General features: G+C 50.9%; 1 protein-coding gene across 1 annotated transcript; it reads right to left on the reverse strand.

Moving 5' to 3' along the window:
- Positions 1–4480: 4480 nt before the first annotated feature.
- Positions 4481–99475, reverse strand: CTNNBL1 (catenin beta like 1). The gene is made up of 16 exons (XM_087720676.1): positions 99374–99475; positions 80469–80654; positions 78439–78545; positions 76111–76252; positions 64578–64673; positions 62119–62212; positions 60977–61068; positions 60156–60228; positions 59863–59921; positions 58612–58760; positions 47363–47544; positions 21250–21347; positions 19953–20033; positions 11550–11687; positions 10575–10647; positions 4481–4689 (listed from the first exon to the last, which is right to left on the reverse strand). Exons 1-16 carry the CDS (start codon positions 99401–99403, stop codon positions 4601–4603), a joined length of 1689 nt encoding a protein of 562 aa, XP_087576802.1. The 5' UTR covers positions 99404–99475; the 3' UTR covers positions 4481–4600.
- Between the last annotated feature and the right edge of the window lie 42119 nt (positions 99476–141594).

The following is a 141594-nucleotide window of genomic DNA, read 5'->3' on the forward strand; positions in this document are numbered from 1 at the left end:
GGAGGGAGGGAAGGAGAGAAGAAAGGAGGGAAGGAAGGAGGGAAGGAAGGAAGAAGAAGTAGGATTGTTGTAAAATAAGATGGGTTTATGGGATGGTAAGAAAGCAATTTCAATTATATTGTCAACTGTAGGGGAGGAAAATTGTTACAAATACATATTATTAATAACAGTTATGAGATCATATAATTGTGAATGTATATATGAGAAATAAAATAAATAAATAAATAAAACACTGTGAAGCAGTTAAAAAAAAAAGAAGATTGCCTGGCTCATCCTTCCGCCCGCTGCATGGAATATCCAGGGGCCTGCAAAGATACGGACCCTTCCTCTCCCACCGCCTGCCTGTCTGTCAAGCTTGCTGGCCGGATTGGGGGGTCTCCAGGAAGTCATTGAAAGTAAAGACCAGGAAAATTAGGTGAGAAAGGCAACCATTTGAAGCCTTGGATTTCAGGCCGGTGTGTGAGGTGGCCTAGATTCCCTTCCACTGAGGAGCTATTTAACACCTACGCCACCATCGGGAACTCTGGGCTCTGTTTACGGGGGAAGAAATGAGGTTGAACATCCTAATGGATTTCAAGGCCCAGATAAACGGCCTCCTTGCCGTTCCTTCCCTCCAGGACGCCCATCAACAAAGCAGCTTCCTTGCGGGGGGGGGGGGGAGGGCAGAAACGTTTCCTCCGATTTGGGTGGGTGGGTGCTGGGTCAGCATTTTTCCTGGCAGAGAACCGCCCTGTCCGTCCTGGGGAGCAATGGGGACCCCACCAGCTCAGGAATTCCGTTCTCATCCAAGGACTGAAGAACCGGAGAAGATTCTTGGGATGAGAAGCGAAAAGTTTCCAAAGAAAAAAAGGCAAGGAAGTCCAGTGGCCTTTTTTTTGGGGGGGGGGGGGAAGCACCTTTGCCATAATCAATCAATCAATCAATCAATCCAATAAAATACAGCGGCAGGATCAATGAATGGTTCATAGCACCAAGGATAAGCAACGCTTCACGTCAGTGGTGAAATCTGAATTTTTTTAAACTACCAGTTCTGGGGGGCGTGGCTTGGTGGGGGGGGTCATGTGACTGGGGGGATCAAGACACAGAAACTGACTTGAACAATGTCCTGCTGGAGCAGGGTTGGACTAGATGACCTCCAGGTCCCTTCCAGCCCTGGATTTCCCTCTGAAGCTGCATCTAGTGCCAGGTTTCCTTCCTCTTTTTCCTTCCCTCCCTCTTTCTCTTTCTTTTTCTTTTTCTTTTTCTTTCTTTCTCTTTCTCTCTTTCTTTCTTTCTTTCTTCCTGTCCTTCCTTCCTTCCTCTCTTTCTTTCTTTCTTTCCTTCCTTTCTTTCTCTCTTTCTTTCTCTCTCTTTTTCTTTCCTTTCTTTCTTTCTTTCTCTTTCTTTCCTTCCTTTCTTTCTTTCTCTCTTTCTTTCTCTCTCTTTCTTTCTTAGCACTCCCCACCCCTGCATTTCCAGGAAACCTGTAGTAAAAAAACCCTTAAAAATGGGAGCTGCTCTGCAGCTCTTTATAGCAGCTGCATCTTTTCCTGGCATCAAAGCCACACCAGCTGCTACGATGATCCCAGGAAAACAAGGCTTTAAAGAGCCGCAGCCCAGGGGGTCTCCCTCCTCCTGCCCCCCCCACCCCGGCCTTTGAAAGCCCCTTTAGGGAACTGAAACATTAAGCCAAAATTGGGGGGGGGGGAGCAGCATCGTCCAGCAAGGGGCCCCTCACTCGTTTTCTGCTGCTGAAGACCACCGGTTTCTCTGCTTGGAAAAACCAGGAATTTGCCCGGCCTCCCTGCCACTCCGAAGTCTCCGGCCACCTCCTTGGGGGGGCTACTCGGAGGCCACTTGGCTTGCTGCCCCCCCCCCTCAATGGCAAGGGGGGTGGGTGGGTGAGCAATCAGGCCTTCCTGCTTCCTGTCACCTCTTCCGCGCCGCCTCGGAGGGCCGGAGAAGCTGCCGCTGCTGCGTGGGGATTACTTAGCCTCCCTGACACTTTTACTTAATGTCACGATTTCGGCGGGCCAGAAATCAACCCTGAAAGGAGAAGGGGGGAAAAAAAACGTGATTTGATTTCGCTTCTGCGTCTTGACCCGGAGTTGCCCATTAAGGGGCGAAAAAGAGATCTGCAGAAGCAGAAGGGAAATCGATAGCAGCAGAAAGGAATATTTCTATTTCTGAAGGCTGCTTCCCACCCCCCCCCCCCCGTGATGACGGAGAGGCCTCTCCACTCAACAACCCCCTCCGTCCTTTTATTACACTTATATGCCACCCATTTCACAGTGCCAGGGAGGGGTTCTTCACAGCCACGTCAGACAGGGGGTCTCTCCTCCCTTGCCCACAGACACCCCCCCTGCACGGGCTGGAGATGCCCGGAGCTCTTAGGAGAAACCAGGGGTAAAATCCACTTACCTTCCCTACCACTTCGGTAGCAGTGTGAATGTGTCCATGCTCACATTGCTTGCATGTGCCACTTCCAGGTACACCCTGAGCGTCAAAATGATGTCCTGGCAGGTGGGCGGAGCCTGCTACTGAGCCCGCCTACAAAGGTAAGCGAATAGCGGTGGAAAGGGGGGGGAATCCGCTGTGCCACGCAATTTAGATTGGCTAGAAAGCAGGAAATCCTGCTTCCCAGCTAATATAAATCGTGCGGCACAGCTGATCGTTGGAAAAACCGGTAGCATTTTTCTTACTCCCGGTTCGGGTGGACACTTGGCATCTTTGCTACTGGTTCGGCCGAACCGGTAGCATTTCATTCCTGGGATGAACCCTCAGTTGGGCAAGTGGAGATCTGGCGCCTTTTGGCAGCTGCGAAGGGCCGGACGGTCAGCGGTCGGGCAAAGGGGAGGGAGGGGGCCGCTTGGAGCCGCTTGAGGCTTTGGGGTGGGGGTCGCTCAGAGCTGCCCCTCCCCTTCCCAGGAAGGAGGTTTTCAGCACAACTGGGCACAACTGCTTTACCCCTGCTTTCAACGCCCTCTGAAGTAGGACTTTTCACAACTGGGACCTTTTAAGATGGGCAAAGGCCTGCAGAGATTCTCCGCCATGGTTTTCCCAAAAGTAGTTTTCTGAGTGGCAGCCGTTCTCTGAAGACGTCTCCCTTCCCATCCAAGGAGCTTCCTCCGCTCTGACTGGATGGTGGGGAAGGGAAGGGTTTAGACCTCCTTGCAGACAGCCGACAATTTGCATCCTTTCAGAGGGTCCTTGAGGCATTTAAAACTCCCTCTCAGAGGATGCAAAGAGCCAAGGTGGCGCAGTGGTTAAATGCAGCACTGCAGGCTACTGCTAGATCAGCAGTTCAGCGGTTCAAATCTCACCGGCTCAGGGTTGACTCAGCCTTCCATCCTTCCGAGGTGGGTAAAATGAGGACCCAGATTGTTGTTGGGGGGCCATATGCTGACTCTGTAAACCGCTTAGAGAGGGCTGGAAGCCCTATGAAGCGGTATATAAGTCTAACTGCTATTGCTATCTATCTATCATCTATCTATCTATCTATCTATCTATCTATCTATCTATCTATCTATCTATCTATCTATCTATCTATCTCTATCTATCTATCTATCTATCTATCTATCTATCTATCTATCTATCTATCTATCTATCTATATCTATCTCTCCCTCCCTCCCTCCCTCTATATTTATCTCTCCCTCTCTCTATGTCTATCTGTCCATCCATCCATCCATCCATCCATCCATCCATCCATCCATCCATCCATCCATCCATCCATCCATCTATCTATCTATCTGGGTAAAATGAGGACCCAGACTGTGGGGACAATATGCTGACTCTGTAAACCGCTTAGAGAGGGCTGAAAGCCCCATGAAGCGGTAGATAAGTCTAACTGCTATTGCTTCCCTTCTCCGCCCTCCAGGCAGAGCTGAAGAAGCTTCTTGGATGGGAAGCGAAACCTCTTCAAAGGAAAAAAACAAGGAAGTCCAGTTGCCTCCTGTTTGAGAGCGGTGGGCTTCAACTTCCTGGGGACTTCTGGGAGTTGAAATCCACAAGTCTTAAAGTTGGAAACACCCCCCCCCTCCCCGGATGAAGAGACGGCCAGCCAGGAAAGGCCAAATCAGATCGATCCATAAGCCCACTGGGTTATTCATGCCATTTATTGATCCGATTGATAGGGTGCCTCTCTCAGCAAGACTTTGGGCAGCGGATAAGAGTGAAAATAGAACAAAAACTATTATTATACACGCTGCAGAAGTTAAAATACATCAACCCCCAACTATTAGCGTAACCAAGAAGCAGGTCCCGGCAGTGTCTGGGTTTAGCCACGACTAGCTTTGACCCGTGTCCTCGATTCAGCTACTTTAAAGTTGCTGAGATTGAGCTTAGATGAGGACAAGGGTTTGGGGCCACAGGGAATGGCCTCTGGGGGCCCCAAGGGCCACCCAGCCAGAGGAGCATCAAACGTTCCTGGAAAGGGAGACGCTGGTGGATGAAAAGTCCTCTCGACCCCAGGACCAAGGAGGACTCGAGACGCTCCGGGAGTACAAACCGAACCATCTTTAATCATTCAAAATAACCCCCCTTCGAAAAAGGGCCCCTTTCTCCCAAAAGTCTCTCTTGGACCCCAAGGGGCAGGAGGTCCTGGAAGCCACCAAGGACCCCTCAGAAGTTCTCCAGGAGCTCCACGATCCGTTTCTGCTCGCTCTCCTGGAATTCGGGATTCTTCCCATCTCCGATGTTCTCCGCATACTCTGCAAGAAGATGGGAGGAGCTGAGTAAGAGGAAGGGTCCTTCCAAGCCCCCTCCCCACAAAGAGAAGGTCTTACCCATTGCTCAACTGCCTTCTCACCCAGCTCCCCTCTCTCTCTCTCCCTCTCTCTCCCTCCCTCTCATTCTCTCTCTGTCTCATTTTCTCTCTCCCCCTCCCTCTCTCCCTCCCATTCTCTCTCTCTCCCCCCCCTCTCTCATTCTCTCTCTCTCCCCCTCCCTCTCATTCTTTCTCTCCCCCTCCCTCTCTCCCTCCCTCTCTCTCTCATTCTCTCTTCCCTATTCCCTCCTTCTCTCTCATTCTCTCCCTCCCACTCTCTCTCATTCTCTCTCTCCCTCCCTCTCTCATTCTCTCTTCCCCACTCCCTCCTTCTCTCTCATTCTCTCTCTCCCCCTCCCTCCCTCTCATTCTTTCCCTCCCCCTCCCTCCCGCTCTCTCTCATTCTCTCTCCCCCTCCCTCCCTCTCATTCTCTCCCTCCCCCTCCCTCTCTCCCTCCCGCTCTCTCTCTCATTCTCTCTCTCTCCCTCCCTCTCTCATTCTCTCTCTCCCTCCCCCTCCCTCCCGCTCTCTCTCTCATTCTCTCTCTCCCCTCCCTCTCTCATTCTCTCTCTCTCTCATTCTCTCTCTCTCTTGCCCCCTCCCTCCCTCCCTCCCTCCCTCCCTCCCTCCCTCTCTCTCTCATTCTCTCTCTCTCTCTCTCTCTCTCTTTCTCTCTCGACAGGTGCATGGCAACCTTTGGGCCTTTCACTCTCGGCCGTTTGAAATGTTTATTAGTTGATCAGAACACAAAACACAAAGGAAACGAAAACAAATGGAAACCAGGGGAGGAAGAAAGGAGTAGAAGAGAGCTGGAAGGGACCCTGGAGGTCTTCTAGTCCAGCCCCGTGCTCAAGCAGGAGACCCCCCACACCATTCCAGACAAGTGACTGTCCAATCTCTTCTTAAAAACCTCCAGTGATGGAGGAGCTCCCACAACTTCTAGTGTTCAAGCTGGTTCCACTGGTTCCATCCTTAAAGCCAAACCAGCAGGGGGGAAAAATGCTTTTTTAAAAAAAAGCTGAAAATGGAAAAAAACGTTGGGCCCGCCCACCCAGTCACATGACCCACCACCACTAAGCTACGCCCATAGAGCTGGTGGGGAGGGGGGGGATTCGATTTCACCACTGGTCGGAGGGCTTGCCGTGCCTGGGGAGCTGGGTCAGCAGAGCCGGCCTCAGCTCCCCCCTTCGGATGCTGGCCTGGGTTGGAAGCCCCTCTCCCCCCCACTCCCCTACCTTGCACACGCCTGGTGCCTTAGCTGACCCCAGGACCCCCTCTTCCTCCTCCTCTTCCTCCGCTACATGGCTTCTTTGCACTGGCAAAGGCCGGGGCAGGAGTGGTGCTGGGGGGGGGGGGACGACAGCGCATCATCGTGCAAGCCGAGTGTGGAGCTGCCGGGACTCCAGAACAACCGAGCGGCATTAATATTTCATGGCGCCACCACCTGCACATCCGAGGGGCTCATCAGAGGCTTTAATATGCGCACCACAGGCAGGCAGGCAGGCAGCCTGGCGCACGGAGGAGGAACCTTGTGGGGGGGGGATTTTCCTCTCAACAACTGAAGAACAACCACACGGAGCTTCTGCCGGCCGGCCTCCTGGGAGCAGCGCCCTGAATATGCATGATGGGGCAACATCTGGCACAGGAGCCCTGCTTCCCCTCTGGAGGAGGAGGAGGAGGAATTGGGGGGGGGGCTGGATTTAATGACGAGAAGGACCAGGGGAGACACAAAAGCTTCTTCTAGTATTTGAGGGGCTGCCCCAAAGAAGAGGGGGGGGGGTGTCAAACTATCCCCCAAAGTATTTGAAGGCAGGACAAGAAGAAGAAGGGAAGCTCATCAAGGAGAGAAGCAACGAAGGGGAAATTTCACGTCCGTGAGGGCAATTGACCAGTGGAACTCCTTGCCTCCAGAGGTTGTGGCTGCTCCAACACTGGAGGCTTTGAAGAAAAGGCTGGGCAGCCGTTGGCATGAGATTGTACAGGGCGGTGATGCTGGCACAGGTGGCACGCGAGGCACTGCCCTGTCAGCTGACTTCAGCCTCCTTTTGAGGCCATTTTTCGCCCTCAAGCCAAACAGGTTTTGCCATCACTGGTAAAGGTTCCCCTGCTGGGGGGTTGGACTAGAAGGCCTCCAAGGTCCCTTTCAACTCTTACTCTGCTTTCCTTCCTTCCTTCCTTCCTTCCTTCCTTCCTTCCTTCCTTCCTTCCTTCCTTCCTTCCCTCCCTTCGTTCATTCCTCCCTCCCTCCCACCAAGCGTAGGTGTTTAATAAATTGGAGTTTGTCTGAAATGGTATAAGGTCTCCTGCTTGAGCAGGGGTTGGACTAGAAGGCCTCTAAGGTCCCTTTCAACTCTCTTACTCTACTTTCCTTCCTTCCTTCCTTCCTTCCCTCCCTCCCTCCCTCCCTCCCTCCCTCCCTCCCACTGCAGGTATTTAATAGATTGGAGTTTGTCTGAAATGGTATAAGGTCTCCTGCTTGAGCAGGGGGTTGGACTAGAAGGCCTCTAAGGTCCCTTTCAACTCTCTTACTCTACTTTCCTTCCTTCCTTCCTTCCTTCCCTCCCTCCCTCCCTCCCTCCCTCCCTCCCTCCCACTGCAGGTATTTAATAGATTGGAGTTTGTCTGAAATGGTATAAGGTCTCCTGCTTGAGCAGGGGGTTGGACTAGAAGGCCTCCAAGGTCCCTTCCAATTCTTTTTATTCTGGGTCCAAAGCGGCTCCTTGCTGCAAGGAAGTCACCTCGGCTCTTTGGGGCTTCCACTGGGAGCCCCCCCCCCCCCGGCACCTGAGCTGGCAGCCACAGCAAGGACCCCGGGGCGGGGGAGGGGGGAGGCCTCAGGAGGGTCTGCTTGCCAGCCCCTCACCAAGAGACAGACCCCTGCAGCTCCTGCCAAATGCCATTCACTGGTAGCAGGAGGAGCCAGAAGGGAGAACCGGAGCCTGATGGAGCCGAGGGGAGGGAGGGAGGGAGGGAGGGAGGGGCCAGCTCCTCTGGAGCCCAGTGCAGGAAGGAGGGCAATACCCAGAGCCCTCAGACTTATATGCCGCTTCACAGTCTTTCCCAGCTCTAAGCGTTTTGCAGAGTCAGCCTCTTCCCCCCCAACAATCTGGGTCCTCATTTGACCCACCTCGGAAGGACGGGAGGCTGAGTCAACCTTGAGCCTGGTGGGATTCGAACTGCCAAAGTGCAGGCAGCCGGCAATCAGCAGAAGGAGCCTGCACTCTAACATCTTGGCTCATGCCGTCTGTTGTAGCACCTGGAAGGCAGCCTCTTCTTGCCCGGCTGAGAAGCTGCCCCCCCCCAGGAGACCCCCGGGGGCCTTCCTGGCCCTCAGATCCAAGGCCGAGACCCATCGTGCACTCCCCTTCCCCCATAACCTCCCTCGCTTAACCTGCACCGTTGGGCTGGCAGGGACCCACAGCCCATGGGGGCTGCAGGCGGGGAAGGGTCCCAGGCGGCCATTTCTCTGGAGGACTATAGGGCAGGGGGTGTCCGGAGCTGGCTGGGGAATTCTGGGAGTTGAAGTCCACCAGTCTCCAAGTTCCCAAGGCCGGACACCTCTCCGGTCAGGGGTCTCCTGCTCAACCAGGGAGTTGGGACTAGAACAGGGGTCTCCAACCGTGGCAACTTTAAGGACCTCAGCTCCCAGAATTCCCCAGCCAGCAAAGCCAGGCTGAAAGTTGCCAAGGTCGGACTAGAAGACCTCCAAGGTCCCTTCCAACTCTCTTCTTCTGCACTCTGAGGGTTTCTGGGCCAGGAACCGCTCAGTCCAAGGTTATGGAGAACAGACTGTTGGCCTCCCACAAATTAAGGGGCGCCAGAGGTGAAGTTAACACCCCTCGCACTCACGTAGGTCCCCTTGGTTTTCTGGCCACCCGTCCAGCAGGCCTGCAGCCCTTGGGCAGGGGTGACACTTGATTTCTTTACTACCGGTTCTGTGGGCGTGGCTTGGTGGGCATGGCATGGTTTGGTGGGCGTGGCAGGGGAAGGATACTGCAAAAGCCCCATTTCCTCCCCATCAGCTGGGACTGGGAGGCAGAGAATAGAAGGGGGCGAGGCCAGCCACAGGCTATGTTTTCTGGTTCTCCAGAAGTGGTCAGAACCTTCTGGATTTCACCCCTGCACTTGGGATATCTCCCCCGGGGAAAAAAAAAAGGGAAGGGGATTCTGGGTGGGTGGGTGTGGCTAGATTTCCCCACCCACCCCACCATCCCCTGCCACCCCTCTTCCAGGGTGCTTCCAAGGGGATCCCAGCCTGGTCAGCCAGCGGCTGCAAGGAATCCCAAGGGGTTCTCCCTCCTTCCCCTGATATCCCCCTCCCCCCCGCCTGTCTCCGGCTTCCTATGCAAGGGAGGAGCACCGGATGGATCCCACTCAGCCGCTCTCTCCTCCTCCTCCCGAGGGATCCATCAGCTGTCAGGCTGCCAGAGGAAGAGGGAAAATATGTAGGCCGTAAAAATCAGGCTCAGAAGCAGCCGGCCAATTAGCATGCAAAAGAGGAGGAGGAGGGAGGGAGGGAGGGGGGATTGGGGAGGGGGGGAGTCCTGCGGGGAGAATAGGAAGGAAAGGGGGGTGGGACAGAGGGTCCCCCTGCCCCCTTCCTCTCTCCTCCCTCCACAGGGCCTGCCAGTAAGTGGGAGTCGGGTGGGGGAAACCCCCCATCTTCACCCCACCCCAAGGATGGTGGCCTCCATGGAACAAGGCCCTCCAACTGTCTGCTACATTGGGGGGGAGGAATCAGGCTTCCCCCCAGCCCCCTTCCCCAGGGTCAGAACGAAAGCTCCTCCTCCTCTTGGAAGGAGGACAGACACGCCCCACTGCAAAGCCCCCAGAATCCCCTCCCTTTCAATGGAAAGACCCCCTGCTGGCTGCTGGCTTTTGCATGCAAAGTGGCCTTGAGTGGCGGCTCTGCTGGAACCACCCCCCTCAGGCCCCCTCCCCAAATGAAGCCCCAGGGAGGTCAACCAGGGCTCCTGGGCAGGTGAGGGGGGTTGGGGGAAGCCCTGGGGGCTCATCCAGTGGTGAAATCCAATTTTTTTTTCCTACTGGTTCTGTGGGCATGACTTGATGGGCGTGGCATGGGGGGTGTCATGTGACTGAGTGGGCGTGGCTATGCCATTATGTAACCGGGGGAATCAAAGACAGAAACTGACTTGAACAATGTCCTGCTGGAGCAGGGGTGGACTAGATGACCTCCAGGTGCCTTCCAGCCCTGGATTATCCTCTGAAGCTGCTTCTAGTGCCAGGTTTGTAGTCCTTCCTTCCTCTCCTTTTTCCCTCCCTCCCTCCCTTTTTTTCTTTCTTCTTTCTTTCTTTCTTTCTTTCTTTCTTTCTTTCTTTCTTTCTGTGTCCTTCCTTCTTCTCTCCTTTCTTTCTTTCTTTCTGTGTCCTTCCTTCTTCTCTCCTTTCTTTCTTTCTTTCTTTCTTTCTTTCTTTCTTTCTTTCTTTCTCTTTCTTTCTCTGTGTCCTTCCTTCTTCTCTCCTTTCTTTCTTTCTTTCTTTCTTTCTTTCTTTCTTTCCTCTTTCTTTCTTTGTGTCCTTCCTTCTTCTCTCCTTTCTTTCTTTCTTTCTTTCTTTCTTTCTTTCTTTCTTTCTTTCTTTCTTTCTTTCTTTCTTTCTTTCTTTCTTCCTTCCTTCCTTCCTTCCCTTCTTCCTTCCTTCTCAGCACCCACCCACCCCCCATTTGTGGCCTAGCAGACCTCAGGGAAGCAAAAGCGGACCCCCCCACCCCACCCCCTGCCTTTCCGGAGGAGAACCAGTCGCGTTTGAAGAAGGCCCAATACTTGATCCCTTCAGCCCAGGGTCCCCCCCAGGTGCCCAGTGCTCACCTTTGATGATGTGCCGGACGATCTTGATGGAGCTGCCCCTCATGTTCAGGATCTGGTGCACCCGCTGGCGGATCTGGGGGGAGGGGCAGAGAGAAGAGGGGAAATGAAGGGGTCTCTGCTGGGGAGACGGGAAGGCCCCCCGCCTTCGGGGGTGGGTGGGGCCCCACAGGGGGGGTTGCGGCTCGGAAGATCCATACCCCCAAAGTGTACAGAGGTAGTCCTCGACTCAACGACCGCAAGTGAGCCCAGGATTTCTGCTGCTAAGTGAGTTTTGCCCCATTTTATGACTTCTTGCCACGGTTGTTGAGGGAATCCCTGCTGTTGTTAAGCGAGTCACACGGTTGTTAAGTGAATCCGGCTGCCCCATTGACTTGGCTTGTCGGAAGGTCGCAAAAGGGGATCGGGGGACACCCCCCCCCTGGGCACTGCGACCGTCGTAAATAGGAGTCAGCTGTCAAACATCCGAATGTAAACCATGTGGCCATGCTGCAACGGTCATAAGTGTGAAAAACGGTCCCTTTTTCAGTTGTAACTTTGAACCGTCACTAAATGAACTGTTGTAAGTCGAGGACTATCTGTGTACAAGGACCTGGTCAACCAAGGTTCAATACTAAATGGGTGCCAGGGAAGAGCCAAGGGAATCCGGCCGCCAGGAAGTTTGGCCTAGTGGTTAAAGGCACCCGGTTGCAAAACAAGAGACGGAGAGTTCTAGTCCTGCCTGAGGCCTGAAAGCCGGCTGGGTGACTCGGCTCCACTCACCGGGAGACGGGGAGTTCTAGGGCCAAAGGGTGGTGGTTGTTGTGGGGGAAACAGGAGGAAAGTGGGGTCTCAAATATGTTCGCTTGAATTACTGACAGAAACGATAAAGGCGAGATGCAAATAAACAAATCCTATCGATTAAAAAAAAAGGGGGGGGCAGGGCTGGCCCTCACGGGGGGGGCAGGGGGGAGGGGGGAGTGGGGGCCCCTGGGGTACCTGAGGGATGCCGGCATTGCTGATCTCCGCCATGATGTAGCAGATGAGCTGCAGGACGAAGAGACCGGCGTCCAGGCGCCGCAGGTAGAATTCCTCCTCCGTGTCGTCGTCGATGATCTCCCCGCGGCGCACCATGTCCTGCGAAGAGATAACGGAGTTGGAAGGGACCTCAGAGGTCTTCTAGTCCAGCCCCTGCCCCACTCGAGCAGGCAGAGACCACAGGCAAAAGAACCGGCTCCACTTTCGCTTCACCCACCGGACGCTACAATTTCTGTGGGGTCCTTGGGGCTCCCTGAGCTTGGTGGTCTCCTTGCAGACGTTTCGTGACCCAACTAGGGAACAACATCAGTGCTGGAAGGGAGTGTGGAGAGGAGGAAGAGGACAAGGAGAACAACGACGACTGTGGGGCCCCGGATGCTTTCTGAGCTTGGTCTGTTTTCTTGCAACGTTGCATGACTAGATAACATCCTCAGTGCTGGCAGGCAGGCAGGCAGGCAGGCAGGCAGGCAGGCAGGCAGGCAGGCAGGCAGGCAGGCAGGAAGGAAGGAAGGAAGGAAGGAAGATGGAAGGATGAAGGAGGAAGGACGAAGGAAAGAGGAAGGAAGAAGGACTGAGGAAGGAAGGAAGGAAGGAAGGAGGGGGAAAGGAAGGAAGGAAAGAGGAAGGAAGAAGGAAGGAGGAAGGAAGGAAGGAGGAAGGAAGAAGGAAGGAAGGTGGAAGGACGAAGGAGGAAGGACGAAGGAAAGAGGAAGGAAGGAAGGAAGGAAGGAAGGAGGGGGAAAGGAAGGAAGGAAAGAGGAAGGAAGAAGGAAGGAGGAAGGAAGGAAGGAGGAAGGAAGGTGGAAGGAAGGAAGGAAGGAGGAAGGAAGAAGGAAGGAAGGTGGAAGGACGAAGGAGGAAGGACGAAGGAGGAAGGACGAAGGAGAAAGGACGAAGGAAAGAGGAAGAAGGAAGGAGGAAGGAAGGTGGAAGGAAGGGAGGGAGGAAGGAAGGAAGGTGGAAGGAGAAGGAAGTAGGAAGACGGAAGGAGAAAGGACGAAGGAAAGAGGAAGGAAGAAGGAAGGAGGAAGGAAGGAAGGAGGAAGGAAGAAGGAAGGAACCGCTTCAAGGTGCTAGTCGTTACTTTTAAAGCCCTACATGACTTAGGACCAATGGGGAGCCACTGCAGCTCGCGGAGGATAGGTGTAACGTGGGTGTATCTAGGTACACCCAGTATCGCTCGTGCGGCTGCATTCTGGACCAGCTGCAGTCTTCGAACACTATTCAGGGCCAGCCCCATGTAGAGCGCATTACAGTAATCCAGTCTTGAGGTCACAGGAGCAATGTGAAGCACCAAGCCGAGCAAACAAGCCTGAAGATGACGAATGAGACGTCGTCGAAACGTCGCTAAGACACTTCCAATTTTACGCGGGAGAAAACCCAAATAACCAAAGACCTACATACTAACACCCGCAAAAACCGCAGAAAACATTATATGTATGTATGTATGTATGTATATAACGTAGAAAATGTCAATTTTTGCATTCTGTGTTTTGCACTTTATGCCGCATTTCAATAGCAGTAGACTTATATACCGCTTCATAGGCCTTTCAGGCCTCTCTAAGCGGTTTACAGAGAGTCAGCATATTGCCCCCAACAATCTGGGTCCTCATTTTACCTACCTCGGAAGGATGGAAGGCTGAGTCAACCCTGAGCCGGTGAGATTTGAACCGCTGACCTGCTGATCTAGCAGTAGCCTGCAGTGCTGCATTTAACCACTGCGCCACCTTGGCTCTAAAAATTTCCTTTTTACTGAGGATAAATGCAATGCATCAGAGACTCAGGCAGGGAAGAAGGGAGAAGCCTCGGCTGGAGGAACCCTGCTAGCCATCGTCTCCCCCCTCCCCAGTTTTAATCACCCACCCCCACCCCCGCCCCCTTCTCCCTCTGAGCTGTCAGGATCCTGAGGGGGGCTCAGGTGCCATCCTTCTCCGCCACCGTGAGACGCCCGTGGGGGCTGATGGGATGAGACAGCCGCAAGATGGGTTCCTGCGATGCCGGGCAGCCTCTCCTCCCGCTAATGAGGCTGGGCTGACAGCACGGAGAAGGGGAGCATGGGGGGGGGCTCTAGCAGGGACCCCATCCCCCCCATACAGACAGACACCTGGGGCCTCAAGAGTCTCCCTCAAGGAGGGCATGGGTGAGAGCCCACCCACCCCCAATCCCAGCCCCATTGCCTTGGGGCAGCTGCCTGGAGGATGGGGAAGGCAGGAATGGCCCAGAAACACCCCCCCACAGTGGGAGGGGGGATCGGCCATGCCAGGGAGGGGCTCACACGGCCTCAGCAGGATCATGGCAGCACAAGTGCCCCGTCAAGGGCAGAAAGTGGGCGCCCACCAGGTCTGGGAGCCCCCTGGCTGCTGCTTGTCTGGCCCTCGGCACATGCTCAGGGGCCGGCTCTGTCCGTGGGGACCCTCGCACAGATGCCAGCCTGCTGTCCAGCCGGCCTTTGCGAGGGGGCCAGCAGTGTCAGCAGAGGGGCGCCTACCGTCGGAGTCGAGGGGCCGGCTGTGGGTTCTGGCTGAGGGCCACTCAGGTCCCCTTCAAAGGGACCAAAGTCATTTTTTCACAGCTACGACCGTTGCAGCATTCCCATGATCACGTGATCAAAATTGCTTGGCAACTGCTTCGTATTTATGACCGTGTGTGTGTGTGGGGGGGGGGTTCACCTGATCCCCTTCAGCCACTTTCTGACAAGCAAAGTCAATGGGGAAGCCGGATTCACTGAGCGACCGTGGAACTAACCTAACAACTGCAGGGATTCACTTAACAACAGTGCCGAGGAAAGTCGTAAGACGGGGCAAAGCCCACGTAACCAATATCTCACTCAGTGACATAAGCCTTGGGTCCGTAAGTCGAGGACTACCTGTATAGGGGCTGCCCCTCTGTGTTGGGGCCTGTCGGCCTCTGGCAGCCGAATCAGAGGGGGAGGAGGGGGGGGGTCAAGGCTGGCATCAGGGCAACCTGGGAGCTCCGAGGGGGAAGGGACTGTCAGAGAGAGAGAGAGAGGGAGGGAGGGAGAGGGAGGGAGGGAGATATGGGGCAAGAGAGAGAGAGAGGGAGGGAGGAAGAGAGGGAGGGGGGAGAGAGAGATGGGAGAGAGGGGGAGAGAGAGGGAGGGGGAGAGAGAGAGGGAGAGAGAGGAAGAGAGGGAGAGGGAGGGAAAGATGGGACAAGAGAGAGAGGAAGGGAGGAGGAGAGAGAGAGGGAGAGAGGGAGGGAGAGAGAGCGGGAGAGAGAGATGGGAGAGAGGGGGAGGGAGGGGGAGAGGGAGAGAGAGAGGGAGGAAGAGAGAGAGAGGAAGAGAGGGAGGGGAGAGAGGGAGAGAGAGGGAGGGAGAGGGAGGGGGAGAGAGAGAGGGGGAGAGAGATAGGGAGAGAGAGGAAGGCAGAGGGAGAGAGAGGAGAGATGGGGAGGGAGGGGAGAGGGAGGGGGAGAGAGAGGGAGGGAGAGAGAGGGAGGGAGACATGGGGCAAGAGAGAGAGAGAGGGAGGGAGAGAGGGAGGGAGAGGTGGGAGAGAGATGGGAGAGGGGTAGAGAGAGAGGGAGAGGGAGGGAGAGGGAGGGGAGAGAGAGGGGCGAGAGGAAGGGGGAGGGAGAGACAGAGGGGAGAGGCGGAGTCTGGGATGTCAATTATCCCTCAGATGGAGAGCCAAGAGCCCCCAGGTCTGGAGGTGGCTGATGAAGAACAGCTGGATCCAGTGCCTGACGCACAGATGGGCAGAAAGCAGAGGAAAGGAGAGCAGTGGAAATCTATGGGCCGGCCCTTGGGACGGAAGAGCACCGCTGCTGGAGAAGCCCCTCCCCAGCCCTGGGGATCAAAGCCAGGGGGCAGAGATGAATCTGCGCGGCAGACAACAATTCATCTTCCGGCCAGACAGACTTGTTAGCCTGCAGTGGGAGAGAAACCGTTTTTTGCCGGGGCTCCTAAGAAAAGCACCATGGCTTCCACTACGGAGGGTCTGTGGTGTTTGGGAAAGCCGGGTCAAGGCCCTCGGCCTCCTCAGCCCCCTGCACTGCTGCCGCTGACCCACCCTCTCCGGCCTCGGCTGCAGCCTCCCACCAGCTCAGGCGCCTTCCCGTCCTCCAGGGAAATGACCCACACCTAACGCCGTTCCCTCCCCCCTCCCTCCTTGCCCTTCAGGATCCCATTCCTGCCTTGGGAGGTGGCGGTGCAATTAGCATCTCATTTAGCAGCCATTAGCATGCAAAATGCCCAGAGAGAACATTTTATTGAATCAACCTGCTGAGGATAATTTCCACACCCGACGGAGGGTAATGTATTAAGCCATCGCCTGCCTCCCGAGTCGCCCTTCCGTTCTAGAACAGTGCCGCCTGTCACCGCCGGTGCCCTCTGCCTCTGGGGGGAGGGGGTGGGGAAGGGGCTCACCCCCTCCTCCCCCAAGGAGAGAAGGAGGCCGCAGGGAGCCAAAAGCCTTTGATTGGGAAGCTTCGGGGGGGCTCCCTTGGCCCTTCCAGGCAGCCACCCCCGAAGAGCAGAAAAACGAGGAGCTACACCACGTCTTCCACCCAAATCCTGCAACCGGTTTTGGCTGCCACCATGGCACAGAAGATGTTGAGATTTTGGAAAAAGAAGAGCCATTCATTAAAGGCCTGGGGACAGAAACGCAGGAAGAACGGTTGCAGGAATTGGGTTTGGCTACTCTGGGGAAAAGGAAGGACCAGGGGGACACGTGGGAGCAGCCTTGTAATATTTGAGAGACTGTCGCGAGGGAGAGGAGGGGGGTCCAACCTATTCCCCAAAGCACCAGGACAAAAAGCAAGGGGTGGAAACTCATCAAGAAGCAACCTAGAATTAAGGAGACACTCCCTGACAGTGAGGACAATCTGCCAGTGGAACTGCTTGCCACCAGAAGTTGTGGGTGCTCCATCACTGGAGGTGTTTAAGAAGAGATTGGACAACCACTTATCCGGAATGGTACAGTTGGCTCAGGAAAGGGTCTGCAAGAAAACCACCAAGCATAGAGAGCACCAAGGATCCCGCAGTCATCCTTTCCCTCCTCCTCCTCCTCCCTTCTAGCACTGATGATGTTCCCTAGTAGGGTCATGAAACGTCTGCAAGATTATTAGATTAGATTAGATTTGTTTTATTTATATGCCGCCCTATTCCCTACAGGGACTCAGGGCGTCGAACAACTCAAGCGGGAAAGGGAACACACAAATACAAGACAAATATTTAAGATAGCCAACAACCACACCTGTCAAGAGGGGAAGGGAGCTCATCAACCCCAGGCCTGCCGACACAGCCAGGTTTTAACGGCTTTTCGGAAGGCCTGGAGAGAGGTGAGGGTCCGAATCTCTGCGGGGAGCTCGTTCCAAAGGGCAAGAAAACCACCAAGCATAGAGAGCACCAAGGACCCCACAGTCATCCTCCTCCTCCTTTCCCTCCTCCTCCTCCTCCTCCCTTCTAGCACTGATGATGTTCCCTAGTGGGGTCATGAAATGTCTGCAAGAAAGCAAGCAAGCTCAGAGAGCACCGAGGACCCCACAGCCCCCCTCTTCCTGCTCCTCCACTCTTCAGGCCCTTCTGCCATCTAGCATTGATTATCAGGGGTCCCAAACTCCCAGGCCTCGGCCCATTCAGAACCAGACCACGCGGAGGAGCCGAAATCGCGGCGATATGGATGTGCGGTCTCGATGCTCCGAGACCGCAGCCGATACTTTTGCCGCTGGGTGGTCCAATCGGACCTAAACCGTCCCGAAGAGACGGTGAACAGGAAGACTACGTCTTGCTGACATCGCAAAGTCCCCGATAGAAGCAAGAGAAGTTCTTCAAGCCGGCGACAAAAAAATCCAGCCAAGGCTGACGAAGTCGGGGCGGCTCCAAAACGGAAGGATACGGAAAGAGAAAGTGTTTCCAGCTGGTGAGGAATTTTTACTGCCTATAAAAAACTTAAAATTAATTCAAATTGGAGAACAGAAGAATTGAGTGGCGGAATTAAATTTGGAATGGTTTTGGACAGCGGTTATCTTACTTTTTAAATGCTATCTTCATGGATGGAATTTATGGAAGCCTTTTAAAACGAAAATGGATTAAGTTTTCTTCTTCTATTTTTTCTTTTATTATTCTCTGTAACCTATGGACTAAAATTTTCCTCTTTCATTACTGTGGGTGTTCTCCTAACCCATTTAAAAATTGGACTTTTTTTTCTAACTTGAAATACAAAAAAGATACAATAAGGAAATTTGCAACAATAACACTGCTACTCGGAGGCTGGAAGGTTTGTGTATTGGAAATGGAACACTTTTTTTCTTCACTGATTGTTTTGGCTTGGCACTACAAGGTCTCACTGCTCGGTTATAGAGAGTGATAAGAAGGGAAGCATACAGATGTCCCTTTGAAGTATATCTTTAACCAGAGAAAAGTGAAAACAAAACGTTTTTGTGAATCTATGTTTAATTTTATTAACCTTCCAAGCTAGAGCAGCTGTGTTTCTTAGCTGGAGATAATGGCACAATTTCAACAGCAGAAAGAAACCTTAAGCTTTCAAAAGATATTTTCAGAAATGCAGAAATTATCAAATACATATGAGAGGATAGAGAAGAAGCTGAAAGACTTAGAGCATCTAACAGCAAAATATGATGAAGAAGTTGAGGATGTTTATCAAATGGAAAATGTGGTGGTTAAAAACCAAAAAATCGAAGTGGAAAATGAATATAAAGAGATTAAATTTGTTGATATTTGTGGTGATTGGCTTGTCTCTGAAAATGAAAAGAGTGGAATACTGAAAGAGGAATTAAATGGAGGGGAAATTTATCCCAGATGGCAAGATACAGAAGAAGAAAAAAACCAAAGAATCTATGGATTTAAAGAGAGAACTTTCATTAGCAATAGTATTGATAACACTACTGACAATCAAAGATAAGCTGATTAAGGAAACAGAAGAAGGGCATCAAGATTACATGAGTGATCTTATAACCAAGGAGTTGCTAAGAAGAGTCCATACAAAGTTGATCAAGGAGATGAATAGAGGACTGGCACCACAAATGGCAGAAGATATGAGACTGTTTTGCTACTCAAAAGATACAGGTTGATAGATGGAAGATTATAATTTAAAACTAGTTAAACTTAGTGAAATGTATTGACAATAGATATAGTTTAAATAAATAATTGATAATGTTACTAATGTATACAATGTGTAGTGTTATGATGAGTATAATTGGATATGAATATTGAATGGTACCCATGTAAGGAAGATTAGAAATCCCTTTGGATTATATATAAAGGTTAATAAAAAAAAAGAACCAAATTACAGTTAAAGTTTTGATTATTAGGGGGAAAATGTTATGATACAGGATATAGTTAAATAACGGAAGAATAGGATAACAACGTATATATAGATATGGGAATAACATAAGGAAACTGGATGTAAATTCTAAACAGTGATTTGGAAGGGAGGATTAGAAAATTCTGTTATTAAATATTACGGATGTTTAGCTAGGACATAAGGATTCAGTGTTAATGGAGGATTTTAGAAATAGTAAATGAAAGGCCAGAATGTGGTTATGTATTAAATCTTGGTATATTTTATGATGAAGGACGCTTAAACAATTATAGTCAAATGAAAATGGAGATATGATGATGGTGACATGTATAAGTTAACTTGAGTTAATATGAATTGTGTTTGGTGACTGTGGAAGAGATGCACGAAAGTCTTTTGTAACCGACTGATACACTTAAGGAGCCAAGGTGGCGCAGTGGTTAAATGCAGCACTGCAGGCTACTGCTAGATCAGCAGTTCAGCGGTTCAAATCTCACCGGCTCAGGGTTGACTCAGCCTTCCATCCTTCCGAGGTGGGTAAAATGAGGACCCAGATTGTTGGGGGCAATATGCTGACTCTCTGTAAACCGCTTAGAGAGGCCTGAAAGGCCTATGAAGCGGTATATAAGTCTACTACTATTACTTTCTACAGCATGTAAAGAAGGATCTTATGTTTGTTTTAAATAAAAAAAAATTATTAAAAAGAAAAAGTGGTGGCCTCTGGCACTCGCACACGAAGCTTCACTCACTTGAGCAGTGGCACATGGAACTCTGCACGCACGGCTGCCACTCACACAGAAACCTTCCCTCCCTGCGCCGGGCTGCCAAGCCAGAAAGGCTGGGAACCGCTGGATTATGTTACCTAGCTGGGTAATGAAACGTCTGCCAGAGGAAAACCCAGCTCAGAGAGCGCCTGGGGGGGGGGGGCATCCTTCCACCTTGAGTGGCCAAGATTACCTTCTTTTGGAACAGCTGGCTTCCGTGAGCCAGCTGTGAGGGGAGCCATGCCCCTTCTCTCGCTCTCTCCCAAGCCGAGAGGAGGGAGGGGAGGAGGGTGGGGGTGGAGGGGGGGAGAACTTACATGCTTTTCACCTTCAATCTTCTTATCGGCCACCTGCATGGCGTCCAGGTATTTGAAATAGAGCTCCATCAGCCTGTCCACCTGGAAGAGAAAAGGGATTTCTCTGGTTTCTCTTTGCGTGTTACCAGAGACTCCCGGCCAAAAAAGATAGAATGCTTCTGAACATGGCAGCTCCACTTAGCCGTTCATGGCCCCTGCAGTGACTGACCGACCATTCTTCTGCAGCCTCCTCCATGAATTGAAATTCAATCAATTCTAATTAAAGCAGCTCAAATTGTAAAAAAAAAAAAGGCAGACGAATTGCCGTTCTTTGGGGATCGGGGAACAAATCCAGCATGAGACACGCTCGGGTCGCCCCTCGCCCGCCGTTCACCCTCCGCTGCCCTTGATTTTTCAGGACAGACTGCTTTCCTTTTGATCCAAAATATTTGGGAGTTCAGATCGGAACCGAAGTTGCATTCGGAGGTTGTGGGGGCTCCGTCACTGGAGGTTTTTAAAGAAGTGACTGCCAGAAATGGAGCAGGGAGGAGGGTTTGGAGGAAGATGGGCCAGTCCTGGAGTCTGGGGAAGGCTCTGGGTCAGAGGCAGAGAGGGGGCCAGGGCCGTCTTGACAGTTATCAGCTGCCTTCAGAGTCAGACATCAGTGAGGCAGAAGAACAGCTGGAGCCTGTTCCCAGTGTGCGCATTCCCAGAGTTGCCAGGGGAAGGGAAGAGCTAAAGAACAAGGGGCGACTTGGGAGTAAGGCCACAGGTGGAGGGTGAATGGCCCCTCCCAGAGGACATAAAGAAGGAGCGAAAGGGAGTGGAGTTTGCAGGAGAGACAATGAGTTCGCTTCATTGGCTCGTGACTCTCCGAGACTCCTGGCCTTGCAGATCTCGGCCTGGCAGCTCTCCAAGCCAGATAAAGTCTGTGACCGTAAATCCTCCCTCGAAAGACTCTGCTGGATGTGAAGGAGCAGAATTCACAGCTAATTCATAAAAGGGGTTTTTTGTCGGGAGCAGGAGTTGGCTTCAGGCCCTTGGGAAGCCTCGGTCAGAACAGCCTGGCCAAAACAGGCAGGGAGGGAGGCCCTGGCAGGCTTCGGGCAAACTTCTTGGGCAGAGCCACTGTGATGCCCGGTCTTTTCTTTCTACTGATTGATTAGAGCAGAATAAACTTCATGGTCACTTTTCAATGAGCACTGGTGCATTACAATGGAACGAAGTGGCAGCCAGACCCTCTCAAAGGGTCCCCGCCTCCAATAGAAAGGTAAGCAGGTTAGATCGGGCGACCTCCGTGTCGTCCCCCCCCAAATACCTTCTCGCTGTCGTTCTCCGTGAATTTGTTGAGCAGCCGAGTCCTCTGCTGACTCCGCAGGTTCCTCAGGAGGGAGGCCAGGATGGAGCAGATGTGCTCTGGGGAGGGAGGAGAGGGAGAAAGGGAGAGGTGAGTGTGGAAAGACCGAGTTCTTCTGATTTACTTACATATCCTATTGAAAAACCGCCCTTCCCTCGTAGACAGAAGTCGTAAAAACAACGCACAGGTAAATAGTCGGGAGAAATTCTCCATCATCCTCCAGGTGCTGGTGGTCCCAAAGGTGCTTTTTAAAATATATATATATACTTTTTTTATTTTCCACTTTCATAACATATAACCACATGTATACTATTACATAGCCAATATCCTATTGTATTAAGTAGCAATTACATCAGTTCCTCTTGTCATCAACGCCAGAAAGATAAAAACCCATTATTAGCTCTTCTGCTCTCCATACCCCTCTTTCTTCTACCTCTCTCCTACCTCCTTTCTTCCCTCCATCATCCTTTCCTACTCTACTTCCCCTTCCTTTCTCCTTCTCCTCTCTTCATTCCACTCCTCCTTATCCTCCTCATCTTCCCCCCTTACCCTCTCTCCTATCCCTCTCTTCCTATCTTTCTTCTCTCCTCTGTTTCCCACTCTTCCTCTCATTGGTGTATTTCAGCTTCTGAGCAAACTCCAATCTATGCTGATGGTATTTATGCTTCCATATCCATAGAAAGTTTTTATTTTCCACTTTCATAACATACAATCACATGTATACTATTACATAGCCAGTATCCTATTGTATTAAGTAGCAATTACATCAGTTCCTCTTGTCATCAACGCCCAGAAGATAAAAGCCCATTATTAGCTCTTCTGCTCTCCATACACCTCTTTCTTCTACTCTCTCCTACCTCCTTTCTTCCCTCCATCATCCTTTCCTACTCTACTTCCCCTTCCTTTCTCCTTCTCCTCTCTCTTCATTCCACTCCTCCTTCTCATCTTCCTCCCTTACCCTCTCTCCTATCCCTCTCTTCCTATCTTTCTTCTCTGTTTCCCACTCTTCCTCTCATTCACTTGGTGTATTTCAGCTTCTGAGCAAACTCCATTCTATGTTGATGGTATTTATGCTTCCATATCAATATACTTAACATATCTTAGTTTTAAAGAAAAAATAAGAGAAGACAGTATACATGTGCAATCATATTACTTTAAAATCTAACACCCCTCGTCAAGCCTAATATTCATCCCTCCCTCCCCCCAACCCCCCCCCCAGCCTTCCCTCCCCCGACTTCCCAGAACCCATACACGGTATAAATCTTTAACAAAAACAGTCTAAAATACATTTGAAAAAAGAATAGAAAATTGATAACATCTTTAAATTAAACCAAAGGTGCTTTTTTCAAGAGGCAACCGGACTTTCTTGTTTTTTTCCCTTTGAAGACATTTCACTTCTTATCCAAGAAGCTTCTTCAGCTCTGACTGGATGGTGGGGAAGGGAAGGATTTATGCTCCTTGCAGACAGCTGGACATTTGCATCCTTTTGGAGGGTCGTTGAGGCCACTTGGAGGTCTACCTGTGTCCTCAGGGTCACCTGAGTGGTGCAAATGGTTCCTGTAGTCTGCAATTTTTCCCCCTCTGGAAATCCATTCCTAATCCCACCCCATTCCAAGGGTCTTCATCCCAAATTGCATAGCTAAAAGTCTGTAGAGATTCTCCGTCATCCAGGTCACAGTTGTCCCAAAGGGGCTTTTATTCAAGAGGTTGCTGGACTTTCTTGTTTTTTCATTTGAAAACGTTTCTCTCCTCATCCCAGAAGCTTCTTCAGCTCTGACTGGATGGAGGGGAATGGAAGGATTTATGCTCCTTGCAGACAGCTGGACATTTGCATCCTTTTGGAGGGTCGTTGAGGCCACCTGGAGGTTTTGTCTGTGTCCTCAGGGTCACCTGAGTGGTGCAAATGGTTCCTGTAGCCTGCAGTTTTTCCCCTCTGGAGATCCATTCCTACCCCCAAGCCATTCCAAGGATGCCAGTGACCAGCCGTCTGCAAGGAGTGTAATTTCCTTCCCTTCTCCACTATCCAGTCGGAGCGGAAGAAGCTTCTTGGGTGAGAAGTAAAACGGCTTCAAAAGAAAAAGAAAGGAAGTCCAGTTGCCTCTTGAAAAACCTTTGGGACAATCAGGACCACCTGGATGATGACGGAGAATCTCTATAAACTTTTACCTGTGCAATTTGGATGAAGACCCTTGGAATGGGGTGGGAGCACCCGGCCAAGATCTCTGTGGAACAGAAGCTCTGGAAGAGGAGGGGGAACTGGCTGGCTAAAGAGCCCCCCCCCCAAAAAAAAACAGCCTGGCCTCGGCAGTCCTTTCCATGCCCAGCCCCAGACAAACAAGCCCCCCCCCGCAATCCTCCATTGGAGGGACCCCTTTGGATCCATATTGGGGGGGCGGGGAGGAGGGTCTCTGGGCAGCCTAATTGCCTCTCCCGCCTTCCGGAAGAGAGAAGTCCCACCCTCGCTTTTCCCAGAGGTTCGTTTACTGCGTTTCTCTTGATTTGCAATGAAGGTTTCGGGCTGAAAAAGAGGAGAGAAAAAAACGGAGGAAGGGAAAGAAAGGAAGGGGTTCAGGGGATGAGGGGGGGGGAGGGGGGCTGCATGTGCACATAGGAGGGGAGGGGGCAGATGGATGGTTTGCAAAGGGGAGCATTTGTAGCTCAGGGTGGAAACGAGGGGTCCCGGATGCACTCTTGAGCTTGGGGGTTTTCTTGCAGGCGTTTCGTTACCATGCTAGGTAACATCATCAGTGCTAGGAGGGGGGGGGTTGCAGAGAGGAGGACTGTGGGGTCGTTGGGGCTCTCTGAGCTTGGCTGTTTTCTTGCAGACCTTTCGTGACCCAACTAGGTAACATCATCAGCTAGAAGGGAGGGGGTTGCAGAGAGAAGGAGGAGGAGGAGGATTGAGGAGGATTAAAATCAGTGGAAGAGAAGTTTCTTCCAGAAGTTGTGGGGGCTCCATCCCTGGAGGTTTTTAAGAAGAGACTGGACAGTCGCTTGTCTGAAATGGTATAGGATCTCCTGCTTGAGCAGGGGGCTGGACTAGAAGACCTCCAAGGCCCCTTCCAACTCTGCTATTCTGTTGTTCTTTCATTTGTGACGGGCTCTGCTGATCTGGTTTTGTTCAGAAGCTTGAGACTTTGGGGTGGTGGGATTCGGAATAGCAGCCCCCCCCTCAACCTCCTGGATGCGCCCCCCCCCCCCCCTTAGCCACCACTCAGGGATTCTGCTCAGCAGAGCCAGGCAGGGTTGCAGAGACTCTAAATTGGATTGATCTCGACTCCCCCGGCTGTAAAGCAGAATACGGATCCCTCCTTTGGTGCCTGGCATCGGCTCAATCCTTGACCCATCGGCTCTTCTGCCTCCACGCCCCTCTTTTAATGGCCATCGGCCCAGAGGGGAGGGGGGGCAGAGGGGAAGCAGCCACAGAAGGTTGTTGGGGGCTCAAGGAACAACCCCCCCCAAAAGCACAGCTACCCACATCTCCCAAGAAAGCCACGGAGGGTTTTCACAGGAAGGAAGGAAGGAAGGAAGGAAAGAATGTTTTTAATGTAGAAAGAAGGAAAATACTGAGTGGGAAGGAAGGAAGGAATGTTTTAATGTAGAAAGAAGGAACATGAGTGAGAAGGAAGGAAGGAAGGAAGGAAGGAAGGAAGGAAGGAAGGAAGGAAGGAAGGAAGGAAGGAAGGAAGACAGGAAGGAAGGAAGACTGGAAGGAAGGAAGACTGGAAGGAAGGAAGGAAGGAAGACTGGAAGGAAGGAAGGAAGGAAGACTGGAAGGAAGACTGGAAGGAAGGAAGGAAGGAAGGAAGGAAGGAAGGAAGGAAGGAAGGAAGGAGGGAGGGAGGGAAGACAGGAAGGAAGGAAGACTGGAAGGAAGGAAGGAAGGAAGACTGGAAAGAAGGAAGGAAGGAGGGAGGGAAGACAGGAAGGAAGGAAGACTGGAAGGAAGGAAGGAAGGAAGACTGGAAGGAAGGAAGGAGGGAAGACAGGAAGGAAGGAAGACTGGAAGGAAGGAAGGAAGGAAGACAGGAAGGAAGACTGGAAGGAAGGAAGGAAGGAAGGAAGGAAGGAAGGAAGGAGGGAGGGAGGGAGGGAAGACAGGAAGGAAGGAAGACTGGAAGGAAGGAAGGAAGGAAGACTGGAAAGAAGGAAGGAAGGAGGGAGGGAAGACAGGAAGGAAGGAAGACAGGAAGGAAGGAAGGAAGGAAGGAAGACTGGAAGGAAGGAAGGAAGGAGCGAGCAGCTAGAAAGAGAGGAGGGGAGGGAAGAGACTTCTCTTAACAAACTCGGAAGAGGCAGCAGCCGAAGGAAGAGGCTGGGCTGCCTGCCCTCCATGCCAATCGGTGCCCTGGTGCCCCACTCCTCCCTTTGTTCTCGCTGGGGGTGGCAGGAGAGGTGGAGGGCAGAGGTTTCCTCCCTCCTTCCTGCCAGATGAAAGTGGTTGTCCCTGGGACAAGAGGTCTCTCCTCAGCCTTCCCTTGCCAGCCATGAAAACGAGGCCCCTCCCTGCCTGCCCTTCCCTTCCCCCCCCACTTGGAGGGAGGGGGCACAGCCTCAACTGGAGATCAATGGGGGTGGGGTGGGCTACGGAGAGGTCTCTCTCTCTCTAGAGAGGGGCTCAACCAAGGAGGGGAGGGGGAGAGCAGCCACGATGGGCACCCCTCAGAGGGTCCGAGGTGAGGGGCCTCCCTGGTGGGGCAACTCAGGTAAGGATCATGGCCGTTTCCTGGCTGCTCCCCAAAGACCCCGTGGCAGAAGAGTTGGGAGGGGCCTTGGAGGTCTTCTAGCCCAACCCCCTCCCCATGACAGGACCAAATGGCTGTCCAGTCTCTTCTTGAAAGCCTCCAGGGATGGATTTCTTACAAATCTTCTTCAGAGGTATATTTTGGCCTCAGCCCCCCCAATTCCCTAGGATCTATGACCGATCCCCTGCTGTTTTTTATGCACACTGAGAGCTTCTGCACCAGGCACAAATCCCTTGCGTGTCCCATCACACTCGGCCAATAAAGTATTTATTCTATTCTATTCTCCTTCCTCCTTTCCTTATTCTATTCTGTTCCACTGCATTTTCCATTCCATTTCTGCATTCCTTATTCATTGCATTCCACATTTTCTATTCTGTTTTGTGGGGTTCTGGGCTATTCTATTCCTATCACCATCTTCACTGCTCTTCTCTGCCCTCTTTCTAGAACAGTGTTTCTCAACGTTGGCAACTTGAAGATGTCCGGACTTCAACTCCCAGAATTCCCCAGCCAGCGAATACTGGAAGACTGCTATCCTGTCTCCCCTGGTCCTTCTCTTCATTAAAATAGACACCCCCAATTCCTGCAACCGTTCTTCATATGTTTTAGCCTTTTATCACCTCTGTTGCTCTTCTCTGCACTCTTTCTAGAGTCTCCACATCTTTTTTTACATCGAGATGACCCTGTAAGCCGCTCAGAGTTGCCTTGAATTGCGACATATAAATTTAATAATCTTTTTTTTTAAAAAAAAAGAATCCCCCCCCCCCCCCGCTTATTTCCAAGCTCCAAGATTGATGGCCGTTTTGAGAGAAACCCTCGTTTCCACCTGCCGGTTTTTCCTGCCGATGCTCTAAGCCGGAGGAGCGCTTCCTCCCTCTGGATCTTGCCTCCTGCGTGAGGCCAATGCATATTGCGAAGCGTGACACATGTCTGATTAATTGAATAAACCCACTTTGCTCCCACTGCCTTGTCGCTTGCAAAATTCATCTCCGGTGTAAAATGCTGACCGGATGAGGAGCTTTCACTCCTGGAGCAGGGAAACAAAAAAAAAAACACCCTCCGAGAATTTGGAGGGAGGGAGGGACTATTATAGGGAGCGCTCGCCTTACGGCCACAATGGACCCCCCCCAAAAATTTCCGTCGCTAAGTGAGGCAGTTTTGTGAAGTGAGTTTTGCCCAAGTATTTATGCCACGGTTTGTTTAAGCCAGTGTTTCTCAACCTTGGCAACTTGAAGATGTCCGGACTTCAACTCCCAGAATTCCCCAGCCAGCATTCCCTTGGCACCTCGCTCCATGACGTTGGGGAGGCTGGGGAGCCGGTGTGTGTGTGTGTGTGTGTGACTTTGAACACTGAAGAGCCAGGGGTCTGCGGGTGGGGAGAGGACAAGGGTGCCACCTCCACTCATGGCAAAGCTGGTTACAGGAGACACCCACCCATCTCTGCCAGCCAGGCTCTGAATGAAGGGAGGCAGGGGGGAGGGGGCTGCTCTATTGTTCCTCTGGATTGGACCATGCCCCCCTGTCTGCTCCACGGACACCCCTGTGAAGAAAAGGGTGGGGGGGGGAGGAAGTGTGGGGTGGGAGAAGCCTTCCCCCCTCCCTCTTGAAATGGCCTGGCTTTGCTGTGAAGGCCACCGATGATGCTCCCACCATGGAGGGGGGGGGGAGGAGGCAGGGGGAGGGAGGAAGCAGAGCAGAGGCCCAGAGGGACCAAAGGCTCAGGAAAAATGGGGTAGGGGGGCCAGCTGACCAACCAGGAAGCAAGGACACAATCCCTCAGGAGCAGCAAGGAAGCCGCCAGGGGAAGCCGCCTACTGTGCTGTGGGGGGTGGGCAAGAAGGAGTGCAGGCAAAGAGGGAGGGGAGTGGGTGAAAACCTTCCCTGGGCAGGGAGGGAAAGGGGGCCAGCTTTGAGTGATTCCAAGAGAATGAAATGTTGGGGAAGTTGTGGTTGCTGCTGCTGCTTTGCTCACGCGATCTCAATCTTCCCTGACAGTTTCCCAGCCACTCTTGCAATCCCTCACTTCCTTCTCCACTTTACCTGCCTGCAGGAAGGGAAGGGGAGAAGAGGGCAGGGGAGGGCGTGGGGTAGGATGTAAGGTGGGTAGGTAGGAAAGAAGGAAGGGATGAGAATGGAAGGAAGGAAGGAGAAAGAGGGAGGGAGTAAGAATGGAGGGGGAGGGAGGGACAAAGGAAGAGAAAGGAAGGAGAGAGGGAAGAGTAAGAATGGAAGGAAGGAGAGACGGAGGGAGGGAGGGAAGGAAGAGGAGGGAAGGAAGGAAGGGGGAGGGAGGGAGGAAGCAAGCAGAAGGAAGGAGAGAGGAAAGGAGGGAGGAGGAAGAATGGAAAGAAGGAGAGAGGGAGGAAGGAAAAATTGAAAGAAGGAAGGGAAGGGATGGAAGAAGGGAGGGAGGATTTCTGACGCTTCCTGCCAGTTTCCCCCAGAGAAACTCAATGGGAAGCCGGGAGGATGGGGAAGCCCCTCCTCTGCTTTTCTGCCCACCTGTGGTCATCCGCCCCCCCTCTTTCAGGTAGGGAGATGCCTCTGCAATCCCAGGGGGGGGGGCAGGTTGCCTGCTTCTTCCCTTCTTCTAATTAGGCCGAGGAGGCTTTCTTGGTGAGCTTCCTCTGCCTTCCTCAGATGCAGGGAGCATTACTGATATGCATTAAGTATGTAATTCCTAAGTAGATTTGCTAAGTACGGTTAATAAGCAGACATTTGTGGGAACCGGCTGCAGGATTACAGATAGAAATTACCGATAGAGGTTTAAGAGGGAGAAATCAATGCAGATTTATAGAAATAAGCATGCAAATCTGTTTTATAGAGAAACATTAGCAGGAATCTAAGCCGTAATACTCCCCGTTCCTGCGGTGGGAAGCCTGCTTGGGGGGGGAACGTTCCCAGAGAAACACCCCCCCCAGAAGATCCTTCCCCTCCCCATCTATGGGGGTGGGGGGGAGAGGAAAATAGTAGCTCCTGCAGGGCTTCAAAACCCGCAAGCAAAATATGACAGTAAGAGGCTAATCCCAAGGCATCTGCCAGGGAGAGCAAAAATGGCAGAATAACCGGGTTAGAAGGGACTTCTAGTCCGACCCCCTGCTCAAGCAGGAGCGCCTAGCCTAGGCCAGGCTCTGAGGAGGGCTCTGGGTCGGAGGCAGAGAGGGGGCCAGGGCCGTAGGCCAGTTCTCAGCTGCCTTCAGAGTCAGACATCAATGGGGCCTGTTCCCAGTGTGTGCATGCGCAGAGTTGCCAGATGTAGGGATGAGCTAAAGAACAGGGCTCGACTTGGGAGTGAGGTCACAGGTGGACGGTGAATGGCCCCTCCCAGAGGGAATAAAAGAGGAGCGAAAGGGGAGTGGAGTTTGCAGGAGACCATGAGTTCACTTAATTGGTTCGTGACTCTCCAAGATTCCTGGCCAGGTTTTGCAGAGATCGGCCTCCAAGCCAGATAAGGTCTGTGACCATAAATCCTCCCTCGAAAGACTTTGATGGAGGTGAAGGAGCAGAATTCAGAGTCAATGAATCCAAGGGGGTGGGGGGGTGGGGACCAGGAGTTGGCTTCCTGCTCTTGGGAAGCCTCGCTCAGAACACCCTCCAGTCTCTTTTTAAAAAGGAACTTCTAGTCCTCAACAACCTCTCTCGTTGAGGCCATTTTATCTGCAGAAAGTCCCCTCGGAGAAAATTAGGGTGGGGCCGGCGGAGAGTCCTGGATGCGAAGGCTGCTCCACACGGCACAAGGACAAAACCGTGTGGCCGCTGCCTGCTTTCGTTTTCTTCCCCCCCCCCCCCGGTCAGAACGTGAGTTAGGACCGTTTTTCACACTTGCGACCTTTGCGTCATCCCCAGGGGCACCTGGTCAAAATTCAGAGCCTTGGCAACTGACTCCTATTTATGACGGCTGCTGTGTCCCCTTTCGCGACCTTCTGACGAGAGAAGTCAACGGAGAAGGCAGATTCAGAAGTCAACGGAGTTAGGCAGACCCTAACCCTAACCCTAACCCTGAGTCCCCTTCGGGGGGAAATGGAGGCATATAAATACAATAAACTGAACTGATTCACTTAATGACCGAGTGACCGACTTACCAACTGCAGCGATTCACTTAGCAACGGAAGCAAGAAAGGGCGCAAAACAGGGCAAGACTCCCTCAACAAATGTCTCGCTCAGCAGCAGAGACCCTGGGCTCCATCGTGGTCATACGCGAGGACTGCCCGTACAATGGGGAGACCCTTGGGGGACGTCCTCAAGCGTCGCTCTCCAAAACGGATGGGTGCGAATGGATCCATATGGGAAGAATTCAATCAGCTACTCTATTGCTGTTGCCTATAATACAGGAATCTTCCCGGACTGAAGAAGAGCCAATGGCAGCCAAAGGGGCGTTTCCCCTCTTGTGGCTACGCAAGGATTCCAGGCTAATTCCTCCCTTGACTCCTTCCCCCTGCCGTGGCCAGTTTCTCTCCAACATAAAGCATTTTGTTTTCTGGGAGACGGGAGGCAAATAAATTCAACAAACAAGAAATAAACAATCACGCTGGCTGGTATTCTTGTGTCTGCCTTGGCATCCTTTCCTATCTCCATGCCAGCAGCGCTGAAAGTCGCCCACCTAGAAAGTCCTCCTTCCATTCTTCCTCCCTCCCTCCTTTCTTCCTTCTTTCCATTTTTCCTTCCCTCCCTCCTTCTCTCCTTCCCTGGTCCCTCCCTCCTCTCCATTCTTCCTCCCTCCCTCCTTTCTTCCTTCTTTCCATTTTTCCTTCCCTCCCTCCCTCCTTCTCTCCTTCCCTGGTCCCTCCCTCCCCTCCATTCTTCCTCCCTCCTTTCTTCCTTCTTTCCATTTTTCCTTCCCTCCCTCCCTCCTTCTCTCCTTCCCTGGTCCCTCCCTCCCCTCCATTCTTCCTCCCTCCCTCCTTTATTCCTTCTTTTCATTTTTCCTTCCCTCCCTCCCTCCTTCTCTCCTTCCCTGGTCCCTCCCTCCTCTCCATTCTGTCTCCCTCCTTTCTTCCTTCTTTCCATTTTTCCTTCCCTCCCTCCCTCCTTCTCTCCTTCCCTGGTCCCTCCCTTCCCTCCTCTCCATTCTGTCTCCCTCCTTTCTTCCTTCTTTCCATTTTTCCTTCCCTCCCTCCCTCCCTCCTTCTCTCTTTCCCTGGTCCCTCCCTCCTCTCCATTCTGTCTCCCTCCCTCCTTTCTTCCTTCTTTCCATTTTTTCCTTCCCTCCCTCCCTCCTTCTCTCCTTCCCTGGTCCCTCCCTCCCTCCCCTCCATTCTTCCTCCCTCTTCCCTTCCTTCCTTCCATCCATTCTTCCTTCTTTTTCTATCCTACCCCCTCCCCTGCACTCTGCTCCCTGCCTTCCCTGAATTATCACTCGGGCACAACTGCACAATACACGGAAGTGAGGAGAACAGCCCTGAAATAGCGCCAATGAGTGCCAGCCCCCCCTTCTCCCCCCCTCCCGACACGAGGCCTCTTGCAAGTGTCACAAGGAACCGAACATTAGGAGACACAGTTTCTGCTCTGCGTAAACAGGCGCCGGCTGGAAAGCGCATGTAGGCAGTGTGTGTTTAAACAGCTGGTGGAGACTAGGAGGCCGAGATCAAAGTCAACTTAATCGCTTTTAGCCTCCCGCCTGGCAAATATTTGTCCAGTTGAGCACAACTGCATGTACCCACTTGGCTTGGAGGCGGCTCCTTTCCAACCCGGGGGGAATGGCTTTGACTGTCAAGCGAAGCATGTGGGCAACAAGGGGCAGTGCAGGCGGGAGCCCTGGGTGGCCGCAGGGACTCTGCTAACCCGTGGGGGTCAAGTAGATTGGGCACATGAGATGATATGCCTTTCGCAGAACGTTTCGTCCCAGGGAAGGAATCTGGGATTGCCTCTTCTGTTTCCCCATCTCTGAAGGAAGGGAGGATGTTCAGGCCTGCAGCCCTCTTTCCTTTTGGGTCTTTGGCCTGCCACACTGTCTATTCTTCTGCTATTTTCTATGGTGGGGAAATGGGATTGTGGGGGATTGTACGGAGTTAGACGATAGGCAGCCATAACAACATTCTTTCTAGAAAGCCAAGGTCATCCTTTGTCTTTGCATCTCTGCACCTGACCGGAACTGGGTGGGTATACACTGTCTTTGTGGCAGTGGGAGATTGGACCATGGGATGGACTGGTGGGTGTGGGGGCAAGATCTTTAATTTATAACTGGGTGGGGGTAAATCGGGAAGCTTTGTTATTTGTTCCCACAACTCCTTGCAGCACTGATGGTGTTACCTACCCTGTTTCCCCCAAAATAAGGCCTGGATAATAAGCCCCCCCCCCCGAAAATATTGCAACACAGCAGCAGCCGTGAGGTGGCCACGCTCGCCACTTCCTGCACCTCAAAATAATAAGACCTCCCCGAAAATAAGGCCAAGCGCTTATTCCGGGGGTCAAAAGAAAATAAGACCCTGTCTTATTTTCGGGGAAACGCGGTAATTGGGTAATGGGATTTCTGCAAGAAAACGAGCAAGCTGAGAGAGCACCAAGGACCCCACAGTCCTCTTCTTCCTCCTCCTCTTCCCCTCTCCTCCTCCCCCCTCTCCTTCTCCTCCTCTCCACAAACCCTACTCCCTTCTAGCACTGATGATGTTACCTAGCTGGGTCACGAAATGTCCGCAAGGAAATCACCACACCCCCTCCTCCTCCTCCTCTCCGTCCCCCCCTCTCCTCCTCTTTTCTTCTCCACTCCAGAAACTCCCCTCCCTTCCAGCTCTGATGATGTCACCTACTTCGGTAATGAAATGTCTGCAAGAAAACCGCCAAAATCACCAAGAGAGCATCAGGAGGTCTTCGAGGTGCCACTGATCCAATCCCAGCCCCCCCCCCCCCCCCCGTGATGAGAAAGCAGGCTGGCTCCGGGAGGCTTCCCTGCCCCCTCTTAAGTCCCAGGTTTGCCTGGGTGACTCCGGCGGCCCTCCCCTTCCCAGCGGCAGCAGCCCAGCCGGGGAAACTGAGGCGGCCTCCGGGCTGCAGACGCAGGTAAATAATCTCCGGTTGCACAAACAAAATCAGAAAGTGACACAAAGCCCTGGCAACATTGCCAACCCACACTGGGGCTGCAAGGGGAGATAACGGCGATAATTAAAGCGGTGGTGCACCAGGCGAGCCGGCGGCTTTGTCTGCCCGAGAACAAGGAGGGGGTGGGTGAGCAGCCCCTTTCTCTTTCCTGCCACCTTGGACAGCCTGGCTCCCTGCAGGAGGATGATGGGGCTTGGGGGGGCGGCAGAAGAGGGAGGACAGGCAGACAGGCCCGTCTGGGGGTGCCCTTTGAGGTTGTGTGTCCAGCTCTGTTGTACCAAGCAAGGAGAAAATGTGTAGCTCGGGGTTGTTAAGGGAGGGTCCTTTGTGCTCTCTGAGTTTGGGGGGGGGGTTTCTGTAGATGTTTCATGACCCAAAATAGGGAACATCATCAGTGATAGAAGGGAGGGTGGGTTTAACAGGAGGAGGAAAAGGGGAAGGAAAAAAGGGGGAGGAGAAGGAGGAAGAAAAAATGGAGGAAGAGGAGGAGGAAAAGGGGAAAGGAGGAAGAGGAGGAAGAAGAAAAGGAGGAAGAAAAAATGGAGGAAGAGGAGGAGGAAAAAGGGGAAGGAGGAAGAGGAGGAAGAAGAAAAGGAGGAAGAGGAGGAGGAAAAAGGGGAAGGAGGAGGAGGAGGAGGAAGAAGAAAAGGAGGAAGGAAAAAGGAGGAGGAGGAGAACTGGAGGGTCCTTGGTGCTCTCTGAGCTTGGTTGTTTCCTTGCAGACGTTTCATGACCCAACTGGGTAACATCATCAGGGCTAGAAGGGAAGAGGGGTTTGGGGAGAGGAGGAAGAGGACCGAGGATGACTTGCTACTTCCTGAGCTTACTTCTTTCCTTGCAGATGTGGCCCAAACTCTCTTCCCAGCCCCCTCCCCTTCTGCACCCCCATAACCTGTCGGTCACCACCTGTCCTTCCCTTCGCTCCCCCTCATTTAATCATCTTGTCATTTATAGGTTTTGTACAACATAAAATCAATACTGGTTGGCAGTCGCTGATGGGGTGTGTGTGTGTGTGTGTGTGTGTGTGTGTGTGTGTGTCAGAAGACACACAATTGTCCTGCACAATTTACAGCTGTGGGAAGTGCTGGCCATACAGATGTGCTCCGCCCTTCGGAGAATTTGAAAAGGGGGGGGATTTGGAAGAAGTCCTGCACAAAAATCTCTACTTTTTTATCCCCCTTGTTTTACTTTTTAAGTCACCCAAGGTGGGAAAAACACCCTTCAATACTTCCTCCTCCTCTATTCTCCCCACAACGCACCAGGTGGGTTGGAAAGAGAGAAAGGGACTGGCCCAAAGTTGCTGGCTTTCATGCCTAAGGCAGAACTAGAACTCCCAGCCCCCTGGTGACTGGCCCAAAGTCACCCAGCCGGCTCCTGTGCCTGAGACAGAACTAGAACTCCCTGTCTCCTAGCGACTGGCCCAAATCACGCAGCTGGCCTTCATGTCTAAGGCAGAACTAGAACTCCCAGCCCCCTGGTGACTGGCCCAAAGTCACCCAGCCGGCTCCTGTGCCTGAGACAGAACTAGAACTCACTGTCTCCTAGCGACTGGCCCAAATCACGCAGCTGGCCTTCATGTCTAAGGTGGGACTAGAACTCCCAGCCCCCTGGTGACTGGCCCAAAGGCACCTAGCCTGCTTTCCTGCCTAAGGCAGGAATAGAACTCTCAGTCTCCTGGTTCCTAGGCCAGCACCTTAGCCACTACCCCAAACTGGCTCTCATCCAATACTGGCTCTTATCCTGGGCAAACCGAAGGCAGAGCCCCCCCAAAACCTGCTCACAGAGGAGAAGGACTCCTGAACAGATGCACCACCTCAGCCATGGGGCACCGCCACGAGGCCCTAGGCGCCACCGAGTCAGGCCACAGATTCCTAACGCCTAGGAGTAACTCTGGGAGGGATCTTGGAGTCTTAGTGGACAGCCAGCTAAATAGGAGCCAGCCGTGTGCAGCAGCTGCCAAAAAAGCCAATGAAATCCTCAGTTGCATTAACAGAGGGATACAATCAAGATCAAGGGAGGCACTAACACCACTCTATAAATCCTTAGTAAGGCCACACCTAGAGTCCTGCATCCAGTTTTGGTCACCCACATTATAAAAAAGATGTGGAGACTCTAGAAAGAGTGCAGAGAAGAGCAACCAGGAGGATGAGGGGACTGGAGGCTCAAACATAACAATGAATGGTTGCAGGAACTGGGCCTGGCTAGTCTAGGGAAGAGAAGGACCAGGGGAGACAGGAGAGCATCTTCCAATATTGGAGGGGCTGCCCCAGAGAGGAGGAAGGGGGTCAAGCTATACTCCAAAGCCCCTGAAGGCCAGACAAGGAAGAATGGATGGAAGCTGACCAAGGAGAGATTCAACTTGTAAACAAGGAGGAATTTCCCGACAGTGAGGACAATCAACCCATGGAAGAGAAGTTGCCTTCGGAAGTTGTGGCTTTATCTCTGGAAGCTTTCAAGAGGAGACTGGACTGCCATCTGTCAGAAATGGAGTAGGATCTCCTGCTAGAGTAGGGGGTTGGACTAGATGACCTTCAAGGTCCCTTCCAACTTTGTTAATCTGAATGTATCTAAGATGATCAAAGGCCTGGAGGCTAAAACATACGAAGAACGGTTGCAAGAACCGGGCCTGGCTATCTAGGGAAGAGAAAGACCAGGGGAGACAGGAGAGCATCTTCCAATCTTTGAGGGGCTGCCCCAAAGAAGAGGGGGGGGGGAGTAAAGAATGAACTCTTAGGCAAGAAAAACCCAAAGTCCACATATCGACTGGGTGAAACCAGGCTTAATAGCAGTGACTGTGAAAGGGATCTTGGAGTCTTAGTGGACAACCAGCTAAATAGGAGCCAGCCGTGTGCAGCGGCAGCCGAAAAAGCCAACGCAATCCTCAGTTGCATTAACAGAGGGATACAATCAAGATCAAGGGAGGCACTAACACCACTCTATAAAGCCTTAGTAAGGCCACACCTAGATTACTGCATCCAGGTTTGGTCCCCACACTATAAAAAAGATTTGGAGACTCTAGAAAGAGGGCAGAGGAGAACAACAAAGAGGATTAGTGGGCTCGAGACTAAAACACACGATGAACAGTTGCAGGAACTGGGCCTGGCTGGTCTAGGGAAGAGAAGGACTAAGGGAGGCATGAGAGCATCTTCCAATATTGGAGGGGCTGCCACAGAGAGGAGGAAGGGGGTCAAGCTATTTTCCAAAGCACCTGAAGGCCAGACAGGGAATAATGGATGGAAACTGACCCAAGGAGAGATTCAACCTGGAATGAAGGAGAAATTTCCTGAGGACAATTCACCAGTGGAACAGCTTGACACCAGACGTTGTGGGTGCTCCATCACTTATGATGAGACTTTCAAGAAGAGACTGGACTGCCATCGGTCAGAAATGGTGTAGGGTCTCTTGCTTGGTGGGGGGTTGGACTAGATGACCTACAAGGTCCCTTCCAACTCTGTTAATCTGTATCTATCTACCTTTTCTGCCCAAGACGCGCCAGAGATGTGGGGCTTCACGGAAGGAGTTCTTCCGACTCTCCTTCTACGACTCATTAACTCCCCCGTCGTAGGAGAGTCGGAAGAAATCCTTTGCTGAAATCCAACGATACCCATTCTTAGCTACTTAAATTATTTAAGGGTATAAAACAAACAAAAGGAACCCCCCACCGGTGCGCATTTTAACGGAAGGCATCTTTTAAAAACCAGAGATTTGAATGTATGACTCTAATAGCCCAACCTTACGTGAAATTCCCAGGGTCTCCGAACAGAGGGGCACCCGAGGGGATCCCACCTGTAGATGGGGGCCAGGTGGGTTTCTGGATCTGACCCCTGCTTCACAGCTGGGAATCGATTTATCCAGCCCTGAATGGATCTCGAGTGAAGGGGTGCCCAGCAATGGATCACACTGTCAAACTACAAGGCTTTGGCCCAAAATGCCTCCATTTAGAACAGTGTTTCTCAACCTTGGTGACTTTAAGTCCTGTGGACTTCAACTCCCAGAATCCCCAGCCAGCTCTGCTGGCTGGGGGATTCTGGAAGTTGAAGTCCACAGGACTTAAAGTCGCCAAGGTTGAGAAACACTGATTTAGAACAATTCTCAAACATTTCAGGGCTGCCATTGGTCTCCGGGAGAGAAACACGACCCAAATCAACTTCTTCTGGCTGCCCCACAAGTTGCCCCAGAAAGGGACACCTCCGTCACGCTGCCAAAGGTAACTACAAAGGTTGTTTCCTAGGACAGAAAGTGCCACAGGAGGAGGAGAATTGCCAATTTTTCATTTTTACCAGCCTTGCCTGCTATAATACTCTCCTTTTTTACTGAGATCTCCTTAGTGAGGAGCAGGGATGAGCAGGAAAAGATAAACAGCTTTGGAGAAACAGGAAACCCCCCCCACCCCTAATAATTTCTGCACACAATCTAAACTACCAAAGCATTACGAGGTATATTTGAGAAAGTTTATGTCTCTGGAGATTCTCCATCATCCAGGTCACGATTGTCCCCAAAGTCCTTTTCTCAAAAGGCAACTGGACTTCGTTTTTCCTTGAGGACCTTTCCCTTCTCATCCCAGAAGCTTCTTCAGTTCAAAGAATCAACATTGGATGCATCCATGCATTCATCCATCTGATAATGGCCATCCATCCATCCATCCATCCATCCATCCAATGGTCTACTATCCATCCATTCGATAATGGTTTACCACCCACCCACCCATCTGATAATGGTCTCCCTACCATCCATGCACCCATCCACCCAATAATGGTCTACCATCCTCCCACCGCTCCCTCCCCTCCACCCATCTAACAATCCATCCATCTGTCTGCCTGCTATTCATCCAATAATATCAATCTATCCATCCTTTTATCTGATAATGGTCACCTACCATCCATGCACTCATCCACCCATAATGGTCTACTATTCCTTCATCTACCTCTCCATTCAACACTCCATCCATCTGCTGTTACTCCTCCAGTAATATCTGTCTATGTATTAATCCATCCATCCATCCACCCACCCACCCAATAATGGTCTACCATTCCTTCATCTATCCCTCCATCTGCCTGTTATTCATCCAGTAATATCTGTCTATGTATCAATCCATCCATCCATCCATCCATCCATCCATCCATCCATCCATCCATCCATCCCTCCCTCCCTCCATCCATCCATCCATCCATCCATCCACCCACCCACCCACCCAATAATGGTCTACCATTCCTTCATCTACCCCTCCATCTGCCTGTTATTCATCCAGTAATATCTGTCTATGTATCAATCCATCCATCCATCCATCCATCCATCCCTCCCTCCCTCCATCCATCCATCCATCCATCCGCCCACCCAATAATGGTCTACCATTCCTTCATCTATCCCTCCATCTGCCTGTTATTCATCCACTAATATCTGTCTATGTATCAATCCATCCATCCATCCATCCACCCACCCAATAATGGTCTACCATTCCTTCATCTACCCCTCCATTTGCCTGTTATTCATCCAGTAATATCTGTGTATCCATCCATCCATCCACCCACCCACCCACCCACCCACCCACCCATCCAATAATGGTCTACCATTCCTCCCTCCCTCCACCCATCCAACAATATCCATCCACCTCCTTATCTACAGGGATGCCACCTCCTCCCTGGGCATCTATCTGTGTGCTCAGCCTTGTTTCCAACTCAAGAAAGAGTCCAGCTAGGCTCTATTCTTGGATGTGGGAGCAGAATGGTAGCCTACGAAGCTCTGTGTTGTGCAGAACCTGTCCAGTTCACCCATGAGCAATGAGGGGGGGGGAAACATTCGATTAGGGTCCGAAGGGAGCTGCCCACTCCCCTCCGAGGGCAGAAGATCCCCCAAAGCAGCCCATCCCTTCCCAGGAGCCCATCCTGAGAGGCAGCTGTTGGTGGCTGCGCAGTCCATGGTTTTGGATCGCTCTGATAGCCAAGCCATCGTTACGGGAAATTAGCAGCCCTTATTTATGTCCTTTTATTTTTATGCCTTCTGCTTTTACAGTCCATAACACCAAAGGCCCAACGTCTGGAAGCAGCGTGTACATTAAAAGGTTATTAGCACATCCGTATTTTTTTTTTAAAACTCTTACATACTTTTCCTCTGAAAATGCCTAGTTAACTTTGCTTAGTGATATCCTGCCTTTGACCCAATTCCCTTAACAAGGTTTATTTTTGAAAAACAAAGACGATAATCTGAAATCAAAGACTCATTAGAGCTCTGCAGAATTGGAATTGAGGGAGGGGGGGGGGAGATCCCAGGCCAATATCTCAGCGGGGGCTTCCGGGTTGCAAGCCTGCAGCGCCTGTCTTAAGGGGAGGGGGCGATCCAGGCGCCCAATTCCCCACCCCTTGCAGGTTCCTGGTTGGGTTGTGGGGAGAGGTTGACCTCTGGGTCGCTTTGATGTGGGGTGTTATCTCTCCTGTGTGGATGGATGGATGGGAGGGGAGAATGGAAGGAAGTAGGGAGGAAGGGATGAATGAAGAGAGAGAATGGAGGGAGGGAGAATGGAAGGAAGGGAAGAGAGGGAGAAAGGAAAAATGGAGAGGAGGGAAGGATGAAGGAAGGAAAATGGGAGAGCAGGAGGGAGTATGGAGGAAGGCGGAGAATGGAAGGAAGGAGGGAGGAAGGGATGAATGAAGAGAGGGAGAGAGAGGAGGGAGGGAGAATGGAAGGAAGGGAGGAGAGGGAGAAAGGAAAAATGGAGAGGAGGGAAGGATGAAGGAAGGAAAATGGGAGAGCGGGAGGGAGTATGGAGGAGGGAGGAGAATGGAAGGAAGGAGGGAGGAAGGGATGAATGAAGAGAGGGAGAGAGAGGAGGGAGGGAGAATGGAAGGAAGGGAAGAGAGGGAGAAAGGAAAAATGGAGAGGAGGGAAGGATGAAGGAAGGAAAATGGGAGAGCGGGAGGGAGTATGGAGGAGGGAGGAGAATGGAAGGAAGGAGGGAGGAAGGGATGAATGAAGAGAGGGAGAGAGAGGAGGGAGGGAGAATGGAAGGAAGGCAAGAGAGGGAGAAAGGAAAAATGGAAAGGAGGGAAGGATGAAGGAAGGAAAATGGGAGAGCGGGAGGGAGTATGGAGGAGGGCGGAGAATGGAAGGAAGGAGGGAGGGAGAAAGAAAGTGGAAGGAAAGGGAGGGAGGGAGGGGAGGAGGAGAAAGAAAGAGGAAGGAAGGAAAGTGGGAGAATGGAGGGAAGGAAAATGGAAGGAGGGAGGGAGGGAGAATGGATGGAAGGAAGGAAACTGGCTTAGATAGCAGAGGCCAAATCAGGGGGTTTCCTTGACCCCCACCTGAAGGGGTCTCTGGGAGCAACCTAATCATCAAAAGACACATGTATTTTAATCATTTAACAACAGGGTCGCTGACTTTTATCAACCATGGCGATTTGCTTAACAACTGGGGCGAGAAAGGTCATCAAACGGGGCACAACCCACGTAACCACCATCTCGTTGAGCCATGGAAATTTGGGGGCTCAATGGCAGTCGTACATTGAGGACTACCTGTCCACCCAAAAGGTCAGCCCCTCCCCCCAGGGTCAGGTGTCCGTTTCCCCGGCCAAAGAGCTGGAAGCGGAAGCGACGGAGACAGCCGAGAGGGCCTGGTGGAGCCATAAATCAGGTCCGGCCATCATATGGCGGAGGTGACTAGATATCCCTGGCCGGGGGGGGGGGGGGGCACACACACGGGGCTGCTTGGAGGGAAGATAACGTCTCCACCTGCAGAATTGCTCTAATTAAAACGAGCAATTCAAAGGGGGGGGGGGAATGAGAACTTATCTCTGCGCGGTCCTGCTTGGTGGGAGAAAACAACGGAGAGCTCATTAGGATGTGAAAAGGGCCAAGAGGAAAAAAATAAATAAATACATTTTTTTTTAGTTATTCAGGTTTGTGTTTCCCATCGTTCCTCAAAAAAACCCGCGGCCTGATTTTAAAGCAGAGCATGAGAGCTTTCCGAAGCTCCAGTGGTGAGGACAGAAAGTCCCAGGCAAAGTGAGGTCAGGGAAGGGCTGGAGGAGGAAGCGAGGCTTGTTGGCTCTTCCTTCCCTTTTTTCCTTCCTTTCTTCCTTTCTTCCTTGCTTCTTTCCATTCCTTCCTTTCCTTCCCGTCCTTCCATCCCTTCCTTTCCTTTCCTTTCCTTCCTTCCTTCCTTCCTTCCTTCCTTCCTTCCTTCCTTCCTTCCTTCCTTCCTTCCTTCCTTCCTTCCTTCCTTCCAAGCAGAGCATCTGGCCTATTTTCTAAACCTTTGTTGGGATTACCACAAAGAAGAGGGAGTCAAGTTATTCTCCAAGGCATCTGAGGGCAGAACAAGAAGCAATGGGTGGAAACTAAGCTAGGAGAGAAGCAACTTAGAACCGAGGAGAAATTTCCTGACAGTGAGAACAATTCATCAGTGGAACAGAAGTTGCCTCCAGAGGTTGTGAATGCCCCAACACTGGAAGTCTTTAAGAAGATGCTGGATAGCCATTTGTCTGAAACGTGTAGGGTTTCCTGCCTAGACAGGGGGTTAGACTAGAAGACCTCCAAGGTCCTTTCCAACTCTGCTATTGTATTGTAAACTCTCTTTCATAATTCAGGCCGCATCTGCTGAGATCCCATCTTTTCTTTGAACATGCAAATTGTCCCATTATTCGCTTTACCGTCTGCTCTCTCCAAACCCACTTGCTTTTTCTCTCTTTCCCAGCCTTCTCCATGACCTGCCGAAGAGCAAGCATTTCAACTGTCTTGTTCCTTGTCGCTTTTTGTACTCTTTCAGCTGGAAATCTGCCAAACGCTTTCCCTCGGCAAATGGTTCCCTGCAGCTGTTGAGTTCGCTCTTGCTACCTTTCCCTCCGCGTAAGGAAAGAATCAGTGCCTTTCTTCCAGCCACCCGCTGCGGACGCAGCCCCCACAAACACACATCAAGGATGTGGCACAACTGCAGGAGCTAACGTTCCCACTGCAGAAGTTCCCACTTCTCTAGATACACCGTCTACACCTGCAGCCTAGCCAGCCTTTCAATGTTCCCGTCCCGGGCTTTGGAGGCTGCCGGGAAAGGGACATTTGCTGCAAGATTCCCAGTTAATTTGAGTCCCTGTTTCTCTTCGTTTTAGTTCCTGGGACAGTTCCTGTTAAATTTAACATTTATGCTCTTTTTTTATATTCCTGATTTTATCATGCTGCGAACTGCCCAGTTGATTTGGATAGGGATATACACTATATTGCCGCAATAGCAATAGCAGTTAGACTTATCTACCGCTTCATAGGGCTTTCAGCCATCTCTAAGCGGTTTACAGAGTCAGCATATCGCCCCCAACAACAATCCGGGTCCTCATTTTACCCACCTCGGAAGGACGGAAGGCCGAGTCAACCCTGAGCCGGTGAGATTTGAACCGCTGAACTGCAGAACTGCAGTCAGCTGAAGTGGCCAGCAGTGCTGCATTTAACCACTGCGCCACCTCGGCTCTCTTCCTCCCTTCCTCTTATTCCTTTCTCATTCCCTTCTCATTTCCTCCTTCCCTCCTCCCTCCCTTCCTTTTCTTCTTTCTTTCAGCCTTCCTGTGACTTTCTCTCTCTTTCTCTTTCTCTCCCTCTCTCCCTCTCTCTTCACCCCAACACTTCCACTACACACACAATAGCAATAGCAATAGCAGTTAGACTTATATACCGCTTCATAGGGCTTTCAGCCCTCTCTAAGCGGTTTACAGAGTCAGCGTATCGCCCCCAACAACAATCTGGGTCCTCATTTCACCCACCTCGGAAGGATGGAAGGCTGAGTCAACCTTGAGCCGGTGAGATTTGAACAGCCGAACTGCAGATAACAGTCAGCTGAAGTGGCCTACAGTGCTGCACTCTAACCACTGCGCCACCTCGGCTCTATAATATTATATTCCTGATTTTATCATGCTGCGAACCGCCCAGTTGATTTGGATAGGGATATGCACTATATTGCCAAAAGTATTCGCTCACAACTGATTCTGATTATGCGGACGGGCGAGCGAATACTTTTGGCAATGTAGTGCATAAAGGCGGCATGCAATCGACCAATCGATTAATCAACCCATCAAATGGGGCAGCCCACCTGCAGGCAGGCGACTTCTGAAGTTGCACTGTTTGCTAACAGATCACTGGATCAATTCTGAAGGGCTGGTTATCCCCTTCAAAGTCTTTTGGAGCCCAGCACTGCGATGTACGAGGAAACAACTGGCCAACGTTGATTCTGTCCACGCAGTCAGGCCATTTGGAGAAGATCCCCTGCAGATCTGGGGGAGGGGAGGTGCCAAGTAACAAATTCCATCCATCCAAGGAATCATGGATGGAAACTGACCAAGGAGAGATTCAACCTGGAATGAAGGAGGAACTTTCTGACAGTGAGAACCATCAACCCATGGAAGAGAAGTTGCCTTCGGAAGTTGTGCGAGCTTCATCCCTGGAGGCTTTCAAGAAGAGACTGGACTGCCATCGGTCAGAAATGGAGTAGGATCTCCTGCTTGAGTGGGGGGTTGGACTAGATGACCTTCAAGGTCCCTTCCAACTCTGTTAATCTGAATCTATCTAAGATGATCAAAAGCCTGGAGGCTAAAACACACAAAGAACGGTTGCAGGAACTGGGCCTGGCTAGTCTAGGGAAGAGAAGGACCAGGGGAGACAGGAGAGCATCTTCCAATATTTGAGGGGCTGCCCCAGAGAGGAGGAAGGGGGGTCAAGCTATTTTCTGAAGCACCCGAAGGCCAGACAAGGAAGAATGGATGGAAACTAATCAAGGAGAGATTCAACCTGGAAATAAGGAGGAGTTTTCTGTCAAGTGAGAACGATCAATTCATGAAACTGAAGTTGCCTTCGGAAGTTGTGGCTTTATCTCTGGAGGCTTTCAAGAAGAGACTGGACTTCCCTCTATCAGAAATGATGTAAGGTCTCCTGCTTGGGTGGGGGAGAACGGACTAGAAGACCTCCAAGGTCCCTTTCAACTCTGTTAACCTGTTAATAAATCTTCTGCATGGTTTTTCTTTTTTTTTAATGGAAAATTCCTACTTACGAGAGAGTCCCTACTCCACAAGTATTTCTACAACAGGCCAAAACAGAAGTGGGCATTTGGCTGTGAGGCTAAGCAAACAGCGATTTTGCACCGGCTGGTTTTTTTAACGTTGATTTCTACTATTAGTGCGCTTTCGATGCATATTTTGGTTCTCTCCTGCGTGGAGTCCACTAGGGCAGACTATATAATCGTAGTAGGAAGAAATAAGTATTTTCTTCACTTTCCCTCCTTTTAATACTAACATTTAGAGCTGGGACTCCAACTCTGGCAACTCCAAGACTTGTGGACTTCAACGCCCAGAATTCAATGCTGGCTGGGGAATTCTGGGAGTTGAAGTCCGCAAGTCTCAAAGCTGGAGACTCTTTGAACATTTCATTTCACTTCCACACATATCACATTCATTCCCATAGAAACCTGTATTTTTTTCCCATCATTCTTTCAAAAGTGGGTTTTAATCCCTTATTTGAAACTCCGTTGCTCCTCCGAAAACTTCTTGTTTAGTTCTTTTTACTTACTTCCAAAGTATTTTTTTTTAAATTTCCACCAGAACTGTTCTGCATTTTGTTTGCATCTCTTAATCTTATTCCTTACTTCGTTTCGACAACACTGATCTTTCTCTCTCTGTTTCTGGCTCCCTCTCATTCTGCGGACTGCATTCCTCCCTCATCTACATTTGTTCCTCCTTTCCTCCTTCCACCGAGAATCCTTTTCACATGCTTTTTCTCATTAGCGAATTCCACATATTGCTGTGTCATTGGAAGCATAATTCTTTCCTCTCCCTATCAAACTGCTCGCACCGTCTCTTTTCCTCAAGACCTCGTTCCTCTGAATCCTGACAGGAGATTAATATTTCTTCTGCCTTCGAGACTCACGCGGTGAGGACTCTCTTTTGCAATTGGATTTTCTTGGGTTCCCCCACCTGAAAACGTTTGGATTCTCATCCAGGAAGCTTCCTTGGCTCTAACTTCTTGGATGAGAAGTGAAACATTTTCAAAGGGGAAAAAAAAAAGGCAAATCGAATCGACTTTTGGAAAATCACCTCACTGGAAACGGCTTCTGGCGTTCGTGCTTGAGGTGGGGGAAAAAAAATGAAACTTTGATTTTGGGTTTTACCGATTAGATAGATTTGTCGTTATTCTATTATTATGAAAAAGTAAAGAGTCGAAGATAGATTTTAACGCCTTATTTTACTGCACAAAAGGAGTCGGAAGTCAATGCCTTTTCTTTTTTTTTCTTTTTCCCTTTTTCCCTTTCCTAATTTCCCTAATATTTGCTTTTGTATCCTTTTCGTATGTCATATTATGAATTAATAAAACCACAAATACTGACTTTTGGAAAAGCACCTTCTGTGATCAACTGTGATCTGGGTGATGGAGAATCTCCACGGACATTCACCCTGGAATAGTTTTGCACGCTGACGATTACGGCTACGTTCGTTCCTCAGAAATCTCAGTCGTAAATTCGTCACACTGACCACAACTTCAGAAATAGCAACAGCCTTTAGACTTACATACCACTTCACAGTGCTTTTACAGCCCTCTCTAAGTGATTTACAGAGTCAGCCTCTTGACCCCCCAACAATCTGGGTCCTTGTTTTACCCACCTCGGAAGAAGGGAAGGCTGAGTCAACCTTGAGGTGAGAATCGAACTCCTGGCAGTCAGCAGAATTAGCCTGCAATACTGCATATTAGCCACCATGACAAGGAAGGAAGGAAGGAAGGAAGGAAGGAAGGAAGGAAGGAAGGAAGGAAGGAAGGAAGGAAGGAAGGAAGGAAGGAATAGCAATAGCACTTAGACTTATATGCCATTTCACAGTCCTTCCCAGCCCTCTCTAAGCGTTTTGCAGAGTCAGCCTCTTCCCCCCCCAACAATCCGGGTCCTCATTTGACCCACCTCGGAAGGACGGGAGGCTGAGTCAACCTTGAGCCGGTCAGGATCGAACTGCTGGCAGTTGGCAGAATTAGCCTGCAACACTGCCTTCTAACCACTGTGCACCACAGAAGGAAGGAAGGAAGGAAGGAAGGAAGGAAGGAAGGAAGGAAGGAAAATAGCAATTGCCCTTAGACTTATATGCAGCTTTATGGTGCTATTACAGCCCTTTCTAAGCGATTTACAGAATCAGCCTCTTCCCCCCAACAATCTCAGTTCTTATTTGACCCACCTTGGAAGGATGGGAGGCTGAGTCAACCTTAAGCCGGTCAGGATTGAACTGCTGGCAGTTGGCAGAATTAGCCTGCAACACTGCTTTCTAACCACTGTGCATCATATGGATGGAAGGAAGGAAGGAAGGAAGGAAGGAAGGAAGGAAGGAAGGAAAGAAGGAAGGAAGGAAGGAAGGAAGGAAGGAAGGAAGGGCAATAGCAGCAGCACTTAGACGTATATACCGCTTTACAATGCTTTCCAGCCCCCTCTAAGTGATTTACAGAGTCAGCATATTTGCCCCCCCAACAATCTGGGTCCTCATTTGACCCACCTCGGAAGGACGGGAGGCTGAGTCAATCTCGAGCCTGGTGGGATTAGAACTGCCAAACTGCAGGCAGCCGGCAATCGGCAGAAGTGGCCTGCAGTACTGCCCTCTAACCACTGTGCCACTTCCGTGAAGCCCAAATGACATTTTCTGCTCATCTTTCAGGTGCATTTCTGAGAAGACGACAGCAGACCCCTCGAGCAGAAAGGAAGCCAGGCAGGGTTTCTAGGTGAATAATGTCTTCCCAGGGCAACAAATCACACACCCTTGGCCCGTTCCTGCAAACCCCCTCCTGTCCGGGGAGGTGTCCTTATTCCGTCTTCCGCACCAGCCCTCGCTGCTCCTGGTGGCTGAACCACATTGAAACCAGGGCGACGGGACTCCTGGACGTCCCCCCCACCCCACCCCATCCACCTCCGGGGGGGGGGGGGGGCTCAGCGGAAGGGGGGACGCAACACGAGCCACCAGCAATTTGTGTCTGCGCTGCCTGATGTTCATGTCACACTTCAGTGCCGGGAGCCGAAAATACTGCTTTGGAGGTGACATTTGCAGCGGGCTCATTACTCTTCTCCAAAGAGCTGGCATCAAAGAGACAGCTTCAAGCAGGCCGGGCACACGGGCACAGATGCCGCCACTAATTAGCCACCCAGCGAGCAGGGAGGGAGTTGGAACTACCAGGAGGAGCTCGGAAGCCTCCCAGGGGAGGAAAGGTGGAGGGAGGGAGGGAGGCTGGACCCAGCCCATCTCTCCAGGGCGCCTGTCCCGGGAAGAGCGGGAGGGAGGGAGGGAGGGCGAAGGGGGGAGGAAGTCCTACCTTCGTGCTCCTTCTCGGAGGCCCCCACCTTCTTGATCTTCTTGGGGGACTTCATGAAGAGAGGGAAGATGGTGCGGAGGCCCAGGATGTCCACAAACTTGTGGCAGTTGTCGGCCCCCTCCGGCCCAATCATGGCGTGGTCCAAGACTTTCAGGGCGCTGCTCCGGGAGATCTTCTTCTCTCTGCGGGGGAAGGAGAGTGGGAGCCATGAGCCTGGGCTTTGCTGGAGGAGGAGGGGCGGGAGGAGGAGGGAGGAGGAGGAGGAGGAGGAGGAGGAGGAAGAGGAGAAGGAGAATGAGTTGGGGTCCTTGATGCTCTCTGAGCTTGGCTGTTTTCTTGTAGACATTTCATGACCGAACGAAGTAACATCATCAGTGCTAGAACAGAAGAGGAGGAATAATACAATAGCAGAGTTGGAAGGGACCTTGGAGGTCTTCTAGTCCAACCCCCTGCCTAGGCAGGGAACCCCTACACCACTTCAGACAAATGGCTATCCAACATCTTCTTTTTTTTTTTTAACGTAATCTTTATTAGTTATACATTTTTTTAAGAGTAAAACATACAAATACAAATACAATTTTAAACATACACCCCCCCCTCCCCCCCGCGGTGACAGTCATTCACAGCCCAACTTTTTTCTTTCCTTCCTCATTGTTAGGTCTCTAAGCCACATCTTCTCATTACAAAGTTCAGGGATCTGTTACGATACCCATGTTCACTTTTAACTTTCCCCGTTTTAAGTCCCTGCTGTTCTCCTTGTCGCCCACATATACCATAAGTTCCAGCTCAGATAATGTTCCGTTTCTCCTTTGTCCCCTCAGCCAACCCGTCATTCTATCCATTTCTGCACATTCATAGATCTTTTTAATTATAGCATCTTCCGACGGTATGGTAGTGGATTTCCAAAATTGTGCATAAGTTATTCTTGCGGCCACAATTATATGCAGGCTCAAATGCCATATTGAACTGCTCATGTTTTCTGGTTTAATGCTTAGTAGAAGGTTCTCGGGTCTCCATTCCATGCTTGCCCCGGTAACCTCTTTTAGCCATTTTTTAATCCTTTTCCAGTATTTCGTGGCCTCAGTACAGGACCACCAAATATGGTAGAATGTGCCATCCTTTCTTCCACATTTCCAACACAGTGGAGATAACCCAGGAAACATCTTGGCTAACCTCGTTGGGGGGAAGTGCCACCTATAAAACATCTTGTATATGTTTTATTTGAATGCTGTAGATATTGTAAGTTTAATGGTCTTGCTCCATAGATCCCACCATTTGCCCATTTCAATCTCATAGCCAAAGTTTCTCTCCCATGCTATTAGAAGGCTTTTATCCATCTCTTCATTAGCATCTTGGCAGGTCAAAAATTGATAAATCTTCGATAACATTTTCTTGTCTCCGCCAAACAAAATCTTATCTAACCCCTGAGGGTTTGGGTAGATCCCGAACCGTACCTCATCGCTTTTAAACCTGTTTCTAACCTGTAAATATTCCCACCATTCCAAATTCTTGCCCTGCTGCTCTAATTCCATCTTTGTTTTCATGTTGCCCTCTTCTGTCATAATGTCTTTATATGTTATGTTTCTTGCCCAATTAAATACACTGGGATGCGTTAAGGCCTCTAATGGTGCCAACCAGCACGGAACCCTAAGATAGTATTTTTTCCTCATCTTTTCCCAGACCCCCATCAAAATCTTCCGAATATAATGTCCCATGAAGTGCCTATGGGGGGTGTCTCTTTCTTGCCAGAGGGAGGCATGCCATCCCTGGGGGAGGTCATGTCCCTCTATAGCCAATAGGTGGGAAAATGGGAGTGGGGATTGTACGGAGTTAGATGATATGCAGCCATAACAACATTCTTTCTAGAAAGCCAAGGTCATTATCCTTTGTCTCTGCACCTCTGCACCTGACCGGAATTGGATGGGTGGCAGTGGGAGATTGGACATGGGATGGACCTGGGGGGGGAGGGGGAGGAAAGATCTTGAACTTTCAACTGGGGTGGGGGGATTGGGAAGCTTTCAGATTCGGGTTTTCCCAGATGTGCCAACATGCCCCTCTTCATCAATTGGAACTTTGATTTCCTTTTGGAAGCTGTTTGGGACCCTGAGAGCAGGCCCCGTTTCCCCCTGCAGACCAGAGGTTCAAGGAATCTCTCAAAAGAGAAAAAGAAAATTCTCCCTCCCTGGAGCCTCACAGGGATTCCTCGACTTACAACAGTTCGTTTAGCGACCGTGGGAAAGTTTCAACGGCACTGAAAAAAAGTGACTTCTGACTGTTTTTCCACAATTACGACCGCTGCAGTGTCCTCATGGTCACGTGATCAAACTATCAAACGCCTGGCAACTGGTTCGTACTTATGACGGTTGCAGTGCCCTGGCGTCACGTGGCCCCCCTTTTGCGACCTTCTGGCAAGCGAAGTCAATGGGGGGAAAAAGCCACATTCACTTAAGAAGTTAACTGCAGTGATTCACTTAACAACTGTGGCAAGAACGGTCGTAAAACAGGGCAAAACCAAAAAAAGAGCCAAGGTGGCGCAGTGGTTAAATGCAGCACTGCAGGCTACTGCTAGATCAGCAGGTCAGCGGTTCAAATCTCACCGGCTCAGGGTTGACTCAGCCTTCCATCCTTCCGAGGTGGGTAAAATGAGGACCCAGATTGTTGTTGGGGGCAATATGCTGACTCTCTGTAAACCGCTTAGAGAGGGCTGAAAGGCCTATGAAGCGGTATATAAGTCTACTGCTATTGCTTAAAAAACTCACTTAACGAACGTCTCACTGAGCAACATAAGTTTTAGGCTCAATTGTGGCCATAGGTCAAGGATTACCTGCATCAATTTTATATTTTACCTATTTTTATTTTTTTAAAAAATTAAATTTTTGGTTGGATGATGGACACGCATTTATCCCAACTACGTTGCTAAAATTAGCTTTTCAGAGCTCTGAGGGGATTTGTGTTGAAACTGGGATGAACGACAATTTATTCTGCTCCTCTACACACACACACACACACACACACACACACACACACACACACACAGAGGGTTGGACTAGAACAGTGTTTCTCAACCTTGGCAACTTGAAGATGTCTGGACTTCAACTCCCAGAATTCCCCAGCCAGCATTCGCTGGCTGGGGAATTCTGGGAGTTAAAGTCCGGACATCTTCAAGTTGCCAAGGTTGAGAAACACTGGACTAGAAGACCTCCAAGATCCCTTCCAACTCTGTCCTTTTGTTCTTCTGTTTCCAAGCCTCCCCCTTGAAAAATCAAAAGAGCTAAAGAGCCAAACCGAGTGGGTGCTTCTGCTTGGGAATCAGGGCTGGAAGGGGCCTTGGAGGTCTTCTAGTCCACCCGCTGCCCACGGCAGGAGTCTTCCCCTCCCCCTGGGCAAACGGCTGTCCCATCTTTCCTTGAAAATCTCCGGTGATGGAGCAGCCGCCACTCCCGGCAATGGCAATTAAAGTCTCTTTCCTTGGCAGGCAGCAACGGCATATTGATCAGCGCTCAAGGCAGCTGCAGGGAGCCGATGCCTGGAATATTCATGGCAATTTAAGTCCGGGCTTTTACGGATCGATAGCCCGCTTGACCGATCTGTCCAAAGTTGGTTTTTTTTATTTGAAATATTTGTTCTATCGGAGGGCAAGGCTGTCCGTCTTAATCACTTAGAGCAGGGACGGGCAACGGTGGTCCCTTTAAGATCTGCGGACTTCCACTCCCAGAATTCCCAGCGTGGCTGGCTCAGGGATTCTGGGAATCGAAGTCCGCAGGTCTTCAATGGACCGTTGCTGCCCACTCCTGTTGCAACCAAAGCCCGCTGCCTTGTGTGACCCTCGGAAAACGTGGCCCAGGCGGCAAAGACCCGATGGAGTTAGCAGAGATGGATAAATTGACTGTTCTGATTGGAGAGGAAAAAAAAGGCAGATACCTTTATTTTCTGCTTGGAAACCACTCTGGGACTTTGTGCTTGAGGTGGGGGAAAAAATCCCCACCTCAAGAGCCGAGGAGAAAGCAGAGATGGCGCAGTGGTTAGGGTGCAGTACTGCAGGCCACTTCAGCTGACTGTTATCTGCAGTTCGGCAGTTCAAATCTCACCGGCTCAAGGTTGACTCAGCCTTCCATCCTTCCGAGGTGGGTGAAATGAGGACCCGGATTGTTGTTGGGGGCGATATGCTGACTCTGTAAACCGCTTAGAGAGGGCCGAAAGCCCTAGGAAGCGGTATATAAGTCTAACTATTGCTATTGCTATTGCTATTGCTGTTGCTGTTGCTATGCTATGCTATGCTTATCTATCTATCTATCTATCTATCTATCTATCTATCTATCTATCTATCTATCTATCTATCTATCTATCTATCTATCTGCAATATTGCAGGTTAACTCTGCTCACTGCCAGGAGTTCGTTCCTGGTTGACTCAGCCTTCCATCCTTCCGAGGTGGGTGAAATGAGGACCCGGATTGTTGTTGGGGGTGATATGCTGACTCTGTAAACCGCTTAGAGAGGGCTGAAAGCCCTATGAAGCCGTATATAAGTCTAACTGCTATTGCTATTGATAGATAGATAGATAGATAGATAGATAGATAGATAGATAGATAGATAGATAAGATAGATAGATGATAGATATAGATAGATAGATAAGAGCCGAGGTGGCGCAGTGATTAAATGCAGCACTGCAGGCCACTTCAGCTGACTGTTATCTGCAGTTCAGCGGTTCAAATCTCACCAGCTCAGGGTTGACTCAGCCTTCCATCCTTCCCAGGTGGGTGAAATGAGGACCCGGATTGTTGTTGGGGGCGATATGCTGACTCTGTAAACCACTTAGACAGGGCTGAAAGCCCTAGGAAGCGGTATATAAGTCTAACTGCTATTGCTATTGCTAAAAATGAAACTTTGATCTTGGGTTTTACCAATGAGACAGATTTGTCCTTATAGAAATGGCTACTTTATGTTATCGTGCAAAAGTAAAAAGGTGGAGGGTAGATGTTACGTTGCTAAGTGGAGCACTTGCTAAGGGAGTTTTGTCCCCTTTTATGAGCTTTCTCGCCACAATTGTTGAGCGAATTCCTGCAGCTGCTAAGTGAGTAACACGGTTGTTAAGTGAATCTGGCTTCCCCACTGAACTTCGTTGGTCAGAAGGTTGCAAAAGGGAAATCACTTGACCCCCCAGGACACTGGAGCTGCCATAGGGAGGTGACAGTTGCCAAGCGCCTGAATTTTGATCCCGTGACCAGGGATGCTGCAACGGTCGTAAGTGTGAAACATGGTTCTAAGTCACTAAATGTCTATGGAGAGTCTCAGCCATCCAGGTCCTGGTTGTCCCAAAGGGGCTTTTTTTCAGGATTTCCTTGTTTTTTTCTTTGAAGACATTTCACTTCTCATCCCAGAAGCTTCTTCGGCTCTGACTGGATGATGGGGAATGGAAGGATTTATATTATAAATATACCAGCAGACAGCTGGTCATTTGCAGCCTTTTAGAGGGTCCTTGAGGCGGTTCACCGACAAAAGGGCGAAACGACTAAACCGCGGCCGACTAAACCGCATCGCTGACGTCATCAACAGGGCGACAACAGCGTGGAGACAGAAGCACGCTGTCAACCCTAAACCTAAACTTAACCGTAAACCTAACCCTAAACCTAACTCTAAACCTAACCCTAACCCTAAACTTAACCCTAAACCTAACCCTAAACTTAACCCTAAACCTAACCCTAACCCTAACCCTAACCCTAACCCTTAACCTAACCCTAAACCTAACCCTAACCCTAACCCTAAACTTAACCCTAAACCTAACCCTAAACTTAACCCTAAACCTAACCCTAACCCTTAACCTAACCGTAAACCTAACCCTAACCCTAACCCTAAACCTAACCCTTAACCCTAAACCTAACCCTAAACCTAACCCTTACCTTAAGTTGAATCGGCTTTCTTTCAAAGTGCTATTTAAAGCGCCCTTCTTTCTCCGCGCTGGCTGTTGTTGCCGCGTTGATGACATCAGCGACGCGGTTTAGTCGGGCGCGGTTTTGTCGTTCGCCCTTTTGACGGGTCACACCTTGAGGCCACCTGGAGGTTTGTCTCTCTAGCCTTCTCCGCACCCATTCGCATGAAAACATCTGCAGAAAACACCCTGCAGCCAAGAAGGCTCCACAAACATTTGCACCCCTCAGGTGACCCCGAGGGCCCAGACAAACCTCCAAGTGGCCTCAAGGACCCTCTCAAAGGATGCAGATGACCAGCTTTGTCTGCAAGGAGTATCAATCCTTCCCCTCCCCTCCATCCAGTCAGAGCTGAAGAAGCTTCTTGGGTGAGAAGGGAAACGTCCTCAGAAGAGAAAATCAGAAAGTCCAGTGGCCTCCTGAAAATGCACCTGTGTGTCCTAAGTCCCTTTCTTCAGTGCCGTTGTAACTTTAAACGGTCACTAAACAAACTGTTGTCAGGGTTTCCTGTTTCAGTAGGGGGTTGGACTAGAAGACCTCTGAGGTCCCTTCCCACTCAAGCGATCCTGTGGTGTCCTTTTTTTTGTGTGAAAGCTTTCACGGGGGCGCCTCCTCCTCCTCCTCCTCCTCCCGCGGCGGCTGCTGGCAAGGGGCTGTCCGCCCTGCACATAAACCCATTTGTCTCTTGCGCTGCTGTGTGGCTGGACCTCCCGGCGGCCTCTCGGCTGGTGCCTGGCAGACGGCAAAGGCCTCTGCACAGGTCAAAGAAAGCCCGGCTAATGGCTCCGCGGCGGGAAAGCCCCCCCACCTCCCCCTTCCACTGCTGGGGAAACATGGAAGGAATTTAAAACCTCAGCCGGCCCCTTCCCTTCTGCGGGGAAACGGTTAGGGATGGAGGCGGCCTTTCTCTCTTTACAGAGGAAGAGAAGGAGGAGAAAATGGAGGAGGAGGAGGAGAAGGGGAAGAAGAAGGAGAAGAAGAAGAAGAGGAGGAGGAGGAGGAGACGACTATTGGTAGCTCAGGGATGAACTGGGGGGGGGGGGGCTTGGGGCTCTCTGAGCTTGGTGGTTTTCTTGCAGGCGTCTCATGACCCAACTAGGGAACATCATCAGGGCTAGAAGGAGGAGTAGGAGGAGGAGGAGGAGGAGAAGGGGAAGAAGAAGAAGAAGAAGAAGAAGAAGAGGAGGAGGAGGAGGAGGAGACAACTATTGGTAGCTCAGGGATGAACTGAAGGGGGGGGCTTGGGGCTCTCTGCGATGGGTGGTTTTCTTGCAGGCGTTTCATGACCCAACTAGGGAACATCATCAGGGCTAGAAGGGAGGGAGAGTTTAAAGAGGAGAAGAAGAGGGGGAGGAGGGAGGGAGGAGGACTATAGGGTCCTTGGTGCTCTCTGAGCTTGGTGGTTTTCTTGCAGACGTCTCATGACCCAACTAGGGAACATCATCAGGGTTAGAAGGAGGAGGAGGAGGAAGAGGAGGAGGAAGGAGGAGGAAGAGGAGGAGGAAGAGGAGGAAGAGGAGGAGGAGTCATGGAGAGGAGGAGGAGGAAGAGGCCAGTTGCTCTCTGCGTTTGGTTGTTTTCCTGTAGTCGTTTCAGGATCCAAAGTAGGTACCATCATCAGCACGATAAAAGGGAGGGGGAGGAGGGGGAGGAAGAGGAGAGGAGGAGGAGGAGGAGGGGGGGGGTAGGGGGAGGAAGAGGAGAGGAGGAAGAGGAGGAGGAGAAATAGAAGAGGAGAGGACTGTTTGTAGCTGAGGGTTGAGCCCTGGTGCTCTCTGAGCTGAGTGATTTCCTTGCAGATATTTCACTGCCCAACTAGCTAATATCATCAGTGCGGGAAGGGGTGGGTTTGCAGAGAGGGATGGGCAAAGGAAACAGGGAGGAAGAGGAGGAATATGGGATCCTTACTGCTCTCCGATCCCTCTCATCCCTGGGCTACCAATCATCTCTTCTTCTTCCCCTTCTCCTCCGTTTCTCCTTCCTCCCTTCCACCTCTCTTCCTCTGTTTTCTTGCAGATCTTTGGGGCCTACCCCACAACTGGGGGTGGGGGGGGGTGATGTTCCAGGTAGCAGAGCAGGTCTTCCTCCTCTGGCCCTCACCAGCCAGAATAATCGGGACCCTCGACGTGCTTCCTCTGCCGGCAAAGGTGGGCTGGGCCGATTCCCCGTGGGGTGAGGAAATGACGCCAGTCTCTCTGGAGAGGAGCTGCTCAGAAGGTGGGCCCGGGAGGGCAGGGATGATAAAAATAATCCTGCCTTGTCAGAAATGGGGCTGCCCCCACAGGAGTTGCTTACGGAACCCCGTGAACACGCGAATCTCAGCGAGAAAGAACCACGATTGGAAAATGCACTGTTGGTGCAAAGACACACAAGGGTTTAAGCCAGGGGTGTCCAAACTTGGCAACTTTTAAGACTTGTGGACTTCAACTCCCAGAATTCCCCAGCCAGCCAGCTGGCTGGCTGGGGAATTCTGGGAGTTGAAGTCCACAAGTCTTAAAAGTTGCCAAGTTTGGACACCCCTAGTTTAAGCACAAGAAGCCTTTTTTAAAAAGAAATCATTGCAAGCATCTCTCAGGCATCAAAAGTGACAAGAAGATCTCTGGGATCACGGAGTGGGACAAAACCACAAAGGACGGATTAAAACCACGATGCTAACCATCATTAGAAGAAGTCCTTGACTTACAACCACAATGGACCATTCTTAGCCTCCGGGCCTTTGATCCTCTGAGTTTCTCTTCTCCGCGCTCTTTCCAGAGTCTCAACGCCTTTTGGGTAACCAAAACTGGATGCAGGATTCCAGGCGGGGCCTTTATGAAGTGGAACCGATACTTCATCTGATTTTGATTCTATCCCTCTGTTTATACAAGCAAGGATTGCATTGGCTTCTTGTTGAAGGGATCGTCCACTCGGGCTCCAAGCAGAGGTGGGTTCCGACCAGTTCGGACCAGTTTGGCTGAACTGGTAGTGGTTTGGCAGACTGGGTCGCTGGAACGACCCAGGCTGGCCACGCCCCCGAACCGGTTCTCCTACAGAGCCACCATCTTGATTTTTGATTCTGTGCACGCACAGAACAATTCTAATTCCACATTTTTCCCCCCTTTTTTTAACGTTTTGCACACGCACAGACCTATTTTTGCGTGCACCGAACCGGCAGTAATGCCCGGAGCAGCCCACCCCTGACTCCAAGGTCCCTCTTCCCAGGATTCCTCCCAGCTGGCTCTGCTTCTGCTGTAACCACTTGGCTCTTAAGCAACAAAGTCCAGATTCTGCCAATGGAGTCGAGGGTCTTCCTTTCCTGGATGCCCAAGCTGGGACAAGCCTGACAGCATCGCATGACCTCAGGACACCCCCAATTGTCATAAAGACCTTGCTACGGACTGTCCCCCAGGAGGTCTCTGGCAACTCACCCCAAGCCAATGCGCCGCGGGTTGTATAATATCGCAGGAACAGTGGAATAAATTGTTAAACAAAGGAGGGGCCAAATGAAATGCGAATGGAAAAAAAAAAGATTTAAAATAATTTTTAAGAGATTATTAAACGGAATGGCTGAATTGTCCCACAGCTGGTTGGCTGATGGAGACTTGTCCCAACGTACTTGGGAAAACCTGCGTTGGAACAACTTGCCTCCAGGAGTTGTGAATGCTGCAAACACTGGAAGTCTCGAAGAAGATGCTGGATAGCCATTTGTCTGAAGTGGTGTAGGGTTTCCTGCCTGAGCAAGGGGGGGTTGGACTAGATGACCTCCAAGGCCCCTTCCGACTCTTGATACTCTATTCTATTCTAAGACGGAGGAGAAAGCGGCCCATAGCATCACCCTGAGGGCGAAGAGGTGAAGGCCGGGGATGGAGGGGGGGGGGAGACCCGGAGAGGGGAATCAGAATATGCCATCTCCCTCCTCTGCCCGGATGAAGGACGCTGGCTAATTAGCTGTGCTGGGCCAGAGAGCAGCCGGGAGCCCAGAGGAGAAAAAGGACAAAGAGGGGGGGAGGAGAACAAGCACGTTCTCTTCTCTGCCCCCCCCCTTGCAGAACAGCTTTAATTAGCCCAGAGAAAACTCAGCCCAACGCCTCCCCCCCCCCTCCCTCCCCTCAAAACAATCCATGCTTTCTGCTTATTTATTTAGCTCCCTGCTGCTGCGGCTGCTGCATTAGCCAGCCTTGCTCTGCAGGGAGGGAACTTTCTCCTGGCAGACCCCTCCCCTGCGGGAAAGCTGAGGGCAAGGGCAGGAGGGGGGGGGAGAGCTGAACTTGGTCCCCAGTGGGGGGGGGGGGGAAGGAAAAGGGGGCTTTTGTGCATGCTGCGTCTTGGGTCTGGGGGCTCAACATCAGCTCCATGTGTTTCTCAGAAATCCTCAGCTGCTCCGGAGGCTCCCTCCCTGCACTGCCCACCTCACCTTCACAAAAGGGCCTGGAAACAAAGGGGCTTTTTTGGGGGGGGGGGGGAATGTAATTGTGAATGCAGCAGGCAGTTCGTTTCCACAACAGCCACACGGTTCTACCCTGAGAGGCCCCCGCTGCTCTCTGGTGGTGGTTTTCTTGCAGACATTTCCCTACCAAACTAGGGAGCATCATCAGGGCTGGAAGAGAGTGGGGTTTGAGGAGAGGAAGAGAAAAGGAAGGGGGGAGGAGGAGGAGGAGGAGGAAGAGGAGGAGGAGGAAGACGACTGTGGAGTCCTTGGTGTCCTCTGAGCTTGTGATTTATCTTGCAGACATTTCCCTACCAAACTAGGGAGCATCATCAGGGCCGGAAGAGAGTGGGGTTTGAGGAGAGGAAGAGAAAAGGAAGGGGGGAGAGGAGGAGGAGGAGGAGGAGGGGGAGGAGGAGGAGGACTGTGTGGTTCTTGGTTCCTTTCTGAGCTTGGCTGTGTTCTTGTACACGTTTTCACTAACAAACTAGGGAACATAATCAGTGCTAGAAAGGAATTGGGGTTTATGGGGAGGAGGGGGATTGTGGGGTCCTTGGTGTTCCCTGAACTTGGTAGTTTTCTTGCAAGTTTTTAGTAAGGCCCGGAGGAGGAGGAGGAGGAGGAAGGAAGGAAGGAAGGAAGGAAGGAAGGAAGGAAGGAAGGAAGGAAGGAAGGAAGGAAGGACAGAATAGAGAACTAACCTTGGATCTCTTCTAGCCCAACCTCAAGCAGGAGACTCTCAACCCTTCCAAGCAGGTGTCCGGCCATTCTCTTCTTCAAAACCTCCAGCCACGGAGCTCCCCACCCCTCCTGAAGGCCCCACCCTTCCTGCGCTCCGCAGGAGCCCCACTTCTACCCCCAGCCCCATTCCCCTCCCTTGGCCTGTGTCCCTGCCCTCTCTCCGTCCGCCCGTCCTTCACCTGAGCATGAGGTTCATCAGCTGCAGCCCTTCGCCCTTCAGGAAACGGTCTCGGTTGGAGCTGAGCATCAGCGAAGAGCAGAGCGCGTCGAAGAGGTTCTCCATCATCTCCTGCTCCTCCGCAGGGCCCGGGTTGTGCCGCTTGAAGACCTGTCCCCAGAGCACACAGCAGAGGGGGTCAGCAGCCGGCCTCCCCCGGGACCCCTTCCCCGGGGCCCCTCCCCACTTGGTGGCAGCCCCTCAAATATTGGAGGACAGCTATCGTGTCACCCCTGATCCTTCTCCCTGCAACAGTCTGCTCAGGAATATAAATCCTTCCATTCCCTGGAAGGAGGATTCTTGGATGACAAGGGAAATGTCTTCGGGGGGGTGGGGGGGGTGGAGAGCCATGAGTCACTTTTTTCAGTGCCGTTTCAACAGTCACTAAATGAGCAGTTGTAAGTCAGGGACCCCTTGTATTGCATTCTTAAGAACTTTTATATACCGGAGCAGAAGAACGGAGCTGGAAGGGACCTCTGAGGTCTTCTAGTCCAGCCCCTGCCCAAGCAGGAAACTCTCTACCATCCTGAATAAATGGCTGTCCAGCCTCTTCTTCAAAGCCTCCAGGGATGGAGAGAGCCGAGGTGGCGCAGTGGTTAGAGTGCAGTACTGCAGGCCACTTCAGCTGACTGTTATCTGCAGTTCGGCTGTTCAAATCTCACCGGCTCAAGGTTGACTCAGCCTTCCATCCTTCCGAGGTGGGTGAAATGAGGACCCGGATTGTTGTTGGGGGGCAATATGCTGACTCTGTAAACCGCTTAGAGAGGGCCCCCACAGTCTGGGTCCTCATTTCACCCACCTTGGAAGGATGGAAGGCTGAGTCAACCTTGAGCCAGTGAGATTAGAACCGCCGAACTGCCGAACTAGCAGTCAGCTGAAGTAGCCTGCAGTACTGCACTCTAACCACTGCGCCACCTCGGCTCATGTTGAAGACAGGCCATCGGCCGCTTTTCTTCAGCGTCATCCTGACTTTGAACAGTCGCTGAACGAATGATTGTAAGTCAGGGACTAAGTGAAAATGCTCTTTCTGGATCCTTCATGGCCGGCATGAAGCAGCTGGACTGCATTCGCCCTCCCACCCCCCGGGGGGGGGGCGGGTTCAAAGCCTGCTGGGCTTCAGCTTCCCGTCTCCTCTCCCCCCCTCCCCTTGGGATGAGCGTCTCTTCCCCCCCCCCCTCCTCCAGGCAAAGCCAAAGGGTAGGAAGTTACTCACCGACAATTGCTGAAGCAGGACGTCGATCCCATCCAGCTCCCCCAGCATCTCCCGGTTGTCTGCAAGAAGGTGGGGAGGGGGCAAAGGTCAGATTTGACAGGCCCTCACCCGGCAAAGGAGAGGAGGGGGCAGAGGCTCAGATTTGACAGCTACCTCAATCGCAGCAGCTAAAATCGATAGGGCTGGGCAGAGAGCCCAGGGCAAGGAAAGGAGGTGGGAGGGAGTTTCGGGGGCATAAAGCCCACCACAGGCCAGGTGTGTGTGGGGGGAGAGGGGGCAGGTCGAGGACTCACCGTCCGTGTTCTGGAGGAGAATGGCCAGCACTTCACTGCAGTAGAGCTTGTTGGCATCAAAAGGCATCTTGGCCTGCAAGAGGGGGGGGAGGGGAGAGCAGCGGGTCAAGAAATGCCTTTTGCATTCTTCCTACGGTCAAGGACCTCCGGTCTCATAGAGGTTTGGCCTTCGGCCTTTTATGGTCAGTGAAATGCCCCCCCGGGGTCCAATGTTCCTTTCCCAACCCTGCCACTTTACAACACCAACGCCCTTTGGCACTGGACCGACTGGACAGCCAGTTGTCCAGAATGGCATATAAGGTAAAGGGTTCCAAGACTTGTGGACTTCAACTCCCAGAAGTCAAGGCTATCTGGGGAATTCTGGGAGTTGATGTCCAAAGGTGCTACAGCCACCAGTCCCCGTCCTCCCCTCGGCCACCTTAAGGGGAACCATCAGAGAAAATATGGCCATCATGTCAGAGTTTGTTGCATAAATTCAAATCCAGAAAGCAGAGACGGATAACTGAGGCAGCTGGATTCATTAACTTCTTTAGTACACATAAGAACAGATGAATAAATGTACAATACCAACATGTGGTTCTCCCAAGGAAACACAAGGCGGGAGAGTTACAGGAAAACACAAGCAGTTGGCTTCATTCCAGCAGACAAACCCAGACAGACTGCTAAGTTTACTTCTCAGAGCAGCAGACTGCTGAAGTTTCAGTTTCGATTCTCTGCACAGACTCAGATCTGTTTAAGCTCCCCTTGGCTGACGTAGTTGCTATGCCTATTCATTGGCTGACCTTCTTCCCATGTCATGAATATTTTAACACAACACTCACCTTCAACCTCTTGAGAAGCCACTGCATGAGGCCCTGCTGGGCAGCATCTGCGCACACCTCCAGCCGAAACTCTGCCATGTTCTCAATGATAGCTTTGGGGAGGATTAAGAGGGGGGGGGGAGAGAGAGAGAGCAGAGAAGACCCTTATCAGTCCTGAATTTCACAGCCATGGGCATATCTTAGCAGGCTTCCCAACCCGGCAGTGTTCCCCAGACAATGTTTCTCAACCGTGGCAACTTTCAAGAGCGTGGACTTCAACTCCCAGAATTTCCCAGACAGCCATGGTTGAGAAAGACCGTCCTAAGGCAAGGACCTCTGGCCTGGGACCATGAGGGCCAAGACATGCCTTGAGAGGCCCAGGCGGCTGGAGAGGGGTTCCTCCCTCATATCAGAAGCTCTGGTTCTCCCACCCTTGTCTGGAGGTTGAGTTATGGCAACTGGACTTCCAGACAACTCTACTGGAAGGCTGAGAATCTTCACTGACTTATCTCCACACCTGTTGCCATGGTTCTCTTTTTGTCTTATATCTATATATCCATATCTATGGCTGTGTTTGTGTATGTGTATGTTCCAGGGTAACTCGAGCAATTTCAACCAAACTTGTTACACAGATGACTTACTCTCTGGAAACAAATATTGTGGGGGAAAGACACCCCTTGGGGGTATGTGTGTTCTGTTAAGATACAGCCTGTTGTGCCGTAAAATGGCTTCTACTGTACAGCGCAGTGGAGTTGCCATGGTAATGGCTCCCCAGTACTCCACCAGGGGGCTCCCTCTGGTAAGGGGGAAAATACAACATTAGAAATTACGTTTGGTCCAGACATTTCCCCCCTATAAATAAATACCCGGGGAACACCAGGTTATCAGGTAGTTGTCCATAAATATTGTCCATTCATGAACAACTCAACGGAACACAGGAAGAATATATCAATATGATAACCAAAAGGATGGACAGGTGGGGAGCAGAGGGGTGAGTGTGTGTGCATGTTACCATCAATCCAGCAGCCTCCTCCAGTGTGAAAGGGCCCCATTGGACCTCAGGCCAGATCCTCCAGCGCTTGGAAGGCAAGAAGGAGGATGGGGCAGATCCCAGCTTAGAGGGCAAGAGGCCTCTTCACCCCTCCAACGGGCACCCCGCTTACCCAGAGTATTATGAACGCCGTCGGCCTCTTCTTTCACGCTTTCATCCAGACGCTCCAGATTCTGCACCAGCAACGCTACCACCTGCCCGTCCACCTGGGCCGAGGAAGAGGAAGGGAGAAAGGGCAGAGTCAGGGCAAGTGTGAGAGGGAGAAGGGCCGGCCGACCAAAGACCCATATATAGGCTCTGCAACCCTCCCTTGCTCCACCTGTTCTCCAAAGCAGCTGAGGGCAGGGCGGAAGGTGACTAAAGGGAGATGATGCAACATAGAAGGAAGGAGAAATCAGTACCACTCTGTAAAGCCTTGGTAAGTGTGGTAAGGCCACACTTGGAATATTTGCATCCAGTTTTGGTCACCACAATATAAAAAAACAAAGTGGAGACTCTAGAAAGAGTGCAGAGAAGAGCAACCAGGATGAGGAGGGGACTGGAGGCTAAAACATACAATGAATGGTTGCAGGAACTGGGCCTGGCTAGTCTAGTGAGGAGAAGAACCAGGGGAGGCAGGAGAGCATCTTCCAATATTTGAGGGGCTGCAACAGAGAGGAGTTATGGGGTCAAGCTATTCTCCAAAGCACCTGAAGGCCAGAGAAGGAACTATGGATGGAAACTGACCAAGGAGAGATTCAACCTGGAAATAAGGAGGAATTTCCTAACAATGAGAACAATTAATCAGTGGAATGACTTCCCCTCTCCTTCAGAAGTTGTGGGTGCTCCATCACTGGGGTTTTTCAAGAAGATAATGGTTAAGTAAGAAAAAACAGTTTTTTCCATCCCCCAGGAGCACTCTGCAGGCTTCAGCAGGGCTGGGGGAAGGCAAAAATGCCCCCGTTTTTGCAAAAAAATGGGCTGTTTTTCACAAAAAACGGGGGCGTTTTTCCTTCCCCCAGCCCTGCTGAAGCCTGGGTGTTCCTGGGGGATTGGGGAAGGCAAAAACACCTCCATGTTTGCGAAAAACTGCCCATTTTCCACCCATTTTTTGCAAAAAGGGGATGCGGGGGGTGGGACTTCGGGAGGCCAAAAATGGCTGCATTTGGTGTATAAGACGCACCAACATTTCCACGTTCTTTTAGGGGGGGTGGGAAGGTGCGTCTTATGCTCCGAAAAACACGGTATTCATTTAGAAAATTCATATGGCCGCCCACTCACCCTGGGCAGCTGACAAATAATGAAAATTAAAAAACCAAGACACAAGCGTAAAAACAATCGTAGCTGTTCTCCATTCCGAGCCGTCGGGAGGAGAAGGGTCGCCGGACCAACTTAACCAATGAATAAATAAATTGGGAGCGAGGATTGTTAAGACGGCCAAATCAGGCAGAAGAGCAAATTAACCCGAGGGAGGGAAAGGCTCCCCTTTTGGGTTTGAGGAATAGGCAGAATTTGATCTGCAGAGCCAGCGGGAAGCAAGCACTTTCTGCTTCCTCCAGCAAGCAATTTATTGACCACCGAGGAAAGGTCAGCCGGATGGCTGCTGGCCGCACACAGCGATGGCGGAGAAAGGATTGCTTTCCCGCGGCATCGGCTGGTGGGACAAAGCAGCGTGAGCTTTGGTGTCCAGCAGAAATGCCACCGCCTGGGGACTGAACACAGCCTTGGCAAAAGACGGAAGGAGGCACGGGGGGTGGGGGGGTGGACGGAAATTCAGGAATCTTGTCTAAAAGATCCCTTCATTTTTGGGGGGCTTTTGGAAATTGATGGGAAAGGGAGCCCTAGAATGGGAAAGGTGGAAGAGAAGAGAAGCGATCCAGGGTGAGGAGTCTCAGCGGGAGGAGAGATTCAGGCTGATCGAAAGAGTCTTCACGATTGATTGATTGATTGAAGAAATAAAAAAGCAAAGAAACAGAGCTGGGGGAGGGGAGTAGAGCCGAGGTGGCGCAGTGGTTAGGGTGCAGCACTGCAGGCCACTTCAGCTGACTGTTATCTGCAGTTCAGCGTTCAAATCTCACCGGCTCAGGGTTGACTGTAGGTGGAGGAGGAAGAGGAAGACGAGAAAAAGGAAGAGGAAGAGGAAGAAGAGGAGGAGGAGGAAGAGGAGGAGGAAGAGGAAAAGGAAGAGGAGAAGAGAAGGAAGAGGAGGAGAAGAAAGAGGAGGAGGAAAATGAGGAGGAGGAAGAGGATGAAGAGGAGGAGGAGGAGGAGGAGGGGTGGGAGGAAAGTAGAGACTTTGGTGCTGAGATTGGTTGTTGTCTTGAGACGTTTGAAGACCCAACTAGAGAACATCATCAGTGCTAGAAGGGAGGGGGGGTTTGCTGATAGGAGGAGAACTGTGGGGTCGTTGTTGTTGAGTTTGGAAGACCTTTCATGACCCAGCTAGGGAACATCATCAGTGCTAGAGGCGCTCAGCCACAGGGCTCAGGGCTCCTTCCAAAGGGGTTCCTGGCCTCCACCGAGAATCTTGCTTTGCTTTCCAGGGGTCCGAGCCCCAGCCCAGCCCGAGATGCCCCCGTGGGGGCCACTTACCAAGGCGTCTATGAGGACCCCAGCCCCTTCCTCGCTTTCGTGCAGGGTGTCGATGTCCGTGAGCTCCTGCAGAAGATCCACCACCGCAATGGCGACATGTAGGCTTCGGGTTAAGGCAAACAAGCAGAACCTCCTTCCCGGAAACCAGGGCAGCCTCCAAGACCCCTCCCCAAAACGCCTGCAGGGATCAACCCCCTCCAAAAACAACCCCCGGGGCCTCCCCAAATTTAGCAATTCTTCCAAGAATCCAAGCGACCCCCCCCACTTCTCCCAGGGACCCAGAGGACCTCTGTCCTGCTCTTCTCCAAGCATGTCTGAGGACACCCCCCACCCCCCACCAGGCTTCTGCCCCCACCCGGATGTCCCGAAGGTTGGTGAGAGCCGATTCCTCCTGGGGAGCCTTTTCCCTATTCTGGTCGTATTATTGTCGGCCACCTAAAATCAACGGCCTTATCAAGACAATTTCCCAATCGATCTGTCAATCAAACACCTGAAAGTCAACCTCCAATTTTTTTAGAGACGTTTCTTGGCCTCCCCCATCTTCTGAGGCCAGATTCAGTGACTCGGTTGCTAGCGAGGCCAAGTCCTGGCTGTCCAGGAATGTGGGGCACAGGAAGTTTTTTCAAAAGTGTTCAACAGCTGGGGAGGGGGCGATTCCCTCCCCTCACCACCCTCCAGACCTTCCGCACAGCCCTCAAAATCTGGCTATCCTGTCAGGCCTGGGGCTAAAGACTGTAACCCACCCGAATGGTATGAATGTTGAGTTTTTTAATGACGTATTGTCCTACGTGTTAAATGTTTGTTTCCCCCCCCCTTTTTTTTCAAGTTGTAAGCCGCCCTGAGTCCCCCCAGGGAAAAGGGCGGCATATAAATAAACATCTCAATCTCAATCTCAATCCACCACCTTCTCAGAGAACAGTTTAACTCTCAGAAATTGGCAGCATCAGCGAGAACTCCACTTCTTTTGACCAGAACGAGAACAAATAACTATCGAATAGTTACAGGCATTCTGCAAATTGGCAGGGCCTTAGGAGGGCAGGGCACCCCCATTTTGCGCCCGGAAGGCCCCCTGGAAGCCAAAAATGATTTATATTCCTTGCATATCGCTGGTCATTTGCATCCTTTGAGAGGGACGCCGAGGCCTCTTGGAGGTTTCATCTGTGTCCTCAGAGTCTCCTGAGTGGTGCAAATGGTTGTGGAGCCTTCTTGGCTGCAGGATGTTTTCTGCAGATGTTTTCATGCAAACAGGTGTGCAGAAGGCTAGAGAGACAAACCTCCACGTGGCCTCAACGACCCTCTAAAAGGATGCAAATGACCAGCTGTCTGCTGGTATATTTATAATATAAATCCTTCCCTTCCCCACCATCCAGTCAGAGCTGAAGAAGCTTCTGGGATTAGAAGCGAAACGTCTTCGAAAGGAAAAGCAAGAAAATCCACAGTTGCTTCCTGAAAAAAGCACCTTTGCGATTAAGTCCCTTAATTCGGAATTATCTGCTCTCAAATCGCCGCCAAACGAGAAAAAAAAGGAATGAAATGGAAGTGAATCAAAAGAGGAGAGATGGTTGAAGCCACATCAGCCCACCCAGCATCAGAACAACCCTGCTTGTTCTTCCCCTTGTCTGGTTCAGAAGACCTGCCAAGCCCCTCTCTCACAAACTTTGATGTCGAAAGGCGTCAGGGATGGGCTGGGCGAAGCGGCTGCTCAGCTGAATTTGCTTCCTCATCTTTTGATCCTCTTTCTTGCCTGTTGTACGCAGCGATAGAAGTGAATTTTAGCAACAAAGAGAGAAAGAGTTTTTTTCCCCTCCTCTCTCTCACTTCGGAGAGTGATTTAAAGATAGAAATGGTGGGTTCAAGACTCCAGGGAGAAGCATATCCTGGGGGAAGCGTGATGCTATATGTCAAAAACTCTTAAGCGTGTCCTGTAAATTGATATGCCAATGGTGAGACATGCAAGGTGGTGGTTTTTTTTCCCCCCCCCTTCCTGAATAGCAATCGTTCGCTTACCATTTATCCTCGGTGTTTCAAACGGTAGCCCTAGGGGAGGGAAGAGAATAAATTTCTTGGCAGGTTTGAGATCAAGCAGAAATGCGGCTCTCCGCTCAGCTTGGGGAGGTAAACTAGGCTAAGGGAAGGTAAATGCTTCATCGCTTGCCATCTCAGCTTCGGTGACCGACCCAGAATGGCTCCTTGGCTACCAATGAACATCCAGGGAGAATGCAGAGTAAGAGAGCTGGAAGGGGCCTTGGAGGTCTTCTAGCCCAACCCTCTCCTCAAGCAGGAGACCCTAGGCCATTCCAGACAAATGGCTATCCAGCATCTTCTTAAAAACCTCCAGTGTTGGGGCATTCACAACTTCTGGAGGGAACCATTGATTATTTGTTCTCACTGTCAGGAAGTTTCTCCTCAGTTCTAAGTTGCTTCTCTCCTTGATTAGTTTCCACCCATTGCTTCTTGTTCTGCTCTCAGGTGCTTTGGAGAATACATTGACCCCCTTTTCTTTGGGGCAGCCCCTCAAATACGGGAAGACTCCTATCATGTCACCACTGGTCTTCTTTTCATTAAACTAGACCTCCCTAGTTTCTGCAACCGTTCTTCATTATTAGCATCTGGTCATTTAATCAGAATACAGAATGCCAGAGTTGGAAGGGACCTTGGAGGCCTTCTAGTCCAACCCCCTGTTCAGGCAGGAAAGCCTCTACCATTTCAGACAATTGGCTGTCCAATCTCTTTTTGAAAACCTCCAGTGTTGAAGCATTTGTAACTTCTGGAGGCAACTTCTGTTCCACTGATTAATTGTTTCTCCTTAGTTCTCAGTTGCTTCTCTCCTTGATTAGTTCCCACCCATTGCTTCTTGTCCTGCCTTCGGGGGTTTTGGAGAATAGGTTGACCTCCTGTTCTCTGTGAGGAGACCCTCAAATATTGGAGGATGCTATCCTGCCACTTCTAGTCCTGATGCAGAATAACAGGACAGCAGGGACTTTGGAAGTCTCCTCATGTGAGACCCTGCTCAAGTAGGAGACCCCAGGCCATTTCAGACAATCCCTTCTTAAAGACCTCCAGGGATGGAGCCCCCACAACCTCTGGATATACAAGTCCTTGCAATTGTCCTTATTGTCAGGAAATCTCTCCTTAGTTCCAGCTTTCTTCTTCTCTCCTTGATGAGTTTCCACCCGTGGCTTCTTGTCCAGCCTTCTGGTGCTTTGGAGAATAGGTGGAACACACACCCCCCCTTCATCTTCGGGGCAGTTCCTGAGATATTGGAAGACTGCTACCAGGACATCCCCTCCTCTTTTATTAGGCTGTTCAATTCGGAATTGAGCTGGGAGGGACCTTGGAGGTCTTCTAGTCCAACCCCCTGCTCAAGCAGGAGATTCTAGACCAGTGTTTCTCAACCTTGGCGACTTTACGCCCTGTGGACTTCAACTCCCAGAATCCCCCAGCCAGGGGGATTCTGGGAGTTGAAGTCCACTGGACGTAAAGTCGCCACGGTTGAGAAACACTATCCTAGACCGTTTCAGACAATCCCTTCTTAAAAGCCTCCAGTGTCGGAGCAGCCGCAACTTCTGGAGGCAGCTTCTGTTCCACTGGTGAATTGTCCTCACGGTCAGGGGGTTTCTCTGCTTGACTGGCTTCCATCCAGCCCCTTAAGACAGTGTTCCTCAACCTTGGCAACTTGAAGATGTCCGGACTTCAACTCCCAGAATTCCCCAGCAGTGGTTAGGACAGTGTTTCTCAACCTTGGCAACTTGAAGATGTCCGGACTTCAACTCCCAGAATTCCCCAGCAGTGGTTAGGACAGTGTTTCTCAACCTTGGCAACTTGAAGATGTCCGGACTTCAACTCCCAGAATTCCCCAGCAGTGGTTAGGACAGTGTTTCTCAACCTTGTCAACTTGAAGATGTCCGGACTTCAACTCCCAGAATTCCCCAGCCAGCGAATGCTGGCTGGGGAATTCTGGGAGTTGAAGTCCGGACATCTTCAAGTTGCCAAGGTTGAGAAACACTGTCTTAAGATACTGGATAATGGCAGCCTTGTATGGTGCTTGTCGGGCATAGCAGCGTAACTTCAGCCCCCCCCCCCTCCCCAGCTGAGTCAGCAAGAGGGAAGGTCCTCTGAAGGCCCTGGATGTTGATGGATGGGCTCAAGTTCCCAGTCCTTGCTAATTGAAAACTATCAATGGGGCATTATCTCCTGCCTGCATCTTGGCTCACCTCCCGCAGATGAGCCTGCCGACCCACTGACTTTATTTATGGAGATTTCACCCACGGGGGGGCTCTCAGACGCTGGTCCAGGAGGGGCTGCTTTGCCGAGGTGGCGCAGTGGTTAAATGCAGCACTGCAGGCTACTTCAGCCGACTGCAGTTCTGCAGTTCGGCTGTTCAAATCTCACCGGCTCAGGGTTGACTCAGCCTTCCATCCTTCCGAGGTGGGTAAAATGAGGACCCAGATTGTTGTTGGGGACGATATGCTGACTCTGTAAAGCGCTTAGAGAGGGCTGAAAGCCCTATGAAGCGGTATATAAGTCTAACTGCTATTGCTATTGCTATTGCTATTCTCTTTGGGATTTTCTGCTCCCGCGAATATCCCATGCCGAGCTCCCGAGGGAGAGAGGCCTTCTCTCTGGCTGCTTCATGGCCGCCGCTCTGGCACAAAGCTCTCTTTGCAAGAGAGGATTCTGCCAGGGCTTCAGGCTTTGCCTCCCAATATTTTGCCAATTGCCTGCCAAGGCTGCTTCCCCCAGGACTGCAAGCCCACGCCAGGATTCCACTTTGATGCAGGATGAGCCCGGCACGACAAGCAGGAGTGGGGGGGCACGTAAAGCTTGAGAAGCCCAAAATAACAGAGCTGGAAGGGACCTTGGAGGTCTTCTAGTCCAACCCCCTGGCCAAGCAGAAGACCTTATATCATTTCAGACAAATAGCAATAGCAGTTAGACTTATATACCGCTTCATAGGGCTCTCAGCCCTCTCTAAGCGGTTTACAGAGTCAGCATATCTCCCCCAACAACAATCCGGGTCCTCATTTCACCCACCTCGGAAGGACGGAAGGCTGAGTCAACCCTGAGCCGGTGAGATTTGGACCGCCGAACTGCAGTCAGCTGAAGTAGCCTGCAGTGCTGCATTTAACCACTGCGCCACCTCAGCTCTGGGTGTCCAGTCTCCTCTTAGAAGCCTCCGGAGTTGGAGCACCCCAACTTTTGAATGCAGATTGTTCCACTGATTTGATTGTTCTCTCTGTCAGGAAATTTCTCTTTGTTCTCGGTTGCTTCTCTCCTTGATGAGTTCCCACCCATGGCTTCTCCTCCTGCCTTTCGGCGTTTTGGAGAATAGCTTGACCCCTCCTTCTTCTCTGTGGCAGCCCTCCAAAGAGTGGAAGGTTCCCATCATGCCTCCCTTAGCCCTGCCTCCCTTTCCTTACCCAATTCCTGTAACTTAGAGATAGATGAGACCTTGGAGGTCTTCTAGTCCAGCCTCCTGCTCAAGTAGGAGAGCCTGTATTATTTCAGACAAGTGGCTGCCCAGCCTCTTCTTAAAAACCTCACCCAGTGACGGAACACCCACAACTTCTGGAGGCAAGCTGTTCCTACTTCTACGTTGCTTCTCTCCTTGATTAGTTTCCATCCATCACTTCTTGTACTTTGGAGAATAGGCTGACTGCCTCTTCTTGGCAGCCCCCCAAATATTGTACAACTGCTCTCAAGAGCCGAGGTGGCGCAGTGGTTAGGGTGCAGCACTGCAGGCCACTTCAGCTGACTGCAGTTCTGCAGTTCGGCGGTTCAAATCTCACCGGCTCAGGGTTGACTCAGCCTTCCATCCTTCCGAGGTGGGTGAAATGAGGACCCGGATTGTTGTTGGGGGCAATATGCTGACTCTGTAAACCGCTTAGAGAGGGCTGAAAGCCCTACGAAGCGGTAGATAAGTCTAACTGCTATTGCTATTGCTATTGTGTGTGTAGTGGAAGTGTTGGGGTGAAGAGAGAGGGAGAGAGGGAGAGAAAGAGAAAGAGAGACAAAGTCACAGGAAGACTGAAAGAAAGAAGAAAAGGAAGGGAGGGAGGAGGGAAGGAGGAAATGAGAAGGGAATGAGAAAGGAATAAGAGGAAGGGAGGAAGAGAGCCGAGGTGGCGCAGTGGTTAAATGCAGCACTGCAGGCTACTTCAGCTGACTGCAGTTCTGCAGTTCGGCTGTTCAAATCTCACCGGCTCAGGGTTGACTCAGCCTTCCATCCTTCCGAGGTGGGTGAAATGAGGACCCGGATTGTTGTTGGGGGCGATATGCTGACTCTGTAAACCGCTTAGAGAGGGCTGAAAGCCCTATGAAGCGGCATATAAGTCTAACTGCTATTGCTATTGCTATGTCCCCCCATAGTTCTTCTTTTCACTAAACTGGCCCTCCCCAAATCCTGCAGCCGTTCTCCGTTACGTTTTATTCTCCGGGTGTTTATTTAACCATCTCCGCTGCTCTTCTCTGCGCTCTTCCTAGAGTCTCCACGTCTTTTTCGTATCGATGCCACCAAAACGCCATATTCCACGCGTGGCTTCACCAAGGCCTTAAGAAGGGGTACAAACGGCCGTTGTCCCCCCGGCTTCTCGCGGCTGAGGGGGGGACGGAACCGGTGGTTTTTTTTCTCTCTTCCGAGGCTGTCACTAGTAAGGCCTCCATCATTTATGTCCGTCCACCTGAGCGGCCCCATCCACGTCAACCTTCTAACAAATGAGGCAGTGCCGAGCCTGCTGGAGCCTTCGGAAAAACCTCGGGGAGAGGAAGGGCCAAGGCCACAGAGATGCTTACGCAGAGGAAACGTTTCTAGATACGATTTATTTCGGCTCTGATGCTGATGCTGTTCTTTTTTTAAAACTGAAGAAGCAGGGGAGGTGTTTGCAGAAATCATCATTGCATAGTGGAAGCTCCAACCAACAAAAGCAGGCATGAAAGCCCACCCCCCCTTCCCGGAACTGGGGGGCCCAGCTGGATGGTTTCAGCTTAATGATGATGACGACGATGTTATCTATTCAGTCCTGTCCGACTCTTGGTGCCTCTCTGGGCCTTTCCCCCTTGTCCTGATGCAGGAGGGGGTGCACAGGTAAACCCACCAGTGGCTGGGCAGGTTAGGTGGTCTTAATAGAATGGGCCTTATAAATTCATATTAGCTTGGCTTTTCATTCTAGTGCCCTGGAGTTCCAAAGTTGACTTTTAGCTGGAGTGAACTTTCTCTCCAACTTCCTCATAAGTATTAAAAATAGGGCTGAACAGTGTGGCCTGTAAAGGAGGGGCACAGGAAGCCAGGCGTGGGTGAGAGATAGAACAGAGGTAAAAACTGCTGACAGCTTAAGACATTATAGGAACTTCTCTTTTTTGTATTTCTCCTATGTACTTCGCTGTAACATTCCAAAGTGAACTTCTCCTTTTCGAAATGTCATGTTTGTCTCATGTTGACTTGACTTGAGAAGGCACAGTGTGGAACACGGCATAAAGGTAGCATCCTGGGCAGAGCCCAGGAAGTTCAGATTTTGGTCTGTGAACACGCTGAACTCGATGCATCAAATAAACCTGTTTCTCTCGCACCTTCGTGGTCTCGAGTCCTGGTCTTTCGTAAGTAGATTGCAAACCTCAAATCTGCTGCAACAGTCCGATCTTCCCCTCCTTCCTTCAGCCCTTCTCTGCTCTGGCCGGTCTCAGCTTTGATGGTGTCCAGCCACTCTGTCCTTTGAATGGCCTGGCTTCCTTTGACCGCAAACTCTTCCCAGCACCACCGCTTCCTCCAGTGAATTCCCCCACAAGACACGGGGAGAATAAGTGAGATGCAGTTTGGAGGTTTTGCCTTCCAGGGACACGCCTGGTGTTATGCGCTCCAGTGCTCGCTAGTCCCTTCTGCTGTCCAGGGAACACGCAGGAACCTTCTCCAGCTCACCGGAGCTCAAACCAGTCCATTTTCTTCCTGTTGTGGCCCAGCAGGAGCTGTTGGAGCTGCCACCAGACTCTGACGGCGAAGGGCCCTATGAGTCGGCTCTGGAGGATGTGGAGGACCCTGGACAGGGTTCCGACTCCGAGCAGGGCGCAGAGAGGCTGGTTGGCCACCAGGAGGCGCCTGAGTCTTGGACCAGTGGGGAGGAGACAAGGGAGTGTGATCCTGACGTCATGCATTGGAGCAGTGGGGAGGAGACAAGGGAGTTGGTCCTGGATGCCCGGCAACGGAGGGCTAATAGGTGTAAGGAACAGTTACGCAGTTACAGGAGATAACTGCACTCAGCTGGTGGTAATTAGGCTCCTCTCAAGACTATAAAAGGAATGACGTTCCACACGCTCGTCGCAGGAGTCAACGTATTTACTAGAGCTGGAGAAGCTATCGTGGCTAGCTTGGCAGGCTGGATTGCTGCCAAGGTTAGTCTGTGCTGGATTTCTGCCAATCGTCTGGACTGTGCTGGATTGCTGCCAAGGTCTAGTCTGTGTGTTAATAAATCCTTGAAGTATCTTTGTCTCGGCGTGCTTTGGTGTAGGACGAGGGGGGTCAGAACATCTTCCTATCTTGTTTTTTTTAAGGTCCAACTTTCACAACCAGAGGAAGCGATGGGGAAGGCAAGAGGGCAGGCTGGACCGACACTTGGTTTCCACTTCCTCCGAGCCTGGCTGCCTTAAATACAATGAGTTGCACGCCACGAAATTTCATTTCAATGTATGCCAATTAGTGTACATTCAAAGTGTACAATATCCAATCCCAGCGATGACGAATCTTTTTGGCACCGAGTGCCGAAACTGGAATGCACATGCGCTGGCCAGCTGTCTTTGGATTTCCAGCACATGCATGCACACCAGACAGCTGGTTTTCATGCAGGCCAGAGCGCCAGAAACCCATAGATCAGCTGGCCAGGGAGCATGGGAGCATGTGCACACCAGCACATGCAGGCACACTGGCCAGCTAGTCTTTTGAGTTTCCTGCGCTCCCCCACACTCTGAGACCAGCATGCGCCCCAGAAACCAGAAAAGCAGCTGGTGACACATGCCAACAGAGAGGGCTCTGCGTGCCACCTCTGCCACGCGCCCCATAGGTTCGCCATCACAGTCCTATCCTATCTTTTCTATCCTATTTTATTCTCTTCCATTCCATTCATTTTCTATATTCCCTTCCCTTCCGTGTTTGTTGCCAGCAGGCCCAGGCGTTTTCCCAAAGTGAGCACACACGGCTCAGCCTGCCAAAAACTTCCCCTGCGCAGCCACTCCGTGGAAATTCTCACCTCCGGGTTGTCCCAAAGGTGCTTTTGCCCAGACAGCACCTGGACTTTATTGATTTCTTCTTTCTTGGAAGATCTTAAGTTAGAATGGAAAAGGCTTCTTGGATGAGCAATGACACACCTTCAAGAAAAATCAACCAGGTCCAATTACTGCTGGGAGAGAAAGCCCCCTTGGGACACCATGCAAGCATCTTCCAAGAAGCCAAACCAGGAGAGGGGAAAAAATTCCTTTTCTTTTTTGTTCTCAAAGGACACCTGAGATCTGGTTCTTATATCTTTTTTATTATTATTATTATTGTTATTATTCTGCCTTCTCATCTCGCCTGTCTTCCTTCCTGGCCAAGATAACGTTTCTAAACAGAGTTTTTCAACGGTTACTTGTCAGTAACTAGGAGAGGCAACAGGCTGACATCAGGCGGAAAGGTTTGTGTGGGAGATTTGTCAGTTGTCCAGGGCAGCCGTGCAGGCGATTTTCACAAAGCCTTTTCACTTCTCTTCTCCGCAAACCCAGCTCGACTCAAGAGGACAGGCAGAAAGAACTCCCAGTGGCCTGCTAACATGGCAGGTGGAGGATGCCCTGGTGACCCTCTTGGGAATCAGGTGCAGGAAAGACCCCCGGCCTGCTAACCTGACAGAGCAGGGTCTCCAGCCCTGGCAAATGTAAGACCTGTGAACTTTGGCTCCCAGAATTCCCCAGCCTCCCGGCTGTTCTATTCATCCTTTCTCACGCTTTCTTCACATTTACCAAACCCATTTAGGACGAAGGAGAAACTTCCTGACAGTGAGAACAATTAACCGGTGGAATGGCTTCTCTTCAGAAGGTGGGGGTGCTTCGCCACTGGGGGCTTCTAAGGAGAGACTGGGCAGCCACTTGTCCGGAGTGGTATAGGGCAAGGATGCTTAACCTTGGCATTTGAAGATGCCATCCCGGTATAGGTAAGGATATAGGGTAAGACTTGTGGACGTCAACTCAAAGGATTCCCTAACCAGCATAGCTTACAGTTGTCGAGTTTGGATACCCCTGAGATAGATAGATAGATAGATAGATAGATAGATGGATGGATGGATGGATGGATGGATGGATGGATGGATGGATGGATGGATGGACGGACAGACGGACGGACGAATAGGTAGATAATCATAGATATAAATATAGATAGCCAGGTAGATACAATACTATATAATACAATAGCAGAGTTGGAAGGAACCTTGGAGGTCTTCTAGTCCAACCCCCTGCCTAGGCAGGAAACCCTATACAGTTTCAGACAAATGGCTATCCAACATCTTCTGAAAGACCTCCAGTGTTGGAGAATTCACAATGTTTGGAGTTGTTCCATTGATTAATTGTCCTCACTGTCAGGAAATTTCTCCTCAGTTCTAAGTTGCTTCTCTCCTTGATTAGTTTCCACCCATTGCTTCTTGTTCTACCCTCAGGTGCCTTGGAGAATAGCTTGACTCCCTCTTCTTTGTGGCAGCCCCTGAGATATTGGAAGACTGCTATCATGTCTCCCCTGGTCCTTCTCTTCATTAAACTAGACATCCCCAGTTCCTGCAACCGTTCTTCATATGTTTTAGCCTCCAGTCCCCTAATCCTCTTTCTTGCTCTTCTCTACACTCTTTCTAGAGTCTCCGCATCTTTAGATAGACAGATGGTAGAAAGATAGGTAGGTAAGTAGGTAGGTAGGTAGATATAGATACCGTAGAGATAAAAGATAGACAGATGAAAGACATAATGATAGAGACAGAGATTAACAGATGATAGTTAGAAAGATAGAGATAAAGATAGAGAATGATATAGGTAAACAGATGATAGATAGATAGGTAGATAGATAGATAGATGGATGGATGGATGGATGGATGATTGAATGGATAACCGTAGAGATACAGACAGACAGACAGACAGACAGACATAGATGATAACAGATATAGATAGAAGAAGGAAGGAAGGAAGGAAGGAAGGAAGGAAGGAAGGAAGGAAGGAAGGAAGGAAGCATCAGTCCTAATTTACTGAAGGAGACAAAACCTTCCCAAGGGAGCTAAGGGAAGTGAGGGGGAAGGGTTTCTCAGCCAGCCTCCCTCCCCTCCCTCCCCTCCCACCCAATACGCCCATCAGCAGCGCTGATTGACATGCCTCTACCTGGCGGTGCTGCAGGCTCCGTTTCCCCCAAGGTGAAGCTCTGGAGCCTCCTTTTGAGGCCGCTGGTTGACACCCCATCCAGCCCAAGACCTGATCGCTCAGCCCAAACGAACGCAAGAGTGACAGCTGATCCCCTGCCGCCCCCCCCCCGCCCCTCAAGAAGGATATCGGTGTTGTCGTGCCCCAGCAGCCCGAGGAGCGAGTGCACGGCGTTGAGTTCCACCAGGAGGTGGTAGAGGTCCGGCATGGTGGCCACCACGTGCATCTCCTGGATGATGTCGTTCAGGTCCAGCTCGGATTCCATGAATCTACGGAGAGGGGGGCAAAAGTTTCAGCAGGGTGCAAAAGATCCCCTCTCTCCTTCCGAGATCAAATCTGGCTGCTTGTCAGGCAGATTTGACAGAGTTTCAAATCCAGAAGCAGAGACAGATAACTGATGCAGCTGGATTCATTCACTTATTTTTTTTTATTCTTTAATAAACATTCATAGCATCTTTGCAACATTTCTACACCTTTAAATATCCATTATACTCCTTTTATCTGTACATATATACCTTTATATATCTATATGTGTTCTGACCCCCCTCTCTTCGCTATTACACACACGACAGTCAGAGAAGGCTTGTAAAAGAATGTCTTTATCAGTCCTGGCTCAAGCTGGCTGCCCACTCAAAAATAAACGTAGATAAAGTCTCTGGCAAAAAGTTACACAGCAAATGCTAAACAAAAACTCTTACAGCAAACCAGGTTGACAGAAAGCAAAACCACTTATCCAAGTGCCTCTTTAAATCACAAAACTGAACTCACGAACAAACCATGCTGAACCACGAACGACGTTGACTTCTGCAACTAAGGCATGGCACCATCCGTCTTTTATCTGCAGAAGACGACCCTAACGAGCAACAGCTGCTCATTATTCCTGCATCCCGACTCAACTCACAGCAAGCTTCTGCTGAGTCACAACACATATGTAGGTCCGTTTTTACACATCTTTCATCTACTCCTATTAATTCCATACAATACCTCTTATATCCTTCTACACACATATATTTCTCTTATATTTCTTATTCCGTACTGTATTATAAAGAGTCTCCGTTGCAATTTCCCCCCGCTTGTTCATTCTGCGGTTTTGTGTTTATTTTATTATCTCTTCATCTTTTTTTCCTCCCTTTATTGCTTTCTTGTTCTTTGCATCTCTCCTCTAGCCATTTGTACCATAAATTCCATACTGACATACTAACTTCTTTAATAGAAGTTTAAGAAGTCGTCACTAAATGTACAATACCAACAGGTGGTTCTTCTAAGGAAACACAAGGCAGGAGAGTTACAGGCAAACACAAGCGGTTGGCTTCATTTCAGCTGACGAGCCCAGACAGCCTCCTAAGTTTACTTCTCACAGCAGCAGACTGCTTAAGTTTCAGTTTCGATTCTCAGCACAGACGCGGATCTGTTTAAGCTCCCCTTGGCTGACTTAGTTGCTATGCCTATTCATTGGCTTGTTCCCATGTTCTCTCCCAGTCATGAATATTTTAACAAACTGGACTTTCTTGGGTTTTCTTCCCCCCTTGAAAACATTTCACTTCTCATCCAAGAACTTCCAAGTTAGAAGCTTCCTGGAGGAGAAAACACCCAAGAAAGTCCAGTCGCCTTTTGGAAAAGTCTGGCGAGATTCTCCGTCCTCCAGGTCATGGTTTGATTTGATTTTATTATATTTATATTTATATTTGGGACGGTGGTCCCAAAGGAGCTTTTTCAGGAGACAACTGGACTTCCTAGTTTCTTTTTTTGGAAAAGCCCCTTTGGGACAAGCAGCCCCGAATTGCCCGAATCAAAATCGGGACCCTCGGCAACTGATTCATAAATTACAACAGTCACGGTTTCCTGGGGGGTCATGTGATCTCCTAAGAAGCAAAGTCGACGGGGAAGTAAGATTCACTTGACGACCGTGCTACTGATTTAACAACTGCAGCGATTCACTTAACGGCCGTGTCACGGAAGGTCGTAAGAGGAAGTAAAATTCACTTCTTAACTAATGCTGGCTTAGCAACAGGAATTTTGGGCCTGCTTGGGGTTGTAAGCCGAGGATTATTTACTTTGTAGATGCTATCGTTTCCATCTTTTTTAATTGCTTTATAATTTTCGAAGCGTAAGCCAGCCAGAGCCACCCAGTGACCCTCTCAAAGGATGCAAATGACCAGCTTTGTCTGCAAGGAGTATCAATCCTTCCCTTCCCCTCCGTCCGGTCAGAGCTGAAGAAGCTTCTCGGATGAGAAGAGAAACGTCTTCAAAGAAACAACAAGAAAGTCCAGTGGCCTTCCTCTTGGAAACAAAAAAACCTCTTTGGGACAACCGGGACCTTGGATGACGGAGAATCTCTCCAGACTTCCCGAGAACCTCCACCTCCCTTCTGATGGGGTGAAGAGGCACCTCCTGGGCGCCTTTCGGAGCTAGAGAAAAACAGGCGGAACCCCCCCCCCAACCCCACCCAACTTACTTCTCTGGGTTGTCTGGGAATTTGATGCGGAGCTCCTGGTTCTTGTAAGACCTCTTCTCAAAGGTCAGGATCATCTTCTTCACGGAGCTTTCGTCCAGAGGCTCCTCCTGGCCAAAGAAAGGCCCCGTTTAAGGACACAGAGCACAGCCCCCCCCCCACCGGTACCCACAGACCCACTTTGAACAGGCCCCCCTCCGTGGCATCGGGACCGTCTTCCCACTAAAGGTGGCCCAACACCTTTAGAGCCGAGGTGGCGCAGTGGTTAAATGCAGCACTGCAGGCTACTTCAGCTGACTGCTAGTTCTGCAGTTCGGTTGTTCAAATCTCACCGGCTCAAGGTTGACTCGGCCTTCCATCCTTCCGAGGTGGGTGAAATGAGGACCCGGATTGATCGTAAAAGTGGCCCCCTCATTTTGCAAGAAGAATGCCGGACCGGACTAGCAATAGCAGTTAGACTTGTATACCGCTTCATAGGGCTTTCAGCCCTCTCTAAGCAGTTCACAGAGTCAGCATATCGCCCCCAACAACAATCCGGGTCCTCATTTCACCCACCTCGGAAGGATGGAAGGCTGAGTCAACCCTGAGCCGGTGAGATTTGAACAGCCGAACTGCAGAACTGCAGTCAGCTGAAGTAGCCTGCAGTGCTGCATTTAACCACTGCACCACCTCGGCTCTTGAGAGGTTATCTATTTATGCGTTTAAAAACGTTGCAAATGTTGCTGCCTAATTTGTGTTGTTGCTGCTACAGGGAGGAGGTGAGATTTGGGGGGTGGGTGGGTTGTAATGTGTTTTTAAAGGATTTTTAATTTTTAATTTTTTTTTGCAAAGGGAAGCTACCTGCAGCCGCTTACGTGGGAGTTGTATACACTCGTTTGATAAATAATAAAGCAAACCAATAATTAAACTTTGCTTCTTTTTTCAAGGAACAACAATAACGTGAATACTGTGAATTGTCACCTTGGGAGAAGTAACACCGTGATGGGAGATGCTCCTGTTTCCCACGCCTGTGTGAACATCGGATAGCACAGATGACACCTCAAGGTGTCATTTCTCAAAGCCGACCCTAGGCTTCACTTGGAATGGCATAAAGATTCCCATCTTGGCCAGGGGGTTGGACTACAAGGCCTCCAAGGCCCCTTCCAGCCTTAGGATTCTATGTTCTGTGACAGGGGTCTCCAACCTCGACCCCTTGAGGACTTCTGGACTTTCAACTCCCAGAACTGGAATTCTGGGAGTTGAAGTCCACAGGTTGAAGACCACGAATGTTCAAGGGGCCAAGGTTGGGGATCCCAGTGCTAAGACTTTCTCCTCCTCCTGTCCAAATACAGGAGAAGCCACATCTTCTGCAGTTCGTGGGGGGATACCCCCCCCCCACCAAAGCACTGCCTTTGAGAGAGGAGGGCCTGAGTGAAGAAGAGAATAAGTAAATGCAACAATGGAAGGAGGGAGGAAGAGGAGGGAAAAGAAGGGAACAGGAGAGGAAGTAAAGGAGGGCTAGTAGGAGGGACTTTAACTTTTAACTTTAACTTTTAATAAATTTATATGCCGCCCGATCCCGTAGGACTCCGGGCGGCTTACAGAACAAGATTAAAATAAGGGGTTAAAAATAGAAAAAGAAAAACAATTTAAAAATAGGGGAAAAAAAGAGAAACAATTTAAAAACAACGCACCATGCACTCAATCTGAGTGGGGCTGTACCTACTAGAGTAGGAGAGAGGGAAGGAAGGAAGGAGGAGAAGAAGGAGAGAGGAGAAGTGGGGAAGAGGGAGGGGAAGAGAAGAAGGAAAGGAGGAAAGAAGCAGGTGGAGAAGGGAGGTTGGGAGGAGGAAAGAAGGAGGAGAGTTGTTGTAAAGTAAGAGGGATGTGCGGGGTGGCAGGAAAGAAACCCCAATTGCATTTTTAAATAAGATTGTGATAAATGTTAAAAGATAAATCTTAATAGGAGAATGTCTATTTGTGACGGTAGAGATGAGAAAGAGAAATAAAACTTTGCAAAAGAAAAAGAGGGAGGGGCGGGAAGAGACCCTCACCTCTTCCTCCTCCTCCTCGCCTCGTTCAAAGATGTGGAGCAGCTTCTTCTTGTCATCCTCGGAGTCCTCGGACGCCGGAGGCTCTTCCTCCCGGTAACGGGCCCGCTCCCGGGCGCCGGCTGGCTTGTGCCGCGGCTTCGGCTCCTCGTCCTCGTCCTCCCGGGTCCGTTTGGTGCCCCTGTTGGGCTTGGGAGAAGGAAACGTCCAGTCAGCAGAGGAAGGTGAGACCCTCACGTGCCCCCAAGGAAGAGCAGCCCCAGGGCTGGGAGCCAAGGCTGGGCTGGAGGGACCCCTGGCAGCAAGAGGGAGGGAGGGAGGGAGGGGGGATTTGCCTTGGTGTGGGGGGGAGTCCAGGGGCCCCGCCCATCTGTGCCAGGGGGAGGCCGGAAATGCCGGAGGGGCAGGGGGCCACCCTACCCCTCCCAGATGGGAAAAGAGTTGCCTGCAATAGGTCCCACGTGGGAGTCCCTTTCTCTTTCTTCCCCTTCTTCTTTTCCTTTCTTCCTCCCTCCCTCCCTTTCTCTTTCCCTTCTTTCTTTTCCTTCTTTCCTTTCTTCCTTCCCTTTCCCTTCTTTCTTTTCCTTCCTCCCTTTCTTCCTTCCCTTTCTCTTTCCCTTCTTTCTTTCCCTTCCTCCCTTTTCCTCTTCTACTCTTTTCTTTCCTCCCTCCCTCCTTGCCCTTCCTTTAACTTTCTCTTTTCCTTTCTTCCTACTTCTCTCCCTCCTTTCCCTTCCCTTTTTTCCCCTTATTTCCTACTTTTCCTTTCTTTTACTCTTTCCTTTCCTTTCTTCCTTCTTTCCTCCCTCCCTCTCTCCTTCCTTCCATTCTCTTTTCCTTTTTCCTATTTTCCCCTTCCTTCCTTCCTTCCTTCCTTCCTTCCTTCCTTCCTTCCTTCCTTCCTTCCTTCCTTCCTTCCTTCCTTTGCCAGGGCAGCAACTTGGCCTCCAAGGCCCAAAAGGCCTCTGTGCCCCCAGCCCCACAAGCAAAACTCCACTCAGAAGAAGAAGGGTCCCCCCAGGTGAGATGAGGGGGGGGCATCCCCTACTCTCAGCTTCCCCCCGGAGTCCCTTCAGCTGCTGTTCCTTCCGGAAAGAGCCTCCTGGGAGCATCCAGGGTCTCCTTCATTCGTGGAGGGGTGGAGGGTTTTGCCAGCCAACGTGGGCAGAGGCAGGAGAACGTGGTTGGCTTTTCTCCCCCCACCAATTAAGGGGAGGGGGAGGTCCCAGCAGAAAGAACGTGTGTGCCCCCTCCCCAAAGCAGAGGGAAAGTCCCAAGGGAGTGGGCGGCACACAAATCTTATTATTATTAATTAAACTTTTGCAGGCTTCAAATGGCCCCTTAGAGATGTGTCTCAAGGGTGGTAAAGATTGGCTTTGGGGGGGGGGGGGCTTCTGGGCCAGGGAGACCCCCAGCGGGGGCTTCTCTTCCTGTCCTGGGTTTTTTTTTTTAATTGAAAAGGTAGGGAGACAACAGCTCCCATGAAGGGCTTGGTGAGGATGGGGGGGCACAGAGTTTGGGGAGACACAGAACAGCGGAGCACAGAGGAGCCCACCTCACCACCACAACCCTGGTGAAACTAAAGCCGCCCCCCCCCAACCCTCCAGGGCCAGCCTGGTTCCTCCAAGCCCCCCCCACTCCCCCCAGGCCTTGATGGGCAGCCAGCCTGGGCCTCAGCTGGGATCTGGCCCTTCCTATCTGCAATGAGAGAGTCCTTAGGGCCAATTAGGAAAGAGTTTAAGCATTAAGGCAGCCCCCCCCTCACCCCATTGGCTCCCCAACACCAGAGAACCCCAGGTCAAGGCAAAAGAGATTCCGAGATTCCTTTCCATCCCTCCGTCCTCTTCCTCCCTGCCTTCTTTCTGTCCATCTCTTCCCTCCCTTCCATCTGTTCTAGTCCTTCCTTTTCCTCCTTTGTTTCTTTCCTTCCTTCCTTCCATCCATTCTCCTCCTGCCTGCCTTCTTTCCGTCCATCTCTTCCCTCCATCCCTTCCATCTGTTCTACTCCTTCCTTCCCTTTTTTCATTCCTTCCTTCCCGCCTGCCTCCTTTCCATCTGTTCTATTCCTTCCCCTTTTCCCCTTCTTTCTGTCCACTCCCTTCCTTCTATTCTATTTCCTTCCTCCCTTCTTTCCTTTCTTCTTTCCCTTCCTTACCCCATTTCCTTCCTTCTGCCCATCTGTTCTACCCCTTCCTTCATGTCTTTCTTTCCTTCCCTCCCTTCTCCTTGCCAAGTACCAAAAATAAACGCCGTAACAAAAAAAAATAAATGCCAGAAAACCCCATTTAAAACTGTGCAGCCCCAGAGATCCACCTTCATCTCACAGAAAAGTGGGATCTTTGTTCTAATTGTCTTTGGTCTCTCTCTCTCTCTCCCTCTCTCTCTCTCTCCCTCTCTCTCTCTCCCTCTCTCTCTCCCTCTCTCTCTTCTTTTCTGTTGGGTTTTGAAAAAGGGATTTAAAAAAGAAGGCAGGGAACAATTGACTCACCCAACCCCCCCACCCCCCCACTTCGACTCTCAGGGACCCAATGAGACCCCCATGGGGAAAGGAAGCAGCCCCTCTCTCATCCCCCCCACTCCTAAGCTTCAAGCAGTCCCCCCATCTCCTTCCATCGTCCCATTGAGAGCAATGGACCACCACCCTCTGAGCTGAGCGCTCATGCCACGCTGGGCCAGAGGGGGGGACGACGCAGGGCCGAGAGCCGTTCAGCCCCTAAAGGAGCTCCAACCATTCCCCCCACCCCCCGATTCTCCAAGGGGAGACTTACATGTCCTTATGTCAATAGCAATAGATTTATATACCACTTCACGGTGCTTTCCCTAAGTGGTTTACAGAGTCAGCGTATTTGCCCCCAACAATCTGGGTCCTCGTTTTACCCACCTCGGAAGGAGGGAAGGCTATCAAAATCGAACTGCTGGCAGTCGGCAGAGTTAGCCTGCAATAGTGCATTCTAGCCACTGGGCATCATGGGTGGATGGATAGATGAATGGATAGAAGGAAGGAAGGAAGGAAGGAAGGAAAGAAGGAAGGAAGGAAGGAAGGAAGGAAGGAGGGAGGGAGGGAAAATAGCAATAGCCCTTAGACTTATATACCGCTTTACATGGCTAATACAGCCTCCTCTAAGCGGTTTCCAGAGTCAGCCTCTGGCCCCCAAAATCTGGGTCCTCATTTGACTGTTATGTCCTTAGATGACCTTCTGTGGCCTTCTATATCCTTACGTGTCCTTGAAAAGACGCCTGTTGGAACTTCACAACAGGGTCACTAAGCGATCAGTCATAAGTTGAGGACAGCCTAAATTCAATGACCTTATCGGAAGTCCCTGAGTTATGACCATAATTAAGCCCAACATTTTCACTCCTAAGCTGGACGTCATTAAAACGTCGTTTTAATGGATACCGATCAGCGTCCATTCAAAGTGACCCCAAGGTTATTCTACTCCACTACTCTACAACCTGGCCCCCTCCCCTGCTGGACACCCCCTCCCCCTCTTGCCCATGTGGACTGCGAAAGGCAAGCTGGCTTCGGACGGTTTCCCCCAGTCCCACTTTGCATCCTGAATATTTTAAAAATAGCTTCCTCCCTTCGTGATTTGCATATATATCGGCAACGGTGTATATATATTCTCCCCCCCCTTCCCTTTGAGGGGATGGAAAGGTGATTTACAAGCCGTGCCATAAATAGATAAGGGGTCCAGGGAGAGGGGGTGGTCCTTTGCTGGATTGCCTCCAAAAGGCTCCTTTTAAGCAGCTCCTTCCAGCACAAAAGTAAAAAAAATAAAAATAAAAATTGAGTTTGCAAGCTCGGGTAAACTCCATCCTCATCAGCCGAACGCAGCGGGGCTGAATCCGGGGAGGAGAGCAGCAAAAGTAACTTGGGCGGGAATTAACGCACTCGGCTTAATCTTATTTAAGAAGATGCCAGCTGCAAAAAAGGCAAATAATAAACCTGGTTACTATGGTGCTGGGAAGCCGTGCGTTGCGTGGAGGAGGATGAAAGGCAGAGGGGGAAAAAACTCTCTGGATGCCAGCGGGCAAAATCTGCAGCCATCAGAGAGAGCCACTTATTAGGGAGCAATTTGGAAGCTCTCGGGAAGCACCTCCGAGTCGCAAACGGGGTCTGATCTCTCCAAAGGGACCCTTTTGGATCTGTGGGGATCCCCCCTGGGCGAAGACGGCCTCCCCACTCCCAGATGGGGTCAGTTCCTTCTGAAAAGGAGGAATCCGCCGTGGCCCCATGCAAGTTTGGAAAAAGGGGAAATTAAGATGAAGGAGCTTCGTCCCTGGAGGCTTTCAGGAAGAGACTGGGCTGCCATCGGTCAGAAATGGTCTCCTGCTTGGGGGGGGGGGGGGTTGGACTAGATGACCTCCAAGGTCCCTCCCAACTCCGTTCATCCGTTAAAAGATGCTGGACTGCTGGCAGGGAACTTCACTGGCATTTCCCCAGAGGAGAGGAGCCCAGGAGGGGGGAATCCTTGGTGGGAGGCAAGGAAGAAAGGTGCCCAATTCGTTTCCAGAACTCAAAAAATAAGAGGGGAAGATGAGGAGGGTCCAGGGTGCTTTTTCAACCAGGCTGCTTTCTTGCACGCGTTCCAGGCAGCACCAAGTGGGGCAGCATGGCTAGTGTGTTTCCCTCCCTCCGTCCCCAGGGCTGAATTCAGAGCCAAGGCTGGCACCCAACGAAGACCCGGGCCCAGGCGAAACGCTTGGAGAAGAGAGAGCAGGAAGAAAAGGCAACTGTGGAGAGAAGGGGGGGAGGCTGAAGTGTCAGGGCTGAATTTGGGGGGGGGGATTTCTTTGGTGCTGAGCTTGGCTGTTTTCCTGTGAAAGTTCAATTCCCCCAACTAGGTAACATCATCAGTGCTAGAAGGGAGATGGGGGTGGAGTGGAGGAGAAGAGGAGGAGGAGGACTGTGGGGTCCTTGCTGTCCTCTGATGATGGCTGTTTTTTGCATACATTTCAGGACCCAACTAGATAACATTATCAGGGCTAGAAGGGAGTTAGGTTTGTGGGGAGGGGGAGGAGGAGGAGGAGGCAGAGAAGGAAGAGGAGGAGGAGGGGGGGGAGGAGGAGAAAGAGAAAAAGGAAGAAGAGGAGGGGGAGAGAAGGAAGAGCAAAATGAAGAGGAGGAGGAAGAGAAAAATGAAGAGGAGGGGAGGAGGAGAGAGAAAAAGGAAGAAGAGGAGGAGGAAGAGGAGAAAGAGAAAAAGGAAGAAGAGGAGAGGGAGGGGAGAGAAGGAAGAGCAAAATGAAGAGGAGGAGGAGGAGGAGGAGAAAGAAAAGGAAGAAGAATTGGGGAGGGGGAGGAGAGAAGGAAGAGCAAAATGAAGAGGAGGGGGAGGAGGAGGAGAAAGAGAAAAAGGAAGAAGAGGAGGGGGAAGGGGAGGAGAGAAGGAAGAGAAGGACAACTGTGGGGGTCCTCTGTTCTCTCTGAGCTTGGCTGTTTTCTCGCAGACATTTCACGACCCAGCAAAGTAACGTCATCAATGCTAGAAGGGATTGCAAACCCAGCAGAAGCCCTACGCCTCCCTCAACTGAACCCGGAGTCTCCCTCCAAGCCCATTCCTGCAGAGACACCAAATCCCAGCCGGCGGCCACAGAATCGGATGCCCTCCAATAAACCCATGCCCAATTTCCGCGGAGCAGCAGCTTCAAGAGGGAGTCCAGGGCCAGGAAGCCCAGGCGGAGGAAGGCCCCTGTTCCTCTCCCCCCTTCCCCACCCCCCCAATGCTAGGAGAGGACCAACATGAGGCCAGAAAGACTTGGAAGAGGCCTGGATAAATGCACACCCCCCCTCCACAAGTAGCCCCCCCCCTTGCAGGAGCCTCTCATTCCCAAAGCGGGTAGAAAAAAGGATGGGGAGAATCAATTTCCCTTTCCCATCCAAAGGGCTGGGGGGAAAAAGTCAGGCTGATGAAATACGGCACAGTATCACATTTCATAATTTCTTCCCTGCCGTATGCAAATTACATCAGGAGTACTTAGAATTAAATGAGAGGGCGATCAATAATGGCAAAAGCCCCCTGCCCAAAAGACAAGGGAAAAGGAAAAAAAAAAAAAGCTGAAGAAACCATGAAAGGTGAAAAATGAATGTTTTCCCTCGGGATTAGAAACTAAAAAAGAAAAAAAATACATATCAATAGAAGAAAATATTTTTTTATCAATTTCCTATATACATTCACAATTATATGATCTCATAACTGTTATTAATAATATGTATTTATAACAATTTTTTCCCTACAGTTGACAATATACTTGAAAATTGCTTTCTTAACATCCCATAGATCCATCTTATCTTACAACGGTCCTACTTCTTCTTCCCTCCCTCCCTCTTTCCTTCCCTCGTTTCTTTCCTACTCCCTTCCTTCCCTCCCTCCTTCCTTCCCCTTCCCTCCTTCCCTCCTTCCTTCCCTCCTTCCTTCCTTCCCTCCTTTCTTTTCTCCTTCTCTCCTTCCTTTTCCCCTTCCTTTCCTCCGTCCTTCCCCCCTTCCTTCTCTCCTACATTCCCTCCTTCCTTCCCTTTCTTCTCTCCTTCTCTCCTTCCTTCCCTCCTTCCTTCCCTCCTTGCTTCCCTCCCTCCTTCCTACCCCCCTTTCTTCTCTTTCTTCTCTCCTTCCTTCCTTCCTCCTCTCCTTTCCAGAAGAAAATATTTAGTGCTCGGGATTAAACGGTGCTCCCTGAGCCTGGTGGGCTTCTTGCAGACGTTTCATGACCCAGCTAGGGAACGCCATCAGTCCTAGAAAGAAGTGAGGTGTGCAGAATGGGGGAGGAGGAGGACTGTGGGGTCCTTGGTGCTCTCTGAGCTTGGCTGCTTTCTTGCAGACGTTTCATGACCCAGCTAGGTATCACCATCAGTGCTAAGACTGATATATGTTCCCTAGTTGAGTATTGAAATGCCTGCAGGCCAAGAGAGCACCAGGGCCACCAAGGCTCTGAGCAGAGGAGGACCTCTGCAGAGGGGATGGGGATGGGCAGAGAAAGTGGCCGAGGAGGAGGAGGAGGAGGAAGAGGAGGAGAAGAGGAGGAGGAGGAAGAGGAGGAGGAGGAGGAGGAGGAAGAGGCAGCTGAACATCCCAGCCTCAGCCATTTACACCATCCAAGAACCAGACAACGCCACCCTTGCTTGCAGACTGCAGGAACCCCCCCACCCTATTCCCCAAGTGGGGTCTGCCTGCCTTAAAGCAGGGGCCCTCGAGCCCCAGGCCTAGGACAGGTACCGGGCTGGGGGCCTGTTGGGAGCAGGGAGGCCCAAGTGGCAGGTGACCACTTAAAGCTTCATTCGCGCATGTGTGCGATGTCGGCTGTGCAGCAAAACCATTGCCCCCCCCCAAAGAAAACCCCTCACTCTACAGCAGGATTCTCAACCTTGGAAGCTTTAAGATGTGTGGACTTCAACTCCCAGAATTCCCCAGGAGGAGGAGGGGAGGAAGGTGGGGTCCTCGGTGCTCTCTGAGCTTGGCTGTTTTCTTGCAGGCCTTTCACGACCCAACTAGGGGAACAGCCTCAGTGCGAAGGGAGGCGAATTGGTCTTGTTTTTCTTCCTTCTAAGTTTGATGACGTTACCTAGCGGGGTCACGAAACGTTTTGCAAGAAAACAAGCAAGGACCCCCCCTCAGCTCAAACCCTGGGCCACAAACATTTCTCCTGTTGGCGCTTCGATGGTTTCATGGCTAAGGTGGGATTTGAACTCGCCGCCTCCCGATTTCTAGCCTTAACTACGAGAGCCAAAGTCTCCAACCTTGGCTACTGTAAGACTTCCATTCCCATAATTCCTAAGCCGGCACTGCTACCTCGGGAATTCTGCTACTTGGAAGTCCGTCGAGAGAAGGAGAGAGGTAAGGGAAGAAAGAAGGGGAAGGAGAGGAGGTAGGAAGGAAGTAGAGAAGGAAGGGAGAGAGAAAAGGAAAGAGAGAGAAAAATAAGGTGATGTCACAATAGATGCTTGGGATGGTAAACAATACAACCTAAACTGTACTCTTATCATCTCTTAAAAGGGAATAACAACAGTATAAGATTGGCAAAGAAAAAGAATAACCATGTGAATGTTTACCTGGAATTGTATGTATATATATAGCACATTATAGAAGATAGAAAGTTGGAGGGGGGGCGGAAGAAAGAGGTGTATGGAGAGTGGAAGAGGTATATTGGGTTTCTATTTGGGGGGGGGGGTATTGTTGACAAGAGGAATTGCTGTGATTATTGTTTAATGTTGTATGGCCCGGCTATGCACAGTATATATGTGACTGTACGAAAATGACAAAATGGAAAATAAAAACATTTTAACAAAGTATATAGCACATTATAAATCAGTGTTTCTCAACCTTGGCCACTTGAAGATGTCCGGACTTCAACTCCCAGAATTCCCCAGCCAGCGAATGCTGGCTGGGGAATTCTGGGAGTTGAAGTCCGGACATCTTCAAGTGGCCAAGGTTGAGAAACACTGTTATAGATAAAACAATATTTGGTTATAAATAGCTAATTATAGAAAGGGAAAACACTAACTGCAAAGAAACCGATACGGGAACTGCTGTATGATACAGGATGGAACTTATTGTTCCTATGTTGTCTTAAGTCATGTGTTTGTCCTTGTTGATGTGTTTATGTGTGTGAAATAAAAACTTTTATTAAAAAAGGAAGTCCTTTTGCTTTGGAAGTGGCCAATTTGGGAAACCATGGTTTAAAGCTAGCTCTCTCTCTGTGCAATCCCAGCTGGCTTATAGGCCCCTTAGACAGACACGTCCCAGGCATTTCTAGGCAGGATTGGTGGGAAATCAATGCAGCCAAATCCTTTTAAGCGATAATTCCCCCCCCCCCCCAAATGCCGGCTAAGGCTTTAACCAGCTTGGGTCTTTCTTTTTTTCCCCCAACTGAAATGCAGATGACAAATGGGCATTTTGCAAGCATTCGACTCCAGGCTGTGGGTGAAGAAATGGATCAGAAGGCAGTTATAAAAACATTAGTTAGATTTAGGAAGCCTGCCTTCGGCTGCAAAGAGGGGAGGGGGGTGCGGCAGGAGGGAAGGGAGTGACGGGCTCCTGGCAGATCGGTAGAAAAGGCTGCAGGGGGGGGAGAGGGGTATCCCAAAGACTCCACGGAGGAGTCTCACAAAAGTGTTCCACGTTGGCACTGCCAATCTTGTGTCCGTGTGTGGGAGAGAGAGAGAGAGGATTATTCCAAAAACTGCAATTAGATTTAGATTTAGATTATTATTTAGAATTATTTGCCTAAGCTGCTATTTAAACTAGAACAAGCCTGGGTTTGCTTAACACATTAAGCCATGAAACGTGGTTTGTGAACCCTTCACACTACAGGCTAAGCCAAAGGCCAAGATGGAAGAACCAGGGTGGATAAAAATCAATGTTTTTTAAAAAATAATAATAATAAAAGGGGTTTTTTAAAAATCAAATTCATTTAAATAAAATGCTTTTGGAGTAAAAAATAATAATCTAAAGATAGTTTTCTATTTAAGAATCATGAATAATTTAGCTTTATTCAGCATGAAATGGAGCTTAGTTATGCAGCGTGAGGAGGCTGTATATTCTGCAATATTTACATTTTTGGGTAAAACTCATTCAATGAATCCAAGCTCTGCCCGCTGAGATAACATGCCCTGAATCGATGCCACAATTCCACAGGAAGCATGAGATCAACCATAAAACAAAGTTCAGGAACATTCCTTCATCCCCCCCCCCTTCTTTTGCAAATCTATCTACACTACAAACAGTATGAGGGTTGGAAGAGAAATGCACCAGAGTTTTTGCCCCCCTCCTCGAATGGTATGGTTGTTGTGTGTTTTTAAATTTTGTATTGTTATGTTTTGATTTGATTTGATTTTATTGACATTTGTAGGCCGCCCTTTTCCCTGAGGGGACTCAGGGCGGCTCACATAAAATCAGGGGGGGGAAATACAACAATGACATAGACACATATAATAAAAGTAATAAGCAACATACATTCATCATTCGGGAGGGGCGGCTATCCTTGTCCCCAGGCCTGACGGGCTAGCCAGTTCTTAAGGGCTGTGCGGAAGGCCAGGACGGTGGTGAGGGTACGAATCTCCACGGGGAGCTCGTTCCAAAGGGTCGGGGCTACTACTGAGAAGGCCCTCCTCCTTGTAGTTGCCAGCCGGCACTGGCTGGCCGATGGAATACGGAGGAGGCCCAATCTGTGTGATCTATTTGGTCGCAGGGAGGTAATTGGCAGGAGGTGGTCTCTCAAATAGTCAGATCCACTACCATGTAGGGCTTTATGGGTGACTAATAGCACCTTGAAGCGCACCCGGAGATCGACAGGTAGCCAGCGCAGCTCGCGGAGGATAGGTGTTATGTGGGTGAACCGAGGTGCACCCACAATCACTCGCGCGGCCGTGTTCTGTACCAGCTGAAGTCGCCGGATGCTCTTCAAGGGCAGCCCCATGTAGAGCACATTGCAGTATTCCAGCCTAGAGGTCACAAGGGCCCGAGTGACTGTTGTGAGTGCCTCCCGATCCAGGTAGGGTCGCAACTGGCGCACCAGGCGAACCTGGGCGAATGCCCCCCTAGTCACAGCCGTCAGGTGGTGGTCAAACGATAGCTGTGGATCCAGGAGGACTCCCAAGTTGCGAACCCTCTCTGAGGGGCATAAAATTTGACCCCCCAGCCTGAGTGATGGAATATTGGTCGAATCTTTGGGAGGGAAACACAACAGCCACTCGGTCTTTTCTGGGTTGAGCACAAGCTTGTTAACCCTCATCCAGTCCATAACGGCCTCAAGACCTCGGTTCATCACGTCTGCCGCTTCATTGAGTTGGCACGGGGCGGACAGATACAGTTGGGTATCGTCCGCATATTGATGGTATCTGATCCCGTGCCTGCGGATGATCTCTCCCAGCGGTTTCATGTAGATGTTGAATAGTAGGGGGGATAAGACCGAGCCTAGGGGACGATCTCTGCCCCCCACTAACACCGACTGCGACCTGTCCGAGAGGTAGGAAGAGAACCACCGCAACACGGAGCCTCCCACTCCCACCTCCCGCAGTCGTCGCAGAAGGATACCATGGTCGATGGTATCGAAAGCGGCTGAGAGGTCAAGGAGGACCAGGATGGAGGAATGTCCTCCATCTCTGGCCCTCCAGAGATCATCGGTCAATGCGACCAAAGCGGTTTCTGTGCTGTAACCGGGTCTGAAGCCTGACTGGAAGGGGTCAAGATAGTTTGCTTCCTCCAAGGACCGTTGGAGCTGAAAGGCCACCACCTTCTCAACAACCTTCCCAAGGAAGGGAAGGTTGGAGACTGGGCGATAGTTGTCTCGTCTTTTTTATCCCCCTGTCTGTACCCCCTTCCCTGATTGAATTGTGAGCCGCCCTGAGTCCCCTTCGGGGAAAAGGGCGGCATATAAATGTAATCAATCAATCAATCAATCAATCAATCAAACCTCTAAGTGGGAAGACGAAGGTCAAGCAGTTAGAAGTGACAGCGAAACCTTCTAAGCAGCTTCTACGTGTAATATTAAAGAGCGCCTGTCATTTCAGGCCCACCCTGGCAACCCTGTTGGTGGGCATCCACTCACCTGCTGCCCGCCACGTCCCTCACCTTGTGGTGCCCCTGCCGCACCTCCGCTCCCCCCCCCCCAATTGAAGTGAACGGGACGGCCGGAGAGTCCCCAGAGGGTCAGAGGAGGAGGAGGAGCCGTTGCGGGACAGAGATGACCGCTGCTCTTTAAAAGCCACGGTTTGAATCGAGGGGGTTTAAGTCAAGCCTTTTTACTAGCGATTTCAATCGACTTGATTTAAATCACATCCGCCCTGGTGTGGACCGTCCTGATGTCCTCACCGGGGCTCAGCATCCACAGGCGCTGCATCCGCTGAACAACCGTCCAGACCTGGGTTTTTTAAAAAAGTGGGAGAGGCCGCAAGAAGGGACCGTGCAGAAGAAGAACAAGTTCGAATCCCTGCAAGGAAAAGAGCAGCTTTTCTATAAAAACAAAAAATCCTTCAGAACAATTGTGAAGCATTGTAGAGAACGGAATCCTTCCTGCTCTGAGACTTGGGTGCTCTTCCTTGCAGGCGTCTCATGACCCAGCTGGGGAGTATCAGCATCATCAAGGCTGGTTGGGCAAACTCCCCTCCCTTCCGGTACTGATGCTATTCCCTAGTAGGGTCAAGAAACGCTTGTTAAAAAAATAATAATCACGCAGCTCAGAGAGCACCAAGGACCACACTAGTCCTCTTCCTCCGCCTGCTCTCCACCACACCTTCTCCCTTCTAGCTCTGATGATGTTCCTTTGTTGGGTCATGAAACGTCTGCATGAAATTCCCAAAGGTCAGAGAGCACCAAGGACGCCACTGTCCTCCTCTCCTCCACCTCCTTTTCCTCTTTTTCCTTCTTCTCTTCCACTCTCCTCCTCCACAACACCTTCTCCCTTCTATCACTGACTTTGTTCCTTTGTTGGGTCATGAAACATCTGCAAGAAAACCCCAAAGCTCAGAGAGCACCAAGGACCCCACTGTCCTCCTCCTCCTCCACCTTTTCCTCTTTTTCCTTCTTCTCTTCCTCTCTTCTCCTCCTCCTCTCCACCTTCTCCCTTCTATCACTGACGTTGTTCCTTTGTTGGGTCATGAAACATCTGCAAGAAAACCCCAAAGCTCAGAGAGCACCAAGGACCCCACTGTCCTCCTCCTCCTCCTCCTCCTCCTCTCCTCCACCTCCTTTTCCTCTTTTTCCTTCTTCTCTTCCTCTCTCTCTCCTCCTCCTCTCCATAATACCTTCTCCCTTCTATCACTGACTTTGTTCCTTTGTTGGGTCATGAAACATCTGCAAGAAAACCCCAAAGCTCAAAGAGCACCAAGGACCCCACTGTCCTCCCCCGCCCAATACCCCTCTCCCTTCTAGCACTGATGATGCTACCTAACTGGGTCATGAAACGCCTCTAAAGAAAGAACCCCAGGAGATCCCCAGGACCCCCACATCCAATCCTTCAGCTACTAGTATTCTGTTACACCGAAATCTTCCATTCGACACAGCCGTTTCTTTTGAAAACCTTAAGAAGTGCTGGAGGATCCTTCAGATTCTGAAACAGATGAATTTTGTGGCCCAGATATTCCCACCCACCCCCTTCAATTCATCTCAGCAAATTGCGAAGAAGCAATTATATATATAAAAAAAATTACCGCCTCTTTGCTGCTTGTAATAAAAATTGCAATTTTTTTCCAAACTGCGGTACTAAAGACTCTCTACCAATTCTGCCCCCTTAATTAATCAACGCTTCTGCTCCAATCATAAGCAGCCAGTTCGGATGATCTGACCCGGTCAGTTTCACGAGAAATCAGGCCAGCAAGGAAACCAGGGGAAAGCGCTGAACGATTTCTTCACCATTGCGTTCCCTGTCCATATTCCCCTGGGGCATATAAATTGTTGCAATAAAATCAATTCGCTTCTCATTTGTTTTCAGAAAATACCAGAAGGCTCGAGTGCAGCTTCCATTAGAGCCAGGCTGGCAAATTTCAAATTGACAAAATAAAGACAAACGGCTTTGGAGGGGGGGGGGGGGGACTCTGCAAAACGGACAAATCACTCATCATGAATGACTTACATTCATACCGGACGTTTATCTTCTCCAAGAGATTCACCCTTTTCTCTGTACAAATATCACCTTGGGTGGAAATACAGAATATGGATATTTACGATGCCTGCATTTGGAGGAGGAGGAAGGGGGTCCATATTCACGCGCAATGAGCATTATAGGTACTTCTAGATGCCCTCTTTTTACCTTGGAGGGAACCAGCCGTGATGCTTGAAGGAGGAGCACAAGAAGCGGTTGCGTGGGAAAAAGCAGACAAGGGATGCCTCAAAAGCTCCTGTTCCAAATTAGGAATTGATTTTTATCTGTCAATCGCGGTGGGGGGGGGGAGGAGAATGACAGGCCGCTATATTTTAGCTTAACTTGCTTTCCTTCATAAGAGGAACTGTAATAATTTGAGCAAGCGACAGGAGAGAAGTTGTTAAAGCGATCCTCGAGGTGTTATTGCTGGGATTAAATGAGGGAGACCTTAAACTCCAGATGTGTGTGTGTGTAGGTGTGTGTGTGTGTGTGTGTAGGTGTGTGTGTGTGTGTGTGTGTATGTGTTTTCCAGCATAACTCTGGAACGCCTCAAGCCATTTCAACCAAATTGGTACATAGATGACTTATTCTCTGGAAACAAATACCATGGGGGTAAGACACCCCTGGAGGTGGGGGTGTCCGTGTGTGTGTGTTCCAAAATAACTCTGGAACGCCTGGGCCGCTGAAATGAAAAGGACTATCTATAGTGTCAAGTCACAGTACGTTTGACAGTGATCATGCGCATTTTGGATTCAGGTTCTGTTAAGATACAGCCTGTTGTGCCTTAAAATGGCTTCTACTGTACACCACTGTGGAGTTGCCATGGTAATGGCTTTGCAGTACTCCCTCTAATACAGGATCGGGATAAATATATACCCATTATCAGCTAGTTTCAAATAAGAGAGGCGTGGAAGCCGAACAAGATCAAACAGGTATAAAATATAATATGTATATAATAATCCAATACCTTACCTCCTACCGCTCCCCTTTTTAAGACCTTAGAATACAGGCTACCCTTGGTTTACAGCCACAATGGAGCTCAACAGTTCTGTTATTAAGTGAGAGAGTTGTTAAAGTGAGTTTTGCCCCCCGCTTCACAACTTTTCTTGCCACGGTTGTTAAATGAATCACTGAAGCTAGTCACTGAAGCGGTTGTTAAGTGGATCTGGATGCCCTGTTGTCCTGCTAAACAAATGAGGACTGAACTGCAAAGGCGAAGCCTGAAAAACCTTCACCGTCATTCAGGAATCTGGACTCCAGGAAGACAAAGCCCATCAGACCCCCAGCCAAAGCTCCTCGGGGGTCAGGGCAGTCCGGCCATGCCCCAGAGCAAAGGGGGGGGGGGCACGGCTTAGCTAGATTTGCTGGATCTGTTGAATCACCTCCCTGGGATGCTGAGGTGGGCTCTGTCAGGCCTGCAGCCCTCTTTTCCTTTGGGTCTTTGGCCTGCCACACTTTCTATTATTCGGCTATGCATTTTCTATGGTGGGAAAATGGGATTGTACGGAGTTAGATGATATGCAGCCATAACAACATTCCTTTCTAGAAAGCCAAGGTCATCCTTTGCCTCTGCAACCGACCGGAACTGGATGAGTGGAAGCTGCCAGGGTGGCAGTGGGAGATTGGACCATGGGATGGACTTGTGGGTGTGGGGGCAAGATCTTGAACTTTCAATTGGGGGTGGGGGAAACCAGGAAGCTTTCAGACTCAGGTTTTCCCAGATGTGCCAACATGGCTCTCTTGATCAATGGGAACTTTGAGCAATCCTTTGCCTCGGACCCTGATTTACTTTTGGGTGCTGTTTGGGACCCTTGACAGGCTCTCTCTCAAAGGAAGCCCCCCACCCCGATTGAATTGATTTGGCCAGCTCCACATTCTCTTCCGCTTTGGATCTTAAACCCTTTGGATTCTGAAGCGCTAAGCCTTCTCAAATGCCCATTATGAAAAGTTAAGAACAAAATCAGGCTCAACACCAATGCACAGAAACCCATTCAACATGCATATCAACTTCACAATCCGGTGCGTGTTTGTGTACCCCCTCTGTGTGTGTGTGTGTGTGTGTACAAGAAGGCAGACTAGCCCAGTTGCAAAGGAACAGGGGTGAAACTGGGGGGAGGGGCGATACCTCCCTCCTCCTGAAAGGGCTTGGGGGGGCTCGGGGAGGGGAGGGCAGGCCTCCTGTGTGTCTCCGTCCTCTGCAAGAGGGACAGCTTCTCCTGGGGGTCTCTGCAGCTTCCAGGTCAGCAGCCTGGGAAGGATCTTGAAACCCATGTAAAAGATGCCTCTGTGCCCCCTTGCACTGGTGAGGTTACCTAGTAGGGTCAGGAAACGTCTGCAAAAAAAAACAAGGGAGCCCCAAGACACCCCCCCAATCTTTTTTCTGCTCTTCGCCCTCCTTCCTCTCTCTCTCTCTCTCTCTCCTCTTCTTCTCTTTCGCTCTTCTCTTTCTTTCTGCAAACCCCACTCCCTTCTAACAGTAGAACATGAAATGTCTGCAAGAAAACCACCCAGTTGCCCTCCTCCGCCCTTCCTCCTCCTCTTCTTCCCCCCTTCTAGCACTGATGATGTTCCCTAGTTGGGTAATGCAACGTTGCAAGAAAACCACCAAGCTCCGAGAGAGCACCAAAGACTCTAACAGCCATCATCGTCCCTCCTCCTCCTCCTCCCCCCACCAAACCCCCTTCCCTTCCAGCACTGATGACATTACCTAGTTGGACCATGAAACGTCTGCAAGAAAACAGCCATGCTCAGAGAACACCCCACAGTCTTCCTCCTCTCCCTCCTCCTTTTTCACTTCCTCCTTCCCCTCTTCCTCCCCTTTTCCTCCTCCTTCTCTCTGCACACCCCACTCATTGCTAACACTGATGATGTCACCTAGCTGAATAGGTAGGTAGAGATTGAAGATAAATATCTTCAAAAATATCTTTTTTTTTAAATTACAAATTCTGACATATTTTATAAACAAAGCGTTGTCTGGGTCTCATATACATAATCCAACAGGACATCATAGTTCTGTTTCAGCCGTATTATTCTCTTTCCATGTTATTTATCTTAAACTTATTTTTCTTCTTAATACATAAACAATATCACTAATTGACCCTTCAAAGTTAAAACCAAATCATCACTTCACATTTCATCTGTTGGTCTATTTTACTATAAGCAACGTACATCTTCCAGTTCAGTTTTAACATAGAGAACATTTAATTAATTATCCACAATTAACAATGTTACTATAATTTCCTATATCTTAATTAACTGCATACCATTAGCAATCTTAATACAATTCCCTTTAATCTACTAATATGTCCCTTCTTTCCTTTCCTCCTCCTCTAACCATTTTCTCTTGGTCTCTCAAAGAATCCACTTCTTTTTAATCTTCTTTTCTCCCATTCTTCTTCTCTGTATATTTCTTATTTTTATAATTATAGTATCTTTTCTTCTGAATCCCTTTTCTCACTTTTAATTTTGTTGTTCTAGTTTTTCCTAGTCTCTTCCCACTATTTCCTCCTTCGCTGTTTGAGTGTTTCTTTTTTTTGGAGGGGGGGGGGCATTGTGTACTTTTTTTGTGCCACTGTAAATCCCAGTGAAATCATGTTTCTTATTCAAAAAATCTTCAATATTTTCAAAAAAACAATCAAGCCCAGAGAGCACCAAGGACCTCACAGTCCTCCTCCTCCTCCTCCTCTCCACAAACTACATTCCCTACTAACACTGATGATGTTACCTAGTTGGGTCATGAGACGTCTGCAAGAAAACAGCCAAGCTCAGAGAGTACCAAGGGCCCCACAGTCCCCTCCTCCTCCCTCTTTCTAAACCACCCTCTTCTTCTTTGCTTCTCTTCTCTTTCTCTCTGCAAATCCCACTCCTTCTTAGCACTGGAACTGATGACGTCCCTTTGTTGGGTCACGAAACGCCTGTAAGAAACCCACTCAGCTCAGAGAGCCCCAAGGACCCCAAAATGCCCCTTTGCCCCTCCCTTTGTCCAATCAGTCTGTGTCGGGGTCTCCCTCACGACCCCCTGCCCTTCCTCTGCCCCTCCAGTTGTCTAATACACACAATAGAAAAACGCCATCAATAAATAAAACCGAGTTGGAAAACCTGCCTTTCGGTTAAGCCAAGCCCACCTGGGAGGGGGGGGTTGTCGAAGCAAAGCGGGGGGGTGGGAAGGGTTGGGGGGGACATGTCAGTTAAAAGGAGGGAGGCTTTATACATATCAGTGCGTGAATGGTGTGGTCACCGGGTAGCATATATTTCAGTACACATAGTCTTATGATTCCCAAATATTACATTTCATTTCCATTGTTCCATCTTATTCATACATGCCTTTTATTATTATCGCCTTTCCTTTCTGAACCATCTTTCTGTCCTTTTGTGTACCTTAACCTATTAATCTATAATTGTTATTCTTTTCCCCACTATTTTCTATCCCTATTTTAACTTCCAGATTTGGATAATTGGACTAAACTACAGGTATCACTAATTGGCAGAATCTCAACAATTAAAATGAATGTACTACCCAAACTACTTTATCTTTTCCAAACAATATCGATTGAATTAGAGAAATGTTTTTTTTCCAAACAACTAAATAAAATGGTATCCAAATTTATCTGGTCAGGGGAAAAACGCGTATTAAATACAAACTTCTACAAGATAGTAGAAGCAAAGGGGGCTTTGGCCTCCCAGTTAGTTAAATTAGTTAAAGCAAAGCTCCAACCTGGATAGGCATAAAGAACATAAAAAAATGAAAATTTCATTGGGAAAAAGAAGGAGGGGAAGATGGGAGGCTCACAATTCTGCCCCCTTCCCTCCTGCACCCCCCTCCCCCAACGACCCATTTAAGGCAGGGGGTCCCCAAACTTTAAGAAGGGGGGGGACTTCAACTCCCCCCAGAAATCTGCTCTGCTGCCTGGGGAATTCTGGGAGTTGGAGTCCAGAAGCCTTAAAGTTGCATTGGAGGCTTAAGGCATCGGGCGGCGGGGGGGGCGGGGAGCATGGAGGGAGCCCCCCTGCCCAGCATCTAAGGCTTTGCCCTGGATGGGAGGCCACCAGGCGATCCCACCCACAAAGCCAGCTGGGAAAAGCTTCATTCCACCACCTCCATCCCCACCCCCACCCGCGCTCCAGCTCCCCCACACCCGCAGCACCATTTCAAGTGGCGGGGAGTCCCACCGGCTGCCTGGCGGGAACTACAACTCCCATCAGCCCCGCCGGCAGAAGGGGGGTTACAACAACGACGACAACAACCAGCATCCCCGCTCTGGGACGGACACCCCAAACCCTTCCAAAAGCGGGCAGGACCCCCACCCCCGTCACCCTCCCCCTCCCCGCCTCACCTGGTAGCTGAGCAGCTCCCCCACGTCCATGGCCGCCGCTCCCGCCGCCGGCTGTCGCGAAAGGTCGCGCGCGTTGCCGTAAAGCGCTCTTCTTCTCCTCCCCACCCCTCGGAGGCAGCCAGGACGGACCTTCCGCCGTAAAGCGCGTCGGCGCCGCTGGGAGGGCGCCTCCGCCAAGAGCCGCCCGTAAATACGGCAATAGGAGCGCAGCGGGGCTTTGGGTAGTCCGCCGATTTGCTGCGCAGGAGAGATTTGACAGGGCGGGTGCTCAGCGGGTGGGTGGGTGGGAGAGGATGGAGGGTGGGATTTTGGGGGGTGTTCTTCCTGCCCCAATAAATTTATATCTTGAGAAACTGCAGCTTATTTTTCAAATATACTTTTTTTTATTTTCCACTTTCATAACATACAATTGCATGTATACTATTACATAGTCAATATCCTATTGTATTAAGTAGTAATTACATCAGTTCCTCTTGTCATCAACGCCCAGAAAGATAAAAACCCATTATTAGCTCTTCTGCTCTCCTCTTTCTTCTACCTCTTTCCTGCCTCCTTTCTTCCCTCCATCATTCTTTCCTACTCTACTTCCCCTTCCTTTCTCCTTCTCCTCTCTCTTCATTCCACTCGTCCTTATCCTCCTCATCTTCCCCCCTTACCCTCTCTCCTATCCCTCTCTTCCTATCTTTCTTCTCTCCTCTGCTTCCCACTCTTCCTCTCATTGGTGTATTTCAGCTTCTGAGCAAACTCCATTCTATGTTGATGGTATTTATGCTTCCATATCAGTATACTTAACATATTAGCTCTTCTGCTCTCCATACACCTCTTTCTTCTACCTCTCTCCTACCTCCTTTCTTCCCTCCATCATCCTTTCCTACTCTACTTCCCCTTCCTTTCTCCTTCTCCTCTCTCTTCATTGCAGCTTATTAAGAACAGGATGGACTAGAACAGAAGAGAAGGATGGAATAGGAATAGGCCTAGCATTTCTCCTTGTAGGATCCAGGCCAGGGCATAAACGCAAGCTGTGTGCCAGGGGTTCTCCTGCGTTGCCCCAAAACCAGAAAGGAAGGCCATTTCTGCAACTCAAGAACCCATCATCCCTAGCCTGGGGAAGCATGGAACATGGATGCTTCCTAGTTGCTTCCATATCTGCAAGAAAAAGTCTAAGAGTCTCAGCACAATCTCTACAGACGTTTTAGCTATGCAATTTGGGATGAAGACCCTTGGAATGGGGGTGTGAGTAGGAATGGATCTCCAGAGGGGGAAAAATTGCAGACTACAGGAACCATTTGCACCACTCAGGTGACTCTAAGGACACAGGTAGACCTCTAAGTGGCCTCAATGACCCTCTAAAAGGATGCAAATGACCAGCTGTCTGCAAGGAGCATAAACCCTTCCCTTCCCCACCGCCAAGGCAGAGCTGAAGAAGCTTCTGGGATGAGAAGTGAAACGTCTTCAAATGAAAAAACAAGAAAGTCCAGTTGCCTCCTGAAAAAAGCGCCTTTGGTTCTGCAAGAAAACAAGTTCAGAGGCCACCAGGGACCCCTCAGTTGAACCCCGAGCCACAAATCTTCTCCTTTAATGGAGTTTGGAGGCTGGCAGGATCCGGAGCTGCAGCTGCGGTGGTGCTTGGAGGCGGCCTGACTTCTGCCATGGTTGAACCCTTTGCCCAGCAAGGCTTCCTTCTGCCAGCCGCTGAGGTCGCTGCCCTGCTTGCTTCTCCTGCAGAAACAGCTACAGCAAAGGGCTTTGCATTTTTATTCAGGGGGGGGGAGGTCCTCGTCTTACGACCACAACTGTGCCCAAAAATTCTGCTGCTAAGCGAGACCCTCTCATGCCCTTTCTTGCCACGGTTGTTAAGTGAATCACAGCAGTTGTTAAGTTAGTTGCACGGTTGTTAAGTGAAGCGGGTGAAGGGGGAAGATGAGGAGGATACGGAGGAGTGGTAAGGGGAGAAAGGAGAAGGAGAAAGGAAGGGGAAGTAGAGTAGAAAAGGATGGAGGGAGGAAAGGATGTAGAAAGGGGGAGGAGAGAAGGGGAAGAAAGTGTCGTATAAGGCAGTGGTCTCCAACCTTGGCAACTTTAAGACCTGTGGACTTCAACTCCCAGAGTTCCTCAGCCAGCAAAGCTGGCTGAGGAACTCTGGGAGTTGAAGTCCACAAGTCTTAAAGTTGCCAAGGTTGGAGACCACTGGTATAAGGTATAAATATGGTGTATGGAGAGCAGAAGAGCCAATAACTGGTTTTTTTTCCCCCCTTTGGTAGTTGATGGTAAGATGAATTGATGTAATTACTTAATAATACAACAGGATATTGACTATGTAATAGTATACGTGTGATTATATGCTATGAAAATGGAAAATAAAAAAAAATTCTATATATATATTAAAAAAAAGAAATTAGCAGCCCATTTCTGCCCCACACGGAAGAGCCCCCTGGAGGCCGCCCCCACAAACCCTACCTCCCGCGCCTCTTCTCTTAGTGGCCGTCGCAAAAAGAGCAGCAGGCCCAGCGTCACTAATGCCGGCAAGAGTGTGTCAGAAAGAGAGACGGAACTTCTGGCCCTCTCGGGCTCAGCTGATCCAGGGGCCGCAGGCTGAGGTTATGGGGGCCTCAACAAGACCTCCCCGAAAACAAGGCCAAGCGCTTATTTCAGGGGGTCAAAAGAAAATAAGACCCTGTCTTATATTGGGGGGAAACACGGTATATTTATGGATCAAATTTCTTTGCCGTCCCTCTCCCAGGTTGGAGCAAGCGAGGTTTCTCCCGGCTTCGCCCACCGTTCAAGGCAAGAGCAGCACAGCCGCTAACAAAAGGCCTGATAAATGAATTTCATTTGCAGCCAAATCTAATCCGACGATAAGCAGAACTTCATTGTGAGCCCAGAGAGTTCGCTATGAAAAGCGCATTGTCTGGAGCGCCGCACAACGCCTGTAGCACATCCTCGCAACAACTCCCCGCAACAAAGGCGGGCCTGCGGAGTTATCTCGGTGGGGGTCTGCCTGAAAGAGAGCCCCAAATTAAAAGCATCTGTAATTTTCTGACAGAAGGCCCCCCCCCCGCCCCACCCAGCTTATTGCAAACAGGAGGAGGAGGAGGGGGGGGGAGGATGACTGCGGGAACCTCGAGGCTCTCTTGCGCTTGGATGTTTTCTGGAAGGCGTTTCATGACCCAACTAGCAGACATCATCAGTGCTGGAAGGGATGGGAGTTTGCAGAGAGGAGGAGGAGGAGGAGGAGGAGGAGGAGGAGGAGGAGGAGGAGGAGGAGGAGGAGGAGGAGGAGGAGGAGGAGAGGAGGAGGAGTGTGGGGGCCTTGGTGCTCTCCAAGTTTGGTGGTTTTCTTGCAGACATTTCATGGCCCAACTAGAGAACATCATCAGGGCTAGAAGGGAGAGGGGTTTTAGAGGGGAGGAACAGGAGGAGGTACAAAAGGAGGAAGAGGAAGAGGAGGAAGTGGGGGAGAGAGCACCCACCCCACCCCCATTTTTGGCCTAGCGGGCCACAGGGAAACCTCCTGGGGGGAAAAACGGACCCCAAATGCTAAAAAAAAAAGTTAACCCCCCCCCCCAGTTCCTCCCATCGTGCAGCACAGCTGATCATCAGAACTTTTTTTTTAACTTTGCTAAGCATTTTTTGCACCTGGTTCGGGTGGAACCGGCCTGAACCGGTAGGATTTCACCCCTGCAGTAGTCCGACGCAGAGGTGAACCATGGTGCGAGGGACTGGGCGTAACTCCCCCCTCGGAAGCTGCAGCCCAAAACTGTTTCTCTCCCCCACCCCCATGGGAAAAGGGATTTCGAATGGATTTCCTGCCGTGGCAATTATTTCCATCTCCCCAGCTCTTCCCCTTTAAGCCCAATAATGTTCCGAAGATGCTTTATGGGGGGGGGGGGGAAGCGCCGCTTAATGAAACTGCACGAAATGCAAATAACTCGACATAAATTAGATTTCAATAAAGGGGGATTTTTAAAAAAAGCAAGAATGAAATTGGAGCAGCGCGAGGGGATGTTTACTAAAGATGGGAGGATGGATGGTCGTTACAAACGCTGGTAGAAATCTGGGCAGGGTCCTTGTTGCAAAGCAGGGGAAGGGGCTGGAATAGCCAGAACCCGTTTCTGCCCCCCCCACGCCCCCCATGGTCCCAGGTGCCCCTTGGAGGGCTTTGGGTCAGTCCCTGCCCCTCTGCCCCAGAGACAGTGGGGGGTGCGGTGGGGAAGCGCTGGCTTAAGAGGTTTGGGCATCTCCCGGGGACTCTGAGCCGGCCCCTCCCTCTCAGCCCCCCACCCACCGCACAGGGGATTCCTCCCGGGCCCAGGTGGGCTCTACAGTCAACAGACACGGCAGGAAGGCTTTGACTTACGACCATTGATTTAGTGACCGTTTAAAGTTACGACAAGGGACGTGGTGGCTCAGGGGATAAGAGGCTTGTTGATCAGAAAGGTTGGCAGTTTGGCAGTTCGAATCCCCAGCGCCGCATAACAGAGTGAGCTCCCATTACTTGTCCCAGCTTCTGCCAACCTAGCAGTTCGAAAGCAGGTAAAAAATGCAAGTAGAAAAAATAGGAACCACCTTTGGTGGGAAGGGAGCAGCGTTCCGTGCACCTTCGGGCGTTGAGTCATGCCGGCCACATGACCACGGAGACGTCTTCGGACAGCGCCGGCTCTTCGGCTTTGAAAGGGAGATGAGGGGGCCTTTTGCCCTTTGGATGCTCTCCCCAGGGAGGGCTCATCACCTCCCCCAGCCCACTTCAGCCTCAGCCCCACTTTGCTCCCTCCCCTCCTTGGGCTCAGAGCGGGTTGGCAGGGGTCGCCAGCAATGTGGAGAGACGCTCCCTTTCCCTTCTTCCCTTCCCTCCCTCCCTTTTCTCTCCTTTTCTCCTTTCTTTCCTTCCTCCATTCTCCCTTCCTTCCCCTCTCACTTCCTACTCTTTTTCCCTTCCTCATTCCCTTCTCTCCTCCCTTCTTTTTTTTTCCCTACCTCCCTTCTCCCTTCCTCATTCCTTCCTCTCCTCCCTTCTTTTCTCTTCCTTCCTGCCTTTCCTTCATTTCTTCCTTCCTTCCTTCCCCTCTCACTTTCTATTCTTTTTCCATTCCTCATTTCCTCTTCTCCTCCCTTCTTTTCTCTCCCTCCCTTCTTCCCTTCCTCCATTTCTTCCTTCCTTCCTTCCCTTCTCACTCACTTCCTACTCTTTTCTCCCTTCCTCACTCCCTCCTCTCCTCCCTTCCTCCCTTCTTTCCTTCCTCCATTTCTTCCTTCTTCCCCTCCCTCTCCCTTCCTTCCCCTCTCACTCACTTCCTACTCTTTTCTCCCTTCCTCATTTCCTCCTCTCCTCCCTTCTTTTCTCTCCCTTCCACCCTTCTTTCCTTCCTCCATTTCTTCCTTCCTTCCTTCCTTCCTTCCTTCCTTCCTTCCTCCCCTCCCTCCCTCCCTCCCTCCCTCCCTTCTGTATTTCAGGGTGCTGCCAGAAAAGAGGAAGGCGATAGAGACTCATGCATTTTAACAGGCTCCCTTCTAGATCTGTCCAGTCCGCGGAATAAAAGTTGACAGGCCTAGTTGAGTTAATCAGGCTGGATAATAGCGGGAAAGAAAGAAATCTCAGACCGAATTGAGGGGGGCAACAAGAGGCAGAAAACCCGCCGGGCTGCAGTTCACCCGGATCCCCCCCCTTCAACCGCAGAGAATGGAACGGTCCTCCTGCCCCAAAGCCCCTCCCGCCCTGCTCAGGTGGGCTCTCTGGCCAAGGGGGTTCACGTCTGCACCCCTGGGATCTCCCCGTGGCTCTCTGGGTCTTTGGGGTCTCCCCCGCTCTCCCCTCTGGCTTCTTCCTTTCATGTCACCCCTCCCCACCCCCTCCCCTCCCTGCCCGCTCCTTCCTTTGCGAGGAGAATGGGATATGGGGGTCCCCCTCCCCCTGGAGCAGGGCCAGAGCCAGGAGGAGCCCCCTCGGCAGAAGCCCCCCCCCCTTGTCTCCTTCTGGTTCCCTTCTGAGAGGAGCCTCTTCTTCCCTAGGAAGACTTTGGACGGAGCCCCCCAGGCACAATCGCTCCTCTGCCCAGGAGGAGAAGGAAGGAAGGAACAGGCAGAAGGAGGGAGGGAGGGAGAGGGAAGGAGAGACAGATGGGGTGGGGAGGGAGGGAGGGGAGGTGGCAAGAAAAGGAATGTTGATTTTGAAGAGGAAGGAAGGAAGGAAGGAAAATGGCCCTAAGCAAGCAAAATCCCCTTCCTTCCTTCCTCCCTCCTGCCTTCCCTCCCTTCTTTCCCTCTCCTCCCTTCCTTTCCTTCCTCCCTCTCCCTCCTTCCTTCTCTTCTTTCTTCCTCCCTCCCTCTCCTTCCTCCCTTTTTCCTCCTCTCCTTCCTTCTTTCCTTCCTTTCCTTCCTCCCTATCCCTCCCTCCTTCCTTCTCTTCTTCCTCCCTCTCTCCTCCCTCCCTTTTTCTCCTCCCTTCCTTTCCTTCCTCCCTCTCCCTCCTTCCTTCTCTTCTTTCTTCCTCCCTCCCTCTTCCTCCCTCCCTTTTCCCCCCACTCCTTCCTTCCTTCCTTTCCTTCCTCCCTCTCCCTCCCTCCTTCCTTCTCTTCTTCCTGCCTCCCTCCCTTTTTCCCCTCTCCTTCCTTCCTTCCTTTCCTTCCTCCCTCTCCCTCCCTCCTTCTCTTCTTCTTCCTCCCTCCCTCCCTCTCCTCCCTCCCTCCCTTTTTTCCCTCTCCTCCCTTCCTTTCCTTCCTCCCTCTCCCTCCTTCCTTCTCTTCTTCCTCCCTCCCTTTTTTCCCTCTCCTTCCTTCCTTCCCCACCCTCTCCCACCCTCCCAAAGAAATCACGCCGGCGCCTTTCAAAACGCAGCCCACCCGACAGCCCAATCCATACAGCGACCTGATATATATTCCTCCTCACGCCCGATGGGATCTATTTTCCTCCCCCCTCTCTCCCTCTCTCCCTCTCTCTCTCTCTCTCTCTCTCTCAGCCTGATTTATCCATGATAAAACCACACTAATGTCGGCAGATTTCCATCGGCGGCAGCCGTAATGGACCTTGACTACATTCTACACACAAACACACACACACACACACGCACCAACGCAAGCAGAGCCGGCCATCCACGCCTTTAACGCAGCCAAGGTCCATTAGAGCCGGCGTGGAGTTTCGGGCACATTTCGGGGATTTTATGGCGGAGAAATCAGGCAGCCCAGCAGGGACCGGAGGAGTCGGGGAGCCCCCCCCCTCCGGGGTCCCTCCGTGCACCGAGAGAGGAGAAACCCCCCCTCCCTAATTGTCCCCCGAAGGGTGGAAATGACTGAAGAGGAAAATGCAAACTGCCGGGGGCCTTTCTGGAGTTGGCGGCTAGAAGGGAGGTGGGGGGGGCAGTGCTTTAATTGCTAATAGGGTCGGGGTCTCCGTTAATGGGAGAGTTCGACAGCCGCCCCCTCGGTGCAGATCAGCGCTCGCCTGCCTTCTACGAAGCGGAGGTCCCGTAAAATGTCGCGGGGGGGGGGGAGAAGAGCTGCGGATAATATCGGGCGTTAAAAAAACCTTTTTTTGGGGGGAGGGGGTGTCGTGAGATAGAAAGGCGTTTAAAAGAACACTGTTGACAAAAGGCGGGGGGGGGACGACACCTGGCTGCATGGGGTGGGTGTCGAAGGGAAGACAGGTGCTAACTAAAAGGCTTTTTTTCTTGGGGGGGGACACCCCCGTGGCTTCTTATCCTGGTGCAGAATGGCAGGGAGAAAGAGAGGACCCCCTCCCCCCCGCCACCAAATGGGGCATCTTTCAATTTCTGTGATTCCGCCTCGACTTGACTGCAGCTATTAATTTATTTTATTTATTTGTTTGCTTGTCAAACATGTAGAAGATAACAAGTATAACATAGACATGAGCAAAGGAAGTCATTGCGGGTAATGTTTCTGGAATCCTTTCCTCAACAGGAGTCCTTGGTGGCTTCTCCTTCCTTCCCCACTCCACAAATCCCACCCCTTTCTAGCACTGATGATGTTCCCTAGTTGGGTCATGAGACGCCTGCAAGGAAACAGCCAAGCTCAGAGAGCACAAAAGACTTTGCAGTCCTCCTCCTCCCAGCTCAGAGCAATAGCAATAGCAGTTAGACTTATATACCGCTTCATGGGGCTTTCAGCCCTCTCTAAGCGGTTTACAGAGTCAGCATATTTGCCCCCAACAACAATCCGGGTCCTCATTTCACCCACCTCGGAAGGATGGAAGGCTGAGTCAACCTTGAGCCTGGTGGGATTTGAACAGCCAAAGCACCCTAACCACTGTGCCACCTCGGCTCTCTTCCTCCCTTCCTCTTATTCCTTTCTCATTCCCTTCTCGTTTCCTCCTTCCCTCCTTCCTCCCTTCCTTTTCTTCTTTCTTTCAGCCTTCCTGTGACTTTGTCTCTCTTTCTCTCCCTCTCTCCCTCTCTCTTCACCCCAACACTTCCACTACACAGACAATAGCAATAGCAATAGCAGTTAGACTTATATACCGCTTCATAGGGCTTTCAGCCCTCTCTAAGCTGTTTACAGAGTCAGCATATCGCCCCCAACAACAATCCGGGTCCTCATTTTACCCACCTCGGAAGGACGGAAGGCTGAGTCAACCTTGAGCCGGTGAGATTTGAACCGCCGAGAGGCTCCAAGGACCCCACATTCCTCCACCTCCTCTTTCTCCTCCTCCTCTCCCTCCTCTCCTTTCTTCTCCTCTCCACAATCCCCCTCCCTTCTAGCACCGATGGATGTTACCTAGTTGGGTCCTGAAACCCCCTACCAATCTCAGAGAGCACCCAGGACCCCACAATTCAACCCTGAGCTGCAAATATCCTCTGATACCCTTTGTCTGTTTTCCCCATGTGGCCTCGTGACGCAGGAGCCTCCATCCCATGATTTGGGGCAGCATCTCAGCTCCTGGGATCATCCGAGGTCCTTCATGCCACCCCTTAGCTGTCCCATCTCCGTTAAATGCTTAACTTTAGCATTTAGCAATAGCAATAGCAGTAGACTTATATACCGCTTCATAGGCCTTTCAGGCCTCTCTAAGCGGTTTACAGAGAGTCAGCATATTGCCCCCAACAATCTGGGTCCTCATTTTACCCACCTCGGAAGGATGGAAGGCTGAGTCAACCCTGAGCCGGTGAGATTTGAACCGCTGACCTGCTGATCTAGCAGTAGCCTGCAGTGCTGCATTTAACCACTGCGCCACCTTGGCTCTTTTCCCATCCCTAAAGAGGTTTTTCCCTGTGGGTTTTGTTAAGACCACCAAATCATGACGCCGCCGGAGGGAACCAAACTCACAGATTTACACAACATTCGGAATTAATGATTGATGATTAATAACATGCCCGAATCTCTCGGAGAATTATAGATCGGTGCTCAGATAAAGCAGCTTGTTGTTTTTATTTAGGAGAATTCTGCTCAGATCTGGGAGGTTGACTCCAGCATATTGATCAACCTCATAGATTAGGGCTTCTCCAGAGCTCCAGTTCAGTTTTTATGGAGGAGGGGTGTCAAACAAGTCGACTAGGTCACCCCCCGCTCCTCCCCCAAGGCAGGATCCCGGTGAAAATCTGCAGAACTTCTGCCAGCAAAGCTATTTAATATCAGCAAAGCACAGCCTCAAAGTTAGACGTTTGAAAACCTGCCCAGGCATAAAAGACGATTAACTTTCTGCAACTGTACGAGGGGCATTTTTGCAGCTTGCTGATATGTGTGCATTTTCAAACTGGGGACGGAGCACAAAAGTAATTAAGCATCTTTATTCATCCGTCACAGCATCCAAGACAAACACAGTGAATGAATAAATAAACTAACTCAGCAGTCCTGCTCCTTCCGGGGCCCAGAAATAGGTGCAGCTCGCTTAGGTGGCATTTACACACAAGTAAACAGGTAGAAGGGGGAACAACCCCTTAAATAGGAGCCGGCAGTGTGCGGCCGGCAGCCAAGAAAGCCATTGTTAATGCAATCCTAAATTGCATTAACAAAGGGATACAATCAAGATCAAGTGGGATATTAATGCCACCCTATATAGCCTTAGTAAGGCCACACCTAGATTACTGCATCCAGTTCTGGTCACCACACTATAAAAAAGATGTGGAGACTCTAGAAAGAGCGCAGAGAAGAGCAACGAAGAGGATTAGGGGACTGGAGGCTGAAACATAGGAAGAACGGTTGCAGGAACTGGGCCTGGCTAGTCTAGGGAAGAGAAGGACCAGGGGAGACAGGAGAGCATCTTCCAATATTGGAGGGGCTGCCACGAGAGGAGGAAGGGGGCAAGCTATTCTCCAAAGCCCCCGAAGGCCAGACAAGGAACAATGGATGGAAACTAACCAAGGAGAGGTTCAACCTGGAAATAAGGAGGAATTTTCTGACAGGGAGAACCATCAACCCATGGAAGAGAAGTTGCCTTCAGAAGTTGTGGGAGCTTCATCCCTGGAGGCTTTCAAGAAGAGACTGGACTGCCATCTGTCAGAAATGGTGTAGGGTCTCCTATTGGGCGGGGGGGGCTGGACTACATGACCTACAAGGTCCCTTCCAACTCTGTTAATCCCTCCTCAAAAGGAATCCGAAATTAATGGATTGATTTAGTGACTGTTTGAAGTCACTGAAAAACTGAATCATGACTGTTTTTCACACTTATGACCATTGCAGCAACACCCCCCCATGGTCATGTGATCAAAATTCAGACATTTGGCCACTGACTCGTATTTATGACGGTTGCTGTGTCCTGGGGTCACTATTCCCCTTGTGGGACCTTCTGACAAGCAGGGCCAATGGGGAAGCCTGATCCGCGTACCAACCGTGTTACTAACTGCAGTGGTTCACTTAACGACTGCGGCCAGAAAGGTGGTAAAATGGGGCAGAGGCTCACTTAACAACGGCTTCCCCTTAGCCATGGACTCCATTCTGGTCACCTGTCGAGGGCGACCCGCATAACGGCCTCTCCAAGCTTGGCGTTTCCCCTTCCAGAAACGAGGCTTTGATTGACGGGTCCTCTGCCTTGATTTAAAGCTCCACAAAGTGTGACAATCTGAATTAAAGGTTCCTCCCTGGAGCCAGCCTGCGGGGAAATCACCGCCGAAGCCACGGGAGATTTCCCAGAGGTGACTTTCAAATTAAAGAGGAGCAGAATTCCTCTAATTTGGTGGCTTTCGGAGGGATGCAGCTCAATGAACACGCCGTTACCAGCTCAGCAAATGTGCCCGGAATTGGCTCGCTTCCCCCAATTACGATCTTGGCTGCTGGAGGCTTCCGAGGGCCTCCGCCAGTGTGGATTGAATGCATGAAAGGTCTGAGGCCCTTCCTTGTGGGTCTCCTGCTGGCACCGGTGGGGGGGGGCAGGGGTGGGCTCTTCTCAAAGGCCTTTCTCGTGCCTTCTGGGTGCTTCTGTCGGCAGAATTCAGTCTTGCTCTGCTGGATGGTTGACTTAGAACAGTGGTAATCAACCTGGTCCCTACCGCCCACTAGTGGGGGTTCCTGCTTTCATGGTGGGCGGAAGGGGTTTGGTGTAACTCTGCTTTATAAATGTTATAAAGCAGTCTTTCTCAACCTTGGCAACTTGAAGATGAAGATCCAGCAGAGCTGGCTGGAGGATTCTAGGAGTTGAAGTCCACAAGTCTTAAAAGTTGCCAAGTTTGGGAACCACTGTGTTAGTCTGTTAAATCAGAGGTCTTCAGACTTGGCTACTTAAAGACTTGTGGCCTTCAACTCACAGAATTCAACTGGGAGTTGAAGTCCACAAGTCTTAAAGTTGCCAAGTTTGGGGAGCCCTGTGTTAAATGCAGCCTTACCCCCTCTCCCCCAAATATATACTTTCATATTTGCAAACCGTCTTGGTTTCCTGAACCTGCTGCAGGGACTCTGCCAGATACAGAGTCCCATAAGGAGCACAGGAGTGGTTGGCCATGCTGTAGTGAGTGGTGTTGTGTGTGTGTGTGTATTGTCATGTGTGCCCATGTGATCTGCATGGGCTTTGATGACCAACGGATGGAGGCCTGATGAGCCTCCCGACAACCTTGTCACTTCCTTAGACAAGAATGAGGGAGGCCCTTCCAGATGTTGTGTCGTTTCCTCACAACTGTGGGTTCCCCTTAGATTGTCATGCATTGTGATTTCATCCCTGGTGGGCGAGGAAGCGGTGCCGAACTTCTTTTCCCATCTCTGCAGATGAGACAGGAATGAAACTCCACTCCTGCCCCCTCCCCCATCCAGGCTCCTCCAGATGTTGCCCCTTCAATCCAGACAGGATGCCTCCACCCAGGGAGCTGAAGGCTTTCAGGGGGGAAAAAGAGCAATATATTTTGATTTCCCCAAAAAATGTCTTTCAGCTGATTGTCTCAGAGAAGGTGGGTTTTTTTTTTTGTAAAAAAGAATACTGAGATTTCTTTTTAAAAAGGAGACGCTGCAGTCATACATGTGAAAAATGGTTATAAGTCCCTTTTTTTCAGTGCTGTTGTAACTTGAATGATCACTGTTGTAAGTCGAGGACTACTTGTATAAGGTTACATATAATCTTCTCCCCATAACTCATCTCTTATCTTATACACAAATCCATAAACCATCAACATTTTACTTATGCTACCAGTAAAAAGAACTTTGTAGAATCGTGCCTTGAATTGACTGTGGTCAAATAAGCCAGCTCTATATTCTCTCCTTTTATTTCTAGCAATCTCAAATCTTTCATTCATAACGATGATATCAGGACTTGATCTCTCTTCAGCTTTCTCTTTTCTCGTCTAAGAGTCTTATTTGAGCCTTTTGCAAACCTCTTTTGTACAACTGATAAAGAGTCATGATATCCTGATCATTTTCTGGGCTTGTCATTTGTAGAACTGCCAACTCTGTCTTATAATCCATATTTTTTTTTATGTTCCAGTATTTCAACCATTTGTTTACTTTTTAAAATATATATATTTCGCACTAGATGAGGTTGTTCCGGCTCTTTATCCAGTAAATCTTCCAAAGAAGTCTCCTTCACACCTGTCATTTCTTCCTCAACATCTGTTGGACGTAACTTATCTAGGTTAGCTGACAGCATTGCTGACATTGTAGGTGCAGATTCTGTCCCCATTCTTCAAATACCTGCTGGGATGTCTCAGATGCCATCCCATTTTCTGTCATTTTGTCTCAGTGCTGACAAAAGAGAAGAGGCCGATTTGTCTCTGTTTTTTGCTTCCTCTTTTATGTCTGGGTTCCGTAGTCTCCTCTAGTGTCCAATTTCAGAAATCATAAAAGTCTCACATTTCCCTTATGGTAGACTAAACAATTTAGTTGCCATGAATTTATATAATTTTTTTCCAAAAATCTCACAGCCCAAAATAATATTGCTCCCTTAATTTAACCTGGAATAGCCTAGAATAACAGAGCTGGAAGGGACCTTGGAGGTCTTCTAGTCCAGCCCTCTGCTCAAACAGGAGACCTAGGTGGCGCAGTGGTTAAATGCAGCACTGCAGGCTACTTCAGCTGACTGCAGTTCTGAAGTTCGGCTGTTCAAATCTCACCGGCTCAGGGTTGACTCAGCCTTCCATCCTTCCGAGGTGGGTGAAATGAGGACCCGGATTGTTGTTGGGGGCGATATGCTGACTCTGTAAACCGCTTAGAGAGGGCTGAAAGCCCTATGAAGCGGCATATAAGTCTAACTGCTATTGCTATTGCTATTGCTATTGCTATTGCTATTGCTATTGCTATTGCTATTGCTATGTCTATGGAGATTTTCCACCATCCATGGTTCTCCCCAAAGGGGCTTTTTCTTCAAGAGGCAACTGGACTTTCTGGTTTTTCTTTGAAGAAGTTTTGCTTCTCATCCAAGAAGCTTCTTCAGCTCTGACTGGATGGTGGGGAAGGGAAGGATTTAATTGTAATTGCAATTTAATAAATTTATATGCCCCCCAATCCCGTAGGACTCTGGGCGGCTAACAAATGCAAGAGTAAAATAAAATAAAATATAGGGGAAAACAAAAAACAGATTTAAAACAACACACCATGCACTCAAACATAGATGGGGGCTGGACCTCATTCATTTATATGCAACTGTCTGCAAGGAGTATAAATCCTTCCATTCCTCACTCTCCTGTCAGAGCTGAAGAAGCTTTTTGGATGAGAAGAGAAACGTATTTAAAGAAAAAACAAGAAAGTCCAGTTGCCTCTTGAAAAACAGCACCTTTGCGAGGAGACCCCACCTCATTCTGGATAAATGGTTATCCGATCTCTTCTTTAAAAACTTCCAGGGATGGAGCACCCACAACTTCTGGTGGCAGGCTGTTCCGCTGGTTCATTGTCCTCACTGTCATTTCTCCTTAATCCCACGTTACTTCTCTTCCTGGTTAGTTTCCATCCCTTGTTTCTCGTCCTGCCTTCAGCAATAGCAATAGCAATAGCAGTAGACTATTTCAGCCCTCTCTAAGCGGTTTACAGAGAGTCAGCATATTGCCCCCACAGTCTGGGTCCTCATTTTACCACCTCCGAAGGATGGAAGGCTGAGTCAACCCTGAGCTGGTGAGATTTGAACCGCTGAACTGCTGATCTAGCAGTAGCCTGCAGTGCTGCATTTAACCACTGCGCCACCTTGGCTCTTTGGAGGATAGGTTGACCCCCTCGTCTTCGTGGCAGCCCCCCCCAAACACTGGAAGACTGCTATCATGTCCCCCTTAATTCAACACCTTCTTAGATTAAAGACCGATTTAGCCTTTTGCCATTTGTTTCAGGTTCCCCACATTCTTAAGCTTAGGGATAACATTTCTTTCATTCTAGAATGAAGGCAAAATGACCAGGTGGCTTTGGAAATGTGGAGTTCTGAAGATCTCTAATAGCCTTAAGATTGTTAAATCCCTGGATTAGAAAGTGAGGTTAATGCCCTAGAAAAGGCTCCGTCACGGTTGGGAGGAGGGGGCTGATGGCTTTCCACGATGCCCCCCCCCCTCCAGCTCCTCCAACCTGCAGAAAGCCCCTGTTTCCCGATGAGCATCCATCCGGAGCACAAGTGGGCAATCTCCCATCCTTTCATCAGCATGTAGAGGGTTTAGAGGTTTATTCAACTTGTATGCTGCCCTATTCCTGAGGGACTCAGGGCGGCTCACAAACCTGAAGGGAAGGGACATCACACAAAAGGAAAGAACAAACACAAACAACAATACACAACAGTTTAAAAAGATCTCAACTAGCACTCCAGTTCGAGAGGGGATGGAACTCGGCAGCCCCAGGCCTGCTGGAACAGCCAGGTCTTAACGGCAAAACGGAAAGCCTGAAGGGTGGTGAGGGTCCGAATCTCCACGGGGAGATCGTTCCAGAGGGCCGGAGCAGCCACAGAGAAGGCCCTCCGCCGGGTGGTTGACAGCCGGCATTGGCCGGTCGATGGAATTCGGAGGAGGCCTAATCTGTGTGATCTAATGGGTCTTTGGGAGGTAATTGGCAGCAGGCGGTCTCTCAAGTACCCAGGTCCAATACCATGAAGGGCTTTATAAGTGACGACTAGTGCCTTGAAGCGTATCCGGAGACCGATAGGCAGCCAGTGCAGCTCACGGAGGATAGGTGTGACGTGGGTGAACCGAGGTGCACCCACGATCGCTCGCACGGCTGCATTCTGGACAAGCTGAAGTCTCCGAATGCTCTTTGAGGGCTGCCCCATGTAAAGCGCATTGCAGTAGTCCAGTCTTGAGGTCACAAGGGTGTGAGTGACTGTTGTGAGAGACTCCCGGTTCAGGTAGGGACACAATTGGTGCACCAGGCGAACCTGGGCAAATGCCCCCCTGGTCACAGCCGACAAATTGTAGTCTTTCAGCCACTGCCCCCTCCCTCACTTCAGCCAAGGGGGGGCTGAAAATTCTGGCAGCCCCCGAGCACATCTGGAGAGGCCCCAAATGTAGAAAGGGGGGGGAGTGACCTCCAGTGAAGAGGACTGATTTCAGCATCAATGAAATGTCTTTAAATTCTCCTTCCCCAATAAAAAGAATCTTCATAAACCCCAATCTAGTCCTCTCCTCTCTCCCCACCAGAGATCTCCCCCTCTTTTGGTTCCCGTGGGGAAGGATCTCCCCAGGAGCTCTTCTAGAGCCCCCCCCTCTGCAAAATCTGTGGGGCATTCTAGGGATACATGATAGCCGTCTTCCAATATTTGGGGGGGCTTGGATGAAAAAAAAGAGGGTCAGCCTTTTCTCCAAAGCGCCAAAGAGCAGGACAAAACAGGAAGAAGTTATCCGAAAAATAATGGACTGTGCTGAAATGAGTAAATTGACATTTGAAATTAGAGAGCAAGAGGATGAACAATTTTATAAGATCTGGGATTTGTTTTATCGGTGGCTAGGGGGAAAAAAAACCTTTGGAAATGAAAAATGATATACTTATGCCTTAATTGAAGAAAGTAAATGATGATATAATAATTATGCTGTGAAATAATCTAACAATGACACAATGAAGAATTAATATAAATAAAAAAAAAAGAAGCAATGGGTGGAAACTAATCAAGGAGAGAAGCAACCTGGAACTAAGGAGGAATTTCCTGACAGGGAGAACAATTCACCAGGGGAACAGCTGGCCACCAGAAGTTGGAGGTGCTCCACAGTGGTGGGTTTCTGCCGGTTCGCACCGGCTCGGGAGAACCGGGTGGTGAAATTTACCGATCCGGTGAGAGGAGGTTCGACCGGTGGATCCAGAAGTAACTTCCGGAACGCCTGCCCTGCCCCTGTCGCTCGCTCGTTCACTCCCCCCGCCCGTTCGGAAGCAGCTCCATCGCTCCCTCCCCCCACCCATCTGCACTATCCGAGCCCAATTCGGTGTCAAGTCCCACACCTGGGAGTGGGGGTGGTGAATGGAGAAGCATGGAGAGATCCAGAGGAACAATCCATCGGACAGCAGCGGCAAGCTCAGGAGTTTTCTCCTGGATCCCCCTCTGTCCTGTCGACTCCGATCTCCCGAATTTCGGCCCTTAATCCTCCAGTTGTCTATTTTTGGGGGGGTTCCCTCTCTCTCCCCCCTTTCATAGGAGTCCCCCAAAAATTTGCCACATGGCTTGGGGTGGTGGTGACTGAGTGTGCATGAGTGATGTCAAGTTGTCCATACCCGCCGGGTCACATGACTGCCAAGCCACGCCCACAAAATAGGCCACACCCACAGAATAGGTTCTAAAAACATTTGAAACCCACCACTGGTGCTCCAACCCTGGAGGTGTTCAAGAAGAGAAGGGACAACCACTTGTCTGAAATGCCACAGGTTCTCCTGCTTGAGCAGGGGGTTGGACTAGAAGGCCTCCAAGGTCCCTTCCAACTCTGTTGTTCCGTATTCAGATCCTGCCCATCTGGGTGGCTTGCAGAGCGCCGACAGTCGCTACCAGTCCAGAGGCGGGGATGCTGAGCTCCGGGCCCGAAGGAACTGGCAGGACTCCTGCCCCCCTTCCCTCCCTCCCCCCCTCCTCCGTGCCCCCTTTCCCCCCTCCTGCGAAGATGCAGCAATGAAATTATTTTTCTACTCGAGCAGTTTTCAATTTAGATTAAGAAAAATCGGTGCTCCCTTCGCGGCGCTGCAGTAAATCACGAGCCGGCGAGGCGGCGCGCCTGACAGCCCGATCGCTTATCGGATGCGGACCTCTCTTCGCCTTGACGGGCTCCGCCAGTGACATTGAGCGAGGGCAACGCCGGGCCCCACGGCCAGGAGGAGGAGGGGGCGGGGGGAGCCCAGGGGCTCCAGGAGTGGCTTCCAGGCCGCACCCCCCCACACACACACTTTCCCTAGGGGAGGGGGCTGGCCGGGCACCCCAGGATTGGAAGCCCGCCTTCCTTTTTGCTGCCCCTCCGAAGTGGGGTAGACTGCTCCTGGCGCAGGAAGCTCCATTGGCTATAGCTGTCTAAACTTGGAGGAAGACGAAGCTGGGACAGCCGGATGAGCAGCATAGAGATGCCAGCAATGTATTGACTTATTAAATGTATATACCGCCCATCTCACCATGAGGCAGCTGTAGGTGCCTTAAAAGGTAAAAGCTCTCCTCGCACATACAGTACATGCTAGTCGTTCCCAACTCTAGGGGGCGGTGCTCTTCTCTGTTTCAAAGCCGAAGAGCCAGCACTGTCCGAAGACGTCTTCGTGGTCATGTGGCCGGCATGACTCAATGCCAAAGGCGCATGGAACGCTGTTCCCTTCCCACAAAAGGTGGTTCCTATTTTTTTACTTGCATTTTTACGTGCTTTTGAGCTGCTAGGTTGGCAGAAGCTGGGACAAGTCACGGGAGCTCACCCTGTTACGCGGCGCTAGGGATTCGAACCGCCGAACTGCCGACCTTTCTGATTGACAAGCCCAGCGTCTTAGCCATTGAGCCACCGCGTCCCACTTGGTGTCTTACAACGGAGTAAAAACGGCAAGATAAAGCAGTCGAGGAGTGGTGTCCAGCCTTGGCTACTTTAAGACTTGTGGACTTCAACTCCCCGAATTCCCCAGCCAGTTTCCCAGAGAGGAATGGCCTCCGAAGCCAAAAGGAGAGAATAAGCATAACATTATAACTGGGTTTGTGGGAATATCATCCTGAAAATACCCCAGTTGAGAGCTGGGAAGAAATAACCGCAACGACAGAAAAGGAAAGGAAGAGAGGAGTAGGGGAGAAGCAAGGGAAGAAGGAAGGGGAAAGGGGGGGAGGAAGGAAGGAAGGAAGCAGAGATGGGAGGGAGGGCGAAAAGAAGGAAAAATAGGACAGTGATAACAAAAAAATAGGTGCATGGCATGATAAGCAAAGCATCCCAGAGTGTATGTTTTAACTTTTTATATGGAAAAAAAATAATATGTAAAAGTGATAAAGATAAATAAAAATAACAACTGTGTGAATGTATCCCTGTAACTGTATGTAAGAGAATACAAAAAAAAAGAGATACTAGTCCTCATGTTGTTGTCAAGAATTAAGCACCCTCTACACACCCTGAACTAGAAATGGATTCAGAAGCCGCCAGTAGATTCCTTTTCTCCTTTTCTGTTTTTAACTTTTGTATTTTTTAAATGTATTGTTGTAAGCCGCCCGGAGTCCTTCGGGATTGGGCGGCCTATAAATTCATTAAACATCAACACATCACGTCAAACATTCTCAGATCTTGCTGGGATCAAGGATTCTTCCTCTTTTTTTCCTCTTCTTCCTTCCGTCATCTCTGATGAAGAGACTTGACAGGTTTCCAAATAATTCCCTCCGCAGTTTCCTGGTTCTGGCCTTGCCGTAGCTCCAAAGCATCGGAGGATCAGGGAGAAGAAAAGTCGAGCTCCATCCTATGAAAGGATTAAAAGACAGTTTCCAAATCCAGAGAGTTGGAAGGCAGCCTGCAAAATGGGGGGGTATTTACAGAACAACCAGAAAGACGCCTGGCTTCCAACCCCTTTAACCGAGCAGAAGGCGGCTTTCTTCAAAGCAAAAGGCTTGGAGCAGAACCGCAGAAGCTTTTTGCAGCCAAATGTTCCCCCCTTAATGGTTTCCCCGCAAGCACAAAGTTTTCCTTGAACGCCGCATTTTGCAAATTATCTTCTCGCTCCGTTCTTATAAACCCGTGGAAAACAGCCTGCCATGTTTTCTGTTTATTCTACGATAGGTTTTTACTTTTTATTTTGCCATGCAGGTTCGATGGTGGACTTCCCATTGCGCAAGCCCCCATCCCTCCTGGCCAGACCCACCCACCCACACGCACACGCACACACACACACACATCCAGGGGCCACAGGTGTGTGTGTGTGTGTGATGCAAACATTGTTCTGACCTAGGCTTCCCAAAACCGTGACGCCGATTCTTCATCCCGATAACATCTCTCTTATTTAGGTTAAAGAGAATTCCTCTCCAGCAAAGTCCTGGCCAACAGACTTTCGTGAGATTTCACGACCACGGATTTTTATCAGGCTTGGAGAGTTGCCAGGCCGATATCTTCCAAACACCACGCTGTAGCAGCAATTACTTGCAAGAAGTCAGGATCTTCACCTTAATGAATTGAACTAATTGCCTCCTGCAAACTCCACTCCCCTTTCGCTCCTCTTTATTCCCTCTGGGAGGGGCCATTCACCGTCCACCTGTGGCTTTACTCCCAAGTCGGCCCTTGTTCTTTAGCTGATCCCTTCTCTTGACAGCTCTGCACATGTGCACACCGGGAAAAGGCTCCAGCTGTTCTTCTGCCCCACTGATATCCAACTCCGAAGGCAGCTGATAACTGTCAGTCAACCTTGGCCCCCTCTCTGCCTCATCAGAGCCTTCCCCAGAGTGCAGGACTGGCCCAGGTTCCTCCCCAACCTCCTCACTCTCTGAGTCTGCCACCAGCTCCACTGGCTGCTGGAGGGCCACACTAAGATTAAGAACAAGGAGAATTGTGCCCTGGGATCTTAGCTGCCCGCAGTTGCTTTGGGAAGTGAGATGGGTGGGGTATACATTTAATCAATAAATTAAAATAAAATTCCATCCCTCCCTAATCAAGGAGAGAAGCAGCCTAGAATTCAGGAGAAACTTCCCAACAGTGAGGACAATTAACCAGTGGAACAGAAGTTGCCTCCAGAAGTTGTGGATGCTCCAACACTTGGAAGTCTTTAAGAAGAGACTGGACAGCCGTTTGTGTGAAATTGTCTAGGTTCTCCTGTTTGAGCAGGGGGCTGGACTAGAAGACCTCCAAGGCCCCTTCCAGATTCTATTCCGATTGTGATTCCCCCATCTTTCAGGCTAGACCAGATGACCTCTTCCTGATTCAGCTCCCCTCTTCCTCTTTGGATGAGGTGGGGCTGGTAACCCACATGGATCGAAGGACCCAATGAACTAACAAGCTGACCACCGGCTCTCAGAGACCCAAAGGCCAAAGGAGAGCAAAGGGTATCAATCCGTCCATTCCCCACCAGTCAGTTAGAAAGGAAGGAAGGAACTTTTTGGATGAAAAGCGAAACAACACAGGATCAAGATCACGGGAAGGGTTAATACCACTTTGTAAAGCCTTGGTAAGGCCACATTTGCAGTTCTGCATCCAGTTTTGTTTGCCACGATGTAAAATGATGTGGAAACTCTAGAAAGAGTGCAGAGAAGAGCAACAAAGATGATTAGGGGAGTGGAGACTAAAACATATGAAGAACGGTTGCAGGAACAGGGGATGTCTAGTTTAATGAAAAGAAGGACCAGGGGAGACATGACAGCAGTGTTCCAATATCTCAGGAGAAGGGAGTCAAGCTATTCTCCAAGGCACCTGAGGGTAGAACAAGAAGCAATGGGTGGAAACTAATCAAGGAGAGAAGCAACTTAGAACTGAGGAGAAACTTCCTGACAGTGAGAACAATCAATCAGTGGAACAGAAGTTGCCTCCAGAAGTTGTGAAGGCCCCAACACTGGAAGCCTTTAAGAAGATGTTGGATAGCCATTTGTCTGAAATGGTATAGGGTTTCCTGCCTAGGCAGGGGGTTGGACTAGAAGACCTCCAAGGTCCCTTCCAACTCCGCTATTCTATTCTATTTTCAAGAAGAAGAAGAAAAAAACCCCAAGAAAGTCCAGTTGCCTTTTTGGAAAAGCGCCTTTGAGTCAGCCATGACCGGGAGGATGGAGACTCTGTATGGATATTCTTCTTGCCCTGTTATTCCCCCTTTCTCTCCTCCTGGGATGCCCTCCTTATCAGCTGCTAAAGAGAGCGGTGCAGCCTCGCAGCTTTCCTTAATCCTATTTGGGGGTCCGAGGGTCAGGGGGGGATCCCGTCAAGCCTCCATCGTGCCGGCTTGGCTCTAGAGAGGCGCCCAGCCGCTTTCCCCGCCCGAGAGCCTCAGGCCAGGAAGGGAATCTGGGGAGAAAAGCCGCTTAAGAGGCGAAGCACTTGGGCCTTCTCTGCAGGGGAAGGAGAGGCCCCGGGACCGAATCTGGATCTTTCGGAGGAGCCCAGAGAAGCCGATCGGGATGCTAGGACTCCCTCCCTCCCTCCCTCCCTTCCGGTCACCCTTCAGCCAGAAAAAGCAGGCTGGGCACCAAAGGGAGCCAGATCAGCTGGCAGAGTTTATTCCCACAGTGGCTTCTGTGTGGCTGGAGCAAAACCGTCCTTACCAGGGTAGGGAATAGGACCAGCACTGATGACGTCGCCTAGTTGGGTCGTGAAATGTCTGCAGGAAAAGAAGAAAAGCAAATTCCAAGGACCCCACGGTTTTTGTTATTATTTTTTGCTTGTAAATGTGTTTTTTATTTTCCATTTTCATTTTCGTACAGTCACATATATACTGTGCATAACCGGGGCCATATAACATTGAACAATAAACACAGCCATTCCTCTTGTCAACAAAACCCCCCAAAATAGAAACCCAATGTACCTCTTCGACCCTCCATGCATCCTTTCTTTCTCCCCCCTCCAACTTTCCTTCTTCCCTCCATCATTCCCCTCTACCCTACTTCTCCTCCCCCTCTACCACTCTACCCCACAGTTATTGTCCTCCTCCCCTCCACCCTCTTCCTCCTCCTCCTCCTCTTCCTCCTTCTCTTCTTCCTCCTCCTTCTCCTCCTCCTCCTCCTCCTCCTCCTCCTCCCCCCCAGCCCCACTGGCTCCTAGCACTGATGCTGTTCCCTAGCTCCGTCATGAAACGTCTGCAGGAAAAGAAGTCAGCTCAGAAAGCCCCCAAGGACCCCACAGTCCTCCCCCCTCGTCCTCCCCACAAAGCCCCCTCCCCTCTGGCACTGGTGAAGGGGGAAGTTGGCTCATGAAAAGCCTGCAGGAAGCAGCCAGCCCCAGAGAGCCCCAATATGTTTGTGTGTGTGTACAATATACACACATATAGACACAGACAAGCATATATTTGTGTGTGTGTGTGTATGCGTGTATATATGCCTTTCACAGAACTGCAGGTTGGAAGGGAGCTCAGAGGTCATCTAGTCCAACCCCCGGCCCAAGGGAGGAACCTTTATACACCACCCGGGACAAAGAGTTGTCCAAACGTTCCTTCCAGTTGGAGCCCCCAGAGAATCCGAGCACACCCCCCACCCTGCCCGTTTGTTCCATCGGTGGCATCCATGATCCAGATCCTGCCACCGCTGGGCTTCTCTGCCCTGCCTCGCCCCCAGGGACGCCACGGAAGGAAGGCTCCCTTCTCGGGTTGCATGCCAGAAAGCGGCTGCTGAGCCGGAGGATTCTTCCGGGGGAGGCTCCACAGGACAGTTGATTGCCATCAAAGCAGGCGGAGGGAGGGGGAGAGCAGCCAGGTCTGCTGCCCCACAGCAGCCCCAGAGCCCTGGGTGGGTGGGTGGGTGAGCCCCCTCCTCTCAGGTAAAGCGGTGGAGCCGGAGGGCCATTTTTCCTGCTCTCTCTCTCCTCCCTCTGCCTGCCTCATTTATTGTTCTGCGGCGCAGCTGAGCTGTCATCCCCTAAACCTCACTCATCCATTTAACCTTGGGGGAAGAAACACATTTGTGCCAGATAAGGCGCATCGGAGGGTGGCGAGGGGCAGGGCCCCCCCCCCCTGGGCTGCCGCCGGGGCCTGATGGATGCGCTACACGGGCCTGGCGCGACCCGGCCTTGTACCATATCTGGGTCCTCCCAGCAGGCTCTCCATCATTCCGGAGGGAGAGGAGGAGGAGGAGGAGGAGGAGGAGGAGGGCACAGAAGCTGCCAGGCGGGCTCAGGACAGCAGCACTGTGTGTGTGTGTGTGTGTGTGTGTGTGTGTGTGTGTCCAGGAGGGAGGGGGCGCTGGATCAGAGTCGCTGGTCCTAGAGAAGAGGAAGCCTGATGGGATTGTTTCCCTCTTAGAAGTTGGGCCTCGGGTGGGTGCCTGGAGATGCTCCCTCCCTGGGGGCCCTCAAGAAGAGACTGGAAGGCTGTAGGACCACCCTGATGGCGAAACTATGGTGCGCAGGGCCCTCTCTGCAGCCCTCACCCAGCTCCACCCCGCATGGGTGTGTGCCATCTGCCAGCCAGCTGGTTTTCAGGTCTCTGCCACAGACGCGGGAGACTGCGCGGATGTTCAGGGGGAGAGGGGTCACATGTGCATGCATGGAGGGTCAGTGGGGGGGGGGTTTGCTTGTGCTGGCCTTCCGTAAGTCTGTTCAGACCTGGCTGTTCCGGCAGTCCTGGGGCTGTTGATCTTGCCTGAACTTCAGCCCCCATTATAACTGAGTGCATGTTGCGTTTTTCTGTTTTTAAGTGGGACTGTCTTGTGTTTTTAATCTTTTTAAATATTTATTAAATTGCTTTTATGTAAGCCGCCCGGAGTCCTTCGGGATTAGGCGGCATACAAATCTGTTAAAATTACAAAATTAAATGGCATGCCCGGTGGGCAGTGGGAGTGCAGGGGGTGCGGTGTGCCCCCCCTGCACCCCAAGTTTGTTTTCAGGAGGCTTCAGGGAGGCCAAAATGGGGCACGCGGGGGGGGGAGGGTGTCGCACACATGCATGGAGGTGTGTGGGGTGTTATGTTCATGGGGGGGGGAGCACGGGGGGGGGGAGTCATATGCGTATGTGCAGGGGGGACATTGCATTCTGGCTGTGGGCATAATGGTTATAGGGTGAGGGTCTCCACCCTTGGGAACTTTAAGACTTGTGGACTTCAACTCAGCAGCTACAGGAGCAAAAACCCTGAAAAATTTTGCAAACCCAGATTTTATACACTTATGATAAACGGGTCTTTTCCTTCTAACTTGTAACTTTCTTCTTGCCTCCCTCCATTCATCATTCTCATCACAGCGGGAACTTTCGGCCTCCCCAATTCCTTTACCCTCCTGAGTCCTTCCTTGGTTTTCTCTGTAAACACCTTCGTTGCATTGAAGGGAACCGCAGAACTGAAGAAGCTTCTTGGATGAGAAGGGAAAACTTTTCAAGGGAAGGGAAAAAACCCTCAGACAATCCAGTTGCCTTTGGAGAAGCTTCTTTGGGGCTGCCGGGGGGCCCCCCTAATGAGCCACTTGGCCTCTGGCTGGCGGGTGCCCCGCTCGAGAGCCGGGGAGCTGGCAGTGATGGATCAGGAGTGGCAGTGGGCAGCCGAGCAGCCGGGTGACGGATGGGAGCTGCCGGCAGCCGACACCACCGGCCCCTTCGGAGCAGGGCAGTGATAGATGCTAATTCTAATTTTAAATATCGGCAGCTGAATCCCTCCGCAGAAGCAGCGACACGGAATTTAGGGCACAGCTGCCAAGTTCAGATAAGGTGCAAAATTTCTCCCTGCGTGCAGAATATTTCTTAATAACGAAAATTGGGTGACGGATGCTGCTGTCATCGGAATATAATCTCCACGGTTGGAGCCCTTCAGCTTCCGAGCTGTCTCTGGGTGGCTTGTGGGCACGGGTCGTGCGCGTGAGTGCGTGTGTGAGTGTGTGTGAGAGGGAGGGAGGGAGGGGAGGTTGGATAATGGTGAGATTTCTCCTTGATCTGCAGGATAAATCGCTCCCCCTTCTGCCTTCCTCCCAGGCCCAGTGGTGGGATTCAAATAATTCAGCCACCTGGCTGAATCCCACTCCTGGGAGACCCCATCCTGAAGTAGAAGGGAGGTGGGCAATGCAGAGAGGAGGGGGAAGGCCAGGCCAGGGGGTGGGCAGGGGGTGGGTGGGGGGGATGTCAAGGCCAAATTATAAGTGCTGCCTTAAAACAACAGCACGCCCATCAAGTCACGACAGCTGGACACTGGATCCGTCTGGATTCACTCATGATGCTTCCTCCTTGCCCTTTGATTCAGGGCAAGAGATCCTGGGCAGATTCCCTCCCCAAGCATGCCTACGTGATGTAGCAGAATAACAGAGTTGGAAGGGACCATGGAGGTCTTCTAGTCCAACCCCATGCCGGTGTACCATTCCGGTTAAATGGCTGTCCTGTCTCTTCTTGAAAACTTCCAATATCGGAGCACCCGTAATTCTGGTGGCAAGCCGTTCCACTGGCCAATGGTTCTCAAGGTCAGGAAAGGTCTCCTTAATTCTAGGAAGCTTCTCTCCTGGATTAGTTTAGTTTAGTGTGGGTTTCCTGGACCCACAGCTGACATTTGACCACCATCTGTCGGCTGTGACCAGGGGGGCATTTGCCCAGGTTCGCCTGGTGCGCCAGTTGCGACCCTACCTGAACCGGGAGGCTCTCACAACAGTCACTCGGGCCCTTGTGACCTCTAGGCTGGAATACTGCAACGTGCTCTACATGGGGCTGCCCTTGAAGAGCACCCGGCGACTTCAGCTAGTCCAGAATGCGGCCGCACGAGTGATTGTGGGCGCACCTCGGTTCACCCACATAACACCTATCCTCCGCGAGCTGCACTGGCTACCTGTTGACCTCCGTGTGCGCTTCAAGGTGCTTCTTACTACCTACAAAGCCCTTCATGGTATTGGACCTGGGTACTTGAGAGACTGCCTGCTGCCAATTACCTCCAACAGACCGATTAGATCCCACAGATTAGGCCTCCTCCGAATTCCATCTGCCGGCCAATGTCGACTGGCGACCACCCGGAGGAGAGCCTTCTCTGTGGCTGCTCCGACCCTCTGGAACGATCTCCCCGTGGAGATTCGTACCCTCACCACCCTCCAGACCTTCCGCACAGCCCTTAAAGTCTGGCTGTCCCGTCAGGCCTGGGGCTAAGACTGTAACCCGCCCGAATGGTATGAATGTTGTGTTCTATTTTAATTATGTATTGTTCTTATGTGTCACTGTTTGTATCCCCTTCCCCATGAGTTGTAAGCCGCCCTGAGTCCCCCCAGGGAAAAGGGCGGCCTATAAATAAACTTTAAACTAAACTTAACTAAACTAAACATCAAAAACAGAGACAGAATATTGTGAAATGTGGAACAAAATGTATCCATGGTTGGAGAGGAGGAAGAGGAGTCGGAGGAGAACATTTTGAGGACTGTAAAACTGGCGCTGGATCGTCCGTAGATAAAACATTATAAAGGCGGATAGCGGATGGGTTAATAAGATTAATATAGCTGGGCACAATCAGTAGGAACTGTATTTGCTGTTGTGTTAAAAATACGTACGGAAGTGACAAAACCAGAAAGGTCGCTCTGTGTCCAAGGCTTTTGAGGATTATTCAATATAAAATTATTTTTTAAAAAAGAAGAAGAAAGCTGAGCTCTTTGCAGAATCAGAGTGGCTCCAATCCCCTCCCCCTCCCCCCCCAAGGACAAGTCCAGGAGACTTGGCCATAGATCAACGCCTCGAAGCCTCTTCGCCAGAGGATGGATCTGTCTGTCATGCAGGGCTGGTCCTCCCGAGGCTGCTTGTCTGGTCTTCTCCTGCCTTCCTCTCCTCCTCCCAGAAAACCCGGGGTCCTTTCCCAGCCTCCAGGCCCCACCAGCCACCCCAGGCAGGCAGAAAGGAGGAGGACACGTTTCCTATTGGCAAAGCAAAAGGGCTCCCTGGAAGGGGGGGTCCCAAATGCCCCCCTCTGCCCCCGGGGGGGTGGGCTGGGGCTCCTGCAGGGAGCAGCTAGGCGCCCTGGGCGACGGCAGCCTCTCCGCCGAGAGAATTGGTGAACCAGGCAGGAAACGGTTCATCGGCTGGAAACGTTTAATCTTCCATTTGACCTTATCAAAAGTTTATTTGCACTGGGATTCGGAATTAAGTTTTCTTAAATCATCTGCCGCTGATTTTACACCGTCTTAATTTCCTCCACGGTCAAAGGAGCTTATGGCGGCTTTCTGCATGCCCGGAAAAGGAGGAGCAGAGAATCACGGGGGCTGGAAGGGACCTCGGAGGTCTTCTAGTCCAGCCTCCAGCTCAAGGCAGGAGACTGTCTATTATCCTGGTCAAATGGTGGTCCAGGAAGGGGAACTTCTCTCTTCCTCTTGGGGTGAAGGCATTTGGGGGTGGGGGTGGGGGTGGGGGGGCTGGAAGTCGTGAATTGGAACCCAAGCAGCCCCTCCTTCTCCTTAATGGATGAACCGGATGTCAGAATGGCCCTTTGGAGATTGTCCGATCCTGCCCTCCCCTTCTCTTGGCACCCGTGCCCCCAGATCCAGGATGGCTCTTCAGCACTGGACCCTGCAAACTGGCCCAACCAGATTAATGGAGTTGGGAGGGACCTTGGAGGTCCTCTAGTCCAACCCCCTGCTCAAGCAGGAGACCCTACACCATTTCTGACAGATGGCCGTCCAGTCTCTTCTTGAAAGCCTCCAGTGATGAAGCTCCCACAACTTCTGAATGCAATTTCTCTTCCACGGGTTGATGGTTCTCACTGTCAGAAAGTTCCTCCTTCATTCCAGGTTGAATCTCTCCTTGGTCAGTTTCCATCCATGATTCCCTGTCTGGCCTTCAGGTGCCTTGGAAAACAGCTTGATCCCCTCCTCCTCTCTGTGGCAGCCCCTCAAATATTGGAAGATGCTCTCCTGTCTCCCCTGGTCCTTCTCTTTGGTTAGAGTAGCCAGGCCCAGTTCCTGCAACCGTTCTTTGTGTGTTTTAGCCTCCAGGCCTTTGATTATCTTAGATAGATTCAGATTAACAGAGTTGGAAGGGACCCTGTAGGTCATCTAGTCCAACCCCCTACTCTAGCAGGAGATCCTACTCCATTTCGGACAGATGGCAGTCCAGTCTCTTCTTGAAAGCCTCCAATGATGAAGCTCCCACAACTTCCGAAGGCAACTTTTGTTCCATTGGTTGATGGTTCTCACTGTCAGGAAATTTCTCCTTCATTCCAGGTTGAATCTCTCCTTGGTCAGTTTCCATCCATTGTTCCTTGTCTGGCCTTCAGGTGCCTTGGAGAATAGCTTGACCCTCTTCCTCCTCTCTGGGGCAGCCCCTGAACTACTGGAAGATTCTCTCCTGCCTCCCCTGGTCCTTCTCTTCCCGAGACTAGCCAGGCCCAGTTCCTGCAACCGTTCATCGTATGTTTTAGCCTCCTGTCACCTCATCATCTCTGCAGTCTTTCTAGAGTCTCAACATCTTTTTAATATCGTGGAAACCAAACATGGATGCAGGATTCGAAGTGTGGTCTTACTAAGGCTTTATAGAATTGTCTTCCTTTTGGGGAGAGGGGCAGAAGGACCCCCAGGGTCCCTCCCAGCCAGAGGCAGCGTAGGAACTGATTCCTGATTCTGAGTAACTCGTCTTGATTTACGATCCGTTTGTTATTATCATGATTTCTATCCTGACTTTCCCATTAATCCTCCAGAAGGGGATGCAAACCATTGTAAATTAAAACACAATAAATACTATTTTAAAAGGACGTTTGTTACCATGCAGTTGGCGTAATGGGCTGGGGGAGGGAGAGGGGAGGCATCCAGCCCCTTTCCCTTGTGCCAATCCTTCCCCTTCCTCTGCACCTGAGCCCAGGTGAGTCTGGCTTTTGCTGGATTGGCCACTTCCAAGGCATCTGGGCTGCCCCCCCCCGCCTGCCCCTGCCCACCTGGTGCCCTCCCCAAACACAAATTCAAGGCAGACGGGGGCACCGGGGTGGGGGAGTTTGGACATCATCAATGCTACCTGCATTCAGCTGCCATCTTCATAAATCTAAACTGGTTGCTCAGCCTCTGGATTTGGCTCTCGCGAACATGAGGAGGCTGCAATGATCCTTAAGTGTGAAAAACGGTCACAATTCACTTTCTCCAGGGTTGCCGCAACTTCAAACATCACTAAACGAAAGGTTGAAAGCTGAGGACTTCCTCTAACTGACAGTGGGATGCAGGGAAGGCTGCTGGTGGGTGGGTGCCCCCTGGCACAGAAGATGGTTGTGCCACCCCTGCTGGCACCTCCAGGAAGGCAGGCTGCCTCTGGGGTTGTTTTGGGGGCAGATGTGAGATTCCCTGGGTCTTGACGTTGTTTTATACTCAACCAACCAACCAGAAGGGCCCTTAGAGGTCTTCTAGTCCAACCCCCTGCTCAAACAAGAGACCCTATACCATTTCAGACAAATGGTTCTCCATTTGTCTCTTCTTAAAAGCTTCCAGTGATGGACCCCCCCCCCACACCTTCTGGAGGCAATTTCTTCCACTGATTAACTAATACAATAACAGAATAGCGGAGTTGGAAGGGACCCTGGAGGTCTTCTAGTCCAGCCCCCTGCCTAAGCAGGGGACCCTAAACTAGGGGTATCAAACTGGATTTCTTTGAAGGCTGGGTCAGCATTGTAGTTCTCCTCCTTGGGTCAATGGGGGGAAGGGGAAGATGGGACGGATGCCTCCTGCAGCACCCAGCTGGCCAAAACGGGGCAGGGGGAGGCCTCATGTTCCTCCCTCCCCCAGCATCCCATTTTGGCTGCCAAAGGCACCTGAAGCTGCCCCTTTGCTATTCTTGGCCCGGCCCCGTGGGCCAGATATGCGCCCCCCCGTGGGCTGGATTGAGTATGACACCTTTGCCCTAAACCATTTCAGATAAGCGGCTGTCTCTCGTCTCCAGCCGAGGTGGCGCAGTGGTTAAATGCAGCACTGCAGGCTACTTCAGCTGACTGCAGTTCTGCAGTTCGGCTGTTCAAATCTCACCGGCTCAGGGTTGACTCAGCCTTCCATCCTTCCCAGGTGGGTAAAATGAGGACCCGGATTGTTGTTGGGGGCAACATGCTGACTCTGTAAACCGCTTAGAGAGGGCTGAAAGCCCTGTGAAGCGGTATACAAGTCTAACTGCTATTGCTATTGGTATTGATGTTGCTTTATACTCAACCAACCAACCAGAAGGGCCCTTAGAGGTCTTCTAGTCCAACCCCCTGCTCAAGCAAGAGACCCTATACCATTTCAGACAAATGGTTCTCCATTTGTCTCTTCTTCAAAGCTCCCAGTGATGGAGCACAACTTCCGGAGATGAACCACCCCACTGGTTCATTGTGTAACACTCTGTGTGTATGGTGTGTGTGTGTGTGTGTGTGTGTGTGTGATCTCAGCTGGCACAGAGGACTCCTTTCCAAAATGTGCCCCCCTCCCTTAGCCATGTAACGCTCCAGGTGAGCTGCGGCCATCCTCGCTACCACAAGAGAGATGCCAGCCAGGGCCTGCCAGTCTGGCGCATTCCCCCGTAGGCAGAGCGAGGCCTGAGCCTTGCCAGGTGCGCCAGGGAACAAAGCCTCAATCAGACCCCTTGATTGGGGTCGCAGGTGGGGCCCCCCAGCCTCGCCCGTCCCAGTTCCGGCTGAGGGGGGTTTAATCAGCAGCTCCTTCGTGCCGATGCCAACGGCTGCGGCCTCTTCCGGACTCCCGGGAGGAAGGACTGCAGGTGCCTCTTCCAAAGGAAAGATTTGAGGGTCTGGGAGGCCGGCTGGATTATTTTGGCCTCCGTGGGAGGATTTATCTCAAAATATACATTTATGCCCTGACTTACGACCACAATCGAGGCCAAACGATCTGTGGCCAAGCGAGACAGTTGTTCAGCAAGTTCTGCCCCATTTTACGACTTCTCTTGCCACCGTTTGTTAAGCGAACCACTGTATTTTTTTTAACTTAGTGCAGGTAGTCCTTGACTTACATCCATTAATTCAGTGACCGTTCAGAAGGACCATTAAAAAGAGTGACTTATGACCGTTTTCCAGAGTTATGACTGTTGCAGCATCCCCGTGGTCACATGATCAAAATTTGGATGCTTGGCAACTGGCATGGACTTATGACGGTGGCAGTTTCCCTGGGGTCACACGATCTCCTGTTGTGACCAGCAAAGTGAACAGGGAATCCGGATTCACTTAACAACTGTAGTGATTCACTTAACAACTGTAGTGATTCACTTAACAACTGTAGTGATTCACTTAACAACTGTAGTGATTCACTTAACAACTGCAGTGATTCACTTAAAAACAATGGCAAGAAATGTTGCAAAATGGGGCAAAAACCCCCTTCACCAATGTTTCACTTAGCAACAGAAATGTTGGGCTCAATCGGGGTCCTTATGTTGAGGACTACCGTTAACCCGGTTGCTAAGTGAATCCGGCTTCCCTATTGACTTTGCTCGTCAGAAGGTCGCCAAAGGGGACGGCGTGAGCCCGGGGACGACACGGCGACCGTCATAAATATGAACCAGCGGCCAAGTGTTCTGAATTTCGATGATGTGACCATGGGGAACGCGGCAACGGTCGTATGTGCGGAAAAAATGGCTGGCTGGGAATTCTGGGAGTTGAAGTCCACATGTTTTAAAGGGGCGGAGTTTGGAGACCGTTGTTTTAAACCAGGGGTGTCAAACTGGATTTCTCCAGGGGCCGGCACGGTGGGGGGTGGGGAGCGGAGTGGGGGGAGATGGGATGGACGCCTCCTGCAGCACCTGCTAGTCAAAACATGGGGCCTTGCCTGCCCCGTTTTCGGCTTGAATGGTCTCCTGCAGGACTTTACCAGCCAAAATGAGGGAGGGGCTGCGGCAGCCCCTCCCCCCGCCTTGCTTTTGCCTTCATCAGCCTCCACTGGCCGAAAATGGGCCCTGTGGGGGCCCCCTGTGGCTCCTGGGCAGCCCGGCGTTGATGGGCAGAGTGCTGCAGGAGGCCTGGGAGGCAGAGGGGGCGGGCAGCTGTGGTTTCCCCATTTTGTTACCACTGGTTCGCCACCCGGACATGCACCCACTTGGCAGGGCCCTGTGCCCCTTCCACAGATGCACCCGGGCTGGAAAATGTGCCTCCATAGGGCGGCATAGAGCTGTGCTGCGATTTCCACTGCTACTGGTTTGGGCGAAGGAGACCGAACCAGCTGAATTGGAACTCTGCACGTGGCCCATTTTGGTGGGCAGAGGCACCAGGGACCGATCCTCTGCTCTTTTCAGGCCCAGGTTGAAGCCCCCTGCGCTCTGGATCCGCCCCCGCAGACCCTGAGCTCGGCACCCCTGTTCTAACCCACCCAAGGAGAGCAGAAGGAGAAGAAGAAAGGTAGACTTGATCTGTCTCCGAGGCTCTCTCTCTTAAAAAAAGAAAAAAAAGACCTGATTGAATCTTCCAACTTGCTGCCCACTTTCAAAGGGTCAAATGTCCGTGTTTGCCCAGCCATTCGCCCCCCACGTTGCAGGGAGGACCATGCATGTTTCCCTTGATGAAGGTTGGCAGAAACACCTCTCCCTCCGACTCTCCCCCCCCCCCCACTCGAGGCGCAGGTCCTGGGAGCAAATCTCTCCCTTGCAGAGGGCGCCGTGGGAGGGGGGGGCAGCCACTGATCTTCTCCTCCCCCTGAAATGCAAACCCGGGCGGCTGATTGATGCCAGCAGGGAGGCTCCCTGTGCCTGGAGCGCCTCGGAGGGGTCTCGCATTGAAGCCCCATGAATATGGATGCCCGGGCGAGGAGCCCGATAGCCCCTATCAGCCGCTATTAAGCCTTATCGCCTCGGCCAGGCGGGACTTCGGGGGCCACGAGAAGCCAGTTTAATTGCTGGAGAGGCCGATAAGGGCAGCCGGTTGACAGCCCGAGGAGGCTCCCCTCTCTCCCTCCCCAGGTCTCGTGGGGGGGGGGGGTGATAAGGCAGGCGCCCCCCTCCCTCCCCACAAGTCTCGGGGGTGGCGGAGCCCGGCTGGCTGCCTCCTCCTGGATGAGATCCGTTGCTTCCCAAGGCAAAGCGCGAGGAAGCCCAGATATTAAAAGCGCAAAGCGGCTCCGAGGCGGCCGCGATAATTAAACATTTACCAATAAAACCCTCGGTATTAAAATTTCAAGGAAAAGGTAAACAAAATGTTCCCAGCTAAAGGCTAAACTGGGTTGTGGGGGGGGGGGGGGAGAGAAACAGATTTTTGTAGCTGTGGCTGCTGTAGCCCTTTCGTAACTGCACCCGGGTGTTTGTTCTGCTCCGGTAAGAATTGTAGCATGCTAGGCGCATTTATAAAGACTTGGCTTTATTAAAATTTGTCTACCAGGGGACGGGAACCACAGCCTGGGCGAATGAGCTGTGCAGTTTGCTCAACTTTAGTGACTTTAAGTTACATGGCTTCAACTCCCAGACTTCCCCAGCCAGTATGGGCCAATCACCAGGGGACGGTGAGTTCTAGTCCCCCCTTAGGCATGTTAGCTGGCTGGGTGACTTTGGGCCAATCACCAGGAGACGGTAAGTTCTAGTCCAGAGGTGGGTTCCTACCAGTTCGCACCGGTTCGGTAGAACCGGTTCGTCAAATCTACCTAACCGGTTAGAAGAGGTTCCACCAATGGACCCGGAAAGCAGGCCACACCTACAGAAGAGGCTCCAAAACTTTTTGAAACCCACCACTGGTCCTTGGATAGGATTATTCTACATTATCATGCTCATATTTATAAAACTCAGAGCCTCTGTGAAAGGTGAGGATGACTACTGCGTTTGTGGTGCAATCAGAACATTGCGTGTGTTGAAGTTGTTTTAACGCAAACCAAAGATGCCTTTTCAAAAACAAGTTTACATCCTATTCTTATGCATGCCAGTGCTGTGTGGGAGGTAATTTAAGGTGGTTCTGACAAGTGTCGTCGGCATCTTCATATCCGGTCACATGGGCAGCAAGCCACTCCCACAAAGGAGGCCACACCCACAGAATAGGTTCGAACAATTTTTGAAACCCACCACTGGTTCTAGTCCCACCTTAGGCATGTTAGCTGGCTGGGTGACTTTGGGCCAATCACCGGGAGATGGGGAGTTCTAGTCCTGCCTTCGTCATAAAAGCCAGCTGGGTGACTTTGAGCCAATCACCAGGAGACGGTGAGTTCTAGTATACATATAATACCAGTAAATAAGGGGGTGGGGGATTGGACTAGATGACCTACAAGGTCCCTTCCAACGCTGTTATTCTGTACATTTTCATATCTACTTGAGCTGCCTGGACCTCCAGACGCCCCTGGAGAGGCTGGTCTTTGCACAGGCTGCTTGGGGCAGGAAGACGGGGGTCACCTGGAGGCGGAGGGGGAGGGGTGGCCCCTGGAGGTGGCAGAGCTGGGGGGGGGGGGTGTCTTTCCAGGCAGGCTGTTCCCCTGGGGCAGCTTTTAGTAACTGTGCCAGGACAGAAAGGAAAGTTTCCCCTTTGCTTTAAGGGGTCTCCCTGCGCAGCCCCTGCCCCACCAGGGGGAGGCAGGCGCAGCCCCCTGCAGATCTCGGGGCCACCCCCCCTTCCACCCAAAGCTTTTCGGAGCCTCAACTGGCAGGTTAGTTGTGCGTGGGGCTGCTGCCCTCTAGTGGACAGGTGCTGCCTGCAGAGGCGTGTGTGTGAGTGTGACATCAGATGTTGTCAGAAGAATAATTTGGGGTTCCAACTCCAAGAATAAATCAAAAGAGACCCAGACAGCTGCAAAAAAAAAATATAGAAATATTTATTCCTAAAATCAAATATTTATTCCTAGCAGGCAGAACAGGAATGGGGTACAGCAGGAGATTTATATAGGGGGAGCTTGTCCAAGCTGTGGAAATGTCTACGTACTGAGGTGTGTGTGTGTGTGTGTGTTTGTTTGTGTGTTTGTGTGTGTGTAGGTATGCCAACTATGATGTTTATTCTGACAAATCTGCAGTTCCGCTGGGAGACTTAATTTAATTAACTGTTTGTGTTGTTTGCAGACCTTATCCTTTGATATGTGAACTAGGTGTGAGTAACCTATTGGGGGCCTTGAGGACGTTTGAATAAAAGATTTCCCCCTGTTTGGTATTTTTAAATTGATTAATTTTAGTTTTATCTTGACTCTCAAATTATCTAGTGTAGACATCGATTCCCAGATCTTTGTGGATTCTGTTAATATTTGAAGGGAAGAAGGAAACAGAGTAAAATATACTTTGATAATAAAACTTCTCACAATGCGATGCAGGAGCAGGATCCCCCCCTTGGGGGGCCAAAATGCTGGGTGCCTTTAACTAAAACACATGATGAATGGTTGCAGGAACTGGGCCTGGCTAGTCTAGGGAAGAGAAGGACCAGGGGAGACAGGATAGCCATCTTCCAATATTGGAGGGGCTGCCACAGAGAGGAGGAAGGGGGTCAAGCTATTCTCCAAAGCCCCTAAAGGCCAGACAAGGAGTAATGGATGGAAACTGACCAAGGAGAGATTCAACCTGGAAACAAGGAGGAATTTCCTGACAGTGAGAACAATCAACCGATGGACGAGAAGTTGCCTTCGGAAGTTGTGGGAGCTTCATCCATGGAGGCTTTCAAGAAGAGACTGGACTGCTGTCTGTCAGAAATGGTGTAGGCTCTCCTGCTTGGTTGGGGGGGGGGAGGTTGGACTACATGTCCTATAAGGCACCCCCCAACTCTGAATCTATCTAAGATGACCAAAGCAGGCCTGGGGACTAAAACCTACAATGGACGGTTGCAGGAACTGGGCCTGGCTAGTCTAGGGAAGAGAAGGACCAGGGGAGACAGGAGAGCATCTTCCAATATTTGAGGGGTTGCCCCAGAGAGGAGGAAGGGGCTCATGCTATTTTCCAAGTCACCCGAATGCCAGGCAAGGAATCATGGATGGAGGGGGAAACCTCTGCCTAGCACCTCCTGTCAGGGTTTCTGGGGTGGGGGGCAACCGAAGCCAGAGAGGACATTTGACCCTTGCCCTCCTGCAGGCAACTCACAGGCTTCTGGGGTTTACTGTCCAATGGCCCACTATTTTCTAATGCACGATTCCTCCAACGTGAGCCACTTGTGTTCAGCAGCTGCCACAAAAGCCAATTCCATCCTTGGTTGTTTAAACGGAGGCCTGGAATCAAAATCATGTGAAGTACCACTTTATAAGAAGCCTTGGGAAGGCTACACTTGGAATATCGCTTCCAGGCATGGTCACCGCATTACAAAAAGATGTGGAGACTCTGGAAAGAGGGCAGAGAAGAGCAACTAGGAGGATCAAAGGCCTGGAGACCAAAAGATAGGAAGAACGTCTGCAGGATTTGGGTTTGGCCAGCCTAGAGAAAAGAAGGACCAGGGGAGGAGATATGATAGCAGTTTTCCAGAATTTGAGGGGCTGCCACAATGAGGAGGGGGTCAAGCTATTCTCCAAAGCACCTGAAGGCAGGACAAGAAACAACGGAGAGAAGCATAGATAGATAGATAGATAGAAGTTTATTTATATGCCGCCCTTTTCCCTGGGGGGACTCAGGGCGGCTCACAATCCAAGGAGGAGGGGGAGACAAACTTTTAAACATATAAGACAATACATAATTAAAAAACACAACATTCATACCATTCGGGCGGGTTACAATCTTAGCTCCAGGCCTGACGGGATAGCCAGATTCTGAGGGCTGTGCGGAAGGTCTGGAGGGTGGTGAGGGTACGAAGCTCCACGGGGAGATCGTTCCATAGGGTCGGAGCTACCACCGAGAAGGCTCTCCTCCGCGTAGTTGCCAGTCAATTAATCAATGAAAGAGTTGATCTTCAGAAGTCGCCGGTGCTCCATCATTGGAGGCTGGAGGTTTTTAAAGAAGAGACTGGACAAGCATTCATCTGAAATGATCTAGGTGTCAGGCCTGTAGCTTTCTTTCGGGTCTCAGGCCGGCCACACTTTCTATTCTTCTACTACGCCTTTTTCTATGGTGGGAAAATGGGATTGTACGGAGTTAGATGCTATGTAGCCATAACAACATTCTTTCTAGAAAACCAAGGTCATCCTTTGTCTTTGCATCTCTGCACCTGACCAGAACTGGATGGGTGGAAGCTGCCAGCATGGCAGTGGGAGATGGGACCATGGGATGGACTTGTGGGTGTGGGGGCAAGATCTTGAGCTTTCAATTGGGGGGTGGGGGAAACTAGGAAGCTTTCAGATTCGGGTTTTCCCAGATGTGCCAACACGGCTCTCTTCATCAATGGGAACTTTGAGCAAATCCTTTGCCTCGGACTCTGATTTACTTCTGGATGCTGTTTGGGACCCCGATACAGGGTCTCCTGCTTGAGCAGGGGGTTGGATTAGAAGACCTCCAAGGTCGCTTCCAGCTCTACTCTGATTGATTGGTTTCCAGGAGATTCTGGACTCTTCCTTTTCTTGGCAGGGAGATTGCAAAGAGCAGATCTGCCATCTGCTGTCGAACTCAAGCCACGGCAGGCTCAACCGAAGGTTTCTGCAAACAGCCTTTTCACCGAGTGGGCTGGTCTGCCCCCAGCCCTTGCAGGGACCCACCTCCACTCCCCCTTGGGCTCCCCGCTCTTCAGGTGCAACGGCTGCCCAATCCATGCCCATGGTGCCTTCCTGGGTCAGACTGGAGTGACGGAGGAACCAAGGAATAGCCGTAGCCCTTAGACCCACGGACTCTTTCACGGTTCTTTATAGCTCTCTCTAAGCCAGTGTTTCTCAACCTTGGCCACTTGAAGATGTCTGGACTTCAACTCCCAGAATTCCCCAGCCAGCATTCGCTGGCTGGGGAATTCTGGGAGTTGAAGTCCAGACATCTTCAAGTGGCCAAGGTTGAGAAACACTGCTCTAAGTGGTTTCCAGAGTCAGCATCTGACCCACCCCCCAACAACCAGGGTCCAGCTGGTTTTCGGCCTTCCGAAGGGCTGGGTGAGGCTTTCCTGAAGCCTGGGGAGGGTGAGAATGGCCTCTCCCGGGGTCTCTCCCCATTTCTGCCCTGGGCTGAGTCCTCTGATCCTGCCCATAGCAATAGCAATAGCAGTTAGACTTATCTACCGCTTCATAGGGCTTTCAGCCCTCTCTAAGCGGTTTACAGAGTCAGCATATCGCCCCCAACAACAATCCGGGTCCTCATTTCACCCACCTCGGAAGGATGGAAGGCTGAGTCAACCTTTGAGCCGGTGAGATTAGAACAGCCGAACTGCAGATAACAGTCAGCTGAAGTGGCCAGCAGTGCTGCATTTAACCACTGCGCCACCTCGGCTCTCTTTCTCCCTTCCTCTTATTCCTTTCTCATTCCCTTCTCGTTTCCTCCTTCCCTCCTCCCTCCCTTCCTTTTCTTCTTTCTTTCAGCCTTCCTGTGACTTTGTTTCTCTTTCTCTCCCTCTCCCTCTCTCCCTCTACACTTCCACTACACACACAATAGCAATAGCAGTTAGACTTATATACCGCTTCATAGGGCTTTCAGCCCTCTCTAAGCGGTTTACAGAGTCAGCATATCGCCCCCACAGTCTGGGTCCTCATTTCACCCACCTCGGAAGGATGGAAGGCTGAGTCAACCCTGAGCCGGTGAGATTTGAACCCCTGAACTGCAGATAGCAGTCAGCTGAAGTGGCCTTTAGTATTGCACCCTAACCACTGTGCCACCTCGGCTCTGCCACTGTGAGGGCAGAGTCCCACCTCTGGGGCCAGCAGGGCAAATGGCCAGAGAGGGATAAGGGGAAGGGTCTTCCCAGCCCCCCCAGCCCCACCCCCAGGCGTGTTTCTGCCCTGCCCTGCTCCTGCCTAAAGGAACCTCTGGGGCTGAGACAGAAAGGGAACTTCCGTGCATCTAGTTTCCTTCAAGATACAACAGTCCTCCGCTTATGACCACAATTTTGAGCCAAATTTCAGTGGCTAAGTGAGACAATGAGTTTTCTTGCCCCCACTGTTAACTGCGTCACTGGAATTAGACACACGGTTGCTAAGTGAATCCCAGCTCCCCCCATGGACGGGGCTTCTTAGGAAGTCACAAAAGGGAATCATCTGATCCCGGAGACACTGGAGGTTTTGAAGAAGAGACCGGACAGTCCCTTGTCTGAAGTGGTGATGGATGGAATATGCTGACTCTGTAAACCGCTTAGAGAGGGCTGAAAGCCCTATGAAGCAGTATATAAGTCTACTGCTATTGCTAACTGCTATTGCTATGCTATGCCATGCTATGCTTATCTATCTATCTATCTATCTATCATCTATCTATCTCTATTATTTATCTCTATCTCTGTCTCTCTCTCTCTGTCTGTCTCTCTCATCTCTCTCTGTATGTATGTATGTATGTATGTATGTATGTATGTATGCATGCATGCATCTATCTATCTATCTATCTATCTATCTATCTATCTATCTATCTATCTATCTATCTATCTATCTATCTATCTATCTATCTATAATATTGCAGGTTAAGGTTTGAGGTTTGAGGTTTATTGGGATTTATATGCCGCCCTTTTCCCTGAGGGGACTCAGGGCGGCTTACAACCACAGGGGAGGGGAGGTGCAAGGTCAAAACAAAACAATTGGTGAACAAAAGAAAAATAATAAAACACAACTTTCATTCAGCAATCAAACACTCGGGCGGGTGATTGGAAACCTATTCCCAGGCCTGCTGGGAGAGCCAGATCTTGAGGGCTGCGCGGAAGGTCTGGATCGTGGTGAGGGTGCGGATCTCCATGGGGAGCTCGTTCCATAGGGCCGGGGCAGCAGCAGAGAAGGCTCTCCTCCGTGTGGTCGCCAGTCGGCATTGACTGGCTGATGGAGTTCGGAGGAGGCCTAGTCTGTGCGATCTAATTGGTCGATTTAGGGAGGCAATCGGCAGAAGGCGGTCTCTCAAGTACCCAGATCCACTACCATGGAGTGCTTTAAAGGTGGTCATTAGTATCCTGAAGCGCACCCGGAGACCAACAGGTAGCCAGTGCAGCTCGCGGAGGACAGGTGTAACGTGGGCGAACCGAGGTGCGCCCACTATCACTCGCGCGGCCGCATTCTGGACTAGCTGTAGTCGCCGGATGCACTTCAGGGGCAACCCCATGTAGAGCCCATTGCAGTATTCCAGTCTGGAGATCACGAGGGCTCGAGTGACTGTTGTGAGGGCCCCCCGATCTAGGTAGGGCCGCAACTGGCGGACCAGGCGAACCTGGGCAAATGCCCCCCTGGTCACAGCTGACAGCTGGTGGTCAAAAGTCAGCTGTGGATCCAGGAGGACTCCTAAGTTGCGGACCCTATCTGAGGGGTATAAAATTTGACCCCCCAGCCTAAGCGTTGGTGTATTAGCCAAATTATTGGGGGGGAAACACAACAGCCACTCGGTTTTATCCGGGTTGAGCACCAGTTTGTTAGCACTCATCCAGTTCTTAACGGCCTCCAGACCCTGGTTCATCACGTCCACCGCTTCATTGAGTTGGCACGGGGCGGACAGATACAATTGCGTATCGTCCGCGTATTGATGGTATTTTATCCCGTGCCTCCGAATGATCTCGCCCAGCGGTTTCATGTATATGTTAAATAGTAGGGGGGATAAGACCGAACCCTGGGGTACCCCACATGTTAGGGGCCTCAGGGACGATCTCTGCCCCCCGACTAACACCGACTGCGACCTGTCCGAGAGGTAGGAGGAGAACCACCGCAGAACAGTGCCTCCCACTCCCACCTCCCGCAGTCGTCGCAGAAGGATACCATGGTCGATGGTATCGAAAGCCGCTGAGAGGTCAAGGAGAACCAGGATGGACGCATAGCCTCCATCTCTGGCCCTCCAGAGATCATCGGTCAATGCGACCAAAGCGGTTTCTGTGCTGTAACCAGGTCTGAAGCCGGACTGGAAGGGGTCAAGATAGCTAGCTTCCTCCAAGGCCCGTCGAAGCTGAAAGGCCACCACCTTCTCAACAACCTTCCCGATAAAGGGAAGGTTGGAGACAGGACGAAAGTTGTTTAAAATGGCTGGATCTAACGATGGTTTCTTTAGGAGGGGTCTCACCACCGCCGTTTTGAGTACGGCGGGGAAGTGCCCCTCCCGAAGAGAGGCGGTGACAACCGCCTGGATCCAGCCATGTGTCACCTCCCTGCTGTTAGCCACCAGCCAGGAGGGACACGGGTCCAGAATACAAGTGGAGGCACTTACAGCTCGGATGGCCTTGTCCACATCCCCAGAGGCAACTTCCTGGAACTCAACCCAGAGTTGATGTGGCAGATGATCCTCCTGTGTCTCCGCTGGATCTACTGCGGTGGAGTCCAAGTCCGATCGAAACCGAGCTACTTTGTCCGCCAAGAATTGAGCATAATCCTCAGCCCTACCCTGCAAGGGGTCTCCCGCATCCCTCCTATTAAGGAGGGAGCGGGTTATCCTGAACAGGGCGGCTGGGCGTGACTCGGCGGACGCAACCAAGGAAGAAATATATGATCTTTTTGCCGTTCTTAATGCTCGAACATAGTCCTTGGTGCAGGTGGTTAAGAGTGCTCGGTTTGCCTCGGACTTATCGGACCTCCACTGGTGCTCTAGGCATCTCCTCCGGCGTTTCTTCTCCCGGAGTTCCTCGGTGAACCAGGGAACTCTCCGGGATCCACTGACCCGGAGGGGCCGTAGTGGCGCAATCCGGTCAAGAGACTCCGACGCCGCCGAGTACCAGGCGGCAGCCAGAGTCTCCGCCGAACTGTGGGCGAGGGTATCAGGAATAACCCCAAGCTCCGTCTGGAACCTCTGAGGGTCCATAAGTCGCCTGGGGCGGAACCACCTGGTCGGTTCCTCCTCCCTACGGTGGGGGTTTGGCCTCCGCTCTGCTCACTGCCAGGAGTTCGTTCCTGGTTGACTCAGCCTTCCATCCTTCCGAGGTGGGTCAAATGAGGACCCGGATTGTTGTTGGGGGCGATACGCTGACTCTGTAAACCGCTTAGAGAGGGCTGAAAGCCCTATGAAGCAGTATATAAGTCTAACT

The sequence above is a fragment of the Thamnophis sirtalis genome, unplaced genomic scaffold (genome assembly GCF_051295495.1).
Source record: "Thamnophis sirtalis isolate CommonGarterSnake01/CBP01778 unplaced genomic scaffold, rThaSir2_p1.2 scaffold_7, whole genome shotgun sequence".
In the NCBI taxonomy this organism is placed as follows: Eukaryota; Metazoa; Chordata; class Lepidosauria; order Squamata; family Natricidae; genus Thamnophis; species Thamnophis sirtalis.

Coding starts and splice junctions, on each gene's coding strand:
- CTNNBL1 (XM_087720676.1), bottom strand. CDS start 99,403: ATGGACGTGGGGGAGCTGCTCAGCTACCAG. Junction 64,674..76,110: donor TGGGGCACGACAACACCGAT/ATCCTTCTTGAG, acceptor CGAAGCCTACAT/GTCGCCATTGCGGTGGTGGA. Junction 59,922..60,155: donor TCTCCTCCAGAACACGGACG/GTGAGTCCTCGA, acceptor ACCTTCTTGCAG/ACAACCGGGAGATGCTGGGG.